Source organism: Rosa chinensis, chromosome 4 (genome assembly GCF_002994745.2).
Source record: "Rosa chinensis cultivar Old Blush chromosome 4, RchiOBHm-V2, whole genome shotgun sequence".
NCBI lineage: Eukaryota > Viridiplantae > Streptophyta > Magnoliopsida > Rosales > Rosaceae > Rosa > Rosa chinensis.
Genome location: NC_037091.1, coordinates 11,497,735 through 11,641,913, shown reverse-complemented (window position 1 = coordinate 11,641,913; position 144,179 = coordinate 11,497,735). Strand labels below are relative to the sequence as shown.

At 43.1% G+C, this 144,179-nt stretch overlaps 5 protein-coding genes across 8 annotated transcripts; 1 reads left to right on the top strand and 4 right to left on the bottom strand.

Annotated features, from left to right (window-relative positions):
• Positions 1 to 69,457: 69,457 nt before the first annotated feature.
• LOC112198805 (mediator of RNA polymerase II transcription subunit 8-like) lies at positions 69,458 to 73,931 on the bottom strand. Of its 3 annotated transcripts, none has more exons than XM_040518431.1 (10): positions 73,399 to 73,931; positions 73,141 to 73,324; positions 72,799 to 72,909; positions 72,641 to 72,705; positions 71,622 to 71,912; positions 71,376 to 71,432; positions 70,920 to 71,126; positions 70,605 to 70,658; positions 69,935 to 70,001; positions 69,458 to 69,805 (listed from the first exon to the last, which is right to left on the bottom strand). In XM_040518431.1, exons 1-10 carry the CDS (start codon positions 73,621 to 73,623, stop codon positions 69,609 to 69,611), a joined length of 1,458 nt encoding a protein of 485 aa, XP_040374365.1. In that variant the 5' UTR covers positions 73,624 to 73,931; the 3' UTR covers positions 69,458 to 69,608. The 3 variants fall into 3 exon arrangements, with proteins under 3 accessions (XP_040374365.1, XP_024195678.2, XP_040374366.1); XM_024339910.2 differs by having other exon boundaries at positions 69,935 to 69,995; XM_040518432.1 differs by lacking the exon at positions 69,935 to 70,001 and having other exon boundaries at positions 69,621 to 69,805; positions 73,399 to 73,929.
• Positions 73,932 to 76,125: 2,194 nt separating this feature from the next.
• On the bottom strand, positions 76,126 to 77,001 carry LOC121052578. Its single transcript, XM_040517913.1, has 2 exons — positions 76,695 to 77,001; positions 76,126 to 76,420 (listed from the first exon to the last, which is right to left on the bottom strand). The coding sequence occupies exons 1-2, from the start codon at positions 76,983 to 76,985 to the stop codon at positions 76,319 to 76,321; spliced, it is 393 nt and encodes a 130-aa protein (XP_040373847.1). The 5' UTR covers positions 76,986 to 77,001; the 3' UTR covers positions 76,126 to 76,318.
• Positions 77,002 to 79,802: 2,801 nt separating this feature from the next.
• On the top strand, positions 79,803 to 82,313 carry LOC112196469 (disease resistance protein RPV1-like). The gene is made up of 3 exons (XM_024336820.2): positions 79,803 to 80,334; positions 80,629 to 81,727; positions 81,867 to 82,313. The coding sequence occupies exons 1-3, from the start codon at positions 79,835 to 79,837 to the stop codon at positions 82,230 to 82,232; spliced, it is 1,965 nt and encodes a 654-aa protein (XP_024192588.2). The 5' UTR covers positions 79,803 to 79,834; the 3' UTR covers positions 82,233 to 82,313.
• A 29,056-nt stretch (positions 82,314 to 111,369) lies between these two features.
• LOC112195758 (mediator of RNA polymerase II transcription subunit 8) lies at positions 111,370 to 115,953 on the bottom strand. 2 transcript variants are annotated; one of them, XM_024335953.2, is made up of 10 exons: positions 115,427 to 115,953; positions 115,168 to 115,351; positions 114,826 to 114,936; positions 114,667 to 114,731; positions 113,623 to 113,919; positions 113,378 to 113,434; positions 112,918 to 113,124; positions 112,603 to 112,656; positions 111,934 to 112,000; positions 111,370 to 111,804 (listed from the first exon to the last, which is right to left on the bottom strand). In XM_024335953.2, exons 1-10 carry the CDS (start codon positions 115,889 to 115,891, stop codon positions 111,617 to 111,619), a joined length of 1,695 nt encoding a protein of 564 aa, XP_024191721.1. In that variant the 5' UTR covers positions 115,892 to 115,953; the 3' UTR covers positions 111,370 to 111,616. The 2 variants fall into 2 exon arrangements, with proteins under 2 accessions (XP_024191721.1, XP_024191722.1); XM_024335954.2 differs by having other exon boundaries at positions 111,934 to 111,994.
• A 15,425-nt stretch (positions 115,954 to 131,378) lies between these two features.
• On the bottom strand, positions 131,379 to 132,446 carry LOC121053000. The gene is made up of 2 exons (XM_040519269.1): positions 131,880 to 132,446; positions 131,379 to 131,609 (listed from the first exon to the last, which is right to left on the bottom strand). Exons 1-2 carry the CDS (start codon positions 132,159 to 132,161, stop codon positions 131,508 to 131,510), a joined length of 384 nt encoding a protein of 127 aa, XP_040375203.1. The 5' UTR covers positions 132,162 to 132,446; the 3' UTR covers positions 131,379 to 131,507.
• Between the last annotated feature and the right edge of the window lie 11,733 nt (positions 132,447 to 144,179).

Below are 144,179 nucleotides of genomic sequence, written 5' to 3'. Positions count from 1 at the left end.
GCGAGTTTTGCTCCAGCGACATCTCTCTACTCACCTGGTCATATTTATTTTTGAGTTACCGAAAGAAGTCAAACGACTACTATTGTTTTGCATTAGCTAGAATTTGGATTAGATTCTCTTAATGGTTAAGAAACAATGATGTACTTCGTTGGCTTATGAATAAAATTTCGAGTTCTTTTCATTATGACTCCATTTTGATTCTAAGCATATTACTTTGTGACTATAATGGCTGGCTGGGCCATCTGTATTAGTTCAAGGACATGGAATAGCCCAAGTTCCCCTTGCCAAATGGCACCTTGATTACTGTCATAGAAACTCTTTACGCTCCTAGGGAAAATCGGACCCTATGAATAGCCAACGGATTCCATGCAGAAATACATGTAGAGAACGGAAAAGAGTTCCTTTGCACTACCTCTAATGATTGCGAATACAGACGCATCTTAGATAAACATATGTGTCTCTCTAGTGGATTTTATGTCACCACTATTCGAACTATTAAATTCAATAAAGTTATTAGAGAAGATCTCTTAGATTTAGACACATATTGGCTTTGTCATGACAGGATAGGTCATCCTAGTCATGATATGATGATCTGTCTACTAAAGACTTCACAAGAACATCCATTCTTTAGAGCGAAACTAAGCATGAATCAAAGCACTATGATGGGTCCGTGTGGATTTTGTGGACTAATTCAACCTACTTGCGGACGTTTAAATATTTCATGATGTTGGTTGACATGCAAACACGCTGGTCATGTGGTGTGCCATTGTCCACCTGTAAGTGCTTCTTATACTACACTCCTAGCACATATCATATGACAATGGGCTCACTCCCCGGATCATCCTATTCAGTCAATTGGACTTAACAATGCTAGAGTTTATATCAAAGACTTTAGATAGTTATTGCAATGAGACTGATGTTGGGCATCATATTCCGATGTACACACCCAAATGATCTCTCGGAAATGACCACGATGGTAGCCCGGACATTGATAATGCACACCAATCTCCCTATATCAGCATGGGGTGATGTAATATCACATGTAACTATGCCAATTTGTCTACTACCCACCGCCACTCAAACAATCTCTACATTACAGCTAGTGACTGGATATAAGTATCTCGTACTTACGGATATTTGAGTGTGTCATTTATGTGCCAATTGTGTCGCCACAAAGCACTATGATGGGTCCTTACGGACGAATGGGAAACTAAGTTGGATTTGAGACTCTAACAAATCGTCTGCCACTTAATGCCCTTGCAAGGCGATTTCTGTACTGCTAGATTTGCGGGATGTCACTTTGATGAGATAGTCTTCCCATCATTAGAGGGAGTTAAGAACATGGATGTTCAGCAGGAACGACATGAATTGTCGTGATGTGTCCCCACTATGTCTCATCTTGATCCCCGCTAAAGTGACGAGATCACACATATCTGCTACAAACATACCTGCAAGGATGGACTTCCCTACGAGAGGACATAGCGCCACCCTACACGGACATAAGCATGGCGCCAATGCAATAAAGAGTGGCACTTTGGCATTACAGGCCATGGCCTCAGCTAGGATGCGTGGAAGGCCCATGGGTTCGAATGATACTTCGGCACAACCCAATCCTTGGATCATCGACACTTAAAATCCGTCTTATGAGAATCTTCCGAATTACGGTTATAGTTGGGGGATGCCTCAACGTCATAACATATTCCTTAGAATATAGAACTCTATGAACATTACACTAATGTACATGAGATGTAGGATAGAAACTCCATCATAATTGATGATGTAGTCGCGCATTTCTTTGCACATGAGTTTGTTGAGTCCGATGATATCGAACCATGCTCCATTGATGAATGAATGCCAACGTAGAGAAATTTGGCCTAAATGGAAAGATGTGATCCAGGTTAATTTGAATTTTCTAATGAAGAGGAAGGTTTATAGAGCCAGTAATGCCAACATCTCCTAACATAAAACATATTAACTAATAGGTCTTCGTTAGAAAGCGTGATAAGAAAAAGAGATGGTAATCTCGCCTTATGGCACAAGTCTTCTCACAAAACTCCCTAGAATCGACTATGATGAGACATATTCTCTCGTAATGGATGTCTTTGTACTCCACTACCCTGTCAGTTTGGTAGTTTCCAAATAACTAAATATGCAGCTTACGAATGTGGTCACTACGTATCTCTATGGGGATCTAGATATAGAATATACATAAAAGGTTCGTGGTGAACTTCATTTACCCAACTCAAGTGGCTCTAGACCATGGAGCGCGTTTGCAATGAAGTTGAAACAGCCACTAAAGTGACTACTTGGTTGGGAAGGATATGTAAATGCCCGCACATTTCTATGACAAGTTCTGGATTCTATTGCGGTTCATATTGGTGACATGATCTTCATTGGAAGCCCTTAAAGAGTTAAGGGAAACCACTGAACACTTAAAATCCGAGTTTGAGATGAAGGATCTTGAGAGAACACGGTTATGTCTCAGTTTGGATCTTGAGCATCGTGTTGATGGATGCTTATGCGTTTTTGACAAGGTCAAGCCTTCAAGCACTCCCATGATCGTCCGTAGTCTTGATCCTAAAAAGGGTTCTCTTCGTCCGAATGATTATGACGAAGATGTGCTAGAGGCAGAAGTGCCCTACTTGAATACAATAGGCGCATTATTGTACTTAGCTCAATGCACAAGACCAAATATCTCATTTGAAGTGAACTTGTCAGTTAGATATAGCTCTGCGCCAACGCAGTGCTATTGGACTGGTGTTTTAGGCTTGTTCTATCCCTACAGAAAGATGATGGATTCGGACCCATCACACACCAAAAACGCCGCCAACACTGGCCTGCTTTCTCTATCCCCATCCCAAAACAACATTGGCATTTTGGAAGGTTTTGCTGATGCTGGGTACCTCTCTGACCCACACAAAGGTCGTTCCCAAACTGGTTAAGTGTTCACCATGGGTAAAACCGCGATATCTTAGAGGTCTACAAAACAGACCCTAGTCACTACATGTTCGAACCATGCAGAGATTATTGCTCTTCATGAAGCAGTTCGTGAATGTATATAGATTGGATCCATAATTACGCATGTTTGAAGTAGTTGTGGTTTGAAGTCTTCCACAGATGAGCTTACGAGCATTTATGAGGATAATACTGCTTGCTTTGAGTAAATTAGGCAAGGCTACATCAAAAGAGACAACACCAAGCATAATCAACAACAACAGACTCTCCTCAAGATCAGAGTGAACTAGGTTCGATTTGAGGACAATGTGGCAGACTTGTTCACTAAGTCATTGCCTAAATCCACTTTCGAGAAACATGTTGGCAACATCGTTTACAGAAGTTATCTAAACTCCTATGACCATAGTCATCAGGGGGGAGAGGTCTACATGTTTGGTTTCGCAATGTGAAGGGTGTGTTGTGCTCTTTTTCTCCTTTGACCGAGGTTATTTTTATCCCACTGGGTTTTTGTTACTCAGCAAGGTTTTTGACCAGGCAATGAGAGGAGCACCACATTTGGGCGACACAAAGGGGAGTGTTCAAGTCCCAGAATATGTGTCTGGCCCAAACTCTAAATTATTTATGCAAGTTGTAATAGGGTTTATGTTAGAGATATTCTCGGAGATATTCGTAGATATCCAATCATTGTACGATTACCTTTCCTTGTACAACTCTACTTCCATGCTTGTAATCATCTATATAAATAGGCCCCTATTATCAATGAAAGCATAACAAATTCTCTCCCAATTTCATTTTCCTTAAACAGTGTACTATTTGTGACTTTTTTCTTAAAAATAATTACTCTTACTGATGCAAAGTACACCAACCAAACTTACACCTAATGAGGGGCTTACTGAGGGAGTGTAATTTAGCAAGCAAGTGCTAATCACTTTGTTCTTGACCGAAACGATAGTAGTTCGAAACGATAGTGCACCAGCCTCTAGCCAGGGCCATAGTGGCTTGGACTGAAACGATAGAGTTTATCTTCCAACTCAACCAGGAAGGGACTGTTCTTAATCATTGATTGGCAAGTGCTAGCATGCTTGTCTTGGATCTACTTTTAACATTTGTGATCTGTCCTTGTCTCAAACCCATAAACACGGGAGAGAACAAAGAACCCATCCATTGCTCTACAATTTTTCTCTCTTGTCAAGGGTGTCTGGTTTGAATTGATTGGTCTAAAGATGGCTAATTTCAAAGGAGTATTTAAAAACAAAACATAAGACAAAAGTCACACAATGTCGTATGTCCTCCTTTATTGATGCATTATTATTAAATTTTTTAATATTCCTGATTAGTACTCTTAATTAAGATTATAGTCAATTAGCAACTTGCAAGATTCAATTAACAACGTTCTTCCTACATGTACGTGGGTACACTTGAGGATTAAGATAGGAATATATTAATCGTTCAACTGATTACCAGCTAGTTGGTGAGTAGTTGCCTACAAGTTTTTTTTTTTTTTTTTTTTGACTTTGTCAAGGGGAACCCAAAGGCTTCTTAGACCCAAGATAAACCCCTTCGGCGCATGTGAAATGCTCCAACTATGCATTGCAGCACAGTGCCTGGCCACTTTGACAGCTTCGGGATTCGAATCTAGGTTGGGGAGCACACCCAACTAGGCAAGAACCACTAGGCTACTTGCAGTGGTTAGTCGCCTACAAGTTAATTTCTTTTGAAACGAGTTTGCCTCTATATACATCTTTTGGATAAATTGCATCTTTTCAAAAATTGCAAAATGGTCAGGTACTTTTGGTTCTTTGGGCCACTAAGTTTGAAGCCAAGAGCACAACGTAATGCATGCTTTGTTGATTGGTTCATGCACGTTTGCGATTCTCTCACTACTAAAAGGGAAGAGCTTTTCGTCATGTTTCTCTAGGCATTGTGGATTGAGAGACATAACGTGCTTCCATCCTCTTAATATTGCATGTTGGGCTTCTAGAATATTGGGGGATTATCAAAAGGTGCATTTTGTGCATGCACACATCAAAAATAAGAGGCCTAAAAGACAGAATGTGTTTTTCTGGAAAATGGGAATTGCAAGGCACGTATCAATCCCTACTGGGCAGAAACCAAAAAATAACCAACACAACACCAGTTTTTGATTACGCAGTGAAAATCTCAACTTTTGAGATTAAAAACACTGCGGGGCTCTTACTCTTGAGAACCCAAAATAAGAATTAACTTATAATGAAGGATATATTCTTTACAAACTTGAATAGCACTAACTCGGGTACAATGATTAGATGAAACGTAACACCAAGTTTGTCTTCCGTCTTGTACATACATGTACATTTGCAAACATAATTAGCTATAATGGGCCATGCTCATTGTACCGCCGAAGGTACTAATTCCAACTAAAGGAATGACACGCAGACACACCGCCAGGCAGGCTACAGCCTCAGCGTCGGACCACCTCCAGATCACCGTCGACGCGCCGCCACGCGCCACGCCAAGATGGCATCAGAAGCTTCTGAAACTGGGAACTGAAGCATATCAGTCCCACATCGAAAACAAAGAGAAGATCAACCTCTTCCTCACCTATAAAAGGTTCTCTCCTCTCTCCTCATTAAGGACGCATTCAATACTTATCTACTGTTACTTTGTCAACACAAATACATTGACTAACTTAGGCATCGGAGAGCAGAAGACCGCCCGGTGCGGTCTCCCTCTGACGTCCGTTGTATTTCACTTGACAGGTAACGGGAGCTTCGAGAACAACACAAGTACCGATCCGCCCACCGGATCAGCGTTAGCTAGGGTCCAGCTACCGCTGGACTTTCAGATATCAACATTGGCGCCGTCTGTGGGAACCCTTGAACAGAAGGTCATCCCGCTACAATCACCATGACTAACGGTAGCGGGGGAAACGCTGAGGAGCAGGCAGAACAGCCCGCCATCCCCCAACCCTCCGACCCCGCGATCGGCGTTAACCGTGCACTATTCACAACCCCGGCCAACCCCGGCGGTGAGGCAAATCCAGGGAGCAGCCGCCCATCATGCCAAGATCTCGTCACCATGTACGAGCTAGCACTGGCGGATCTTCACAAGGCAAACAGAGAACGTGAGGAGGAGCGCAGGGAAAAGGCTGAAGCCCAAAGGCAGGTGGCTACACTAATGACACGTTTTGAGGAACTAAAGAAGACGTTGGCGGCCACCGACCGCCCAGCACAGAGCGAGCAGTCACGTAGCACCAGGAGTAGTCGACCCAGCACCGGAACATTGGTACCAGGGCCGGTCGTATAGATGCAGGTACCGCTGAACCCACCTGAGTTGTTGGGAATGGGACTGCCGCCCATACCTCAGCTAATGTTAGAGCAAGTGGCGGAATCACTCCCGCACACCAACCGCTCAGAAACCAGGGCGAGGACAGAAGGTAGTCCGCCTGTGCCGAGGTGCAGGCCAGCCCAGCGGATCATTCAGACCGATTCCGCCGACGAGGCGACCGCCCAGCTATTGGAAAGGATGCACCAACTGGAGCAGAGATTGATCCGAGCGGAGTCGGGCTTCCCAGCGCCAACTCGGAATCCGTTCTTCACTTCCAGACCCGGGCCCTTTTCCGCTGCAATTCTGCAGGCTGTCAGACCAGCATATGCAAAAACCCCAAAGATGCCGCACTACGGTGGAATGTCCGATCCCTTCATCCACATGGACACCTTCAAGAAGGTCACCAACAACAAGGGTTTCAACGACGCCACCTTATGCCATTTGTTCAGCGAAACGTTGGATGGCGAGGCAATGAACTGGTTCTTTGAATGTCCGCCAGGTTCTGTCGGCTCATTCCATGCACTATCACACGCTTTCCTCTCCCGTTTCATCTTATTGTCCGCCGGGCATCACAACACAAGTCAGCTGTTCAGCGTTAAGCAGGGGGAGGACGAATCACTGAAGGCCTTCGTCACAAGGTGGCGGGCGGCAGCGTCTCAGTGCCGCGACCTAGACAAAACTATGGCATCAGCGGCCTTCAGGAAAGGACTTCTCAAGGGACCGTTCCTCTATCACCTCAACTACAGTCATCCCAATGCGACGTATGACCACGTCATGAGTGAGGCGGTCATTCACGCCCAGGCGGAATTCATCACATATGGAGAAACCCCACCACCACCAGCAACGCCAACAAAGTCAACACAACCATCCTCCAGTTACCAGGAAACCGCTAACAAAACCCCCCCAGCACAGCCAACTGACAAGAAAAGGGAGTGGTAGCAGGGCCACCACCAGAACAAGCGGTAGAAGGACCAACATTACAACAGGGGAAACCGCCCAACCCATGGAGATAACCGCAACAAGCAGGCGGAGTCCTCGCAGCGGTATGCAGTTTTCACGGTCTTAACGGCCTCGTATGAAGATATCTATAATCAGTGCAAGGATCAGATTCCACCGCCACCCCCTCCAAAGTACCCAAAAACGGGTAAACCCAGGAACACCGGCAAGTGGTGCAAATACCACGAGGACAGCGGCCACAATACCAATAGCTGCAATGCTCTCAAAACAGCCGTTGAGACCTTGTACCGTGACGGCAAGATGGAACAGTTCAGGGTGCGCCAACCACCACTAGTAATTGCCAACGTCGAGACCTTGGGCCGCATCAACACCATCGATGGCGGTGCTCCAATCACCAACATGTCCCACAGGGCAAGAAAGCGCTATGCACGCGCTAATCATTTGAAGGAAGTCTGCAACATCCGCTACGAAAGATCTGCCAAACTCCCAAGATCAGGTTGGGAACCTATTACCTTCTCAGAGGAGGAGGAACGCGGAGTGCATTTACCCCATGATGACCCATTCTTGGTCGATGCCATTCTTGGCAAATTCTCAGTGGGGAGAATCTTAGTGGATAGCGGATCCGCTGTCAACGTTATCTTCAGCGGTTGCTACGACCATCTCAAGCGAAACAAAAAACTACTCCAGGATCACGAGCCACTGCTTAGCTTTTCCGGTGACGTCACACAACCGCTAGGGTCGGATTACATGCGCTTGGTTATTGGCACTAGTCCGTGCATGGCGGAGGTGCATACGGAGTTCATTATCGTCGACTGTGTCAGTTCATACAACGCCATCATTGGTCGACCAGCGCTTAACAAGCTCAACTGCATCATTGCCGGGTACATGCTTCTCATGAAGTTCCCCACACCCAACGGCACGGGCTGTGTGAGGGGAAGCCAGCAGCTGGCACGAGAATGCTATTCAACGACTATAGCGCGGTCAACGCGCCGCCATGAAATTCTGACGGTGGGTAATGAGGCACTGCCACCAAACATCTTTGAGGATCCTAGGGATGAGGAGGAGAAATATGTAAGGAAGGAGCCGGTCAACCCGGGCACGTCGTTAAAGATTGTCTGCATCTCAGACGAACACCTTGAGCGGATAGTCCGCATAGGCGCCCAACTAGATCCAGAGGTGGAGGCAGAACTCACTCAATTCCTACGTGACAACGCCGCCGTCTTTGCATGGTCCTACGCGGACATGCCAGGTATCTCCCCTGAAATTATCACTCATAAGCTGACCATCAAACCCTCCTTTTACCCTATCAAGCAGAAGCGGAGGGCCTTTGATGAGGAGAAATACCGGGCAATCGGAGAGGAGGTCGCCAAACTACGGGACATTGGGTTCATCCGCCAAGTCATCTATCCCCAGTGGATCTCAAATTTGGTAATGGTAAAAAAGCCCAGCGGCAAGTGGCGGATGTGCGTCGACTTCAAAAATCTCAACAAGGCATGCCCAAAGGATAGTTTCCCGCTACCTCGTATCGATCAGTTAGTCGATTCAACTGCCGGACACGAGCTCCTCAGCATGATGGACGCTTTCTCCGGATACAATCAGATCAGGATGCACCCCAGCGACCAGGAATGCACCACCTTCACCACCGATAAAGGCCTCTACTGCTACAATGTCATGCCTTTCGGTCTGAAGAACGCCGGTGCAACTTACCAGCGGTTGATGAACGCCATGTTCGCTGAGCATCTGGGCAAAATCATCGAGGTCTACGTGGACGACATGCTAGTTAAGAGCATAAAGGCCAGGGGACATGTGGCAAACCTCAGGATCATAGTAACCATCCTCCTGGCCTATGATATGCGCCTCAACCCAGAAAAATGTTTCTTTGCAGTCACCGCTAGCAAATTTCTCGGTTACATCGTCAGCGAGCGAGGTATCGAGGCTAACCCGGATAAGGTACAGGCCATCCTTAACCTGGCGAACCCCGAGTATAAGGTGGACGTCCAGTGCCTCCAGGGCAAGTTAACCGCCCTTTCTCGATTCATCTCTCGACTCACTGATAAGTGTGCCCCATTCTTCAAACTCCTCAAAACAACTCACAAGAAGGTCATTGACTGGAACCCAGAGTGTCAGGCGGCGTTCCAGGGCCTAAAGGAATACCTGGAGGCAGTCCCTCTCCTTTCTGTCCCTGTGCAAGGAGAAACACTGTTCATCTATCTAGCGGTCTCGGCAACGGCGATAAGTTGCGCCATTGTCCGGCGGGAAGGCCAGGATGAGCTCCCAGTGTTCTACGCTGGCAGAGGCATGAACGGAGCAGAAACAAGATATTCACCGTTGGAGCAACTGGCCCTCGCACTTATCGTTGCCGCCAGACGCCTCCGGCAATACTTCCAGGCTCACACGATCCATGTGTTAACCAATCAACCGCTGAGGCAAGTGATGCAGAACCCTGAACACTCGGGGCGCCTCAGTAAGTGGGCCATTGAGCTCAGCGAATTCGACATAGAGTACAAGCTAAGAATAGCCATGAAGGGCCAGGCAGTGGCGGACTTCATCGCTGAACTTACTGAGCGTCAGCAGGAACCCGGTACTCAAACAGAGCCCGGAACAGAAATAGTAAACGGTGAGGAGGCAACTCCCCTACAGTCAGATTGGAACCTGCATGTGGACGGCTCCGCTTGCGCCAAGGCCAGCGGCGCCGGAGTCATCTTAACAGGACCCGGTGGACTGAACGCGGAGTACGCGTTGAAATTCAACTTCAAAGCTTCAAACAATATGGCGGAATACGAGGCACTTGTCGCCGGTCTACTCCTCGCCATTGACTCAGGAGCTGACAGCGTCAACATATTCAGCGACTCGCAACTAGTCGTTAACCAGGTCAACGACAGCTTCCAGGCCAAGGACCAGCAGTTAGCGACATATTTGGCGTACGTCAAAACGTTGCTAAAAAAGTTCAAATTTCACACCATCACACAAATCCCCAGGGAAAAGAACGCTAAGGCTGATTCACTGGCGAGACTGGCAACCGCCCAACCACATCAGAGTCCAGCGGACACAAGGGTGGAGTACCTTGACAAGCCAAGTATCACAAAGACCCTGGCGGAGATTTTCAACATTCAGGTCAATCCCAGCTGGATGGACGAGATCATTACATATAAGCGCAGCGGCACATTGCCAGAAGATAAAGTCCACGCAAGACAGCTCAAGCGCAGAGCAACCCGCTACAACATCCAGGATGGCAAGCTTTACCGCCAGGGATTCACCCATCTCAACCTCCGCTGTCTAACCCCAGAGGAGGGAAAGGTCGTCCTAGCAGAAATCCATGGCGGAGAATGCGGAAACCACTCGGGCGCCAGGTCCTTGGCCAACCGCACAATGCGACAAGGTTACTTCTGGCCCACGATTGGTGATGACGCCCGACGGATTTCGAGGTCTTGCCGCAAATGCCAACAGTTTACAGATCTCCCACGCGCACCGGCGGAACCACTGTCAGTCATCATCGGCCCATGGATTCATTCCACGTGGGGCCTTGATTTGATGGGAAAGTTCCAAACCGCCAAGGGCCAGTTCAAGTACATCATTGTCGCCATCAACTACAACAGTAAGTGGGTAGAAGCGGAGCCACTGACGGCAATAACTACAGCAAAGGTAATTCGCTTCCTTTGGAAGAATATCTACTGCCGCTATGGTGTCCCACATACAATCATTACAGACAACGGCACACAGTTTAACAATAAGGAACTCATCTCATTTGCCGCCAACCTGGGCACCAAGTTAAGTTTTGCATCTGTCGCCCATCCCCAAACCAACGGCCAGGTCGAAGCAGCAAACAAGATAATCAAGAAGCTGCTAAAAAAGAAGCTCGAAGACGCCAAGGGTTTGTGGGCGGAAAAACTTCCAGAAGTCCTATGGGCCATCCGGACAACTCCAACTACCGCCACCGGCGAAACTCCTTTTTGTATGATGTTCGGCACAGAGGCTGTCCTTCCTATTGAGGTAACTCAGCCTACCGCTAGGGTCAACGGCTACTGCCCAGAGACCAACAGCGACAGCGTCAACTTGGACAGGGACCTCCTAGAAGAAAAAAGACACAAGGCCCATTTACACAATTTACAAAACAAACAACGGGTATCGCGTTTCTACAACGCCAGAGTCAAGGCCCGGAACCTCCAACTGGGGGACTCGGTCATGAAGGAAGTCATCCCGCCACCAACAAAACTCCGCCCAACTTGGGAAGGCCCGTACAAAATTGTGGAAGTCGTTAGCCCAGACACCTTCTACTTAATGGACAAAGACGGCGTCACATCGACCCACCCTTGGAATACTGAACACCTTCGGTATTACTACAAATAGTCAGACCGCTACCCAGGAGCATCTTGACTTAGCTAAATTTTTGTTCAAATATTTAGCTAAGGGAAGCTACCCAACGGGTACTACCCCACTTTTGTACACTGATCCGTCAGCTATCAATGAAACAAGGAATTATTCAAACCATTGTTACCAAGTCTAGCACTGAGGGCAACTGGCAACGCCAGCAATCGTCGGCGGACCTCGTCCGCTACGTGGTGCACTTGGACCAATCTTAATTCCTTTAATGTTTCATTGATCGACAGAAGAAATATATATAACTCAAAACACTAGCACTGCAAACACATCATGGAAAACCAATTCAGAAATTTATTTCACTTCCCAACATTCTTTACAAACTGTCGTGCCTCAGCGGCCACAAAACAAAGAGAAAAGAGTAGGAAAGTCTCCAGCGGTCTCAGCCGGCTTCAGGGGTTGCCTTCGACATTTTCTGCTTCAGCGGGCGGCGGCACGATCGATCGACTCGCTTGGTCGGACCCTCGCGCTGTCGGACTGGGGTTCTCCATGGTACCATCCGCCCGGGTGTGCGCCTCCAGGAATCCAGCACGTGACACCTCCGACGGGGTGGGGTGGGGAGTCTGCTGGGACCCTTCCGCCGGATGTGCGCCACTTTCTCCGCTGCCCGAGCGGGCACCTCCAGCTGGGGCAGGCACGACGTCTGTCTCCAGCGGGATACTCTCAGCCGGCGGCGCGTCAGGCTATGACGCTTTGGCGAAGTCAATGGCGCCCTTCCGCTTCAGCATGTCTATGTTTGCTCGGGCCCCAGCCTTCGCCGACTCGGTCATCGCCTTCTTAAACTCCGCTGACTGCTTGAACGCCTCAACAGCGGCGGCCGCAGCGGTACTCCCTTCAGCCCTCAGCCGGGTAACCTCACCCCCCAGCCGCTTCACTTCAGTCATTCTGTCGGCGGACTCCCGCTGCACAATAATGAGTTTTTTATCCTTGGCGGCTATCCGCTCCTGCAGCAGGACGATGTCTTGCTCCAACTTGGAGACATATTCATTCCTCTCCAAGTCCCGCTCAATGGCTACGTTGAGCTTACCGCGGACGTCGGCATAGTCACATTCCGCCTTGGCAAGCCCCCGCTCTGCCTCCACCAGCTTCTCCTTCGCCTCCGCCAACTCCCTCTGGAGACCTTGGATTTCATCCCTGAGCTCCCCCTCAATCAGGGGCCGCTTCGATGCCGCCACGAACATGTCGTGCAGTCCCGCCGATATTTGACCAAACGCCGAGTTGAAGGGCGATTGGTCAATTTCCGTGGGGCGCGAGATACCCGCTAGGCCGCCGAACCCTAGCCGTTTGCATAGATGGAAGAGGAACTCCCGCTCACCATCTGTCATGAACGCAGCATACTCGGCAAACGAGTCCAAGTCACTAACGGCGGGCGCCTCTCCATCCACCGCAACAGTTTTCGAAGGAACTTGTCGAGCCTTCTTCTGTCGGCGGGCCCCAATCACCTCCACCTCCTCTCCCTCTTCCTCGTCAGGAGAATCAACCTGCCGGCGTTTTCTCTCCAGCGCCTTTTGGTTCCCGGCGGCAGTCCTCGTCACCCTCACTGGCGGCTCCTCCCTTGTCACAATGACACTATCCGCCGGTTGCACCACCTTCCCCTTTTGGGGGCCACGCCTGTGGGCAGGCATCCGCTCCTTCTGTTGCCCAGCTGCAACGCTCCCCCTCCCCCCGCCAGCCGCTTTGGTCCCCGCCTGCACTACCGGCAGACCATCCTCACCAAGATGGGAGTGGTGCGGCATAGGCAGCACCGCAGGAACCTCGGACTGACTCAGCGCCAGTGTCTCGGGGTTCACCAGCGTCTGCTGGGCCGCCAGACCCTCGGCGTACATGGCCTCCAGAAAGTTGTCTATCTCCGCGCGGTCCATGGCCTTTTCAAAAGCGTCGCGACTTGATTTATTACCCGGCGGGGTTTCTAAAAAAAAAAAAAAAAAAAATTACCAGTCAGTCCGGATCACACTTACAAAAAAAAAAAGAGAAAACGGTCTGGCGGAGATTTCTCACCAATGGAACGCGTTAACCGCTGGTCGACCAGCAACTCCCAACAGGTCAGAAGTCGGAAATCTAGCAAGTTGCGGTTCCTCCAGCAACCTCTGATCCTCGCTACGCGACACTCTTCTTCGCGCGTTAGCGTGTACCGCAGTCCCGCTGCACAAAAACGGTAACCGTTAGTGACAATACAAGTGCAAATACGTAAACCCGCCAACTACGTTCAGCGGAAACCGGTTACCAACCTCGAATGAGTTGGAACTCCGACTTAATCCTAAATGTCGGCCCTTCCTCGTTCGACCTGGCATGATACTCCCAACCCTCTGTGGCGACGCAGAAGGTCCCCCGCCAGTAGGACATTGAGTCCCTTAGATTCTCGATCAGCTTGGGCGCTCCCTGCCAGGGACTCAAGTTCACTTGCCCTTTGCAACCTCGGCTCTTCACGTACACCAGCTCGTAGAAGTGAAGCACTTCCGCCACTGTAGGCCCCTCGCACCCGGACAACCGCCAAAGTGAGTTCATGGCCAACATCAACCGCCACATGTTGGGGCAAATCTGACCAAAGGCAAGGCCAAATTCGCACACCAGGATTTGGAGATTTGGCACCAGCGGGAATGTCACTCCTTGGCGGAATATCGCCTCGTGAACGGCAGCAAATCTCGCTGGGAGAATCGAGGCCTTCTCATCCGCTGTCGGCGGGCGCAGCTTCACAGAACCCGGCGCAGCTTCATTCGGTTAACAGCGGCGGCGTCCATCCGCCCTCCTGCCTCGTCGACGGCGGTGCCATCCGAGAGGAACCACGCCGACTCAGCATTCTGCCCCGCTACTTCTCCTTCTCCAGTGGAGCCGCTAGCAGCACTGTTGCTCGCCAAACGCTCATCGCGCCTAGCTTTGGCAGCAGCGGCCTCACCCGCCATTGAGCTCTCTGGACGCGAACCACGACCCATAGCTACTTCCCAGGGGATGGTATGTAGTGGCTCAACTTCTAGCGGTTCTGGCAGTGAGGTTCCTGCATGGGCAGACGGACGCAACGAATCAATAAAAATCCTATCCGCCGCGCTGAACGACACGTCAGACCCGGAATCCTCACTGCTCGAAATCTTTATGACATTAGCCATCCCAAACCCTAAAACCCACATCAGTTAGCACAAACACAGATCTAGCCTATTCTCACATCAGTTATAGCCAAGGGCATCAAGAACAAAACCCAGAAAATGCCAAAATACGAACAAACGCACTCAACCCAGATTCGGCCATCTAAATCCCTAAGCACTAACGCTTTGCCAACCATAATTCAACCCCCCCCCCCCCCCCCCAAAATCTCATTTTACACCTCAGAACACGCCCAACAAAACCAGCAATCATCCCAGAAAGACAAAAACAAGACCCAGAAAATAGCAGACCCACTGAATCAAAAAAAAAAGGGGGGGAAATCCAGGTACCAACCTCGGTGATGAAGTCTACGACACAGTGATGCACGGTAATCTTAGGGCGCTGCGATCGTCGTCTCTCCGGGAACTGTATCCCCAAGCTTCGGCAAACTCCTTCTTCGGTCTCGGACAAACAGAGCTTGAAGACGATGACTAGGTTTTCAAATTTTCACAAAGTGATGAAATCTCCCAAGGTTCCCCCCCCCCCCCCCCTTTTATGTCGGCATCAACGCGTCCTAAGCCGTCCGCTCCATAACGACATCACATACCAGCCGTACACGTGTCGTAAGTCTCTACTCACTCTCCGGAGTACCCGAGGCGTCACCTCGGTTACGAAACCCACATTTACTATCATTAAATGCAAGAAGACGGACAGGCTTAGGAGACAAGCCTACGCACGCTAACCCTCTATGGGTTTGACGCGTGTTAACCACCACGGGGACGACTTCACAATACCGTCCGAAGTCTCCGCTGAGCGAAACCCCGCCAGCGGAACTTCTCAATGGTTATCTTCCAAGTGATGAAGTCTCCGTTGAGCGAAACCCCGCCAGCGGAACTTCTCACCGGTTATCTTCCAAGTGATGAAGTCTCTGCTGAGCGAAACCCCGCCAGCGGAACTTCTCACTGCTCATCTCCCGAGTGATGAAGTCTCCGCTGAGAGAAACCCCGCCAGCGGAACTTCTCACCGGTTATCTTCCAAGTGATGAAGTCTCCGCTGAGCGAAACCCCGCCAGCGGAACTTCTCACTGCTCATCTCCCGAGTGATGAACCCGAGTGATGAAGTCTCCGCTGAGCGAAACCTCGCCAGCGGAACTTCTCACTGGTCATCTTCCAAGTGATGAAGTCTCCGCTGAGCGAAACCCCGCCAGCGGAACTGCTCACTGCTCATCTTCCAAGTGATGAAGTCTCTGCTGAGCGAAACCCCGCCAGCGGAACTTCTCACTGCTCATCTCCCGAGTGATGAAGTCTCCGCTGAGCGAAACCCTGCCAGCGGAACTTCTCACTGCTCATCTCCCGAGTGATAAAGTATCCGCTGAGCGAAACCCCGCCAGCGGAACTTCTCACTGGTTATCTTCCAAGTGATGGAGTATCCGCTGAGCGAAACCCCGCCAGCGGAACTTCTCACTTGTTATCTTCCAAGACACGAGGTCTCCGCTGAGCGAAACTCTGCCGACAGAACTTCTCCCTATACCGTCCTGCAAGCTGGGTATCTTCCGCTGTACACCTCTGGCGGAACCCACTTTCATCTTGCAAACTGCGTGCTTTGTTTAAACGCAATGTCGTTCAAACAAAATACCGCCAGGCACGTCTGCCGGACACTGCTTCCTGCTACATTTAGCGGGGGGATATCCGCCAAAACGCGTATCCCAAGGCCACGCCTCTCTGACAACGACCGCCACGCGGCGTTACCGTCAGACCGTCCCTACGGGACACGGGGACTAGTCAACAGTCTACGACGGCCCTGATCAGGCACGTTGACCCCCATCATCTGGGTGCTAAACGTTGGGCTGGCTACCCAACACCCTCTGCTCCGTGCAGCTCCCCCTCAACAAACAACTTGCCGACCATCCGGAGGTCTATCTTCGCCGGGGAGTGGGGGACTCCCTGGGGGCCCAGCAGGGGCCCACCCGAAAGGGTATAAAGCGTTTGCTCAGTAAAACCAACGGTTGACAACGCACTGACGCTAATTATGCTCTTGCAAGTCTAGCGGAAGAAAACGCTTCAAACCGCCGAACAACTCCCCAACCAAGATTGCCCTCCTTGACTGGGGACTTGGGGGACTTGTACATACATGTACATTTGCAAACATAATTAGCTATAATGGGCCACGCTCATTGTACCGCCGAATGTACTAATTCCAACTAAAGGAATGACACGCAGACACACCGCCAGGCAGGCTACAGCCTCAGCGTCGGACCACCTCCAGATCACCGTCGACGCGCCGCCACGCGCCACGCCAAGATGGCATCAGAAGCTTCTGAAACTGGGAACTGAAGCATATCAGTCCCACATCGAAAACAAAGAGAAGATCAACCTCTTCCTCACCTATAAAAGGTTCTCTCCTCTCTCCTCATTAAGGACGCATTCAATACTTATCTACTGTTACTTTGTCAACACAAATACATTGACTAACTTAGGCATCGGAGAGCAGAAGACCGCCCGGTGCGGTCTCCCTCTGACGTCCGTTGTATTTCACTTGACAGGTAACGGGAGCTTCGAGAACAACACAAGTACCGATCCGCCCACCGGATCAGCGTTAGCTAGGGTCCAGCTACCGCTGGACTTTCAGATATCAACACGTCTTGAACTCCTTCTTCACTTGAACGATCACCAAATATCTCTCTCCTTTCTTCACAGCTCCACTACTGTACATACTGGGTAAGTCTCAACTAAGTTTGGCACTATCGACTGGGCCCCATCGGTACTCTCAGGTACTATGCCATGGGCCGGGTTCACGACCCACCATGGCCGGGCCCATATGGGATGCCAACCCGGGAACCCAGGGCCCGGGACAAGGCCATAGCAGCCCATCTATTTACACAACAAGAGGGCTGATATGGCATCAGAAGAACAACCTGTGTCCCACATCGAAGCAAGGGGAGACTCATTTCCCATGCTCGAAGTATAAAGACATTAGCACAACCACCTTTTACGGGTAATAACTCCTTTTTCCACTATTTACTTGATACACATCTATTAGTTTCTCACTCAGGCATCGGAGAGGTGTAAATCGTCCGGTACGGTTTACCCCTCTAACGTTGTGTTCTTGATACAGGATTTAGGAGTTGGATCGGTACCCCAGATGGTATAGCATTCTGTGTAAGGTACCTGGAGAAAGCCACCAGAAACATTGGCGCGCCAGATAGGGGTTCGTATCATGGATGAGCCAGAAGTGGCAGGAGAGGGTAGAAGTGTCGCCCGGGCACTGATATTCACTCCGGGAACTTCTTCAGCAGAAGCGCCAAGTGTTCAAGGATCAATGCATGGTCTTGGATCCTTGGACCCCATAGTCCCGGAAGAAGTGACTCCGGTATCGAAGATGGATTCTATGCGAGCTGAGATCGCAGCCTTCAGGGAACAATCCCGGATCGATCGGGAACAAAGGAGTACCGATAGGGAAACAAGCCGCCTTGCACAACAGAGAATGCAGGATTTGGAAGATGAAAACACAGCGCTGGCCCGAGCACTGGATAGGAGGCACCAGCACAACGAGGCACTCACCCAGGCCCTGGCTAGAGCATCCTCGCTAGCAACAGGTGTGAACACTGCACCGACAACAGGAGGCCCCAGCACCGCCCCAGCACCTTCTGCGGAGGGCGGTCAACGGATAATCCAGATACCAGTAGACTTATTCCCGGAAAACTTGAGACATCTGCCACCACCACTGTTACCACAGCCAGTTCACAATATCCCACCGATAACCGATGCTAACACGGCATTACTAGTGCAAATGAGCAACTTTTTGCATGCCCTGCAGGCAAGGGTACAGGCCACAGAAAATAGAGACACCTATGACGACTTACGAGGACCGCCCGGGCCCTTTCACCCAACAGGTTAGAGGAGCCATTCGAGCAAATACATCGAAACCACTGAAGATTGACTATACGGGAGTTGGAGACCCCTATCAGCATCTCCAGGCTTTCCGATCACAAACAAGCGCCAAGGGATATACGGATGAAGTGTGTTGTAATATGTTCCAGGAGACCTTGTCATGGGAGGCTTTGAGTTGGTTCTACGAACTGCCGGTCAGTTCTGTAGGGAATTTTAAGGAGCTGGCTGACAAATTTGTCGCTCGATTCATCTTATGCACCGATGGGATACACACACCAAAGGGCCTGTTAAAAGTCCAACAGGGGGAAGATGAAACTTTGAAGTCTTTTGTAAATCGATGGCAGGCGGCTACCGCTAAGTGCCGGGACCTTAATAAGGAACTGGCTGAGCTGGCTTTCAGGAGGGGCTTAAGGCGCGGAGAATTTCTCTACGGGATCAACCATAATCCTCCAGCTAGCTACGACGAGCTGATGGCCACTGCCATCAGACACGCCCAGGCCGAATTCGAGACTTACGGGGACAACCCCAGACCGGAGCTAAGATTCTCCTCACCGACCTCGACAGTCAGGGATGAAACACGAAAGAGGGAGTGGGTCCATAGCCATGATAGGTCACCCCATACCTCGAACAAAAGAAGCAAAGAGTCCTCGTCCAGGTCAAACAGTTACGGGACCACCCACCCTCACCGGGAGCCGAGGGCACAGCAGGCCCCACGGACACCACCACCACCACCCCGGTATGAGGTGTTCACAATACTCAACTGTTCATACGAGACTATTTGGAACGAAAACAAGGATGAGATACCGGGACCACCCCAAGGAAATTCCCGAAGAGTAAACTTACCCAGCAGGATACCGGAAAGTTCTGCACTTATCATGAGGATGCCGGACATAATACCAATCTCTGCGTTGCTTTAAAAAATACAATCGAGTCCCTCATCCAGAGGGCCAAGCTTCAACGATACCTACCTGCTAAGGAGATAGGAGCTGTAGACGTGTATGGCCAGATCTTCACGATCCACGGTGGGGGCCCGAAAGAGTTGCCCCCCCAGGGGAGGAAACGAAATTCTAGTTTCGGCCGTCCGGAAGTTTTCAACTTCCACAAGGCTCCGCAACAAGACGGTGGCACCGGATGGACATCGGTGACATTCCTGCAGGAGGAGGAGGCCGACCTAAGGATGCCCCATGACGATCCCTTCCTAATCACGCTCCAAATGGACCATTATATAATGTCCCGGGTGCTCGTGGACACCGGGGCCTCAGTTAGCGTATTATTTCGCGATGCATACAAAGCTTTGAACAGAGGAAGGTCCAATCTGTCACAGGATAATGAGCCCCTCATTAGTTTTTCAGGAGATATCGTCCAACCACTCGGATCAGATTACCTATCGATCACGATTGGCGAAAGTCCGAATTGTTCAACCATCAAAACAGAGTTCATTGTAGTGGACTGCGTCTCATCCTACAATGCTATCCTAGGCCGTCCGGCACTCTGGCGTCTGAAAACCTTCATAGCAGGTCACATGTTGATGATGAAAGTACCAACCCCAGCCGGCACTACTACGATCCGGGGTGATCAAGCCGCCGCAAGGAAGTGCTATTCTCTAACTGTATCACGCGGTAAGGGAAAGTCTGAAATGTTGCACGTAGCTACTAACCCTCTGTTGGACAGGTACGAGGATCCCAGAGCCGATACTGACTCCGACGAAGAACGGCCCGGTGCCATAGAAGACATTGAAGAGGTGGTCCTATCAGAGCAGTTCCCGGACAGAACTGTTAGGATTGGTACAAGGCTGTCTCCGGTTGTCCGGGAAGGATTGATCTCGTTTCTCCGATCTAACACATCTGCATTCGCCTGGTCCTATGAGGACATGCCCGGTATACCGCCAGAGATAGCCACGCACAATCTTAGTATTGTTCCTTACTCAACACCGGTAAGACAAAAGCGAAGGGCCTTCACACACGATAAGTACCGGGCTATCTAGGTTGAGGTAAAGAAGCTGATCACCATCAACTTTATCAAGGAAGTAACATACCCCCGGTGGTTAGCCAACGCGGTAATGGTACCAAAGAAATCCCCGGGATCATGGCGCATGTGTGTGGACTACACAAACCTCAATCGGGCATGCCCTAAGGATAGCTTCCCGCTCCCGCGAATTGATCAATTAATCGACTCCACTGCTGGGTACCGGTTACTCAGTTTCATGGATGCGTTCAGTGGGTACAACCAAATTCGAATGAACCCGGCAGACGAGGAGCACACTGCCTTTACCACAGACAAAGGTCTCTATTGCTACCAGGTCATGCCTTTCGTGTTAAAGAATGCAGGTGCCACTTATCAGCGACTTGTCAACTCCATGTTTGCGGAGGTTATCGGTACTATCATGGAGGTCTACGTGGACGACATGCTGGTAAAGAGTTTAACTCCGGAGGATCATGTAGCCAACTTGTCAATTGTCTTCACCATCATATTGCGCAATGGGATGCGGCTTAACCCACAGAAGTGCATCTTCGGGGTCGAGGTAGGAAAGTTTCTCGGGTACATCATTAGCCACAGGGGAATTGAGGCCAATCCAGAGAAAGTGCAGGCTATATTAGACATGGTGTCCCCAACCTACAGGAACGAGGTCCAATCTCATGTAGGCAAAGTGGCCGCCCTGTCAAGATTTATCTCCAGGCTGACGGACAAGTGTACTCCTTTCTTCAAATTGCTAAAAACCCAGCACGTCGAGATGATAGCCTGGACAGCGGAGCACGAGGCTGCTTTCCTTGGCTTGAAGTCATACTTGTCAGAGGTACCTTTACTCTACAAACCTGTTCCCGGAGAGATGCTCTACGTATATCTGGCGGCATCGTCAACGGCTGTGAGCTCAGTCCTGATTAGGAAGGACTCCGATTGTGAGTACCTAGTGTACTACGCTGGAAAAGGTTACACTGGTGCAGAATCCAAGTACCCGGACATTGAAAGAGTGGCACTGGCTCTCCTGGTATCAGCCCGGAAGCTCAGACATTACTTCCAAGCACACTCGATCACCGTTTTCACTAATCACCCATTGAGGCAGGTTTTACAAAAACCAGAGGTATCAGGCAGGTTAATTAAATGGGCCATCGAACTGGGGGAGTTCGATATCAAGTACCAGCCCCGGACAGCCATCAAAGGCCAGGCAGCGGCAGATTTTATTTCAGAATCAATCCCCTCCCATAACCCAAACCAGGAATCACCAGAACCACTAGCCGCAGATCCACCTCCGCCAAGCACTTGGCGATTATACGTTGATGGAGCATCCAACAAGAAAACCAGCGGAGCCGGCATCCTGCTAATTAGCCCGAACGAGCAAGTCTACGAGTACGCCCTCAAGTTTGCCTTCAAAGCATCCAACAATGCGGCAGAGTACGAGGCACTTATAGCAGGTCTGCAGATCGCCCGGGAGCTAGGGGTGCAGCACCTTAGTATCTTCAGTGATTCTCAGTTAGTCGTAAACCAGGTCAGCGGTAACTTCGAGGCAAAGGAGCCCCACATGTCCTCCTACCAGGCCTTGGCTCGGGCATTAGTTCAGAGGTTTACCTCCTACATTTTTACCCAAATACCGAGGGCAGAAAACGACAAGGCAGACGCCCTTGCAAAGCTCACATCAACTTCTCCAAACCCTACCTATGGGGCCACCAAGGTCGAAATACTCGCGGGACCTAGCACTTCTAAAACGGTGTCAGAAATATTTGCCGTGGATCACACAGCTTCATAGATGGACCCAATTTTGAGATACATGGTCGACGGCCTAACACCGGATGATAAGGTCGAGGCCAGAAGACTACAGCTAAGGTCAACTCGATACACGATCATGAATGGCAAACTGTACAGAAGGGGGCATTGCTTTCCCAACCTGAAGTGTGTAACACCGGAGGAAGGTCACAAAATAATGAAGGACATTCACGCTGGTGTATGTGGTAACCATGCCGGAGCCCGATCTCTTGCGCACAAGACCCTAAGGGCAGGCTATTTCTGGCCAACCATGTCAGCCCTGGCCCAAACAATATCGAGTTCTTGCCACAAATGCCAAATGTATGCAAATATCCCAAGGGCACTGCCCATCGCCCTTTCCATCCTCCTTGCACCATGGCCGTTTTGTCAGTGGGGTTTGGACCTGATTAGTAAACTTCCTACAGCAGTGGGACAGTTCAAATACGCCATTGTTGCCGTGGACTACCAAACAAAGTGGGTTGAGGCAGAACCTCTCGTCGCCATCACCACGGAAAAGGTCAAAAGCTTCCTATGGAAGAACATTTACTGCAGGTTTGGAGTCCCGGATACCATAGTCACGGACAATGGTACCCAGTTTGACAATGATGAGTTGAGGGCTTACACACATAACCTAGGCACTAGGATCCTCTATGCTTCCCCGGCTCACCCCCAGACCAGCGGTTAGGTCGAAGCTGTCAACAAGATAATCAAGAAAATACTGAAAAAGAAGCTTGACGAAGCCAAGGGTCTTTGGGCTGCTAAACTCCCGGAGGTGTTGTGGGCTATCAGGACCACGGCAACGGAGGCTATCGGAGAGACCCCTTTTTGCATGGCTTTTGGATCAGAAGCAGTACTCCCTATTGAAACACAAATCCAGAGTCCCTGGATCGAATACTTCGATGCGGGTACCAACTCACAGGGCCTACACCTCGATGCTGATTTACTCGAGGAACGAAGAGATGTGGCACACATGCATAACTTGGCAAACAAGCGGAGGATAGCTCGTCACTACGATGCCAAGGTACAGTCCCGGACATTAAAATTGGGGGACCGGGTCATGAAGCAAGTCTACCCAGAGCCCCGGGGACTGGATCCATCCTGGACAGGCCCTTACGAGATCATTGAAGAGGTAGGTCCGGCAACCTTTTTCATCCGGGACATGAACGGGGTCGTTTCCAGGCATCCATGGAATACCCAGCGCCTGCGGTATTACTACAAGTAGCTCCGGGAGCATCTTGTCCTAGCTTTTGCTTTTTGAACATACAGCTATGGCAAGCTACCCATCGGGTACTCATTCTGTATTTAACCACCGTGTGGTATTTGAATGGAAAAATGAATTATTCAGACCATTTCTAGCATTTTTTTTACCTACCCCGGACATTCCCGGACATAGCTATTGTCAGTTACTCTATTCCGGTAATAAGTGATGCAAACAAATGCTTAAGGGTACGAAAATCCTAGAAATTTTAATTCCTTTCCAATTCCCATTCAAATTCAGGATGTTCCCATTCACAAAAAGCCTGGACTATCAGATAGAATTAGACAATTGCTCAAACGGATAATAATAAATAAAAAAAAGAGAATTTTATTTACAACCGCTCGCCACGGGTACTCTGGGACCCTCCGGCACTAGACTTGGCTGCCGCCTCCCGATCTTTCTTCTTTTTCTCCAGGAGACCCCGCCTGAATTTGGCTTCATCTAAATACCCGGCCGCCACCCACTCCTTGAATTTCATGATAACAGCCTTATCTTGGGTAGCAGCCAGCATAGCGATAAGCTCTTCCGAGGACTTGTACTCCTCCACGGCCTCGTGCCTCTCCACGGGAAGGCGATCCTCCAGGTGGTCTGCCTTCTCCTTCCATGACACGGCAGACTCTGCAGCTTTTTTCTCGGAGTCCCAGGCGTTTTTTACCTCTTCCCGCGCCTCAGAGACTTCACCCTCAAGCTCCGCGATCTGCTGCTTAGCGGCGGCCATCTCAACCTTCAATGAGTCCCGCTACTTCTCCAGCTTGGCCTTCTCGCCGTGAATATACTTCACCTGCCCGGAGAGATTGCTAACCTCTTCCTTTGGATGAGTATCTTCCTCGCTGGCGTCAATGGCGTACACATTGAAGAGTGCTTGTAAAAACACCAATTAAAACGTATATAACAATAAAAATCGTTTGCAGCGAATGAAACAAGACGTACCCGCATCATGGATTCCCGGGCAAGACGGCGATTCTCTAGAGGCGTATTATCCTTGGCCCGAACCCAGTCAAGGTCAATATCCTTCAGGTCACCAAGCATGGACCGCACGAACTTTTCATCGGCAACCCCGTACTTGCTCAGCAGCTGCTTGATGGGCTTCTTGGGGATTACCGGAATCGCGGGAGATAGCAAGCCAAGCGAAGGCGATGACTCTGGTCCCGGGTTATCTTTCTTCTGCCTCTTCGCACCAAAGCCTTGGACATCCCGGCCAGTGTACGGCACCTCCTTATCACTTCGATGTCGATGCCTATGGGATCTCTTCTTCTCACCAGGAAGCAATGCCTCATCGCTCCCAGTGGAACGAGAGGAAATAGGCACGGAGACCGGTACCTTTCCCGTCCCGGTGTCATCTATCGTGATAACGTCGGCCATGGAGGGCTGCGCGACGTGGGTCACGGGAGCGTCGGGTTCAGGTTCACCATATCCCTCATCGGTGATCTTCAGAAGGGTTTCTTCGATTGACCGACTTGTAACTTTCGACCCTAGGTCGACATCGATGTGAAGGGCGTCTTCCCCCTGGCCCATCAGCATATCCATCAGTTGGGCATCATCCATCCTGTCCTCCTCCTTGCCTTTCCTGGGTTTCCTCTTCGGCGCTTTCACTGCAATCAGTTCAAATATTAGTCGAACGTACATAGGGAAGTTTGACACAAAAATATTATATATAATCCCTTACCGGGGAGCCACCCTAGCCCTAGCCTATAAAGTATCGAGTGCCGGATGAATCTATAAGAGCTTCTCTCTCTCTCTGACCAAACAGCATATACCCGGGCTATCCTCTTCCTTTCTACTTCGGATAGAGTATAGGACTGGTCCCCGATAGCTTGGAAAGTACCGGTCAGTTGCCACTTCCTATTCTTAATTTGCCACCGCCCCCCAGCTAGGAACACTTTGTTCCTCCACCTTTTGCTCATCGAGGAAGGCATGTCGGTAACTAGTGGTTCGTAATCCCTAGCGGCAAACGTAACCGTACCCGCACAAGACTGCTTCCTTGAGTACAGTACCCGATGTACCGCGCGGAATTCGTTTATGGAGGGCCACCCTTGTTGGCATAAGTCCCACATCGCCATCATACTGTATATTTGGCGAATGGCATTCGGAGTCAGCTGCCCCGGTGACAGGTTCAGCATCCGCAGCAGATACTGTAGGCACCGGGGCAGCGGTAGCGATAACCCTTGGTGGAACTGATTCTCGTGCAGCGCCACCCACCCCGGGGCAGGATTCGCGACCATCTCTCTATCCCTGAGAGGCCTAAGCTCAACCGCGTCCGGTATCCCCCACTTCAGTTGCATGTCGGTGATCTCCTTCATCGTCATACTTCTCCCAGGCTCGTCGCATACGGTCCCATCCGCAAGTGTATACCTCGGCTTCGGTATGACCTCCAGAATGGCCACTGTGACTACCGGGGCCTCCGCAGATCCACCCTCGCTCTCACCCTCGTCGGACTCCTCACAACTCTCCGAGAACACCCAAGCCGAGGATCCCGTGTTCTCTGCTAATTGATCTACTCGGCCTAAGTACCGGTCGATGTCCACTTCAGCTTGCCTGGCAGAAGACTGGTACGACGATCCCGTATCCCTACCCCTGGCTTCTGATTCCATCCTAACTACGGTACAGGGGACCTCAAATCTCGCTATCTGGAACCAGAAGCACAAGGGTTAGCCTAACCGAAACCCAGAAAAAACCCATAAATTCAAGCCAAAACCCAGAAAAACCCAGAAATTCAAGCCAAAACCCAGAAATTCAAGCCAAAATCCAGAAATACCCAGAAATTCATGCAAAACCAAGACCATTTCGAATAACGGATTACTCCCCACTTCAAAGCCAAAACCCAGCGAATGGAACAAACCCAAAAATCTAAAACAAAGAGAAAACCACACTAGCATTGTTCGTTTTCTGTCTTTATGCAAACAAGAGGACCAAACACAAACAGAAAACATCCATGGCGGAGCGAGAGATCTAACCTCTTCTTCGGCAGACGGTTAATCTATCACTCCACAAGCACGCGCACTTCTCCCTTGGCTCTTCCTTTCTCCTCGCTGCAAATCTTCCAAGTCTTCTAAGCTTCTTTTTCACAAAAGTGAGGGAAAACAATCGGTTTCCCTCTTAAATTCAATCTCCAATGCATCAGGGCTGTCGAAACCGAAGAGCCCTCAACCATAGGATCGCTACACGTGTCCCACGCCTCCCCCCATTTCTGGAAGCTTTGGCAGGCGAAAGGATGGGCATTTATTGCTCAGCCCAGTCTGCTCCACGTGGCCGACATGCACCGCCTACCCCATCGGGTATCAGAGCCAAGTCCTCTCTCTACCCCATTGGGTACCGGAGGCTCAAAATTCTACCCCATCGGGTATCAGAGCCAAGTTCTCTCTCTACCCCATCGGGTATCAGAGCCAATTCCTCTCTCTACCCCATTGGGTACCGGAGGCTCAAAATTCTCTACCTCATCGGGTATCAGAGCCAAGTCCTCTCTCTACCCCATTGGGTACCGGAGGCTCAAAATTCTCTATCCCATCGGGTATCAGAGCCAAGTCCTCTCTCTACCCCATTGGGTACCGGAGGCTCAAATTTTCTACCCCATCGGGTATCAGAGCCAAGTCCTCTCTCTACCCCATTGGGTACCGGAGGCTCAAAATTCTCTATCCCATCGGGTATTAGAGCCAAGTCCTCTCTCTACCCCATTGGGTACCGGAGGCTCAAATTTTCTACCCCATCGGGTATCAGAGCCAAGTCCTCTCTCTACCCCATCGGGTATCAGAGCTAAGTCTTCTCTCTACCCCATTGGATACCGGAGGCTCAAAATTCTACCCCATCGGGTATCAGAGCCAAGTTCTCTCTCTACCCCATCAGGTATCAGAGCCAAGTCTTCTCTCTACCCCATTGGGTACTGGAGGCTCAAAATTCTCTATCCCATCGGGTATCAGAGCCAAGTCCTCTCTCTACCCCATTGGGTACCGGAGGCTCAAATTTTCTACCCCATCAGGTATCAGAGCCAAGTCCTCTCTCTACCCCATTGGGTATCGGAGGCTCAAAATTCCCTATCCCATCGGGTATCAGAGCCAAGGCCTCTCTCTACCCCATCGGGTACCGGAGGCTCAAAATTCTACCCCATCGGGTATCATAGCCAAGTTCTCTCTCTCTACCCCATCGGGTATCAGAGCCAAGTCCTCTCTCCACCCCATCTAGTACCAGAAACTCAACCTTCGTCCTATCACAGCGCGTAGATTACCTACCTACAGCTTAACCCGCTCAAGATTTCTCTTATACGGGAACTTGGGGGACTCCCTATAGGCACACTAGTGCCAAACCGTGAGATAAAATAATAATAAGTCCCCACCCAAGAAGCATCTTGAACGGGAACTTGGGGGACTTGTACATACTGGGTAAGTCTCAACTAAGTTTGGCACTATCGACTGGGCCCCATCGGTACTCTCAGGTACTATGCCATGGGCCGGGTTCACGACCCACCATGGCTGGGCCCATATGGGATGCCAACCCGGGCACCCAGGGCCCGGGACAAGGCCATATCAGCCCATCTATTTACACAACAAGAGGCCTGGTATGGCATCAGAAGAACAACCTGTGTCCCACATTGAAGCTAGGAGAGACTCCTTTCCCATGCTCGAAGTATAAAGACATTAGCACAACCACCTTTTACGGGTAATAACTCCTTTGTCCACTATTTACTTGATACACATCTATTAGTTTCTCACTCAGGCATCGGAGAGGTGTAAACCGTTCGGTACGGTTTACCCCTCTAACGTTGTGTTCTTGATACAGGATTTAGGAGTTGGATCGGTACCCCAGACGGTATAGCATTCTGTGTGAGGTACCCGGAGAAAGCCACCAGAAACAACTACTGATCTCAAGAGAATTTATGCATATGAAAACATGATCAAGAACACTTATACATGGACCAAGTGTTTTGACTCTTGTGAAGACTCAACCTTAGATGAACAAGCAAGACTCAGCCCAATATTCTTGCGTCAAAAAGCTCTCTTTATATGCCATTTGTTTTTCCAAACTCTAAGAATAGCTGCCGCACCAATCAAACAATCAAAACAACCTTTTTACCCTAATCACCTTCTACAAGGAAAAACAAATCTTTTTGTGTTAACAAAATATAAAAAATTAAGGACACCAAATCCTAAAATACTTAGGAAATCAATAATACAATTTGGCACACAGAAAAATATCTTTAAATGAATAAAAGATATTAAACCCATTAAATATGGAATGCCAACACACCAAAACTTATACCTACATCCCCTTAGTGGCTAACTCAAGTTCAACACAAATGTGGCTTTTCATTCACATACTGGTCACGGCGGTATAGGGGCTGTCATCAGAGATAAGAATGGTGTGTGTCTAGTACCTATTCCACGGCCCTTTAACCATGTTTGTCCAATGTTGCAAATGGAGCTTGAGGCTATGAGGGCTGGATTACTTTTGCTCATTCACCAAGGCTTGGATAACGTAGATATTGAGACTGATTGTGCTACGGTGGTTACTGCCCTTCTTAGAGAGATTGAAGACTTATCTGAGGTAGGTTGTATCGTGGAGGATTGTAAGGTCTATATGAGCGCAATCTCATCCATTCCGGTACAGTCTATTTATCGTGAAGCAAACGGTGTTTCTCACAGATTGGCACACCTTGCTAGTATTTCCTATCTAGATAATTATTGGTTATATGAGGCTCCTATTATTATTTTTCAGGATGCACTCTATGAGGATTCTTGTACTAGTACTCTAGGTGAAGGACTGAAGGTTATATGTCCCCCTCAACATACAATCTTCCTTCTATTAATAATATTTGGGCATGGGGCTTAGCCTCCCAGTCAGGCTGGGTTCCAAACCCCTTTACTTTAATTCACACAAATGTCATGGCATGATTGGCTTGCTAACAAGTCCCCATGTTTGATGTTTAGCATGCCAGTTATGATCTCAAAACACATTTCTCTATCATAAGAGACTTCATTTAAACCATCAGGGTCAAATCATCCTCTTTATCCAACCAATGGAGGCCATGAGTATTGGGTGGCTAGAAAGAAAGTGTTGAGATACCTGCAAAGAACTAAAAATCACATGCTTGTATACAGACAAGTAAAGAATCTGAAACTTGTTAGATTTTCATATTCTAATTTTGCAGGCAATTATCCAGACTCCAGGAAATCAACTTGTGATTATGTATTCATGCTTGCAAGAGGTACAATTTCTTAGAAAACTATGAAGCAAACTCTAGTTACAACCTCAACTATGCAAGTTGAATTTATAACAGTATATGAAAGTGGGTGTGAAGGGCTTTGGATCTGAAACTTTCTTATGTAGACCAAAATATTAAGCCACATTGTGGCTAACACAATTGAGATTTATTGTGATAATGAGGCTGCTGTTTTCTTCAGTAAGAACAGCAAGAGATCCAACAATTCTAAGCAAATTGATTTAAAGTATTACAGTGTCAGAGAAAGAGTAAAGCATGGTGAAATTGTTGTTTTGAGTATTGACACAAATTCACAGCTTGTAGACCCTTTCACCAAAGCTTTATTAGTAGTTGCATTCCAAAAACACACGGTAACTATTGGAGTTTTGTCTAGTTTAGATGCTTAGGTTCAGTGAATGTTGATATCACTTATACCACATACCGCCAAGCATAAGCAACGACCTCATACATGGTCCTCGTGACATGGTAAGTCCCACCTATGACATGCATTCGGTAGACCGACACCCGAGATACCTCGCCATGGTGGAGGTTGGCTGGTATCTCGCCGGGAGGCCACCCTCCTATGCTCTCCCAAAGGCTTCAAGAGAAGTAAATGTGCATATTATGTCCCACATCGGAAATATAGAATATAATGAGACTTCCTTTAGCTATAAGAGGAAGTCCTCCCCTTCTTGGAAAGAGATGGGATCCATGATCCCCATACTTGTATACTACAAAGGCTACTTGGCCTTACTCAAAGTGAAATCTCTAAGTGGATGTAGCCTTGCCTCAAGGGCAAGGTGAACCACTACACATGCTTGTGTCATTTCTCACTCCCTCTCTACCTTGCCTCATACATAGTTCCCGTTCCGTATTCTCACCATAGAAACATCTCATGCTTGTGTCATTTCTCTCTCCCTCTCTACCTTGCCTCATACTTAGTTCCCGTTTCATATTCTCACCACAGAAACATTGGCGCTAGAAGGAGGGGTCCCTAAGTATGGGAATGAAACTCTGACCTTGAGCAAGAGTCATGTACGAGTACCACGAGTCATGTATGGGTACCACGTGTCACCGAGTATATGGGTACATGTAGGACACCCCTCACCCTCAACCTCACCCAAGCCTCCGAGGAGCCAGCGGGTATGTGAGTCAGCGGGTACTTGCACATCCCCGTACCCTCAACCCCACTCCTAAGCCTCACTCTTTTCCAGGGCTCACAATTCAACGGGTACGCGCAGGACACCCAGCACCTTCAACAAAGAATCATATACGGGTACACTTCAGAAATTTGATCTGGGGATCAGGCCTCCCCGACAGCATCCTCACCTCCCGGTGATCACCACTAGTCACTATCACTTGCTCGCAATTCAGCATCCCGGTGATCTATACTTAATCTGGAGTTTCACCAACAACAAATTGATTTGGGCACCCCGGTGATCTCTCTGGCATCACGAGCAGTTACTACCCGCCAACAACCCGCTACCTCACACCCACCATCCCGGTTCAGTTCGTAATCAGAGACTTGACCAATTGCTTGCCTCCCGGCTGAGACCATTGAGTTCACCCATGCTTCTCAAGAAAAATCATCAAACTCCTGATGACTTCCCCAGGAGCCTCCCTAAAGTCATCAACCTTCTCTCAGTGACTAACAACTTCACTTCTTGGTGAACAAACATGGAACCTAGTAGCAGCATCATCTCAGTGACCTTCAATGTTTTAAAAAGCACGTGTCAGGCGCGCCTTAGAGCGTGAAAAGCGTGAGGCGTGAAGAAAATTGCCTCTGTTTTCCAGATAAGGCGCAGAGGCAGTAAAGGCGGAGATGGAGGTGTTGAAGGCGGCGAAAGCGCGCCTTAAGGCGTCCTGAGCGTACGCCTAGGATATATATATATATATATATATATTTTTTTTTTTAACACACCAAAACGACATCATTTTGGTGTTGAGAGGGTTTTGATTCATTTGGGTCGCGTATTATACCCGAGCCGATCCCCAAATCACTCAAACAGCCTCCTCCCCAACTCTTCACTCTCAAGAGCAGCCAATCCCAATTAGTACTCGAAAAGTTGATAAAATCATGAAGAGCCCATAAGTTTTTTCAAGAATTTGGTTCTAAAGGAGGCTATTTGCAGAATTGGAGCAAGAAATAAGTTTGATTTGAAGAGAGTTGGAGAGTTGTAGACTTGTAGTTTGATTTGAATTTTGAAGAAAAGGAGTTTAAGGTACGATCTTGCTTTTCTCTCAACTTTCCTTGCTTTCTTTGGATGGTTTTTTGTTTCTTTGTTATGTGCAATTGGAATTGGAATTTGGATACCTTGTTTCTTTGGTTTTGTGGTTTTATTGTTTTTGTAGAATTGCGTTTATGGTAATGATCGAGGGAAAGTAGAACGAAGGAGTTTTGGAAAGCAGAACAAAAATTGATTGATTGTAATTTTAGAATAATATCACTGCAAATGTCACAGAACCAGAAAGATAACTCCGATAGGGAATTTTGGTTGCATGTTCGTGATCTTTTTGCAATGCATCATTAACTAAGTATTCCAGACTTGCTTAACTTGCTTGTTGATAAAACTGAAATTTAAGCTTGGAATGTCGAATCATTGACTTGAAGTTACTTGTTGAGTTGGATTTTAAATACTGAATGTGGTAAAATACTGCAGTGATGGCGGATGTTGATGATGCCATAAAGTGTTAAGGTATTGGTGTCAATGGTAGTATCCATTTCAATGGCTGCAAACAATGCTGGTAAAATATTTTATATTTGGCTTGGGGATGGTCGTTGATTCTTTGTGATAATAGAGAGATAATAAGTGTCTCTGTTGCTTTGGTGCTCTGTTGCTTTGGTTTTAGTCTTATCTAGTAGAGATAATAGAGAGAAATAAGTTGATTTATCAATCACCCGTGCTCTGTTTCATTATTTGTCACATCACTTAGTTTTTTTTCTTTATGCACTATAAGATTTGAGACAAGATAGTGTACTAGTGGGTATGAGATACCCTCATTTACAACTATTTGAACAAAAATTTACAAGTATTTGAACCAAAATCACAACATTGAGAACAAAAGTTACCATATTCATTTACACTATATACATATAGTTAAACAAAAATTACAACATTGACAACGAATTTGTTCAAAAGCTTGTAAAAATGTCGTAAGAGGTGTAATTACCATTATTAGAACTAAGATTACAACATTGACAACGAATTTGTTCAAAAACTTGTAAAATGTCGTAAGATGTGTAATTACCATTATTAGAACTAAGATTACACAAAGTATGACTCAAATTACAACTTTGACAACAAAATTTGTTCTCACTTTTGTAAATGTGGGTATGAGATACCCACCACTACACTAGAATTTCCCATAAGATTTGTTTACAACAGTAACTCCATTTAGCGGTGGAACAATATACAAGTCATGGAATGTTGTGAATATGAACGAACATTACCTTTGATTCATATCTAATCTTCTCTCCGTTTCACATATTCATTCTCTTATGACTTCAGAGTGTTGTTAACTTTATAATTGTACATACCTTGAAATTGTATAGACACAATGAGTTCTAGTACTAGTGAGACAACAAGGAAAGATCATGCTTGGCGATGGACTAAACCAATTCCCGAAGAGTTGATGAGGATGATGATTTCCAAGGATGAAGTTGATTTCAATAATTGTTCTTGTTCTTTGGTCTTTCAACTTTATATCTTTGGATTTATTATAGGTTTGGTGATTTTGTTGAATCATATGAGTTTAGTACTTGCTTATTATGAATAGATGATAATTTATAATGTTTTTTTTGTTACAATACATGTTCTATATATAAGACTAGTTCTATACGTAAATACAGCAAATTTATACGTAAGGCTTATGCCTTACGCCTCAAGGCGAGCGCCTTGCTGAGGCTCTCCCGGCTACTCCTTAGCGTTTTAAAACATTGGTGACCTTCACCGGCACCCATCACCGGTATCGTCTTTGCCTTTCGGTGACTCCCCGGATCCAAACTATCCAAGTTCCCGCCACATGCAGCTCTCGGACCCTACCCGTAAGCTCTGGGTCTCGCCTTCCGACGCAGCGGCTATTACCCGGTTCAAACCTGGAAGGATTTTCCGGCACCCCCCTGATCCTATTCGGGTACCCAGTCTCAACAACACGCACCGTGCCTATTCCAGGTCATCACCCCTGAGTTTTCACCACCGAGGCCTCTGCTCAGGTCTCCACAACTCAATTCTTTCAGGTCTACAAGCCGATCCACCGGGGACTTGCGATTCATAGTGTATCTTCTGCTATGATATCAAAGGATTCTACTTTGGGCACCTAGATATTGGGGCACCCACTCTGCAGCTAAGAGTTTTATCAATCTAACCTGACTATCATAGACACAGTCCGGGATCCCAAAAAAAAAAAAAAAAAGCCTCTCGGCACCCGGGAAACTTGTTTGGACACCCACCCTCCCAACACCCATCTTGACAGAGTGTCACAGATACCATCCTCAGCTCTCGGTGCCTCGCTCCACCCCAACTTTACCTCTCGGTGGTGAGGTCGTAAACCCATGCACGTTACAACCACCAATAGTCCCTGAGCAGTTTCGAACACAACCCCGATCAAGAAGCCATCTTTCCTACACTTTGGGTACTTGCATACTTCCGGGACCTTTCTGACTTTCTGACTTCTTCCCCGCCTTGATCATCATAATCATCTTGGTCACAGTTACGGGTTGTGGAGTTCATCATGGCCCCAGCGGATATGGTTGCCTGAGTTGCCTGACTAACTCAGTGAACAACCCCTCCATGCAAAGCTAAGTTGTCGTATATACACTTTTAAATTATTATCTCAAGCAACGATTCTATGCATGATCTGTTCAATTAAGGCCACGTATCAAGCAGTTATTGCTAGAAACCATATACATGCTCACAACATATGCACACAATCATAAAAGGGATTAAGGCTTACCTTCAGCAATCACTGGCATGGATTCCATCTTATGCAGCTGCAAACACGATCACTGAATATGGTCTTCTGTTACTTACCAACTTGCTTCTCAATGGACAGAACAATATGCAAAACGTCGGTAGTAATCAGGGACCAATTCATCTGTATATATAGGTGACTTAAACCTCAAGAAGCTTCCCATTAAAGCTATCCATAACGGTTTAGGTTTCCTAGTTAGATTCTTAATGTAACACTTCATTGTAGTCTTTCTTGCAGACTAAGAATAGGATTACTTACCTTAATGAATAGATACACTGCTTCATTAAGTTACAAGTATTGATTTACAGTTTGTATCCATGTTAAACTAGGATTGATATTAAGCTAATCATCAATTACTTTATGATGATATGTGTTATGTCCATATTTGATCTTACAATCTCCCCCTTGGACTCACACATATCATGCTCGATGATTTGCACCAGAGAACATCAAAACCTACTTAACTTACTGAAGTGCGCGCCAGATAACAAACTCAAATCGAAAATCCATTCCAACATGGTCAGATCACAGTTACTTATGCAGAGCAAGAAACAGTATACATTTTAACAAAAATGCAGAGTTTCAAAACCACAAACATAAGCTCCTGCAATCCACATATGTCAAACCAGAAGTGATACAATATATGTTAATGTGTATCAACAAGTAAACATATATTAGGTCCTACTTTATGTTTCTAAAACCAGAAACTCAAGCAAATTTACTGAACACTGATGGCTTAAAATTATTGCTTGAACCTCAACATCATGCTATACATGATTTAAGCCATCTGATAGCAAGTATGATATTCAAAACAAGATGATAATTTCCAAAACAAAACAATAAAGCTGCAGCAAAATCATAACTGGAAATACCTCAAAATTTTATTGATAATAAAAACTGTCATTACAAATAAGTTGTGATAAACAAAAATAAAAGATCACAACTAAAACACAAGAACTCAAAAAAAAACTTTAGAATTTTAAATGCTCCAATTGGACTAACTCTACTGAACCTAAGCATCTAAATTAGCTAAAATTCAAATGCTTGCTGTATGCTTCTGGAATGCAACCACTGACAATGCCTTGGTGAAAGGATCTGCTAGCTGTGAATTTGTGTCAATACTCAAAACAGCTATTTCACCATGCTTTACTCTTTCTCTAATACTGTAATACTTTAGATCAATATGCTTGGAATTATTTGACCTTTTACTGTTCTTGCTAAAGAAAACTGCAGCCTCATTGTCACAATAAATCACAAGTGTGCCAGCCACAATGTGACTCAATACTTTGGTCTGCATGAGAAAATTCCTAATCCAAAGTCCTTCACACACAGTTTCATATACTGCAATAAATTCGGCTTTCATAGTAGAAGTTGAGACAAGTGTTTGTTTCATTGTTTTCCAAGCAATAGCACCTCCTACAAGCATGAACACATATCCACAAGTGGACTTCTTGGAGTCTGGATAATTCCCTGCAAAATCCGAGTCTGAGAATCCAATGAGTTTCAGATCCTCCACTTGCCTATAAACTAGCATGTGGCTTTTTGTTCTCTGCAGGTATCTCAACACTTTCTTCCCAGCTACCCAATGTTCATGACCTGGATTAGATTGGAATCTTGACAAAATCCCTACTGCAAAAGACAAGTCTGGCCTAGTGCAGACTTGTGCATACATGAGACTTCCTACAAGTCTGGCATAAGGCTTTGATTCCATATTTTCCTTTTCAACATCACTATTGGGACTTTGCTTCTTGGTTAACTTATCTCCTTTGGACATGGGAACTTCTCCAGCTGCACACTTCTCCATGCCAAATCTCTTTAAAATTTTGGTAACATAATTCTGTTGAGACAAACCAAGTAGTCTCTGTGCTCTATCTCTTTTAATTTCAATGCCTAGTACATAGGATGCTTCTCCTAAGTCTTTCATGTCAAAATTCCTTGACAGAAAACTCTTGGTATCTTTAAGCAATTTAATGTTACTGCTAGCCAAAAGTATATCATCCACATAGAGTACCAGAAAAATAAAATTGTTCCCAACTGTCTTCAAATAAACACACTCATCAACAAGATTTTCTGTAAATCCAAAAGTAGAAATCACAGAATCAAATTTCTTGTACCACTGTCTAGAAGCTTGTTTTAGGCCATAAATTGATTTTCTTAATTTGCACACTAAGTTTTCACTTCCAGCTCGCACAAAACCTTCTGGTTGCCTCATATAAATCACTTCATCTAGTTCACCATTCAAGAAAGCTGTTTTAACATCCATCTGGTGCAGCTCCATATCAAAATGAGCCACTAAAGCCATGATTATCCTAAACGAGTCTTTTGTAGAAACTGGAGAAAAAGTCTCAGTAAAATCAATGCCCTCCTTCTGTGTAAAACCCTTGGCAACTAACCTTGCTTTATGTCTCTCTACATTGCCATTTGCATCTCTTTTGGTTTTGAAAACCCATTTACAACCTATAGGCTTCTGGTTGGGGTCAGGTTCAACTAATTCCCAAACTGCATTTTGACTCATGGAATTAATTTCTGCTTCCATTGCTAGCTGCCATTGATGAGATTCACTACTTTCAATGGCCTGATTAAATGTAGTTGGATCATTGTCCTCTGCACAGTCCATTTCAATTTCTGCTTCTTGCAGATAAACAATGTAGTCACTCTCTTCCCCCCATAAGTTGGTTTTCTTGCTCTCTGTGATCTTCTAGGCAGAGCCACTGGAGGATTTTGAGGTTCAGTTACATGGCCAGTTACTTGACCAGGTACAGTTACATGGTCAGTGACATGGGCAGTGACTTGACCAGGCACAGTTACTTGGTTAGTGACATGGGCAGTGACTTGACCAGGCACAGTTACTTGGTCAGTTACATGGTCAGTGACTTGGTCAGTGACATGGTCAGTGACATGGTCAGTTACTCGGCCAGTTACTCGACCAGGTACAGTTACTTGGTCAGTGACATGGTCAGTTACGTGACCAGTGACATGATCAGTTACATCTTGTTCTAAAGGCAATGCTACACTTATATTCTCATCTGACACAATTTCCTCAAAATCTGAGGTTAAATCCTCAAGGTTTGTATTGTGAACTTTTTCACTTAGAAACTTTACTTGATGTGTTTCAAAAATTCTAGGTGAATGATGAGCAGAATATAATTTATAGCCTTTAGATTTATCTGGATAACCTATAAAATAGCAACTAACAGTTTTGGGGTCAAGTTTATTCAAGCTTGGATTATAAATCCTAGCTTCTGCATGACATCCCCAAACATGACAGTGATGAAGACTAGGTTTCCTGCCACACCAAAGCTCAAAAGCAGTATTTTCTATGGCTTTGCTAGGTGTCCTATTGCAAATATAATTTGCAGTTTTTAAAGCCTCACCCCACAAAAATTTAGGCAAACCAATTGTACACATCATACATCTAACCATGTTCAAAAGAGTCCTATTCTTTCTCTCTGCAACACCATTCTGTTGTGGATTATAGGGTGTTGTGTATTGAGCTTTAATTCCATTGTCTTGCAAAAACAAGGCAAATGGACCCTTTTGTTGGCCGGATTCAGTGTACTTTCCATAGAACTCTCCCCCTCTATCTGACCTCACTGTTTTGATTTTCTTTTCCAGTTGATTTTCTACCTCAGACTTAAAGATTTGAAAGGCTTTCAATGCTTGTGCCTTTTCTGAAAGTAGATAAATATAACTGTATCTAGAAAAGTCATCAATGAATGTGATAAAATACACATTCCCACAGATAGTTTGATGCCTAAATGGTCCACATATATCAGTGTGTATGAGTTCTAATAAATTTTGGCTTCTATATGCAGTCTTCTTTCTAGTATTAGTTATTTTTCCCTTAAAGCATTCAACACAGTCTGTTAGATCAGAAAAATCAAGTTCATTTAGGATGTTGTTTTTCACCAAAATTTTCAGTCTCTCTTTTGAAACATGGCCGAGTCTTCTATGCCATAAAAATGCAGACTTTTCATTTAGTTTGGTTCTTTTAACACCTGTTAAAGTGCTAGTACTGTTTGTGTTATTTTCAACAAGTAAAATTTCTTATTGAGCCATTGAACAATTTAACTGTAAATAATCATTCATAATAACACCAGAACCAATTTGAACAGAATTTTAGAAATAAGAATTCCATTACTATCCATAACAAGTCTACAACCAGATTTTACTAAAAGAGAAACCGAAACCAAATTCCTTCTCATGGAAGGTACATAAAAAACATTGTCCAAAACTAACAATTTTCCTAATCCTAAATCGAGCTTTAAGGTTCCAATAGCCTTGACTGCCACTCTCATGCCATTGCCTACACACAGGTTCACTTCATCACTTTTTGGGATTCTCCTCCTTATGAATCCCTGCAAAGAATTAGTAATATGAATAGGTGAGCCTGAATCTATCCACCAAGACTGTGGTTCAACATTTATAAGATTAATTTCTAAAGAAAAAACTGTATTAGAAAAAATCTTACCCTTTTGGCTAACCAATTTTTATAGCCAGTGCAGTCCTTTTTCATGTGTCCTACCCTTTTGCAAAAGTAGCACTTGAACCTAAATGGCCTATTTTCCTTGGCCACTGCAGCTGTTGAACTCTTAGTTATGGCTTTGATAGGCTTGAGCTTATTTTGGGGCTTTTTCCTTTTAGGCTTCTCAATGAGGTTAATGGTTGTAGCAGATTCCTTTTCTTCCTTGATCCTAGATTCTTCATCCACACAGATGGATATAAGTTCATCTAGAGTCCAGTTTCCCTTTTGAGAGTTGTAACTGGTCCTAAGATGACTAAAACTGTTAGGCAAGGAATGTAGTGCATAATGCACTACCTGCTCATCCCTAACCCCCATCAAGAGCTCCCTGAGTCTGCCATTTATATTGATCATCTTCATAATATGCTCTCTAACTCCCCCTGAACCCATGTACTTCAAATCATGAAACTCCTTGGTTAGCCTAGCAGCTTCTGCCTTTTCACTTTCTTTAAACTTAGCACCTATGAGTTCCAAAAAATCTGATGCTAGCTCAGGTTCTTCTATACTTCCTCTGACAGTCTTGGACATAGAGGTACGAATGAGGTTCTTAGCCATTCTATTGGATCTATGCCACTTCTTGTAAAGATCAGTTTCCTTCTTAGTGCTCTTTTCAGTTAACTCTTCAGGTTTGTCCTCAGTGAAGCAATAGTCTATGTTCTCATGCATTCCCATATAGTTCTCTACAGAATCTAGCCAAGCTCTATAGTTGGTTCCAGTTAGCATCAAGACACTGTTCAAGTTCATGTAAGAGTTACCTAAGGAGCAAAACAAAAATTCGTGTGAGTTCTCAATTTGTAAAGAAAATAACTTTAAGTTTTATGTGTTTTATTTAGCTTTAAGCAACCAAAACAAGAACATACAGAAAACCTAAACAATCCATACTTGCATTCATATCAGTCCATAACCAAAAATAATGTTAAGCAACACTTTTGAGCAGAAGCATAACATCCTGGAGTTCTTTATCAATATACCATGTTCAATGAAAACAAGTTATCCAAAGAAATTTATCCACATCTTTAGACAGAAGAAAAATTTCTAAGTATCCGTATTTATTTTCATCAAGCACGCATATTGCTGTTTTGTATTCTAAAACCATACTTGACCACTTCTTTGGAAGATAAAACTGAAGCATAGTTTTAAAACACAAAACACAATTTCAGTTTTGTTACTCGATCAGTGACCTGATTAGTTACGTGGTCAGTGACCTGACCAGTTACGTGGTCAGTGACATGATCAGTTACATGGTCAGTGACCTGACCAGTTACATGGTCAGTGACCTGATCATTGTTTTCTGCCAACATCAATGAAGAATTCTTTGTGCATCATAATCACTTATGCCAACAGAAAACCACAAAACTCATGAGCTTTTAACTTTATATTCTACCCAGATTCATCCTTGTAAGAAAATTAAGCTCTCGTATCTGTCAATTTTAATTGTGTAAACAAATTCTGGGAGATTTTTGTTCTTCATGCAATTTTACACAATCACAGACACAATACCATATCATCAATCAATTCATCATGCATATTCAAGCACAATCAAAATTGTTTCGATTCTAAGAAAGCACAGAACAATCAAGAAATTGTAAATTTCATCCGGTCACCATCTACTCTAACCTAACGCACGCCGGGAATGCAACTAGTGTTCTTGAGCACAATCAAAATTCAATTATCATGCTGTTGATATCTGAAAGTCCAGCGGTAGCTGGACCCTAGCTAACGCTGATCCGGTGGGCGGATCGGTACTTGTGTTGTTCTCGAAGCTCCCGTTACCTGTCAAGTGAAATACAACGGGCGTCAGAGGGAGACCGCGCCGGGCGGTCTTCTGCTCTCCGATGCCTAAGTTAGTCAATGTACTTATGTTGATAGAGTAACAGTAGATTAGTATTGAATGCGTAATCAATGAGGAGAGAGGAGAGAACCTTTTGTAGGTGAGGAAGAGGTTGATCTTCTCTTTGTTTTCGATGTGGGACTGATATGCTTCAGTTCCCAGTTTCAGAAGCCTCTGATGCCATCTTGGCGTGGCGCGTGGCGGCGCGTCGACGGTGATCTGGAGATGGTCCGACGCTGAGGCTGTAGCCTGCCTGGCGGTGTGTCTGCGTGTCATTCCTTTAGTTGGAATTAGTACCTTCGGCGGTACAATGAGCGTGGCCCATTATAGCTAATTATGTTTGCAAATGTACATGTATGTACAAGTCCCCCAAGTCCCTAGTCAAGGAGGGCAATCTTGGTTGGGGAGTTGTTCGGCGGTTTGAAGCGTTTTCTTCCGCTAGACTTGGAAGAGCATAATTAGCGTCAGTGCGTTGTCAACCGTTGGTTTTACTGAGCAAACGCTTTATACCCTTTCGGGTGGGCCCCTGCTGGGCCCCCCAGGGAGTCCCCCACTCCCCGGTGAAGATAGACCTCCTGATGGTCGGCAAGTTGTTTGTTGAGGGGAGCTGCACGGAGCAGAGGGTGTTGGGTAGCGAGCCCAACGTTTAGCACCCAGATGACGGGGGTCAACGTGCCTGATCAGGGCCGTCATAGACTGTTGACTAGTCCCCGTGTCCTGTAGGGACGGTCTGACGGTAACGCCGCGTGGCGGTCGTTGTCAGAGAGGCGTGGCCTTGGGATACGCGTTTTGGCGGATATCCCCCCGCTAAATGTAGCAGGAAGCAGTGTCCGGCAGACGTGCCTGGCGGTATTTTGTTTGAACGACATTGCGTTTAAACAAAGCACGCAGTTTGCAAGATGAAAGTGGGTTCCGCCAGAGGTGTACAGCGGAAGATACCCAGCTTGCAGGACGGTATAGCGAGAAGTTCCGCTGGCGGGGTTTCGCTCAGCGGAGACATCGTGTCTTGGAAGATAACCAGTGAGGAGTTCCGCTGGCGGGGTTTCGCTCAGCGGAGACTTCATCACTCCGAAGGTAACCAGTGAGAAGTTCCGCTGGCGGGGTTTCGCTCAGCGGATATCTCATCACTCGGAAGATGACCAGTGAGAAGTTCCGCTGGCGGGGTTTCACTCAGCGGAGACTTCATCACTCGGAAGATAACCAGTGAGAAATTCCGCTGGCGGGGTTTCGCTCAGCGGATACCTCATCACTCGGAAGATGACCAGTGAGAAGTTCCGCTGGCGGGGTTTCGCTCAGCGGAGACTTCGGGCGGTATTGTGAAGTCGTCCCCGTGGTGGTTAACACGCGTCGAACCCATAGAGGGTTAGCGTGCGTAGGCTTGTCTCCTAAGCCTGTCCGTCTTCTTGCATTTAATGACAGTAAATGTGGGTTTCGTAACTGAGGTGACGCCTCGGGTACTCCGGAGAGTGAGTAGAGGGTTACGACACGTGTACGGCTGGTATGTGATGTCGTTATGGAGCGGACGGCTTAGGACGCGTTGATGTGGACATAAAAGGGGGGGGGAACCTTGGGAGATTTCATCACTCTGTGAAAATTTGAAAACCTAGTCATCGTCTTCAAGCTCTGTTTGTCCGAGACCGAAGAAGGAGTTTTCCGAAGCTTGGGGATACCGTTCCCGGAGAGACGACGATCGCGGCCCCCTAAGACTACCGTGCACCACCGTGTCGTAGACTTCATCACCGAGGTTGGTACCTGGATTCCCCCTCTTTTATTTTTGTTTCAGTGGGTTTGCTATTTTCTGGGTCTTGTTTTTGTCTTTCTGGGATGATTGCCGGTTTTTTTGGGTGTGTTCTGAGGTGTAAAATGAGATTTTTTTTTTTTGGGGGGGGGGGGGGGGGGGGGTGTTGAATTGTGGTTGGCAAAGCGTTAGTGCTTAGGGATTTAGATGGCCGAATCTGGGTTGAGTGCGTTTGTTCGTATTTTGGCATTTTCTGGGTTTTGTTCTTGATGTCCTTGGCTACAACTGATGTGAGAATAGGCTAGATCTGTGTTTGTGCTAACTGATGTGGGTTTTAGGGTTTGGGATGGCTAAAGTCATAGAGATTTCGAGCAGTGAGGATTCCGGGTCTGACGTGTCGTTCAGCGCGGCGGATAGGATTTTTATTGATTCGTTGCGTCCGTCTGCCCATGCAGGAACCTCACTGCCAGAACCGCTAGAAGTTGAGCCACTCCAGACTATCCCCTGGGAAGTAGCTATGGGTCGTGGTTCGCGTCCAGAGAGCTCAATGGCGGGTGAGGCCGCTGCTGCCAAAGCTAGGCGCGATGAGCGTTTGGCAAGCAACAGTGCTGCTAGCGGCTCCGCTGGAGAAGGAGAAGTAGCGGGGCAGAATGCTGAGTAGGCGTGGTTCCTCTCGGATGGCACCGCCGTCGATGAGGCAGGAGGGCGGATGGACGCCGCCGCCGTTAACCGAATGAAGCAGACGTTTCGGTTGCCGGGCTCCGTGAAGCTGCGCCCGCCGACAGCGGATGAGAAGGCCTCGATTCTCCCGGCGGGACTTGCTGCCGTTCACGAGGCGATATTCCGCCAAGGAGTGACATTCCCGCTGGTGCCAAATCTCCAAATCCTGGTGTGCGAATTTGGCCTTGCGTTTGGTCAGATTTGCCCCAACATGTGGCGGTTGATGTTGGCCATGAACTCACTTTGGCGGTTGTCCGGGTGCGAGGGGCCTACTGTGGCGGAAGTGCTTCACTTCTACGAGCTGGTGTACGTGAAGCGCCGAGATTGCAAAGGGCAAGTGAACTTGAGCCGCCGGCAGGGAGCGCCCAAGCTGATCGAGAATCTGAGGGACTAAGTCGGAGTTCCAACTCATTCGAGGTTGGTAACCGGTTTCCGCTGAACGTAGTTGGCGGGTTTACGTATTTGCACTTGTATTGTCACTAACGGTTACCGTTTTTGTGCAGCGGGACTGCGGTACACGCTAACGCGCGAAGAAGAGTGTCGCGTAGCGAGGATCAGAGGTTGCTGGAGGAACCGCAACTTGCTAGATTTCCGACTTCTGACCGGTTGGGAGTTGCTGGTCGACCAGCGGTTAACGCGTTCCATTGGTGAGAAATCTCCGCCAGACCGTTTTCTCTTTTTTTTTTTTTTTTTTTTTTTTAGAAACTCCGCCGGGCAATAAATCAAGTCGCGACGCTTTCGAAAAGGCCATGGACCGCGCGGAGATAGACGACTTTCTGGAGGCCATGTACGCCGAGGGGCTGGCGGCTCAGCAGACGCTGGTGAACCCCGAGACACTGGCACTGAGTCAGTCCGAGGTTCCCGTGGTGCTGCCTATGCCGCACCACTCCCATCTTGGTGAGGATGGTCTGCCGGTAGTGCAGACGGGGACCCAAGCGGCTGGCGGGGAGAGGGGAAGCGTTGCGGCTGGGCAACAGAAGGAGCGGATGCCTGCTCAGAGGCGTGGCCCTCAAAAGGGGAAGGTGGTGCAACCGGCGGAGCCGCCAGTGAGGGTGACGAGGACCGCCGCCGGGAACCAAAGGGCGCTGGAGAGAAAACGCCGGCAGGTTGATTCTCCTGACGAGGAAGAGGAAGAGGAGGTTGAGGTAATCGGGGCCAGCCGACAGAAGAAGGCCCGCCAAGCTCCTTCGAAAACTGTTGCGGTGGAGGGAGAGGCGCCCGCCGTTAGTGATCTGGACTCGTTTGCCGAGTACGCTGCGTTCATGACAGATGGTGAGCGGGAGTTCCTCTTCCATCTATGCGAACGGCTAGGGTTCGGCAGCCTAGCGGGTATCTCGCGCCCCACGGCAATTGACCAATCGCCCTTCAGCTCGGCGTTTGGTCAAATATCGGCGGGACTGCACGACATGTTTGTGGCGGCGTCGAAGCGGCCCCTGATTGAGGGGGAGCTCAGGGATGAAATCCAAGGTCTCCAGAGGGAGTTGGCGGAGGCGAAAGAGAAGCTGGCGGAGGCGGAGCGGGGGCTTGCCAAGGCGGAATGTGACTATGCCGACGTCCGCGGTAAGCTCAACGTAGCCATTGAGCGGGACTTGGAGAGGAATGAATATGTCTCCAAGTTGGAGCAAGACATCGTCCTGCTGCAGGAGCGGATAGCCGCCAAGGATAAAAAGCTCATTATTGTGCAACGGGAGTCCGCCGACAGAATGGCTGAAGTGAAGCGGCTGGGGGGTGAGGTTACCCGGCTGAGGGCTGAAGGGAGTACCGCTGCGGCCGCCGCCGTTGAGGCGTTCAAGCAGTCGGCGGAGTTTAAGAAGGCAATGACCGAGTCGGCGAAGGCTGGGGCCCGAGCAAATATAGATATGCTGAAGCGGAAGGGCGCCATTGACTTCGCCAAAGCGTCACAGCCTGACGCGCCGCCGGCTGAGAGTATCCCGCCGGAGACAGACGTGCCTGCCCCAGCTGGTGCCTGCTCGGGCAGCGGAGAAAGTGGCGCTCATCCGGCGGAAGGGTCCCAGCAGACTCCCCACCCCACCCCGTCGGAGGTGTCACGTGCTGGATTCCTGGAGGCGCACACCCGGGCGGATGGTACCATGGAGACCCCCAATCCGACAGCGCGAGGGTCCGACCAAGCGAGCCGATCGATCGTGCCGCCGCCCGCTGAAGCAGAAAATGTCGAAGGCAACCCCTGAAGCCGGCTGAGGCCGCTGGAGACTCTCCTACTTGTTTTTTTTTTTTTTTTTTTTGTGGCCGCTGAGTCACGACAGCTTGTAAAGAATATTGAAAGTGAAATAAATTTCTGAATTGGTTTGCCATGATGTGTTTGCAAGTGCGAGTGTTTTGAGTTATATATATTTCTTCTGTCGATCAATGAAACATTAAAGGAATTAAGATTGGTCCAAGTGCACCACGTAGCGGACGAAGTCCGCCGTCGATTGCTGGCGTTGCCAGTTGCCCTCAGTGCTAGACTTGGTAACAATGGTTTGAATAATTCCTCGTTTCATTGATAGCTGACGGATCAGTGTACAAAAGTGGGGTAGTACCCGTTGGGTAGCTTCCCTTAGTTAAATATTTGAACAAAAATTTAGCTAAGTCAAGATGCTCTTGGGTAGCGGTTTGACTATTTGTAGTAATACCGAAGGTGTTCAGTATTCCAAGGGTGGGTCGATGTGACGCCGTCTTTGTCCATTAAGTAGAAGGTGCCTGGGCTAACGACTTTCACAATTTTGTACGGGCCTTCCCATGTTGGGCGGAGTTTTGTTGGTGGCGGGATGACTTCCTTCATGACCGAGTCCCCCAATTGGAGGTTCCGGGCCTTGACCCTGGCGTTGTAGAAACGCGATACCCGTTGTTTGTTTTGTAAATTGTGTAAATGGGCCTTGTGTCTTTTTTCCTCTAGGAGGTCTTTGTCCAAGTTGACGCCGTTGCTGTTGGTCTCTGGGCAGTAGCCGTTGACCCTAGCGGTAGGCTGAGTAACTTCAATAGGAAGGACAGCTTCTGTGCCGAACATCATACAAAAAGGAGTTTCGCCGATGGCGGTTGTTGGAGTTGTCCGGATGGCCCATAGGACCTCTGGAAGTTTTTCCGCCCACAAACCCTTGGCGTCGTCGAGCTTCTTTTTTAGTAGCTTCTTGATTATCTTGTTTGCTGCTTCGACCTGGCCGTTGGTTTGGGGATGGGCGACAGATGCAAAACTTAACTTGGTGCCCAGGTTGGCGGCAAATGAGATGAGTTCCTTATTGTTGAACTGTGTGCCGTTGTCTGTAATGATTGTATGTGGGACGCCATAGCGGCAGTAGATATTTTTCCAAAGGAAGCGAATTACCTTTGCGGTAGTTATTGCTGTCAGTGGCTCCGCTTCTACCCACTTACTGTTGTAGTCGATGGCGACAATGATGTACTTGAACTGGCCCTTGGCGGTTTGGAACTTTCCCATCAAATCAAGGCCCCACGTGGAATGAATCCATGGGCCGATGATGACTGATAGTGGTTCTGCCGGTGCGTGTGGGAGATCTGAAAACTGTTGGCATTTGTGGCAAGACCTCGAAATCCGCCGGGCGTCATCACCAAGCGTGGGCCAGAAGTAACCTTGTCGCATTGTGCGGTTGGCCAGGGATCTGGCGCCCGAGTGGTTTCCGCATTCCCCGCCATGGATTTCTGCTAGGACGACCTTTCCCTCCTCTGGGGTTAGACAGCGGAGGTTGGGATGGGTGAATCCCTGGCGGTAAAGCTTGCCGTCCTGGATGTTGTAGCGGGTTGCCCTGCGCTTGAGCTGTCTTGCGTGGACTTTATCTTCTGGCAATGTGCCGCTGCGCTTATATGCAATGATCTCGTCCATCCAGCTGGGATTGACCTGAATGTTGAAAATCTCCGCCAGGGTCTTTGTGATACTTGGCTTGTCAAGGTACTCCACCCTTGTGTCCGCTGGACTCTGATGTGGTTGGGCGGTTGCCAGTCTCGCCAGTGAATCAGCCTTAGCGTTCTTTTCCCTGGGGATTTGTGTGATGGTGTGAAATTTGAACTTTTTTAGCAACGTTTTGACGTACCCCAAATATGCCGCTAACTGCTGGTCCTTAGCCTGGAAGCTGTCGTTGACTTGGTTAACGACTAGTTGCGAGTCGCTGAATATGTTGACGCTGTCAGCCCCTGAGTCAATGGCGAGGAGTAGACCGGCGACAAGTGCCTCGTATTCCGCCATATTGTTTGAAGCTTTGAAGTTGAATTTCAACGCGTACTCCGCGTTCAGTCCCCCGGGTCCTGTTAAGATGACTCCGGCGCCGCTGGCCTTGGCGCAAGCGGAGCCGTCCACGTGCAGGTTCCAATCTGACTGTAGGGGAGTTGCCTCCTCACCGTTTACTATTTCTGTTCCGGGCTCTGTTTGAGTACCGGGTTCCGGCTGACGCTCAGTAAGTTCAGCGATGAAGTCCGCCACTGCCTGGCCCTTCATGGCGGTTCTTGGCTTGTACTCTATGTCGAATTCGCTGAGCTCAATGGCCCACCTACTGAGGCGCCCCGAGTGTTCAGGGTTCTGCATCACTTGCCTCAGCGGTTGATCGGTTAACACATGGATCGTGTGAGCCTGGAAGTACTGCCGGAGGCGTCTGGCGGCAACGATAAGTGCGAGGGCCAGTTGCTCCAACGGTGAATATCTTGTTTCTGCTCCGTTCATGCCTCTGCCGGCGTAGAATACTGGGAGCTCATCCTGGCCTTCCCGCCGGACAATTGCGCAACTTATCGCCGTTGCCGAGACCGCTAGATAGATGAACAGTGTTTCTCCTTGCACAGGGACAGAAAGGAGAGGGACTGCCGCCAGGTATTCCTTTAGGCCCTGGAACGCCGCCTGACACTCTGGGTTCCAGTCAATGACCTTCTTGTGAGTTGTTTTGAGTAGTTTGAAGAATGGGGCACACCTATCAGTGAGTCGAGAGATGAATCGAGAAAGGGCGGTTAACTTGCCCTGGAGGCACTGGACGTCCACCTTATACTCGGGGTTTGCCAGGTTAAGGATGGCCTGTACCTTATCCGGGTTAGCCTCGATACCTCGCTCGCTGACGATGTAACCGAGAAATTTGCTAGCGGTGACTATAAAGAAACATTTTTCTGGGTTGAGGCGCATATCATAGGCCAGGAGGATGGTTACTATGATCCTGAGGTTTGCCACATGCCCACTGGCCTTTATGCTCTTAACTAGCATGTCTTCCACGTAGACCTCGATGATTTTGCCCAGATGCTCAGCGAACATGGCGTTCATCAACCGCTGGTAAGTTGCACCGGCGTTCTTCAGACCGAAAGGCATGACATTGTAGCAGTAGAGGCCTTTATCGGTGGTGAAGGTGGTGCATTCCTGGTCGCTGGGGTGCATCCTGATCTGATTGTATCCGGAGAAAGCGTCCATCATGCTGAGGAGCTCGTGTCCGGCAGTTGAATCGACTAACTGATCGATACGAGGTAGCGGGAAACTATCCTTTGGGCATGCCTTGTTGAGATTTTTGAAGTCGACGCACATCCGCCACTTGCCGCTGGGCTTTTTTACCATTACCAAATTTGAGATCCACTGGGGATAGATGACTTGGCGGATGAACCCAATGTCCCGTAGTTTGGCGACCTCCTCTCCGATTGCCCGGTACTTTTCCTCATCAAAGGCCCTCCGCTTCTGCTTGATAGGGTAAAAGGAGGGTTTGATGGTCAGCTTATGAGTGATAATTTCAGGGGAGATACCTGGCATGTCCGCGTAGGACCATGCAAAGACTGCGGCGTTGTCACGCAGGAATTGAGTGAGTTCTGCCTCCACCTCTGGATCTAATTGGGCGCCTATGCGGACTGTCCGCTCAGGGTGTTCGTCTGAGATGCAGACAACCTTTAACGACTTGCCCGGGTTGACCGACTCCTTCCTTACATATTTCTCCTCCTCATCCCTAGGATACTCAAAGATGTTTGGTGGCGGTGCCTCATTACCCACTGTCAGAATTTCATGGCGGCGCGTTGACCGCGTTATAGTCGTTGAATAACATTCTCGTGCCAGCTGCTGGCTTCCCCTCACACAGCCCGTGCCGTTGGGTGTGGGGAACTTCATGAGAAGCATGTACCCGGCAATGATGCACTTGAGCTTGTTAAGCGCTGGTCGACCAATGATGGCGTTGTATGAACTGACACAGTCGACGATAATGAACTCCGTATGCACCTCCGCCATGCACGGACTAGTGCCAATAACCAAGCGCATGTAATCCGACCCTAGCGGTTGTGTGACGTCACCGGAAAAGCTGAGCAGTGGCTCGTGATCCTGGAGTAGTTTTTTGTTTCGCTTGAGATGGTCGTAGCAACCGCTGAAGATAACGTTGACAGCGGATCCGCTATCCACTAAGATTCTCCCCACTGAGAATTTGCCAAGAATGGCATCGACCAAGAATGGGTCATCATGGGGTAAATGCACTCCGCGTTCCTCCTCCTCTGAGAAGGTAATAGGTTCCCAACCTGATCTTGGGAGTTTGGCGGATCTTTCGTAGCGGATGTTGCAGACTTCCTTCGGATGATTAGCGCGTGCATAGCGCTTTCTTGCCCTGTGGGACATGTTGGTGATTGGAGCACCGCCGTCGATGGTGTTGATGCGGCCCAAGGTCTCGACGTTGGCAATTACTGGTGGTGGTTGGCGCACCCTGAACTGTTCCATCTTGCCGTCACGGTACAAGGTCTCAACGGCTGTTTTGAGAGCATTGCAGCTATTGGTATTGTGGCCGCTATCCTCGTGGTATTTGCACCACTTGCCGGTGTTCCTGGGTTTACCCGTTTTTGGGTACTTTGGAGGGGGTGGCGGTGGAATCTGATCCTTGCACTGATTATAGATATCTTCATATGAGGCCGTTAAGACCGTGAAAACTGCATACCGCTGCGAGGACTCCGCCTGCTTGTTGCGGTTATCTCCATGGGTTGGGCGGTTTCCCCTGTTGTAATGCTGGTCCTTCTGCCGCTTGTTCTGGTGGTGGCCCTGCTGCCACTCCCTTTTCTTGTCAGTTGGCGGTGCTGGGGGGTTTTGTTAGCGGTTTCCTGGTGACTGGAGGATGGTTGTATTGACTTTGTTGGCGTTGCTGGTGGTGGTGGGGTTTCTCCATATGTGATGAATTCCGCCTGGGCGTGAATGACCGCCTCACTCATGACGTGGTCATACGTCGCATTGGGATGATTGTAGTTGAGGTGATAGAGGAACGGTCCTTTGAGAAGTCCCTTCCTGAAGGCCGCTGATGCCATAGTTTTGTCTAGGTCGCGGCACTGAGACGCTGCCGCCCGCCACCTTGTGACGAAGGCCTTCAGTGATTCGTCCTCCCCCTGCTTAACGCTGAACAGCTGACTTGTGTTGTGATGCCCGGCGGACAATAAGATGAAACGGGAGAGGAAAGCGTGTGATAGTGCATGGAATGAGCCGACAGAACCTGGCGGACACTCAAAGAACCAGTTCATTGCCTCGCCATCCAACGTTTCGCTGAACAAATGGCACAAGGTGGCGTCGTCGAAACCCTTGTTGTTGGTGACCTTCTTGAAGGTGTCCATGTGGACGAAGGGATCGGACATTCCGCCGTAGTGCGGCATCTTTGGGGTTTTTGCATATGCTGGTCTGACAGCCTGCAGAATTGCAGCGGAAAAGGGCCCGGGTCTGGAAGTGAAGAGCGGATTCCGAGTTGGCGCTGGGACGCCCGACTCCGCCCGGATCAATCTCTGCTCCAGTTGGTGCATCCTTTCCAATAGCTGGGCGGTTGCCTTGTCGGCGGAATTGGTCTGAATGATCCGCTGGGTTGGCCTGCACCTCGGCACAGGCGGACTACCTTCTGTCCTCGCCCTGGTTTCTGGGCGGCCGGTGTGCGGGAGTGATTCCGCCACCTGCTCTAACATTAGCTGAGGTATGGGCGGAGGTCCCATTTCCAACAACTCAGGTGGGTTCAGCGGTACCTGCATCTGTACGACCGGCCCTGGTACCAATGTTCCGGTGCTGGGTCGACTACGCCTGGTGCTATGTGACTGCTCGCTCTGTGCTGGGCGGTCGGCGGCCGCCAGCGTCTTCTTTAGTTCCTCAAAACGTGTCATTAGTGTAGCCACCTGCCTTTGGGCTTCAGCCTTTTCCCTGCACTCCTCCTCACGTTCTCTGTTTGCCTTGTGAAGATCCGCCAGTGCCAGCTCGTACATGGTGACGAGATCTTGGCCTGATGGGCGGCTGCTGCCTGGATTTGCCTCACCGCCGGGGTTGGCCGGGGTTGTGAATAGTGCGCGGTTAACGCCGATCGCGGGGTCGGAGGGTTGGGGGATGGCGGGCTGTTCTGCCTGCTCCTCAGCGTTTCCCCCGCTATCGTTAGTCATGGTGATTGTAGCGGGATGACCTTCTGTTCAAGGATTCCCACAGACGGCGCCAAATTTTGATATCTGAAAGTCCAGCGGTAGCTGGACTCTAGCTAACGCTGATCCGGTGGGCGGATCGGTACTTGTGTTGTTCTCGAAGCTCCCGTTACCTGTCAAGTGAAATACAACGGGCGTCAGAGGGAGACCGCGCCGGGCGGTCTTCTGCTCTCCGATGCCTAAGTTAGTCAATGTACTTATGTTGACAGAGTAACAGTAGATTAGTATTGAATGCGTAATCAATGAGGAGAGAGGAGAGAACCTTTTGTAGGTGAGGAAGAGGTTGATCTTCTCTTTGTTTTCGATGTAGGACTGATATGCTTCAGTTCCCAGTTTCAGAAGCCTCTGATGCCATCTTGGCGTGGCGCGTGGCGGCGCGTCGACGGTGATCTGGAGATGGTCCGACGCTGAGGCTGTAGCCTGCCTGGCGGTGTGTCTGCGTGTCATTCCTTTAGTTGGAATTAGTACCTTCGGCGGTACAATGAGCGTGGCCCATTATAGCTAATTATGTTTGCAAATGTACATGTATGTACACATGCTATGAATCGAAATCAATTTCCATAGAAAAACCTGTTTTTGCTTTTTCCCCAATTTGCTGCTAAAAATCACAGCGGAAGCATGAATTTGATAATTAACCAGATGCAGCAATCGACTTAAGTAACTTACTTTGATCAGTTACATGACCAGTTACATGGTCAGTGACTTGGTCAGTTACTTGACCCGTAAAGCAAAAACCTTTTTTTTTTTTTTTTTTTTTTTTTGTATTTGTTTTGCAAAACCCTAAAACGATTTTGATATATGTGAGCCTATGCTCTGATACCAATTGTTAGAAACCATATACATGCTCACAACATATGCACACAATCATAAAAGGGATTAAGGCTTACCTTCAGCAATCACTGGCATGGATTCCATCTTATGCAGCTGCAAACACGATCACTGAATATGGTCTTCTGTTACTTACCAACTTGCTTCTCAATGGACAGAACAATATGCAAAACATCGGTAGTAATCAGGGACCAATTCATCTGTATATATAGGTGACTTAAACCTCAAGAAGCTTCCCATTAAAGCTATCCATAACCGTTTAGGTTTCCTAGTTAGATTCTTAATGTAACACTTCATTGTAGTCTTTCTTGCAGACTAAGAATAGGATTACTTACCTTAATGAATAGATACACTGCTTCATTAAGTTACAAGTATTGATTTACAGTTTGTATCCATGTTAAACTAGGATTGATATTAAGCTAATCATCAATTACTTTATGATGATATGTGTTATGTCCATATTTGATCTTACAGTTATGTCCATGCAAACCTGCATGGTTCTCTAGAACATGATATACTTACACATGCCTTGTAACTTTGTTCAAAAACACATGCAAGATATTTTCAGTTGACACCTAGCTTGTTCTATTCTTGTGTTGACACATAAGCCTCCTATACATACATGTGCCTATGTGATAGGACTCAGGCACTCGGCCTTAATTGAATAGCATAATCGGAATGTCACCATGCCTATGCTACATATATATGTATGTCTATGTCCGGGATCTATCAGAAATGGTTAATCACCATGCCTTTGGGCATTCCTACACAAGTACACATGTCTGCACGTGTCATTTACAAAAGCCATAATTGATTAATTGCCATTCATGCACACTCTTAATTTGTTAAGACTTCTTGATCCCATGTGCCTACCGACACAAATACTCTATTAGACACATCAATTACTTTCTCTCCAGTGCCACGAGATTGACATGTGCTTAGTTTGTTTGCTTGTTGAAATTATCAAATTCACATGCCTCGCTTATTAATGTAACCTTGACTCTATAATACACACAGACTATATGTCAAGTTACTACTCTTTAAGCTTGCTACCGTGCATGATAAAAAAAAAAATTTACCACTTCACCCATGCCATACGCTACTAGGCCATAGTGATTTACTCGAGAAGTAATGACAGTCTTCTGTGAAGCATGACCACTTGTGCTCTATCTTCATGTAAAACAAGTTTTTTTACATAGATATTGTATCTCTCATACTATATTAAAGCATACAAGCAAAGTATATGTGATTCATCAATTAAATCATATAAATTGCTAATCACTTCTTCTGTCTTGCCTTTGGAGGAAGCAAATCGCTCTAAATCGGGCATCTTCTTATGCATAGAAGGTCAAGAAACTAGTGACCATTAGTCGATTACATGGAGCGTCATGCTTGGACAACTCCAACATGATTTAGTATTCAGATCAATCCCAATTGTCACCTCCTTCAAATATATGGCACAAGATAAGTTTTATCTTACGCTCCTCCAATTTGATTTATATCATGCTTTATATGCTTCAATAGCGATTTCTATAATCTAAGCATATGCTTACAAATGTGATAGTTTCGATATCATATCCATTATGCCTATGTATTAATGTCATACTTTGACTTGATTGCAAATCAATTAAATTGCTACATATATACATGTGACACTAAACAAATGTGTAACATGCGACACTTAAAATCCTCGTCTGGAGTAAGGTACCCTTTCAGGGTAAGCCAAGGTCAAATCCTTGCATAAAACCCCTCCAATCATGCGAGGTACCCCCAACGAGTTAGAAGGCTCAATCTCTCATTCTACCCGGGGCCACACCACCAGGTAAAGGAGGCTTACAAGCCCTCATCCAACCCCATTGGGTTAAGGAGGCTCAAAGCCCTTATGTGACTCCACCGGGTACACAAGGCTTAATCCCTCATCCTACCCCCACCGGGTACACGAGGCTCAATCCCTCATCCTATCTCACCGGGTACACAAGGCTCAAGCTCTCGTTCTACCCATCGGGTTCAAGAGGCTTAAGCCCCCATTTTGACCCACCAGGTCAATGAGACCCAAAGCCCTCATAAATCCTCTACTCGAGCGAGGTATCCTACCGGGATAACTAAAGGGTAGCTCCCTTACATAAGTCAAGGTCTAGTCCCTTGCATCAAAGTCCTCACCCCGAGCATGGTACCCCCAAGGGGTAAGCCAAGGTCCAGTCCCTTGTTTTTGAGTCATCTCACCTCCCGAGCGTTCTCTACACTTCGGGGATTTATACATACCACTTATCACAAGTAGAGGTAACACCCGACCAGGACTATCATTGAGCTTCGCTCCCATACTTTCCAGGCATCTCCAAACACCACTCTTGTGCCTCAACGGTACGTGTGAGTTTCATGTTCTGGTCTATTAATGGAAATATTGAATTTTTCACATATTGTTGATCGCAACAATTAAATTCCTTTTATATCCCATTAATAAAGACCAAAGGACAAAACTCATACAACCTATCGCCCGCTCGACACGAGTGAACTCAAGTCTAAACTTCGATTTTACTACCTACATAACTTGGGGGACTTGGTGAGTAACCACACTCTGGATCCTAACACGTGCATCATATGCATACAACATATACATATCATTATGTACGAGTCATCGCATTCATCACAAATCTATGCATCATATGCACTTCGTTATACTTTCACACCCACATACATTTCCGACTCATACGTTGTGTTTCAACACTACATCATACGGGCATACACGCAATTTGTCACATGCATCTTATACAAACATTCATGCACCTTGATGCATTTGATTTAAATATCACTTAGATTTCCCTAGCGCAAACAATATGCTCATTGTACACTCTTATCTTATTTGCAGGTACTAGCTCGATGATGGGCCCTCGTACCGCCAACCTGTCATGGAAACTTAACAAGACCTAAAGAGTCCCTTCTTGCTTACAGAGTTGGGGGACTAGTATGGGTATGGCATTCAACAGGGTCGTCACTCATACTTGGCTGCATCATATTTAAACTCCCCAACCAAGAAGTGCCTCTTACTCGGGTACTTGGGGGACTTGTTGATACCACTTATACCACATACCGCCAAGCATAAGCAACGACCTCGTACATGGTCCTTGTGACATGGTAAGTCCCACCTACGACATGCATTCGGTAGACCGACACCCGAGCTACCTCGCCATGATGGAGGTCGGCCGGTATATCTCCTGCAAGCCACCCTCACATGCTCTCCAAAAAGCTTCAAGAGAAGTAAATGTGTGTATTATGTCCCACATCGGAAATATAGAATAGAATAGGACTTCCTTTAGCTATAAGAGGAAGTCCTCCCCTTCTTGGAAAGAGATGGGATCCATGATCCCCATACTTGTATACTACAAAGGCTACTTGGCCTCACTCATAGTGAAATATCTAAGTGGACGTAGTCTTGCCTCAAGGGCAAGGTGAACCACTATACATGCTTGTGTCATTTCTCTCTCCCTCTCTACCTTGCCTCATACTTAGTTCCCATTTCGTATTCTCACCACAGAAACATCTCATGCTTGTTTCATTGCTCTATCCCTCTCTACCTTGCCTCATACTTAGTTCCCGTTCTGTATTCTCACCACATAAATAGTGGGAGTTAGTCCAATTGGAGCAATTTAAAACTCTAAGGTTTCTGAGTTCTTGTATTTTTCAGTTGTGATTTTCAGCTTTATTTATCACAACTTCTTTATAATAACAGTTTATTTGTTATTAATAAAATTTTGAGGTATTTTCAAGTTTTGGTTTTACTGCAGCCTTATTGTTTTATTCTGGAAAAATTATCATTTTGTTTTAAATATCAAACTTGCTATCAGATGATCTTGAATCACGTATAGCATGATGTTACAGTTCAAGCAATTAATTATAGGCCATCAGTGTTCAGTAAATTGCTTTGAGTTTATGGTTTAAGAAAGATTCAGTAGGACCTAATATATGTTTTCTTGTTGATACATATTAACATATATTGTATCACTTCTTATTTTGACATATGTGGATTGCAGGAGCTCATGTTAGTGGTTTTGAAACTCTGCATTTTAGTCAAAATTTACTATGTACTATTTCTGAGTTCACTGTTCATCAACTTAGTAATTGTACCTACATGTACTAGAACAAGCATAATTAGCTATAATGAGCCACGCTCATTGTACCGCCAGAGGTACCGACTCTCACCAAGGGGATGACCTGCGAAGTCACGACCAAGCGGGTTACCGCTCGAGCCCTGGATCTCCCTCAGATCACCGCTGACGCGCCGCCACGCGCCGCGTCAAGATAGCATCAGAAGCTCCAGATGCTGGGAATCGAAGCACATCAGTCCCACATCGGAAACAAGAAGAAGATCAACCTCTTCCTCACCTATAAAAGGTTCTCTCCTCTCTCCTCATTAATTACGCAATTACTACTCATTTATTGTTATGCTGCGCATATACAGTGACTGACTTAAGCATCGGAGAAGTGAAGACCGCCCAACGCGGTCTCCCTCTGACGCCCTGTCTATCGTGTTGCAGTAACAGGAATCACCTAATCCTAGGAGTAGCGGTCCGCCCACCGGACCCGCGTTAAGCAAGGAATCGGCTACCGCCGGACTTGAGCATTAACAGTAATAGTGTCGACTCAAGCCGAGCCGACATTGTGAAAAGACAATGTCTCTTGCCCCGACACCTGCCACTGCTCATTTGCTATTGTGTCTTTACTTCTTCACTCCACAAAGAGAGAGAGAGAGAGAGAGAGAGAGAGAAGAAGGTGGTGTTGTTCATTAACATCTATAACTCTGATTATTCCCTGCTATGTTGTTCCTTTTGTCTTCCATGTTCTCAACTATGTTCCTCTGATTAGCCGCTGGCTGAGAATTGCACAACCGCTGTTTTACCCGCATCTAAGGACTCTTGGCAACATCAACTCCTCCGGTGGAACCGATTTGCGGGAAATTCCTTTTATGCTCGGATTTATTCTTCACCAAATTTTTGTTCTCATCCTCAGTTTTTATTTTATTAGTTCTGATATTGACGATGTATCTCAGTCTAATTGGGCTGTGTTTTATCATTGACAGAGAGTGCAAGAGAGGGAGAGAGTTGCAAATAACAGGTTCTGCATGTCGTGATTGTGGGGTTTTGTAAATAACTGGTTCTGATATTAACTAGTTTGTTTGTTGGGTTTTCCTTCGATTTAAGGTTCGTCAAATTCAATTCAGTTCTTTGTATACGACTGATTTTGTGGTTTTGATGATGTAGGGGTTTACGATTGTCATATTGGGTTTGTCATCAACAAGGAGAAGGAAGGCGATTTTTGGAATTGCATTGAGGAGAGCAGGAGAGCTGCAGGTTAGATACTCGCTTCTGTTTTGGTTTTACTGATATTCGTTCAATTTGCATATGAGTTATAACTTGCTTAGTATTTAAGAAATGCTGCAAACAGAAGCGGCAAATGGTTTAGAATGTCTTGATTTTGCATGGCACACAATAAGCGAGTATATAACTGTTAATCTGCTTAGACTATTCCATCTGATTTTGAATGTTTGAGATGACCTTTGGAAGCATTTTATCTAGATTTTTTTAACTTATCTTTCAGTTTTCTGTTTTCATTGTAGTAACACAACATTATCTGCATTTGCTAGGGATTTCAATAAACAGGAACAGTAGGTGGCAATACTGCTTTGGCCTCTAATTTTTGGGGTGTTGTTTTTTGTTTCCTTGATGCAGTTGCCATTTTCTTGAGGTAGAGTTGGTCATAACTCTTGCCTCTAGCTCTTTTTACTTTGGATGATTTTTATTTTTGGACCTTTTGCTATGTATTCATACCTGTCCTATTTCCTGGAACAACGTTGACAAAAGGGAGGCATTAGATAACCTGGATATCATACTTTTTCCTTTATTTGAAGGGTGAGTGGGTTCTGAATAATGACAAATTGTTATGGGAAGTTCTTTGTTAGGATAATATCATACTTATTGTTATTGATTCTGCATATGGACACACATGTGTTATTTGTCATGTTTTTTGTTATTGTTTTTTGCTTCCTTAGTGAGTATTAGCATTTGCACAGGTTTCTTCTCTCTTTCCTATCTCTATATATATGCACAGTTGTTGTAGAGAATTGGATAATTGTATTGTATTCATCTCACCATGAGGTTTATATAGGGTTACATCATGTATACAAAAGGCAATACATAATAGCTATACTAATCAATCACACATTACAAGTATGTCAATCGCATACATTACGAGTCTATCAATTGCATACATTACGAGTCTGTCAATCGCATACATTACGCAATACCTATTGCATGAATAGTCATTATCATTTACAACACTCCGTCTTGGATATTCCATGTCAATAGTGTTGCCTCTGCTATGTGTTTCTAAGTTGCCTCGTCAAAAACCTTGCCAAGTAATAAAAACCCTGTGGGAAAAAAAACCTTAGCTGAAGGAGAAAAAGAGCACAACGCGCGTGAAGGTGGAGTAGTCAACATCCTTCAACATTCCCCCTTGTGCCGCTCAAACTTGGTGATGAAGTTTTGATCGTTGCCTCACTAAAAACCTTGTCAGGTAACAAAAACCATGTGGGACAAAAATAACCCTGGTCGAATGGCAAAAAGAGCACAACACGTCCTTCACTCTTCGAGATCGAACATGTAGACATCATACCTCCTCCTGATGTCAAGGTCTCCCCCTGATTTCTACAATTATGGGAGTTCGGATAACTTTCTTAATCTGATGCTCTTCACATGTTTCTCAAAGGTGGATTTAGGTAACGACTTGGTAAACAAGTCCACTACATTATCCTCTGAACGGATTTGATTCACTTCCATATTTAGAAGTGTTTGTTGTTGCTGATTGTAAAAGAACTTAGGTGATATATGCTTGGTGTTGTAGCCCTTGATGAAACCTAACTTCATTTGCTCAATACAAGCTGCATTATCTTTATAAATGCATGTAGGTTCATCTGTGGTAGACTTCAAACCACAAGTTCCTCAAATGTGTCTAACTACACACCTTAGCCATATGTATTCTCACACGGCTTCATGTAGAGCGATAATCTCTGCATGATTTGAGGAAGTAGCAACAAGGGTCTGCTTTGTAGACCTCCAAGATATCTCAGTGCTTCCCATGGTAAAGACATAACCCATTTGGGAGCGACCTTTGTGAGGGTCAGAGAGATACCCTGCATCAGCAAAACCCATCAAGACATCGTTGTCATTTTGATGGAAGGGAGGAGGAGCACGGAAGATGGCTTTTTCCCTTGTGGAGTCCGATCCCACAGTTCCGTTATTTCTTTTCTGTCTGTAGGGATAGAACAATCCCATATCAATCGTACCTCTCAAGTATCGAAAGATTGTGTTTATGCCAATCTAATGGCGACGTGTTGGCGTAGAACTGTGTCGAGCTAACAAGTTCACTGCGAATGAGATGTTCGGTCTTGTGCATTGAGCTAAGTACAATAATGTGCCTATTGCACTTAGATAGGGCACTTCAGCCTCTAATAAGTGTTCGTCCTCATCCCTTGGACGAAACGGATCTTTTTCAGACACAAGACTACGACCGATCATGGGAGTACTCACAGGCTTTGCTTTATCATCATTAAAGCGCCTTAATAAGTTTTGAGTATATGCTGACTGATGGATCATAATTCCATCACTACGGTGCTCGAGTTCTAGTCCGAGGCAAAACCGTGTTTTCCCAAGATCTTTCATCTCAAATTCGGATTTCAAGTACTTAGCAGTTTCCTTTAACTCATCTAGAGTTCCAATTAGGTTCATGTCATCGACATAAACTACTACAATTGCAAATCCGGAACTTGTCCTCTTTATAAACACACATGGGCATATTTCATTGTTGACATATCCCTTCCCAATCAAGTAGTCACTTAGACGGTAATACCACACCCGTCCGGATTGTTTCAATCCATATAGTGAGTGTCCCAATCTTATTGAAAATGCGCTCCGTGGTTTAGAGCCACTTGACTTGGGTAATTGAAGTCCATCTGGAACCTTCATATATATATCTCTTAATCTAGATCCCCATAGAGATATGTTGTAACCACATCCATAAGCTGCATGTCAACTTTTTCAGAAACTAGCAAACTGACAATGTAGCGGAACGTTATAACGTCTATTACGGGAGAATATGTCTCCTCGTAGTCAATTCCAGAGCGTTGTGAGAAACTTTGCTCCACAAGGCAGGCTTTGTATCTAACAACCTCATTTTTCTCATTATGCTTTCTAGCAAAGACCCATTTATGGCCAACATGCTTTATACTTGGGGGTGTCAGCATTATAGGCCCAAATAACTATCTCTTTGTTAGTGAATCCAATTCAACCTGGATCGCATCTTTCCATTTAGGCTAGTCTGCTCTTCATTGACATTTCTCAACGGAGCGAGGTTCGATATCATCGTGTTCTATTATTCGTTGAGCAATAGAATATGCAAACACATCATCAAGGATAATAGAATCTCGATTCAACGTCTCATGTACACTAGTGTAATTCATGGAGATCTCCCTATTCCCTGGAATTGGATCTACCATTGAAGCGTCCCCCAATGATGTCTCTTGGACATAACCATAATCCGGAATATCTTCATGAGACGGGTTATTTATGTCGATGATTAATGGATCTTTCTGTGCCAAACTCGCTTTCTTTCTCAGGCAAGAATCCATCGAACCTTTGGGCCTCCCACTTTTCCTTGCTGGGAGCCCGGCCTGAGCCACATTCCCATCACTATTAGTGGTGGAGGCGCCATGCCCAATACCCTTAGGGGTGGCACGATGTCCATGATTTTTAGGGATATCAATCCTTGCAGGCACGTTTGCAGCAGGTATATGTAATCTTGTCACTTTAGCGATATCAGAAAACGCATCAGGCATAGAGTCTGCTACGTTCTGAAGATCGGGAATTCTCCGCACTTCAATTTCCGACTGTGCGATTCGGGGATCAAGATGAGACAAAGTGGGGACAGACCACGACAATTCTTGTCGTTCATGTTGAACATTATTGTTCCTATCTCCCCCTAACGACGGGAAGACTGTCTCATCAAAGTGACAATCCTCAAATCTAGCGGTAAATAGATAGCCTGTCAAGGGTTCTATGTAGCGGATAATGGTTGGAGAGTCATATCCAACATAAATGCCTAATCTTCTTTGAGGACCCATTTTGGTGAGCTGTGGCGGTGCAATTGGCACATAAACTGTACACCCAAATATGCGTAAGTGTGAGACATCAGGCTCATATCCAGTAACCATTTGGGACGCAGAAAAGGGTTGAGTGGCAGTAGGCCTCAGACGAATAAGCACAACTGCATGCAATATTGCATGGCCCCAAGCAGAAACAGGGAGATTTGGTGCGCATAACCAATGCTCTAGCGACCATTTGAAGTCTTTTAATGGCAGCTTCCGCGAGACCATTTTGGGTGTGAACATGAGGAACATCGTGTTCAACCTCAATCCCAATGGACATGCAATAGTCATCAAACGTTTTTTATGTAAACTCTCCAGCATTGTCAAGACGAATTGACTTAATGAGATGATCAGGGTGGTGAGCCCTTAATTTAATGATTTATGCTAGGAGTTTAGCAAATGCAGCATTTCTTGTGGACAACAGCATGACATGTGACCATCGTGTCGATGCATCAATCAACACCATAAAATATCTAAATGGTCCGCAAGTTGGTTGAATATGTCCACAAATATCACCTTGGATTCTTTGTAAGAATGGAATATTTTCTTTAGTGTCCTTTACATAGGATGGTCTCGATCCTAATTTTTCTAAAGAGCAGGCTTTGCAAAGAGAAAGATAGGCTTTAGAAGCAACCAAGGAAGTATCCAGTTGAGCCACGAAGTCACAATTGACTTTAGAAGTAGAAAAAGGAACCCAAGGAGGTATTGGTGGCGTCAATACCACTTTTGGGCCGCAGAGGGGTAGGCGGCGCCAGCCCTATCTTAGATCGAATTTTGGTTTTGACTTCTTTTCGTTTTGAAAAATGGATGTCCGTGTGAAGTCTTTAATATACGGATCATCATATAATGACCTGGGTGTCCCAAACAGTCATGCCAAAGCCTATATGTGTCAGAATCCCATAAGTCATCTCTCATGACATGGTCGGATTCAATAATTCAAATAGTGGTTGCATACAACCCACTAGATCGACACATAAGTTTCTCTAATAATCGTTTATGTCCGTAATCATTAGAGGTGATGCAAAGGAACTCTTGTCCATTCTCAAAATGTGTTTCCACATGAAAACCATTGGCTCTTATATCTTTAAAACTCAATAGGGTCCTTCCATCCCTAGGAGCATATAGAGCTTCGGTGACATTAATACTTGTGTCATTTGGCAACATAAATTGAGCTGGTCCTCGACCATGAATCAATTGTGATGGTCCAGCCATCGTAGTCACAGAAGAACGACTAGGCGTCATCCATAGAAATAGTTGCCTATATCGCAATATAGTATGTGTGGTGCCACTATCAATAAGGCACTCCAACTCTCCAGGAAACATACTGAAAAATAATAAAGTTCGGAACTAAAACATGTCCATGACATCGAATAATAATATGATACTTTATTAATAAAGATAGCCAATGATTACATCAAAGGTCCCAAAAAGTCTAATCCAAAATAAAATCAAACTAAGACACATTGTAGTCACTCTATCCGTTTGGTAACTCCAATCAAATATGACCAGGAAAGTAGAGAGAGATGTTAGTTGAGCGAGGCTCTCTTAAGTACCATTAATCTCAATGACTTTCCTAGACATCATATTTCATTGGGTGCACCACATAAGAAAGAGTTTAATACAATTGTCATTTATTGACTAAGGCATATTGCCATTACAAAAATTCTTGGAAAATAAAAGGACTAATCTAATCAAAGTCTGCAGTATCCTTGTGCACTTCATCGTTAGCTTTGAAGTCCTCTATGGTGAGATGGATGTCTCCACCATTTTCTTCTTCTTCTGCAAGGTACACTTCTTGCTCCCTCAGGTCCCTATATGCCCTGTATCTTGGAGCTAGTTGCTCGCTTGCCTTGCATTGCTTGAACCAATGCTCACTTGATCCACATTGATGACACATGTCATTGTGGTTGCCTCCCTTTAACTGAGGTGCACGTTGTGAGCATTCCCTAGGGGTTTGGTGCCACCACCACGACCCATGGCGCCTCCATCACTACCAGGGATACCACGACCACCTCTCCCACTTGTGGCATTGCCACCACGTGTATTCACACCAAACCTGCGGTTTCCTTCCTTGTTAGGGCGATTATATGGACCCATACGTCCCTCATATCCCTTATTATTAGGGTTCTTCTCATTGCGCCCTCTTTTGAGTGCATTATAATTCGCCTCATGAACGCTTTTAGTTCCAATGGGCCTTGAATTATAATTCCTCACGAGTATGTTATCATGTTTCTCAGCTACAGATATGAGATTGATAAGCTGATGAAACCTCGTGATCCGACCAGCATTGACTTCAGTGCAGTATTGCTTTGATACCACAATGGCTGAAACGGGAAAGGTGGAGAGAGTTTTCTCAATTATCTCTTGCTCTGTGACAGGTTGTCCACAAAACCTCAACATGGACTATAGGCGAAGAGCTTCTGAATTATATTCAGCAACAGACTTGAAATCAGTAAAGCGCAGATTGTTCCATTGAACCTTCAAGTCAGGGAGGAGGGAATCTTGGACATTGCCAAAACGCTCTTCTAGCGCTACCCATAGCTCTTTTGCATCCTTGATCGACATATACTCCAATCTGAGTGCCTTTTCCATATGGCGTCGTATCAAGATAACTGCTTGAGCATGCTTTGTAGGTGTTCGCACGAACACACGATCCGGGTTAGGTGCCTGGATTATGGGTAATATTCCCTTTGAAGTGAGGTGGTTCTCAACATCGATTACCCAACTGTGGTAATCCAAGCCTGTTGAGTCAAGCATGGGAAAGTCGAGTCTAGGTTCATTCGACATCCTGAAAATAAGAAGAGAAGATATATTAGTTTCGGAGCTAAACTTCCACGAAAACTAAAATAATAAGATTTCCGAGCTATGCTACCAAGAAAACAATTTCCAAGAATCTCTTTTGGATTAGACCAAACAATAATATTTTAATATGGTCACAATTTGATGCTTACGGACGCTCTTAGTCCGAGCATTATGAACACTCTTAGTTCATACAAACATTCTTAGTTCATACGAACACTCTTAGTTCATACGAACACTCTTAGTTCGTTAAGCGTGAATCCCCACAATTTCGCTTTATTAAATAATCGAACCCATGTTCGTATATTGAAAATCCTGCAAAAAATAAAGGAATTTAAAAGACAAGAAAGCAGGAACTTTAATCTTTAAAACTTGTTGAAATTCGGAGCAGATTCGCTTCTGAACAGCTCCCACTTCAAATGGTGTATAGATCTCAAAACGACTCCAATAGGGCTGAAATTTGGAGGTCAGATATAAAAGGCAGAGACGAACAACTTTGATGAAGGAAGGATTTTGATCTGAGGTCCTGATAAAGACGTTTCAGGGCGTGAAAATAGGCTGATCTGCACAGGAACGAGCGTGCTGCTGTGCTGCAGGGGCAGCAGGAGTGCGACGATGTTGCAGGGGCAATAAGAGGCACACGGGTGCTCAAGGGCTGCAGGAGCAGCACACGGTATGGCTAGCAAGGGCTAGGAGCTTGCGGCAGTTTTTGGTGAAAGAAATTTCAGGTGTTAGGGTTTTTTTTTTGGCTAGGGCTTGGGTTAGAGTATCGTGATGATAACGTGTTGTAGAGAATTGAATAATTGTATTGTATTCATCTCACTATGAGGTTTATATAGGGTTACATCATGTATACAAAAGGCAATACATAATAGCTATACTAATCAATCGCACATTACAAGTATGTCAATCGCATACATTACGAGTCTGTCAATCGCATACATTACGAGTCTGTCAATTGCATACATTACACAATACCTATTGCATGAATAGTCATTATCATTTACAACAACAGTTAATATGTTCAAATTTACATTTCACCCAAAGGACATTCACAGATGAGTCTTTAGATTGGACTGAAGCTTCTGAATACATTGTAGTCTTGCAGACCTATATGGTTATTTTCTCATTCGTAGTTAACGATTCAAAAGAAAACTAAAATACAGTTCATTGGAAAATATTGTGGTCACAGTTGTAGTAAAAGTTGTTGGCAAGTTCCAACTGATACTAAAAATGTTCAGATAAAGATTGTCAATGGTTGCTAGGAAAAAGTCAAAGGCATTTTTCCCTCATGTTTCGTGGCTTCTTATGGTTTTGCCCCATTTCTTGGTTTAATCAGTGTAGCTGAGCTAAGTGCTTGATGCAGAATGCTTGGTGCCTAGATTTAGGACGGTTGTCAGTGGGATTTGGCGTCAGTATAATTTGCTACGTGGTAATTAGAATTTTGCAATATATTCTGCGTAATTGATGTGTAAAAGTGTAGAACACATGTTATGATCATAATCGATCTTTTTCAAAAATAGTTAACTGTGTACATAGCGCAGAAATAACATCTACTGATCTTAGAGGAAGGTTTTCTTCAGCTACTCAGGTATTATCATTATATAAATAATTGTAAATGTGAGATGAACTGCCAGCTTATTATTCCCTAATTTTTAGCCTAACTTTCAATAACTGCATGCAGTTGATGCTTTGTTGCGGCGTAACACCAATATATTTCCTTGGATATGTCATAACTTGGCGGACCTTGGCTTTAGTCATTAAGTCATCTGTTCCTCCTACCTGAAATAAATTTGATCATTTGCATCAAATTGGAATTTAGCAGTTAAAATAGTTTACTTGGCATTCAGGTGCCTAAACATACAACAACGTGGCTGAAAAATTAAACATCTTCATTAGTTATATCTAAAAGTAAAATACACTTGCTTCATTCTAGCAAGTTTTGCCAATCTCATATTTTGTTTGAACTTATTTTCAATTGAAAAATCATGACATTGATAAAGCTTTATGAGCAAGGGTGACTATTATCTACAAAACTTCTCCTTTTTTTCCAGCTATTTACTTTGATTCTCTTTTCTTCTATTTCAGTCGAGAATTTGGTGTGTTCAATTTCAGTCGAGAATTTCAACTAAGTTTTTTTGATATTGCTGAACAATGTGGGGGTGTCATCCACTAGAAACTCAGTTTCTGGATTTAGAACTTTTTGCACTGGCCAAGGTGAGTGTAGACCTTTAATTAAGTGAAGTCTATATAGAAAAGTTTGTATTCTGTACTCTCACTTTCAATCTAAAAATCTTTCAGTTTTACCAATATCAGTATTAATAGTCTACTTCCACATTGCATCTGATTACTAAATACACTTCATAATTTCTCACTTTCACAATGACAAGGAAGGCAGCATTGAACCAGCAACATCATCCATAGAAACCTTCAACAAGGAGAGAACCGACTGAAGTGTCATGACACTTTTTGTGTAAACAAAACTGGAGGAAGCAACTTTTTGGACAGCCTCCATAACTGCCCATCACTAGGCTAACAACTTTGCAGCATACACATATGCTAATAGACATCATCACCTATTGTTGGCAAGTAGATCAAGCAGTATTATAACTAAGTTAGCATGCAACTAAAACAACCTATTTTTTGCAAGCTATTCCAGCAGCAACTGTAACTATGTTAGCTTTAAACTATGAAAACCTATTTTTTGAACACTACCACAAAATTTATATTAGTGGTAATGTTACTAGGACATGATCTACATCTTCTATTATAAATAATTTGCCATCAGAATTTACTCCTCAACTACTTCTCTATCCTTCAAAACTTTCAAATTGCGTTCCAAAACCAGCAGCAACGCTCGGGCACAAATTCTAGTGCATTATGTTTCTTGCTCTGCATGAGTGATTGTGATTTAACCATGTTGGAATGGATTTTGATTTGAATTTGTTATCTGACGCGCATTTCAGTAAGTTAAACAAGTCTTGACATTTTCTGGTGCCAATTATCAAGTATAATATGTGTCAGTCCAAGTGGGAGATTGTTAGAACCAAATGTGGACTTGTCACACATTATCATAATGTATATGATAATTAGCTTAATGTCAAACCTACTTTAACATGGATACAAATTGTAAATCAATATTAGTAGCTTAATGAAACAGTGTATCAGTTCATTTAGGTTAGTAATCCAATTCTTAGTCTGCAAGAAAGGCTACAATGCGGTGATACATTAAGAGTCTAACTAGGAGACCTATTTCCTTATGAATTGCCTTCATATATGGAAGGCTTCTGATCGAGGTCTAGAAATCCTATATAAATAGATGAGTTTGGTGTTGCCGGTGTTTATATCTATTATTTCGTCTTTGTTTTTAGTGTTCATTTTCTAAACTTCTTTGAGAAGTATTAGACCAAAAACAAAAAATAAAAACGTCTTCAAGAAGTCTAACTTTTTGAGTCGGCGTGAAGCCTTAACTTGTTGTTTTTTACTAATAGTGAAATTCTGCCAGTGGATGGTAGTTCAAAAGACTTGAACATCCATGCTCAGTACTATTTGGTCTAGTGGCATAGTTTATCGTTCATAAGTGGGAGGTTGTGAGTTCGACTCACGAAAAACTAGTTGTAACATTTGAGTTGTTTATCTGATAAAAAATAAAAAATAAAAAATGTACCTACATGTACGTTTGCAAGCATGATTAGCTATAATGAGCCACGCTCATTGTACCGCCAGAGGTACCGACTCTCACCAAGGGGGTGACCTGCGGATGCACAGCTAGGCGGGCTACCGCCCGAGCCCGGGATCGCCCCCAGATCACAGCTGACGCGCCGCCACGCGCCGCGCCAAGACAGCATCAGAAGCTCCAGAAGCTGGGGACTGAAGCATGTCAGTCCCACATCGAAAACATGAAGATCAACTCCTTCCCCACCTATAAAAGGTTCTTTCTTCTCTCCTCATTAATTACGCATTTACTACTCATTTATTGTTATGCTGCCTACATGCATTTACTGACTTAGGCATCGGAGAAGTGAAGACCGCCCAACGCGGTCTCCCTCTGACGCCTTGTCTCTCGTGTGACAGCTAGCGGAGGCCATCAAATCCTCAGAGTAGCGGTCCGCCCGCCGGACCCGCGTTAAACGAAAAATCGGCTACCGCCGGACTTTGAGCATTAACCAAAAACTTGAACTTGTCCAGGTTGTTTATAATCTAGTGACCAAACCATCTTGAAAGTAAATCTATTTTCACTAATAGTTACGTTTAAGTTGAATTATTTTATTTTTCATCATTAAAACTTAGATGTGATTCAACATAATTTTTTCAAACAGTTACCGACCACTGATGCTTTCAGAGTTGCTTAACAAATAGTATGATTGGTCTCGCTTACTATTTAGAATGTAGTTTCGTTCCACGTTAAAAAAACAAAAAAATCTATTTGTTTTGTTTTGGGTGTACTGCTCGTATTACTTTATCACGTTCACGTATAGGGAGTCTATCGTGTCACATGTTATTTTTGAACGCAAGTAGAGGATAAAAGACGATGAGAATTAAGGTTGTCGATCTACTTACATAATTGGACTTGGGCAATTTTTTGCTGCTTAGCTTTGATTGGAAAGAAAGAAACCCAACTGCTGAGGAGAGACAGAGTAAACAGTTCATGCAGAGCGACTAATTTTTCAAGAGATTGGCTTGATGAAATTAAACAGAAGCTTTACCCACTAGCTAATTCAGAAATATGTACGTGTACCTCAAATGTTCATATGCAAGGCTACCAGGGTCTAGCTATTATAACCCAGGACATACATCAAGTGATTGAACTGTTTTCACGACCACATATGGCACAATAATATATTAAGCTTCATATTTTTCGTTGACAAACAAGTAATATTGGTTCTATTGCTGCTGGTTTTGCTGTCTCTGTTGGTTAAAATTGGGATGATTCTGCGGTGTGCCCTGAAGTGCTACCATATTAGACTGTAGATTCTGAGCATTTTGCGCCATGTTACCAAATGCACCTTGTGAACCATGTTGCTGTTGCTGCTGCGGTAAAGGCATCATACCACCAGTATTTGTGGCTCCCATATTAAACACTGCATGCAAACACCCCAACGGTATGTGAGCCACAGTACATTGTTGACAAAATAGGAACAAGAGGCACCTGATTGCATTATTTATATGCAAGTTAATGTCAAAGATAGAGAAAGGGTGTATGTCAATACTTTGGTCGCTCAAAATCTGGGAAGCGTGACTTCTCTGGGGATTGTTGCCAGGCATTTCAAACTGTGGCAAAAGATCAAAATGGCATTTAGTTGTCATAGTATCAGTGGTTGTCTAATACATGATGTCAAAATTCATATCAACAAAATGAAGATGCCAAGCAAAAAGGGGCAGAAACACAAATGTCACAAGATGGTAACTTCTGTATTCTTGTTGTAAATTATATAGATCAATCATCAATATAATTCCATAGACTCCTAAAACTTGCATATGATTCCCACGACCCCGAGGAATAAATTTCAGATAACTCTTTTGAGTGAATCACTTGTGGCTTGGTGTTCTTCAGCAGTGAAGAGGCAAAGTCTATACCGCATTATCAACTGGAATGTAATTAGAAATTTAGAACTTAACACCAGAATTTCAAACAAGATGTTCTTTGGTCCATCACCAAAACATTACTCGAGACTGAAGTGATTAGTATGTTCTCTACTTTTTAGGAAACTTTGGTTCCAAATCCTAGAGGCCCTCGCCAAGTATGACACCTCATTATATAAATCCATAATTCAAGAGTATCTCATTCGATGCTCGAAGGCATTTACCCCTTTCAATTCACCCATCTGTTATAATTAATTCACCAAGAAAAAAACAAAGGATACCATATTAGCAGTGTACCTGCATTCGCGGCAGAAGTGATTGTGAGGACATTGTTGCTGACATGTTTGGTATCTGGAACAGAAAGAATTGAAGATCAAATAAGACAGTGACTCAAAAGAGGATAGAAGATAGCATCTTCCAAAAATCAAATAAAGCTTGAGTTGATGTTAAAATTATACTATATATATGAAATCCAAGCACAGAACTAATGTATTTATGGGGAGAAGCAGGCAATACAATCTAACATCCACCTTGCATCATGATGCAAAGAGAAATGACAGTTGAAGAAATCAATTGTAAAAAGTGAAACAATGAAAAGAAAAATTATCTGACCATTTGATTTGGTGTTGTCTGAGCAGCATTAAACAATGCACTATTAGCAGCACCAGAAAACTGACTAAGATGACGATTCATTTGACTTCCTTGGTTAAGTTGGTTTTGACCAATGCCATGTGGAACATGTCCAGAAGGCAACTGCCTACCCTGAAATTGCTGGTGACCCATTGATGGAGAAAATTGCATTTGATGTTGTCCATGTAACTAGACCAAAAACAAAAATTTATTGGTCTAACCCAGAATATAAAGAATTGCAGTAACTAATAAAAAAGTTCTTTTGATTGTTGATGCAAAAGTATATCTCAGTCAAATGCCTGTAACTATAAGAATAAAGGAAAGTGGTGGAGTGAGAGGGAGGGAGATAGAGTATAACAGGCATGTATAACAGGTTCATGGCCAACATGCTCCTGAAAAAAGAAGTACAAGAAAAAAGAAGCTAGGCTACAAATTTACCGACTGGAACTTTTGCTGAGCCTGTCCCTGCAAATCATGCAGCTGATGCAGTGGGTTCTGCAAAATCAACATGAGCGTCAAAAGTCGCGTTCTCTAAATGACTGCAATGAAATTAATCAAGCAAGTGAAACAAAAACGTAAAAAAAAGAACCGTTATGTCCCTAATTCATAATTTTGCCAAAATGGATCACTTCTAACTTCCTAAAGCTGCAATTCAGTATTTAGGTCATTTGCTATAAACCTTACTTGTCCAAGTCCTTGCATTGCCGATTGCCTAAATTGTTGCTGAGCCAGGAGTTGCTGTTGAGGAGGTAATTGCATCATCTTCTGCTGCTGCTGCTGCTGCTGCTGTTGCTGCTGTTGTTGCTGCTTCTGTTGCTGGTTTTGTTGTTGAGGAGATGGCGTATTCATAATGTTTGTACCAGACCTTGGAGAGTTGGCATATGGTAATGGAGATGTTGTTGTGTTATCGAAGTTTGTAATACTTGTGCCACCAGGAGATGCAGCTGATCTTCCCATAAGTTGTGATCCGGGAACCTGCTTTTGAAATTGTCAGGCGAGACCTATATAATGCAATTCTATTACAGAGATTCTATTGCAGGTGAAATCAGTTCACCAATTAGGTTTGAGGTGGACCCAACTCAACCTGCTTCCATATTAGTATGTATACAGTACAAGGAAAACTGTAGCAAAAGATCAGATAAGAAGCTGAGAAAAGATGATTATGAAAATAACCAGTATGGTTGTCAACCTGCTACTAAAGAATAGTTCAAAAATCAACTAGGATCAATCATCACGCCAACATGAAACTCAATTTGGGTAGATGGAAATCAAAATCCAAATTGAATATAGTAAAATCATTGCAGTCATAGTAATTTCAAAAACACTTACAACCGACTTCACAGGCAGAAACCAAAGTAGAAAGTCTCGAGATAATGCAAAGTGGTTTTATGGAAAGAGTTATTGAACTGGGTAAACTTTGAAGACCATGAGAATATATGCGAAAAAATGGCCAGAATGAATGCCGGGAGAGAATAATAAAGGAAAAGAAACGGAGTTCCAGGTCCTTACAAACCCCTTTTCTGCAACTTATAAATGCAAAATAAGGATGAAAATAATGCTTTTTTACATAAACTGAATGCACAACCTAATGAAGTACTCTTCAGCATACTTTGATAAGCTTGCGTCACAAATTTGCAAGAAGAATTAAGGATTTAAATTCAATATGCAGCCCTTTAAGAAGTCTATGATCTAAAAATTCTAACCTGCATCAACGGGCTCTGGCCAGACAAGTTACTTGATGATACAGGAGTATTCTTTGAGTACATACCTGAAAAATTAGTTAAAATCAGCCAAAAAGGAACGCAATACGACCTAAACCTCCAGGTTAATTTATGCTGAACAAACAGTAACTCAAGATTACCAGACGCTTCAGGAAATGCTTGCGCACCACCATCACCGCCACCGAGCACATCTACCAGATGCAGTGGAAGTGCAGGTGGATTCTGCCTTTGGTCTGGTGGCAACCGTAAAGCTGCACGCATACAAAAATCCATATAAAAATTCAAAACCATACTCTGTATAATTAGAAAAACTAAGCAGCTGATCACAACATCTAATTCATAAATAAAACGAGCAACTACATCAGAACGTGGCGACTAAACCAATTGTATTGCATTTTGAATAACCAAGAAGCCAAACTAAGGGAAATGAATGAAACCAGGCTACCAAAATCAGTTGAAGAAAACAGGTATTATTGCTTTACCTTCCCCAGAATTAACAGCAGCCCGGAGTAGATTCTCCTGCTCTTGAATTTTAGCTGCCTGAGCTTTGTCCAGAGTAGGAACAACCGGAATGCCTTGCCGAGTTCCAATGCAGTAGGCTTTTCGAGTGTCTGCCAATACTTTCTCGGCACTCTCACAAGCAGCTCCAATCATATCAATCCTAGCCTGAACCGAATCGGACCATACTTGATTACGGAATTGAGAATATATATATTGAAAACAAAAAGCCTAGCAATTACCTTTAGCTTGTCAATTTGGGTCGAGATTGGGAGGCTCTGCAACCCTAGAAGCAGCTGCTCTCTCTTGGCGTTGTCCTCGACCTCCATCTCCGGCAAGAGCTTCGACGAGAGCATCACCGGCAACACCACGGCGTTCTCGGCGTTCACATTCTTGGGATAGACCACGAAGGCCTTGGAGACCTTTTTGATTTCGTCGACGATGTTGAAGAGCTCTAGGTTGACCATGGAGTACTGGCTCAGGACTCAGGAGGTCCTGCCATTTGGGAGTGGTGTTGGTGCGAGCGTGGCCGTCGAGGTCTTCGAGAATGCGGGTGATGTTTTTGAACAGGTTGGTGGCCCGGTCCTTGATGGACTTGAGGTTCAGCTGCTGCTGTACGGCGTCGTTTAGTCTCTCCACCGCCGCGGGTTGCGGTTGCTGCTGTTGGAGGGGCTGTGGAGGTTGGTTCTATAGCGCGCCTTCCATGGCTGCCATTCTTGCTCGTCAATCCGAACGAAGGAGCGACAGAGAACCAACTACAAGGATTTACAGAGAAAGCATTAGAACATGAATGGGGGTTGCTTTGTGTATCTAAGAACTATGCAATAACCATAACATAGAAATAGGCATAGTCTAAAAAAGGAAAAAGAACTAAATTTTCTCCTTTCCCTTAATGCTAGGGCTAGGAGGTTTAGTGAGAAACGCAGAGCATGCTTCCTGTGCTTCGGCAACCTTCTTGGATTTTGATGGCTGCTTGTTCTTGGATCCCAAGGGTCCGTCCGCCACTCATCTTCTTTGGCCTAGTCTTTAACTGGCTTTCTTTTGGTACAAGATTGTCTAGAGCCTTAACCATGCACAGTGACTTGTTTGTGAATCTAGAAGTGAATTCCAGCACTTTCATTTGCTTTGTAGGACATTCAGTGCATGCAGAGCGATCAACTAACTCTGGCAGCAAAATTTTTAGCTTTCTCAGAATGGAGAATAGGGAAGTTGGACATTCTCTCTTTAATACTTCATTTTCAGGCACCAGAACTAGAGCAAATGAGTCATCATTGCTATCATTCTGGTGAACAGACTGCTCCCTGATCACAATTGGCTTGCGTGCAGATACATGGTCTTTTTGCCCAAAAAGAGCTATACTCGCCGAAGGTAGCACCGGATTCTGAATGCCTTAAAACTTGAAAGTTTGCTATTAGCAAAACCTAATATCAAACCAACTATCTCCAAATGTTTTTGTGCCACTTATTCCACTCTTGGCGCAACCCTGGCAGCCATTAGGCATGCTCCTCTCTCATGGAAAATCATATGAGAAGCCCTGCACTTGGCCACAAGCTTCTCGAAGAAGAAAGAAATCACCGTCTGCACATTCGAGTCTAACTTTAAAGTTTTCTTAAGGGAAAACAGTTTGGAGATCTCATGTGAAACACGAACCCTAACCTTGCCCTTATTCTCAAACAATTTTTCATCCAACTCGATATACCTTCCAGCCACAGAAGCTATATTAGCAATAATTTCCTTACCTCGAAGTCCACTGGGATGTTAGTAATGCGAACCCAGAAGAACATGACTGTCATGGTGACTGTACATACAACAGATACTTCATTGTCACAAGGTTTTATACTATCACCCGGACCCCGCAGGATTACCTATGTGCCAGACCATGGGTCGAGACTGGCACCCAGTTAGACGGTGCTCACAATGGTCGCCACCTTGGGTGATACCGGTCTCTACTCCGCCTAGTGGGGCTAGTCAAAGTACACACCAGAATTCTATATTAGCCTGCAAACTGTGGACCTGCGTCCCACATAGAAGAAAAGGGAAGCTCCTACCCCTTGCTCGAGATATATATACCAAGCTCAACCACCTGTCTAGGGGTAATAACTTCTTCCCTTTTACTGTTACCCTATCAAATTACTTACATAGCCTTACTTCAACATCGGAGAGACATAAACCATGCGGTACAGTTTATACCTTTAACGTTGTGTATTTCCTTTGACAGAGTCCTGGAGTTATATCTTGGTACCCGCTAGTGGGTAGTCTGACCACCTCGGAGAAGTCATAAAAAACAGTGACCATGTGGATTGGCGAAACCCCATCGTACTTCTGCAACACAACAGGTGCCTAGTTGAAACGCCATGGTCCTCCTCTGATAACCTTGCTCCAGATCGAAGGAGATCACAAAATGGTCTTCCTTCTTTGTTGGATGCGAAACTCTCTCTCCAGAACCCAGACTCGCCAGAAAAAACGACTATCTTCGTTCAGATCAGCAGGTTGTCGCACAAGTAGACGCGCAAGCAGGTAAGATTGTGAGGCCCTATGCAGGGCTCCTCCATCCATTTTCAAGATATCAATGATCTCATTGCTGGCAAGGGCAAGAGAAGCAGCGTATTAAGGAGGCAGTAACAGCATCGATGGAGGCCATAATCTCTTGGGAGAATTGGTCGGAAAAACAGCCATCACGATTCTAGGGTTTGGAGTGCGTTGAGGTATAGCAGCGCTTAGGGTTCTATATTAACTCTTCTTGGTTATTTTACGCTTGGTTATTCAAAATTTGGTATTTTGGATAGATTTATTAATTAATATGCGTTATAGTATGTGGTATGGCATTTCATTATAAGATCGACAAGAAAATTTAAATTCGAAAGATCTCAATATATTAAACATTCACAAAGAGGACCTTCACATTTCAGATCTCTTTCATTACAACACTTCCTAATACATTACATAATAGTTTAAGTAAGCTAGCAACATTACCAAATCAACAGGATCGATCATAATAATTAAACATCAGATCAACAAACACAACAAGAATGAAAGATACCAGGATCCTTATTCTCTCGACCCCCATATATTAATAATCCAAGCATATATCTATAAATATTATTCTCATGCGTGTTTAAATTAAACATGAGAGGAAACTACATGTACATAAGGATCTACCTATCACATAATGCTGCAACAGACATCATTAACATTATCTATAAAATGTGGCAATGTGCAATAACTACAACCCGTATTGACTGCTTCTATTCCCTTCATTGCTGCCTGCAGCGTAAGAATACATTATCCATCAAACAATGAATAAGAGAACTTAATTTTATAATAATTGTATTAGTGATCGATACAATTAGCATGTACTTGTACTATTATGTTCACCAATCACCATAGAACCAACCTTATATATATAGCCATGCCAGTAGAATAATATATAAGACTTAACCGAGCCGAGCTCGGCATAAAATTAATGATGTTGCTACTAGCTCTAAACTCTATAATCCTAAACTAGAGAGCTGAATTAAGCTGCGTAGTTATTTATCACCTCATTACTGAAATTCAGTGTCGCCGGTTGGCTCGCAGCTGTATACGATGTTGGTAGGTAATTTGCAGCTGGAAACGCAGAGACGTGCTTTTCCACAAAAGTGGTGTGGAGGTGGGAGTAGTTTTGAATCTTTTGATTCGGATAGCAGGAGGTGCAGAGAACCAAACTGTTAGGTCCGCCGGGAATGGAGCATTCCAGGCAAGTAAAATAACGTCCCTGAATCAAGGCATTGCATCCAAGGCCATCACATGCCACGCTCAGATACGAAAAAGTCGTAGTAAAACAAGCCATTTTTCACAACCAGATCGATCACTAGCTAGAGATGATAAATAGTACTGACTCGTACAAACGCTACTCTAGAGTCTAGACCATGTGCTAGCTACATATAAAGTCGTTCTAGTGGCTGTGGTTCGCCATTATTCTATCTCCCTATCCTTGCAGTACTCTTCTTTAATTTTGGCTTCTACAGTTACCCGGTAATTCGTACTCGATCCTGTCTGCAATTAATAATGATCTATCCTCCATATGTTCCAACCGCGAAGAAAAGTCTTTAGAGCTTAAAAAGTGAAGCGACAACCATGGCCGGCTCTGAGATTTCAGGACCCCGTGTGAAAATAAAATGAGGTCTTAAAAACACCTTTGTAATTACACTTGCATGAATAGAGCTTACGTACTTTCGCTAAAAAAACAAATAAAACAATTATTCCGTCAGGGCAATCTATATGAGTCAAATAAGACGAGATGTAGATAATGAATTTTCTGATATTACATTCATCTCACGATGGAGGTATATAAAGAGAATTACAGGAATACAATCGACTTATGTCTCTATTCTCTACCACATACAAAACATGTAAGTACTAACTACAATACAATCAATATAATTACAATATCTTCCATTCCTAATATTATGTCATGACTCATGCTAACACTCCCCCTCAAGTTGGTGCATACACATCAACCATACCCAACTTGCTTAATGAGTCATAAAACGTCTTCCTGGAAACTCCTTTGGTAAGTATATCTGCAAGTTGCTCTTCAATTGGGACGAAAGGAAAACTAATAATTTTGGCATATAACTTCTCCTTTATAAAGTGATGATATACCTTCACATGCATAGTACGATCATGCTGTACTGAATTCTGTGATATGTCAATAGCTGCCTTGTTGTCACAATACAACTGCATTGAATCAAATATAATGCATTGAATCATTCTATTAGGATAACAATAACGACAAAAAAAATTGTCGTATGTACACAATATTCACAACAATCTCAAAATAAAAACAGTTGTATGAACTCAAAACAGATAAAGGATGCTATGAAAAAATAGTTGTGTGAATAAAATTCACACAACGGCCATAAAATAAAACGACATCTGAATCGCAATCACACAACAGTTTCTAAAGTCGCCCGTTGTCTGAAGAATAGTCACACAACAGCTAATGTTATCGACAGGCTACTGGCATGCTACCTAGCCCTTCACACGACAGTTCCCTACAATTGACCTTCATCAGACGTCGCCTCGATATACGACGGTTAGCCTCCATATCAGACTGTTTGATTCAATTTTTGTAGTAGTGTGGTGAGAGTAACTTTTGTTGGTGGTGAGAGTAGCTTGTTGGTGTTTATGACAGTAACTTTTGTTGATTGTGACAGTAGCTTTCTGGTGTTGGTGACAGTAGCGTTTATTGCTGGTGAGAGTAGCCTTTGGTTTTGGGAAGCATAGCTTTTGTTGGTGACAGTAACTTTTATTGCTGGTGATAGTAGTTTTTTGTGATTTTGCCGGAGGTCACTGGAAATCTCACAAGAGTAGCTTTTATTGCTAGTGACAGTAACATTTATTATTGGTGAGAGTTGTAGCTTTTGGTGTTGGTTAGAATAGTTTTCTGATGTTGGTGACAATAGCGTTTGTTGGTGGTGAGAATAGGTTTTGGTGTTAGTGACAGTAGTTTTTGTTGGTGAAGATAATAACTTTTGTTGCTGGAGATAGTAGCTTTTTGTTTTGTCGGAGGTCACCTGAAATCTCACTAGAGTAGCTTTTGTTGCTAGTGACAGTAGATTTTGTGGTCATTGAAGACATTGTTGGAGGTCACCGGAAATCTCACCAGAGCAATTTTTGTTGCTAGTGATAGTAACTTTTTTTCTGTTAGTGACAGTAGCTTTTGTGAAAGCTGGAGTTGGGCGCAGACATTTCCGGAGGTCGGCTAGAGACCTCACAGGAGAGAAGAGAGAGAATAGTTGTTGACTTTTTACTCTAATAGCATTTACGTAAATATGTTGGTTTTTATATCTAAAATTTAACACAATTTTTTATTTATTGGCCTTATAAGGGAAAAAAAATAGTTTGTGGCCCTATGACTAAATTTTTTTTTTAAAAATGCCTTTATATGTAATTGGCCCTAAAAATTAGTGGATGAACAATTACCAAAATCGTACTTACTATTGTTTGATCGATTATAACCTAGGCGTTTCTGACTAGGATATTTTTTCCTCTTTTTATTTTTATTTTTTTCTCATCTAGATTATACGCATTCCATACCCACAATTGTTGGATATCTTTCTACTTCTGTTTTCCTCCTTATAGATTTGGGTTTAAGACCCCATAGAACATACGGTAAGTTTAAGACCCCATAGAACATCTCAGTGGGATATTGTCGAATTATTGACTTAAGAAAACCAATCTGAACAATGTAATTAAGCCAACACTACCACAGAATCTAACAAACCAATTAAGCCAGCTAATTACTGAAACTATGCAACTTCACTTGACGGAAAACAAAAAACAGAAGTGTTGAGATAAATCAACGATCAACTATAAAAAAAAAAGTACGGCAGAGGTGGCCTTTGGTAATCGGTAGGCTCTTTAGGTTAAGAAAGGGACCTAACAGTCCATGAGAACGGGCAAAAAAGTTTGTTGCCAACCTAATAGTCCATCTTCTTGACTAACTAATGTGAACGCTCATATGTATTCACACTGAAGTTTCCACTGGTGTCTATCTCCCACTCTTGCTGAAGGTGCTATTTCTAATGACCACTCCGTGACTTACAAGAGATATATATAGTCCTTGACATAACCAATACCATCCTAAATTCTTTCAATTCAGCCTCCTCACTCATCCTCCTGCAATCAAACACCATGGATCTGAGCGTACCTCAATTCGGAGCCTCTTCCTCTTCTTCTTCCACCCATTTGTTCACACACGATGTCTTTCTGAGCTTCAGAGGTGCGGATACCCGCAACAATTTCACAGGCCATTTGTACAGCAATTTGGTTAACAAGGGAATTAAGACCTTCATGGATAATGAGCTTACAAGAGGACAAGATATAAGAAAAGAGCTTCTCGAAGTAATTGAAGGATCAAGGATTTCCATTGTTGTATTTTCTGTGAACTATGCATCTTCAAAGTGGTGCTTGGATGAACTTGTCAAGATCTTTCAATGTAAAGAATCCAAGCAACAAATCATTTTCCCAATTTTCTACAAGGTACATCCGTCGGAGATACGATACCAAACGGGCCAGGTTAGTGAGGCAATTGCTCACCTCAGAAAATACAATAACTCGGAGAAGGTGGAGAGTTGGAAGGCAGCTCTTACACAAGCAGCAACTTTGTTTGGGTGGCACATCTTGGAGGGAGGGTACGTATGTTCAATCTCAAGCATCTCAACTTTATAATGCAGATTTTAACATTCCATCGTTAACAGATAGTTAACAGATTACGTATTGTTTAATCTTACCCATGCATCAATAGTTTCACCAACTAATGGACTACAATAATAGTATAATCTTGAATATGATTTAGTCTGTCATTGATCCGTCTCCTAAAAATCAAGACATGTAGGAAAGTTCAAACCGTCATTGATCCGTCTCCTAAACAACTAGACATGTAGGAAAGTTTAAACTAAATTTTTCATAAGCTTTTATATTTGCAGGCAAGAAGCGAATGTCATTGATGAAATTGTTAAAGAGATATCAACCAAAATAATGAAATGCACCCCTTTAGATGTGGCAACATATCCTGTTGGAATAGAATCTCGTGTAGAAGACATACTCAAGCTCTTAAATGTTGAGGAAGAAGGCCCTCACATGATAGGAATATGGGGAATTGGTGGAATAGGAAAGACAACACTTGCAAAAGCTATTTATAATTCAATTAGCCATAAGTTTGAATATAGCTGTTTCCTGGCAAATGTTAGAGAAGAATCATTTTCACATGGAGGTCTTGTCAAGCTACAAAACAATTTTCTTTCTAAGATAGAGAGGAATCTACCTAATGTGATCAATGTTGATGAAGGGAGCATTGTGCTGAAGCAAAAACTAAGCCAGAAAAAGGTTCTCTTAGTTCTTGATGATGTGGACCACTTGGATCAATTAAAAAAACTTGCTGGAGGGTGTGATTGGTTTGGTCCAAGAAGTAGAATTATTATAACAACAAGAGATATAAAGTTCTTAAGGGCTCATACAGTCAAATCAATATATGAGGTTAAGGAATTAAATGATCAAGAAGCTTTAGAGCTCTTGAATTTCAATGCCTTCAAAGGAAATAAATGTATGGTTGATTTCTTTGAACTTGCAACTAATGTAATACATTACGCTAAAGGGATTCCGTTAGTTTTGGAAATTTTGGGGTCAGATCTATGTAATAAAAATAAGGATGAGTGGAAAGATGTATTAGAGTATTATTGCAAATATCCTAACCAAGAGATTCAACGAACTCTCCAAAGAAGTTACGAGGCATTGGAGCATCCGATGAAAGAAATTTTTCTTCATATTGCATGTTTCTTTAAAGGTTACAAACAAAGTTATGTGATAGAAGTCCTACAAAGCTGTGACCTCAATCCAATGTATGCTCTCAAAGTTCTCATAGAAAGGGCCTTAATAAAAATTGAGAAAGACGATGAGATTTGGATGCATGACCTTATAGAAGACATGGGAAAAGAAATTGTTCGGCAAGAGTCCCCTGATGAGACAGGACAACATAGTAGATTGTGGCTTTATGAGGATGTTCGCGACATTCTTGAAGAAAACACAGTAAGTGATATTTAAATTATTTGGCTTTATGATATTTAATACATCTTTGCTTATAAAATCACGAAGAATTTTAGAATTTAATGCAAATATTTATTATGAGAAGAAATTGATTAATTTGACGCAATTGTTGTTTTAATAGGGGACAGATAAAATTAAAGCCATCGTGTTGAGAAGTTTTGACATGTTGAGAAGTTTTGACGTGTTGAGAAAAAACAACGATACTCGGATACGGTTGAACCGCGGAAGCTTCAGAAACTTGAAAAATCTTCAAATTTTTATAGTTAATCGTGAGATGCTTTGTGGAGAGGGCGTGGATTATCTACCCAACCAGTTAAGGGTTCTCGAGTGGGAGGATTGTTCGTTACTATCGTTGCCAACAAATTTTAATATGAGGAAACTCAGTAAACTGCACATGGGTGGGCCCTGCACGACTCAACTAATGAATGAGGGATTGAAGGTATTTCTGTATTTGAAAGAATTCGATCACAGTTTACACATATTTTAATTTATCATTTCAACCTTTATAATTTGTTTTTTTATTTGTTTTATTCTCTTTCTCCCAAACAGAATATGCGATATTTGAAATCTATCAAATTGTTGTTCTGTCGTGGTTTAACAAGAATTCCCAACTTGTCTGGATTAACAAGCTTAGTGTATTTGGAGCTCTCTCATTGTTATGATTTAGTTGAAGTTCATCCTTCGGTTGGCCGTCTGGATAAGCTCGTCATTTTGAAACTCAAGGGTTGTAAAAAGATGCAGATGTTTCTAAAGGGGATCAACTTGAAATCTTTGGAAACTCTGGATCTTTCTTGTTGCCCGCTTAAGTTCTTCCCTGAAATTGAGGGAGACATGAAGTCTTTGAATCGCCTGGATCTAAAGTACAATCATGCCATCAAAGAGTTACCTTGCTCAGTTGGAAATCTCACTGGCCTTAAGTCCTTGTCTCTTTATTGGTGTAATAATCTTACAAATGTACCATCGAGCATTTTCTGTGCATTCCAACATCTGGAGAAGCTTGATCTACGGTTCTGCTCTAACCTTGTTACATTTCCAACAAAGTCAGAATCACTTCCTCTACCGGTCTTTTCAACTAGCCTCACGAGATTACAAGTTGATATGAGATACTGCGAGCGGCTTGCAGAAATTTCAGAATTTCCACAAGAAATAGATTCCTTGGATGTGACCTACTGTTGTTCATTGGAAAGAATTTCAAAGCTGTCAAAAATTTTGGAGGGTAAAGATTCAAAAATATTCCGTCGATTGCACTTGACTGACTGCAACATACTCTGCGACAATCTGGCTCGTGGAGTAGTATCAGGGGTTGAAGTTGACAAGAAGATGACATCATCACCGTTTGCGAGAACCAAAGAATTGATGGGAGACGCAGAGAAATTGACGGCTCTGTTGACTTTTTTTTTCTCTTGTGCGAAATCTGAAGAATTCCAGGTAGAATTTCCCGCAACTGCACCGATTCCAAACTGGTTAACCTTCCGTCAAGATGTGTATAGTAAAGTAAATGATGCGCATGAATTTTGCATTGAAATTCCTCAAAACTCCAATTGGGACAACGGAGGGTTGGCTCTCTGTGTTCAATCGTGTTTTTCTCGGGTCACTCATTTTGTTTACATCAATGGAATAAAGTTTGATGAGAAATTCATGAATTATGGGGATAAAGTGCTGGTGCATTATATTCCATTCGTTACAGTAATAAGGAGGTTAAATAAGCCTGGGATGCCACCACCTGATATGTTTCATGTTCGTTTTGAAAATACTTTCGATGGAAGCTGGGGAGTCCACCTGATAGGTAAGAATCCTTTTGCAATCTCTGTTCACTCAAAAACACTTGAAGAATTTTTTGGTCCCTTTGCAGCTTGGGTGGCATAGTGAATCCTGGTCCTCTTCTCTAGTCAATTGTCACCATCCCATTAGCGAGCATATGGATTTTGTTTCACAAGTTTACTTCCAATGTGAGTGCACAATTGGTCTTTGTTCTGTTTATCTTTAAAATTAATACTTGGAAAGAAAAATTTGCCAACTAAAGGCAGCCTTTGTTCAACTAGGTTGTCCAGACCTTCTGGGTTCTAATGTCTGTTGTCCAGACCTTCTGGGTTCTAATGTCTACCTAAAATTAGTTCAGCACTCTTTTCGCTTGTTTTCATTTTCTTTTAGTATAGGAAGTAATGTTTGTGAGTTAATGTACCTTTGTTACTGATTTGGTGCTTAAATTGTCACGCCCCGAATTTTGAATAACCAATTTAAATCCGAAACATAAATAATCACAAATACAAATACCAATCTAAAATTTTCTTTCAGAGTAACACACCTCACACCACTCAATATTACATAACTCAACTCCTCAATTTTCTTATAACAGCACACTCTCACAAATTCCAAATTGTGAAGTTTGAAATGAACATAACGAAACTCACAATAATGTTGTGACTCGAATGCCACTGCCCTAAGCAGGCCGATCACCACCCTGGTTCTCCTGACCTGCAGGATTATCCGCTACACCGTTTGAATAGTGTACCAGGATTGCAACAACACAAAACCCCGTAAGCTTTTGACAGCCCGTATGAGTAAAACTTAAGAATTGCACAAATTTTAATTAACAATTTCAACTCAAGCATAGAAATTGTAGTAATATCACATCCCACAACGACCACCACAAAACAACTCCCTTTCTCACTCTCATATATATATATATATATATATATATATATATATATATATATATATATTTATGAGTCTCAAGTAACTCCATGTTACCCTCATAAGATCACTCAACATTTGGCAGACAGACTAGAGCTCTAACTGATCGTTTCCATCTACCCGACGCGAGAGCGTGGTTCATGATTTAATGCTATTGGTAACCACCAACCCGGTACAAGAGCGTGGTTCACTGATAGTATGCCATGGTCACCCTGTGACCTATTGATCTCCACAGATCAATACATCTCCACAGATCAAACAATTTATTGTTTCTCAAACAATAAAACTCAACACCTTACTATATGGTTTCCTCAACAAAATCCATCAATACATATATATTTTTCATGTAAATAATATATGTACATAGACATTCACACAAGAATGCCTATTAATACCAACTATAGTTCTCATGCAATAAAACAATAAATTCATTTTAAAACTTAAATTCATTTTCTTACCTGTGAGTCGTAGCCCTATGAACCGTAGTCGATCGAGTTCATATTTTTCAAAACAATTATTTATTTCTTAAACAATTTCCACAATTAAACATAAATCTTTGGAACTTCGGTTCGTAAATGAACCATGTGCGATTTACTCACCTCTAATCCCGCTGCGTCTTCTTAACAGCTCAAAATACGATTCACAATCGTCCACCTACTCAAACCGTCAATCACCTAGTCAGATACGATCTTAACTTAGCAAATCATTCATAAACCGCACATATACGACAATCCAACGTTCGGATTCTAATTTAATGATGATCCAACGGTCGGATCGTAATTAAATGAAGATCCAACGGTCGGATCATAATTAAATGAAGATCGCCCTTAGGAACATCCTCCAAAATTATCACGAAGATCCAACGGTCGGATCTTCCTGAATCGTCCTTCCAAATTAGGGATGACAATGGGGCGGGTTGGGGATGGGGATCACAATACCATCCCCATCCCCGGGGTCATTCTCTACCCCCATCCCCGCCCCAATCCCCAATAAAAATATATTGGGGATTCCCCGTCCCCATCCCCACTGGGGACTAAGCCTCCAAACCCGCCCCAAATCCCCAATAAGAATTTAATAAATAAAATAATTTTTTCTCATATTGCCTTTTTTAAAATCAAAATCTACAACAAATAAATTTAAAACATGATTAAATTCATAAATTATAATTTAGTGAGTGCAAAAGTCAAAACATCATTAAAGTAAAGTAGTAAATGTATATATTTATGATTTATATTATAAAAATAAATTAAACTATATATAATTTAAATATATATATATATATATATATATATATTATAGGGGTGGGTTTGGGGATGGGGATCACAATACCATCTGTTTGGCTCCAAAACCAGTTGGTGTGCAAACAGTCTCTTTTGAGCGTGTGATTGCGCAGGCGTGCCAGCACCGCGGGGTGCAGTCGTTGGGGTAGTCCCTTGACCTGACTTCTTCTTCAAGCGCTGTGGACGAGGAGAGCACCAACCTCGTCACAAGGTTCTTTCTTGCCTTTCGGGAAAGGACTTTTGCCTTACGGATAAGGACTTTGGTTGTGATCTCTTTGCGTTCACCGTATCGATACTCAACGTTGTAGGTTGAGCAGAGCAATCACTGGGAAGTTCTGAGAAAGCACGGGTTTGCTAAAGCGTATCTTTAGCTTCGCTGGGTTGCGAGGGCGTTACCATTGCTTCGCTGGTTGTATCGGTGGCAGTAGTACTAGCAGTCGGCTCGCGAGGAGACTGGGACTGACGGGCGGTCACCGGGTTTCAACGAGGTTGAAGGTTTACTCCAGGGAGACTTTGTAATCGCTGGGATTGATTGATTTGAGAGCGGTCTTTTTCTGTATCGTCTTTAGCCTCTATATATAGGCTGCTGCAGATTCTTCTTCCTAATAGGAATGAAATACTATATTTTATGCCACAGTTATTGGCCTTGAATCAAATCAAAACTCTTAATAGTTTTGATAACTAATTGTAGGCAATAATTAATAATTATCCTCCTCTGTCGCCGCTAGAATGTAGGCAAAGATTAATTGCCTCTTGAACCAATATCTTGGATGCGATCTTCTTCTTGGTCGCGAGCTGTTTGGATATGTACGTAAAATATATGCCTCTGCGAGCACTCGTCGCTCCATGCAATTAAGGATGATATTTCCTTAATTGATCTTCTGTCATGCACGTGCAATGCAATTATATATATATATATATATATATATATACCTTGTTACTTGTAATCATCCTTCCATATGCTTCGTGTCCATTACCCATTAATTGCATGGCAAAGCAATGATTGCTTGCTTGCATAGTAATTAACTTGTATATATATCTTCTGTTGATTGCCATCAAGCATGGTTATGCCTTTCCTTTCTTGCTCCACCATAAGACAATTATATATATATATATATAATAAGATATATATATATATATATATATATATATATATATACCTTCCTTGATATTCGCGAGCAGGCATGATTGTTCAGTACCATAATTCCTTGCATATATATATATATATATATATATATATATATTTTGGCAGCAAATAGCTGATGGCCCACTATGCTATGCCTTAATATCTTCTGCCTCTTTCATGCAATTAATGAGAATCATGATCCACCTTCCTTAATTGATTAAGGCCATGATATGCACGTAAACAGGACAACCATGAATCCCAGTCAAATACAACCATGAGGCCATCTTTAATGTAAAGATCTTCCCATATGACCCGTCTTCGCAACCAAATAAACCACTATTAATTATCAAATATCTTGATTATTAATAGTAAACCGATAAGATCACGATTTGCCTTAATATTACTTGGTCTCCAAGTAGGCTTTATTTAGCCTCTAAACAATATATTTCGAACCTATCGGAAATAAATAGGTCGGGCCACGGAAATTGGCCCTGTTTTCTTCAAGTCTCCCTTATCGGGAAAAAATGTTATTTTTGGTTCAAACATTGCCCCCCAGACCTCGAAGTCAAAGTTCCCCGTTTTGACTGAAGAGGTCTTGAGTCAGCACTAGGCTTGTAATAGCGTCGCTCTAAAGCCACTTGCATTGGCTTAATTGAAAGTTGCTAATTGGAAATCACTTACTAATTCCACATATAGGCCCCTAAAATCGGCCATGAAGCTTGAATATCACCAAGTTACCTTGGCGTGCAATGAGATAGCTAATAATCAAAGCGGTACACTGATTAACTGATGAACGTGAGTACCTGACACGTTGATCGCAGATGCTATGAACACGTACTTGATCTCCTATGTTAAGATAACAGAGATGCTTCCAAAAACAAAAAGGCCACAGATATTGGCCTTGTTGACATTAAGACACTTTAAACAAGTCTTAATTGTAAAGTTTGTCATTAAACTCATGCCACAAAAATTTTGAAATACCTCCCCCGTACGTGCCCCCCATGCTTAAAAGAGGCAGCATTTGATTGCAAATGAATAGCCTTCGCGACCCTTAGAAGCTTCGCCGAGTGTATCCCACAGCGGACCAATGCCTTTCCTCGCGAAGTGCGTGCTTTTCCAAGTCAAGCGAATATTCCCAAATGCTCTGCCCAATGGTCATGCATGAATCATAACATCCATTGCATGCATGTGTCCATGCGAGCCCACCACCTGGCCACCATAGCACATGCACCGCAACAACTAATATGGCATGGATTCTAATTATTCTTAATTAATTAAAGCCATCAAGCCACTATTACCGGCCCTACGTCTGTAGGGAAGATGATGCCATCCTTCAATTAAAGAACAATTATGCTTTACAGGAGATTCCGTTGAAATTTGAACAACAATTTGATGATAATGGTCCCACCTCCACAAACTGAATGTTGTTCTTTATAATTATGCCAAGAGCAAAAGTTATCAAAACCTCAAAACTTCAACAAAGTCCCCTCCTTCCAAAGTGAACTTATAGCTGGGTAAATGTCCAGCCAAAGGTACTCGGAAAAATGGTAACCACTTCCAGAGCTTAATTCCAATTACTCCCCCTGGCAAATAGTTCATTTCATAGCAGCCTCATCAAATCTAGGGGAAAACCTCTTTCTTCAAACTCTAGCCTCGTCAGCTCTGTTGCCCCTTGTACTTCTCTATGCTCCCCCTACCATATTTTATACAAAGAGCATGATGATCTGGATTGGAGCTTTGCCACTAGCTTGGCCAGCCGACACCTAGCCACTAGGTGAGCCACATACTAAGCACATAAAGCCAAAAACACCTCTTCACCACCTCATGAACCGTGATTTAAGATACATGATTTGAAACACTCCCCCGAGAATGGAACCCCACTTCCTCAATATATCAGTTTATGATCAAATGGTTCAAAGTGGAGCTGCTTTTGGCCGACAATTCCAGAAGGATGACCCTGTGCTGGACATGGTTGACGAAAAGATCCTCAAGCGCGGGCGAAATCGAGCTGCCCAAGGTGCAAAGTGCTCCGGCTGGAAGAGCTGGTGGATGGATCCTTGCTCTCAATGGGGGAATGCCAATATCTTGAAGCTGTGAAGGGAAACTCTGAAAATTTATTGATAGCCTCACTTCGCAAGTTCATATTTCTCTATGGCATTCACATCCTTGTGTTGTATTCCATCCACAAAATGTCCGCAACTGGAATCGACAACCGGAGACGTCCACCGTCTTTCCAAAGTTCCCCCTCCAATGCCACTGTAATTGGCATTTAGATTTCTCCAAAGTTTTAACTCAGTAACAACATCAAGGAACCACAAGCATTGGTCCAAGTGATACCCAAGTCTTTATCTCACGACTTTCATTAATTTTGGCGTTGAGAGTACTGCCACAAACAAAAATTGAAAATCCCTGTCTATATGGTGCCCAGTTTTGATGTTTGACATGATCCTATCGAGTGCAGGCTTTGGTGTTCATCCGGTGTGAGCTAGGCAAAAGTTAAGCCTCTGATAACAATAGAGTCTCAGAAGACTCTTCTTGGAGTCCCGGAAGTCACGTGATCTTAATCCCAAGCTCGGTCCTCCTCACACACATATTGCACATGTCTCTTGGATACCAAGATTTCCACAGCTCCACTAAAGCTACTTGCTGGCTCCGATAAGCTACTCTTTGACAATGCTTCAGTCATGAGCGCGAAACGTAGTACAAGGCAGAAGATTATTGTGAAGAGAAACTAAGAAGTTTTCTTGGGATTTTCAATTCGCGAGCTCTTCCTGTGTGTCCACCTTGGCCTATAATCAATTCGAACTTGCTGCAAAGGCTTATCAGGAAGTATCTTCCACCGTTCCAAAGTTTTCTCGCATCAATCTGATGGGCCTTCGATGCCACTGCGATTGGCATGTATGACTTGTGCCACTTACCAGCACCTAGACTAGCTTTGTACTGTAATCACTTCGCTGAATTTCCAGATACCTACGCTACTTTGTCGGTTTTTTTTGTGCCACTGTTGGTGTCATCTTTACAGCACCGTTCTCTCAGGCATTCCATCGAACGCCTTATCTGCATATCTCTGTTTTCAGATTTTCGACGAAAGTCCAACAGAAACAGCCCACAGAAGACAAATATATCAGCAAGCAGAATACAATCACTGAAATTATAACTATTTCCTGGGGATTGCGCTTGATTCTTCGCAGCGGCAGTGGATATGGAATCTTCTGCAACCTGACTTAGCTACATCGACGTCTGCCACTGGGATCGGCATACATCCATTTAGCCGCCCTTAGATCGCCTTCACTTCCGAGTGAATATTGTTGGAGAATGTCTGGCGAAGCCCAGGCGATGTATATCAGCGAACCCTGCCGTCGCGGCCGCCTCCGTCAAGACTGGCTCTGTGTCAAGACTGGACTTGGGGTCACCAAATCCTTCTTTACAAATTTCAAAGCCACTGACTGGCCTTGAAACATATATGAAGATCTTCAAATTGAATTGATTAATAAAGCCACAGATTGGCTTCTCAAGACCAAAACATAATTGATAATCAAGTGGCCCATGCCTTAATTGGTAATTAAGTGGACCACACTCTTGACCTTCTGCATGATGAAGACGTCCAGCAACCATATAACAACTTAATTCATAATTAAGTTGATTGTGGCTTTGATTACCTTGGTCATGATGATGTCCAGTAGCATAACTATAATTAAATTGATCATACAGCTGCTTCTGGTTATTAGGGGGGTGAACCTGGACAATATCATGCCCCCCATGCATCTGATCAATAGCCACGTATTTGGCTTGATCAGTGGAGAAATCAACTATTTGTTTAGAGACAATTATATCGTCAGAAGAACAATCTCGTGGATCATCTTCTCCATGCACAGCCTCTATGTAAGGCTGTGATTCACCAGTGAGACCCTTAGGTTGATTGCCACCTATAGGCAATTCAGTCTCAAAAACCACCTCTTTGCATGCAGGTTCCAATTCGCTTTGATGCGAACTGACCTGAGTAGCCAAGATGGAATCTTCCTTGCGCGAGGTCGCTATACAATCCAGGATATGCTGATATTGTCTTTCCCACTCTTGATCTTCCTGTTTCCTCCGCTGGGTAAGCTCTCGATTGCGTTGTTCAGCTTCTCGATCGCGCTGCTCCCTTTGCTCTTTAGCTTTCTGAGCATTCTCGTCCAGTTCGCGTGTGAGTCGATTCGCCTTCGCGGTTTCCCTAGCAAAATCAGCGTCCATCTTCTTGCGATGGTTTATGACATTCTCCATGATGATCGCGAGTTTTTCCTCGACGGTCGCTCCCTCTGGAATAGGCTTCTCAACGAAAGCCTCTCTTGTCGTAGTGTCGTCATTGGTGGCAACATTGGCCATCTTTTCACTTTAGGAATCTCATTCGGTAAAGATTTTCCCCTGGCATCCCAATGATGGTGAACACAAAAGACTCTAGCTTGGTCCCACTGGGAGTGCCAAAATGTTTGGCTCCAAAACCAGTTGGTGTGCAAACAGTCTCTTTTGAGCGTGTGATTGCGCAGGCGTGCCAGCACCGCGGGGTGCAGTCGTTGGGGTAGTCCCTTAACCTAAGTTCTTCTTCAAGCGCTGTGGACGAGGAGAGCACCAACCTCGTCACAAGGTTCTTTCTTGCCTTTCGGGAAAGGACTTTTGCCTTACGGATAAGGACTTTGGTTGTGATCTCTTTGCGTTCACCGTATCGATACTCAACGTTGTAGGTTGAGTAGAGCAATCACTGGGAAGTTCTGAGAAAGCACGGGTTTGCTAAAGCGTATCTTTAACTTCGCTGGGTTGCGAGGGCGTTACCCATGCTTCGCTGGTTGTATCGGTGGCAGTAGTACGAGCAGTCGGCTCACGAGGAGACTGGGACTGGAAGCACGGTCGCCGGGTTGATCTGGTGAGGCTGATAGTCGGTTCGCGAGGAGACTGGGACTGACGGGCGGTCACCGGGTTTCAACGAGGTTGAAGGTTTACTCCGGGGAGACTTTGTAATCGCTGGGATTGATTGATTTGAGAGCGGTCTTTTTCTGTATCGTCTTTAGCCTCTATATATAGGCTGCTGCAGATTCTTCTTCCTAATAGGAATGAAATACTATATTTTAGGCCACAGTTATTGGCCTTGAATCAAATCAAAACTCTTAATAGTTTTGATAACTAATTGTAGGCAATAATTAATAATTATCCTCCTCTGTCGTCGCTAGAATGTAGGCAAAGATTAATTGCCTCTTGAACCAATATCTTGGATGCGATCTTCTTCTTGGTCGCGAGCTGTTTGGATATGTACGTAAAATATATGCCTCTGCGAGCACTCGTCGCTCCATGCAATTAAGGATGATATTTCCTTAATTGATCTTCTGTCATGCACGTGCAATGCAATTATATATATATATATATATATATATATGTGTGTGTATATATATACCTTGTTACTTGTAATCATCCTTCCATATGCTTCGTGTCCACTACCCATTAATTGCATGGCAAAGCAATGATTGCTTGCTTGCATAGTAATTAACTTGTATATATATCTTCTGTTGATTGCCATCAAGCATGGTTATGCCTTTCCTTTCTTGCTCCACCATAAGACAATTATATATATATAATAAGATATATATATATATATATATATATATATATATATATATACCTTCCTTGATATTCGCGAGCAAGCATGATTGTTCAGTACCATAATTCCTTGCATATAGATATATATATATTGGCAGCAAATAGCTGATGGCCCACTATGCTATGTCTTAATATGTTCTGCCTCTTTCATGCAATTAATGAGAATCATGATCCACCTTCCTTAATTGATTAAGGCCATGATATGCACGTAAACAGGACAACCATGAATCCCAGTCAAATACAACCATGAGGCCATCTTTAATGTAAAGATCTTCCCATATGACCCGTCTTCGCAACCAAGTAAACCACTATTAATTATCAAATATCTTGATTATTAATAGTAAACCGATAAGATCACGATTTGCCTTAATATTACTTGGTCTCCAAGTAGGCTTTATTTAGCCTCTAAACAATATATTTCGAACCTATCGGAAATAAATAGGTCGGGCCACGGAAATTGGCCCGGTTTTCTTCGAGTCTCCCTTATCAGGAAAAAATGTTATTTTGGGTTCAAACACCATCCCCGCCCCATCCCCAATCTTAGATAGCGGGGATTGGGGATCCCCATCTCCATTCCCCATTTGTCCCCGAATTCTCCCCCCATTAGGGGCGGGTATCCAATGGAGCTCCGCCCCACTGGGGATTTTTTCCATCCCTATTCCAAATCACTATTTCACCTTCAAGAAAAGTCAACGCTACACCCACTCTTAGCTCAAGTTTTGTCAACGGCAATCAAGTTTGGTCAGCGGCAACTCCTCAACCTTCTCAGCGGCAACTTGTGCCCACTCAATTCTTAAGCGGCAACCTCAGCCCAGGCCAGCGGTAAAGCATCAAATTAAAGCTTGATCAACACCCACTGGGCTGGTCAACTCCAGCTTAAAAGGGTCAACGCCAGCTCAAAATGGTCAACGCTGACCTACTCAAAAAAAAAAAAAAATTGGTGATGAGTCACTCTGGACACCCAGAAGACTTCTCTGGGCACCCATGGCCATTCTTCATTGATCATCAGCGGCACACCTCCGCCGGCCAAAGATAAAGCACCGTAGGCCATGCTCAACTAAGCTTCACCGCTGCAAGTTCACCACTGAACTTCACTGCCAAGCTGCACCGCCGGAAGTTCACCGCCGAACTTCACCGTCGAGTTGCACCGCTGACAAAAATTACCGCTGGTCTTCACCTCTGGTCGACATTGCTGGCTAGGGCTTCTTCCGCTAGGAGCACCATTCTCCAACAAACACCTCCACCGTCAACAATCTCGACGTAGTCCGTCAAGCATCGCAGCAGCTCTGCTTAACCGCAGGCAAAAACCACCGCTGGCCAAATACTCCGCTCCGCCAGCCTCACTACCGCTGAGCTATCACTGCTAATCTCTACCGCCAGGTGGCAGCCCCACTGGCCAAGCGAGCCCCGCTGAGCAAACCTCTGCTACCGCTAGCCACTCTCCCTAGGCACAACCGCCGGCAATCTAGTGCAGCGTTGACTTTGCTGACCAGGCTGTAGCACCAACATCAGTGAGAAGCTCCAGCGGCACCGCTAGCTGCCACTAGTGGCAGACACAATCGACGGACACCCAGTCCAAAATTGATTTGGACACCCATGATAACTTCCATCTTCTTCTTCAATCAGCGTCAAGAAGAATGAAGCTCAGTCATTACCCGTGAAACTCTGATCAAGTATTAACTAAACAACCATTCAATCAACTTCAAGCTAGGTACCACCGCTAACGAAATCTTTACGGAGCATCAAGGTCACCGCTGATGTCCCAGAGCTCCGCAGGCCAAGTACCGTTGATCCGCTGATTTGGCCAAGGCTCTGCCCCGCTGACAAAACTCCGCCAAGCTTGGTACCTCCTCTAAACAAAGCTCCACCAGGAGCTCCCACCAATCGACTTCGCCACGAGGCTCATCACTTTCAATTGAAATTGACAGGTTCACCACGGTTAACTGAACTCGACTGGGTCTTCACCTTCATCCCCTCATCAATATCTACTCATCATCTCCGCCCACTTAAACTTGTATAACTCGCCTTCTGGAGCTCACTCTGATACCTGAGAAATTGATTTGGCCATCAAGCTATGTTCTCCTTCAATTAATCAATTGGCAGTCATCTAGGCACCTCCCTTCGATCATGGCTTCGCGCTTCAGCGATCTGTGGTGGTCAGAAGTAAAAAAGCTGAGTCTTCCTTCACTCTATTCGTTATCCTATCTTTATTGATATGCATAGCTGCACACCATGCACCTCTGCTCTCTATCATAGGTTGTGAGCACACACACACTTGCCGTCTGTCCAGACCTACACCACACACACACACACACACAGATATATATATATATATATATATATGTTTATATTTGGCCGCATGCGACGACTCCATCTACTATGGACACATACACCTTTACTGTTGAGCCAATGATCAAATGAATAAACATATGTCAGACACCCATGAATTATGTCAGAACTTCTTTGACTTAATCATGCATGCATGTGGCAGAAGTGCATGAATTATGCACATATATGTATATAATTGTGGTCCAACTTGATTAAACAAAGCAGGGCCACAAACGAACTAGCTGGGGAGGTCAGTTAATCAACCACGCTGGGTCCAAATTTTAAACTCATGTGCACACATAACATGTCTATGTTTAATTAAGGGTTAACTACAAAGCACTACCAGACAATAGATTTTTTGACAACAAAGTCCACAACCTTTTCCCTTATACAATTAAGGACACACACTATTCTCCTTTTACCTCTTTTTGTTCTTTACACAGTATCAGCTTATATTTTACTTTTCCAGACTAAACACAGTATCAGCCTAAGGACTAGCCTTCAACATGCCACAACTTCACCTAACGACTTCCTGTCTAAGCGGCTACTACCAGGGCGGAATCACTGCTGCCTTAGTATGATAAGGGTTAGTCTTTATAGCAAAACAGAAAGACTGCTACTGCTTACTAACTGCTACTGTTACCAAAACATAAATGCAAAAAAAGCAAAATATTTTTGTGACAGGGTACTGGGCACAAACTGAATTTATTTATTCAAACATAAATACAGATACAGAACCCAGAGCCTCACTCTTGGGCAAACAGCTAGAAGCTGCTTAGCTACTCATAACTTGATTACAAATACTTACTTGGAATCAGATGCACACTTGCATCAAGAGACAGACTTATAGAAAACCTGCTATTGCTGCTACTATGGCTTTCTTATTTTTGAGAGAATCTGATTCTGCTCAATTTTCGAATACCAGACTGATGTTTCTTACTTCGAATGCCTTCTAAGGGAAGCTAAAGCTCCTTATATAGGGAGCGGAACTCAAATTACAATTCAAAACAACAAAATGTACAGAACGACTCCGTGATTTCCTGCTTTCCTTAGTGCTCCTGCTGGTGGAGGTCGGCCGGGGAAAAAGCAGATTCCTTTAGGTGAAATGTTTTTCACCTGCTTTTTGAAAAGCAAAAGTCACTTTTGGGAAAAATCCAAAAAGATTTTCGGTGTTTTCTACACCTGCTGCTTCACATGTTCTCGTCGGTTTCTGAATTGTGACCAAGGACAAACGAGTCGTTATCTGCCTAGGCCATCCTTACTGTTGTTGCATTGTCTTCGACATCTGTATCAACATACATCTTGTAGTGGTTGTCAGTTTCAAGCTTTTCCACCCATCGTAAGCATGCCAGTGTCGAATCTATCTCCTTTCTGGTAAGAGATAGGAATAAGTCACTGCTGACTACGCCAGGATGATCGTAAGCAGTGATGATAATTTTCTCTCCTGCTGCTAGGAAGGTATTGTAGGTATCCTCAGAGATGATCTTTTTGATATATTCTAGAGTCATGGCCTTCATCCAAGGGATGCTTGAGTTTGGTTGGCCATTGTACCCTACACAGGCTGGTTGAAGATATTTTCTTTGAATAATTCTTACATAATGATAAGGAGGAATATATTCAACTTCACCGTTTGCCTTCTGGATCCATTCCGGAGGAGTGGATCTGAACTTCAATCGAAGCATACAGTCATTTTTTCTTACATTTTTGACTGTATTGACAATGACAGGCGGCAAACCTTTTAGATCATCATTTGTTTTAGTCCACAGATTATGGACAAAACCATTTTCAACAAGCCAGAGCTTGTGTTCTTGAGGATGTTCACTCTGAACATTAACCAGGTATCTTCCAACATAAGGACCTGAAACAATAAAGAGAGTTGGAGGAACTAGGTCTTCTGGATTATGTCTTCCTATCAGACTATGGAATTCATGCCAGTCTGATTCATTAAGTGCCATGACAGGAACCCTAGCACTTTCTGGACTTTCAAGGAAGAGAATTTTTTCTTTTCTTACAGCACTCTGCTGTATATGACTTTCTTCAAATTGTGGTCTGGCATTCTCATATAGTTCTTCAGCTAGTGCAAAGAGTGCCGGGAACATTAGACCACTGCTTCTTTCTTGAAAAGCAAATAAGAGATTATCCAGGATTGCCTTCTGGTGATAAGCTAGTCTCCTGCCAGTTCTGAACACAGGAGTGTCAAAAGTTCTTAATTCATAATTAAAAACATTTATGACTCTAGTTGGAGTTGGTCTGCTTTTTGGCAAAGCAGCAGCCGTCAACGGTCTTGATGAGCCTTTACCGTCTGCCGTTTGAGACGGGCTAGCCAATCCTTTACCCTGGGATTGATCAGTTGAGGCTAGTCCTTTAGGACTTAGCATAAACCTTTTAAGAACCTTTTCTTTGGTTTCCATAGGATCTTCTTGAAGCTCATGTTCTTTCCCAGTCCTTCTGCTTCTGGGATTACGACCTTCGTCGTCTTCTCTCTGGCTGAACATTGCCATTTCCCTGGTCAATGCGTTTGGAAGATAATTCTTGTTTCCTGCAATTAATTCAACATTATAATCATATTGGTTAAGAAATAATTGCCAATTTGCTAATCTTCCTCTATCAGCAGCTTTATCAAGTTTGAAATTTTTGAAATTCTTTACTCTGGCACAATCGGTGCGGACAGTAAAGGGTTTTCCAAGAAAAGCTGGAGAATTTAAAATCGTTTTCTTGACAGCCAAAAATTCCTTTTCCCCTGTGGGATAATTTAGTTCTGCAGGGCTGAACTTGCCACTACAAAATTTACAGATCTTTTCAATGTTAGTTCCAGGCGTCTTTGCCAGAACCACACCGGACCAATAATTATCGCTCGCATCTGTCTGGAGGATAATTTCATCATTCTCTTCTGGTTGTTGCAGAGGAGGGAGGTTCTTGCAGAGATTTTTTATCTGCTTCACGATTTTTTCATCATCTTCTGTGAAGTTCCATTTTCTTTTGGAACTTGTCTTAGGAGATAACATCGCTGTTAACCCCGAGATTTTAGGGATGAAGTCTCTCCCATAATTTATGACACCAAGGAATCTCTCTAAACTCTTAGCATCAGGAATTCTATCTGGGAACTTCCAGATCTTCTCAAGGATATGAGGTTGGAGTTTTATGACCCCATTCTTGATGTTTATTCCTAGGAAATCAACTTCATTGAGAATAAAGAAGATTTTCTTTTCTCCTAGGATAATTCCATGCTGGACTATCAGCTTTACTACCTCATGGAGGTGTTTCATGTGTTCTTCTTTGTTTTTGGAGAAGACCAGGATGTCATCTATGTAGACGACACAGAACTCCGCTACATGCTTGAAGATGTTGTCCATCTTTCTTTGGAAGATTGAGGGAGCTTGATTTAGACCAAAAGGCATTACTAACCATTCATAATGGCCTTGTGGTGTTCTAAATGCAGTGAGAGGAATACTCTCAGGATGCATCTTGACCTGCCAGAAACCCGATTTTGCATCGAATTTCGAAAAGACTTTAGCTCCTCTGAGCTGGTTGATCAGTACTCTTACTTGAGCAATCTAATAGCCGTCTTTGACAGTCTTCTTATTGACATCTCTGTAGTCAATAACCATTCTAGCTTTTCCTCGTAGATTTTCTGCATGATTTCTCACGTAGAATGCTGGAGCATGATGAGGGCTAGTGGAAGGTTGAATTAATCTCTTCTTCAGGAGATCTTCAATATCACTTCGGAATTCTTTCTGATCTTCCTCTTTGTACTGAGGAATGGCTTTGACATGACAGATGGCATTCATGTCATGTAATCTTAATTCACAGACCACTGGGTCTTTTTCCCAAAACTTCTGAGGATTTGTATCCACATTTTGCTCTAGTAGTTTCTTGATTTTTTCAAGAGTGGGAATTTGCTGAGACTCAAGCTTGTTCTTAAAGTGCTTGAGGTTATGCTCATGGATGAAACTAGCTTCTTCATCTTCACTAGTTTCTTCTTCTTCTTCTGAAGATTCTTCAACAAGTAATTCTTCTTGTTGCTTGATTTGGAGTATGGGTTCGAATTTTGGTTTGTAAGGGGTAAGATCACCACTATTCTGTTGCGATCTCTGATACTGAGTAGTAAAACCGGGACCGACCACAGTTCTGGCTTGTGTGAGGCGGTCTGCCCAGAACACCTGTTCTCCTTTCCTGAAGCCTATCGCTTCTTCATCCTGAATGAATCGTTGTTGGAGAATAAAATCATTTCCCAACAAGAAATCAGATCCTTGGCCTTCAGATTGCCAAACATTCTGGATGATAAATGTTCCTCCACCGATGGTGATATGAACATTTTTTGCTACTTTCTTCATGGTGAGATGGCTCCCATCAAATGTAACACCAGTAGCAGATTTTTTCTTATCTTCTTTCCAGAGTTCTTCTGGAATTGCAAATCTCTTTGCAACAGTAAATCCCGATCCGTTATCTACAAAGGCATGTAGATGATATTTTTTATGATCAGGGAATTTTAGTCCAATCTCTATGTAGTTGCTATATCTACTTGTAGAGACGACTTTCGATTGATGAAGCTCATTTTCCTGAGCTTGTTCCTTTGGAATGAATGGTTTGCATTTTTCTTTTGGAACTTCTTCTGGAGGAGGTGATAATTTATCACAACTAGAAGGTTTTGTATCATCCCAGTTTGTAGGAATTATCTCTTTGATGTCTGGGTCACTGAACCATGACGGAGGGTCATATCTGACTTTATAATCAAACTTGCCTGATGGTTGGCCAAGTAGATCCCATGTTTCAGTAGCCTCTTGTCGTTCTAAGAGATGAACAGTTTCTGGTGGTTTCACCAGTTCTACATTTTCTGGTATTTCAACCAGTTCAATATCTTCATCGATGATTTCTTCCTTTTTCGAGGAAGATGGTTCCATGGTTTCCTGGAACAGAGTTTCAACTTCTTTCGCCTTTTGCTCAGCGAAATACTCTTCATATTCTTGCTCAACCAACTGGCTGACAAGACCATTTTTGGTTTTTTTTCTTGCTTCAGCTATGAAGCATTCTTTATGATAAGTCTTCTTAGACTCTTCACAAAACATAGAGAGACCATTCTTTTCACGACATAAGCAGTAGTCACAAACGAATGTACCAGGGTTCACCTGATAAGAAGACATGAAGGATTCTGTCTTGCTTTCTTCCCAATTTTTGATTCTCAAAACATTCATTTGTCTGGATTCGAAGTACTCTACTTCAGAATCGATCTCAGACTCATCTGATGAAACTTCTTCTTCAGACCAGGCAGAGTAGACTGACCTGTCATCATTTTCATCATCAGAATAGGCTATTTCGTAGCCTTTCATGTTTGCTACCTCTACTATTTGCTCATATTCTTCGAAGAGAGCTTTAGTAGATCTTTTACCCTTTTCAGGGCATTCATTGACATAGTGCCCTTCAGCTTTACATAACCAACATCTGCAAGCTTTCTTGCTTGGTTGTTTATGTTGATGAGTATTCTTCTTTTTCTTGAAGAATTTCTTTTTAGGATCTTCATCCTTTTGTTTCTTGTAATTGGAACTCTTCTTGAATTTCCAATCTCTTTTCTAATTACTCTTTTTGAATTTTTTAGAGTAATATTTTTCTTTTTTCTTCTTTCTGTGGAATTTGGATTCATGACATCCCCAGTTTGTGGGCATATCCAGTATTCCATAACAGAAATTTTCAACTCCTTTGAGTTGTTTCTTGGCCATCTTAGCTCTAAGATTGGCTTTGCATTGCTCCTTCAGTAATTGCCGGATTCTGTCGGCAATTCCTCCAACTGAAAATCTTTCAATTGGTCTTTCAGCTATACTTTCTCTCACAGCTGTTCTCCATGGTTCAGGGAGTTTCCTGTGCAACAGATTAACTAGATCAGTATTCTCTAGTTCACCAATTGTACAGTAATATTCCTGAAACTCATACAGGTATTCTTCGAAATATCTCATGTCACAGATCTTGAGAGCATAGATATTCGATTTTGCCGTTTCTTTGGCTTTTTCACTCAGATTTGAAAGATCTCCACAGAACTGATCGTACAAGGGTACTGCAAAATCATACGGAGATTTTGAATTTTTTATCTCTTCAAGCCAGTCTCTTCCTCTGGCGGTTTCTTTGAAAGATAGGTAGTACATTTTTGCTACTCCAGTAAGAGTAGTTTCATAGTACACCTGCAAATCTGGTGCTTCAAATTTGCCAGGGGTAAGTGTAGAAGCCATCATCAGGCTATCTACCCATTGGTCAATGGTTTTTCTTTTATCTAGACTCTTATCTAGATTTAACCAGATGTCGTAGTTCGTGATAGGAACTCTAGGCAGATTATCCTCTGGGACAAATCTTTGGGAATTTCTTTCTCCTTTTTTACCAGTGGGGGCTTTTTGTAATGGGAGTTTTACTTTCCCTTTTTCTCTGCTAACGAAAGTTCTGGAGCTTTCTCCTTCTTCCATTTCAATATCTTGATAAGGAAAGACTTTTCTCGTCTTTCTGATTTTGAATTCTTTCATTTCTTCGATTAGTTTTTCTAATCGTTCAGGATTTTCACAATTCTCAGCTTCTTTATAGAGTTCATAGAGCCTCTCAGCTCTGAGCATATTGATTGGTCTGTTCAGATCAGCTTCCAATTCTTCTTCAGAAATTGGATCTTCAATGGTGGGTTTTGTTCCACTGACACTAGCTTCTCTAGTGCTGTAGCTCCTTTTCATAAGACTGCTGTTTATCCTGAGGTTCTCAGGACAGACATCACTTTTTCTGTGATTGTCAAAGTTGAGGCTGATTTCTCCAGTTTTTCTACTCTAGTAGATTTTTGCTTTTGCTCTTTTCGGTTGCCTTTTTGGACCTGATAATTTCCATTCAAGAGGAAAAGTCACTTAATTCCAAGTAACTTTATGAATCTGCTGTGAATGGTTCTTCTGATTGGTGAGGAATCCAGTAGTAAGACCTGGGATATTTGTTATCCTTGTCTTGGGGGCTACTGTAGTACTCATCAATTTATAGTATATTCTATATACTATTGCAAGTTCTTGCATATCTTCTTTCATGGATATGCCGTCTGTCTTGACTCTCAATCGTAGACAGTGAGCTGCATCTTTCAAGCTGGTGGTGAAGTTGGGGAAGCAGTTGAAATACGCTACTTGATCGCATAGAGATGCTTCAAGTGTTCCCAACAGACTAGCTTGGAAGTCTGTTAACCTGTTGTCCTGTAGAACACATAGGACTGAACAGTTTATGCCTTCACGAGCAAGCAGATTTATGCCTACTTGGACTGCTCCAATATGCATAAATTGATATTTTTTTGCTTGTGCTCTGGCAACTTCTGAAGGAGTGATTAATAGAAAATCAGTCTCTCCACCTGCTGTAGCGGGGGTTGTGATTTCCAGTAGTTTAAAATAATGGCTATCCATTAGATCAAACTTTCCCCTTTTGTAGATTTGTTTAAAATCTAATTTTGGGATTGAGGAGTTTTTTACCTCCTGTTCGATTTCGTTGAATTCGAACTCTTCAGCATTTAGGAGTTGTACTCCTTTCTTTTTTCCAAAGATGCTTAACATCTTGATATCTCTTTTCTCCGGGTTTTCATACCGGATACTAGTCTGACTAGTAGATAGTTCCAGAAAAATCATGTTTGGAACAAGATTTGTGTCTGGTTTTTCTAATGGTTTGAATCCATTAGTCTTCTTTTTTACTGTAGGCACTTTCTTGTCCTTCAGTATATTTTTCATAGAATCCAGCGATTTTTGCTGTTCATTGATTTTTCTACTGACGACTGTCAGCTTTTCTTCTTCCGTTTTTGGAAGTTCTTTGATATAATCCAGTTTGTTTTCCAATCTTTCCAATTGGTGGATTATAGCAGGTAATTTTTCTAGATGAGTTTGACATCTAGATATTTCTAGTAACAACTTCTGATATTTCTCATCAGAAGATTTCAATAGAGAATTTATTTTCTCTAATAACAATTCTGACATTGTCCCCATTAAGGAGGGGTTCTCCTTGAGGTATTTTACAAGCTCTGATACCAGTGATGTGCGGATCTAACCAATGCTCAAATAATCAAGAGGTTTTTGTTCCTCTTCCAGAACATACAAAAGATTATCTATCTCTTGTTCTACTTTATAGATTCTAGTTTGGAGTCTGTAGATGATATCCCAATAGTTGGGAGATTCTCTATCAAGACTATCTCTATAGGTTTTTAATTTTCTTAATTTTTCTCTTTCTTTTTGCAATTCTTTGCTAGTAATTTTCCAGATAGCAATCAACTCTAATCTGTCAACAATCGAAATTATGAATAGTAAAATAACTGTTTACCTTCGAGTATAGAGGATGAGTTTATTCCTGCAAATGTTTAGACAAACAAATTCAAAAGCATGGGCCCACTACGCTCCGTCAATTTTATTTTTACCAAAGGAAGAGATAACTATTAAGGAAAGTAAAAGACTCACTAAAGACAAAATGTCCTTAAGTGTAAACTTTTGTCCTTAGATGTATAAAATCAAAAGTGGAGGAGTTCTTTGTGTTTTGGACTTCTACTAGGGGGGTCTTTGTAGTTTGCTATATAATTAATGACCTTATCTCAGAAGCCTGAACTTGCTTGCATTACATTGCCATGCGTGCATATCACAAGCACTCTATATACTACAATATACTGTACACTTGCAAAGGAGATAGCAATATAAGCATGGCCTACTACAACTTAGTTTAATGCCATGTAAATACAATGGATGCATCTTATTATTTATGCCTATGGCATAGCCGCTATGCATGACTATATAATATGATTTATGTGATGCCAACAGCATGTTCACTCATGCTTAGTTACACATGGACGTCATGTATATATGCATCTTATTTTCTATGCCCAGGGCATAGTTACCATCATTCGATTGCTATTCTTCCCACTCTTGTCCCTTCTACTAAGAGGCTTCGTTGGAGCAATGGAGCGTCATGCTTGGATAACTCTAACATGATTTAGGTACTTACATGATTCCAATTCCAACTCGCTCAAAATCGGCATAAGATAAGTAACTAGATCTTATCTTTTACACTCTTGCAATTCGAGCTATTGCCATGTCTTTACATGTCTCCATGACCCTTACACATGCCTACAAAATGTTATCAGTGACTTTACTACAAGTACATGCTATACAAATATGCCATGCTTCTATTTAATTGCAACTCAATTAAATAAACATGTGACACTTGCTTAAGCAAATTATGCCATGCTTATTTGTTGTTCATATAATTAGCAAGATTTACATGTGTAAATATTTTGTCTAGCCTCTTGGCCACCATACTTTGTCAAACTTTCCCCCTGGGAAAGAGACCTAAAACGGGTCTAAAGAGTCCACGAGTCTATGGTCCACGACCAACAGCCAAGCGGTAAGGCAACGCCTCATAGGTGACAATGACCGCTACGCGGCATTGCAGTTAAGCTTTCCTCCTCCGGGAAAGAGTAAAGGGATCGGTTAACGTAGCCCACGGCAGCCATTGATCCGGCAATTAACCCCCGACACTTGGGTATCAAAGATTAGGTTCGCTACCTAACACCCACTGCTTAAACACAGCTCCCCTTATCAAACAATTTTCCGACCATACGGAGGTCTATAGCCTGGAGTAGGGGACTCTTTGGAGGGCCTACTAGGGGCCCACCTGAAAGGGCATAAGCGTTCACTCCGACCAATTCTAGATGGACAACGCACTTGCACTAATTATGCTCGCAATACGGCACAAAACCACGCTTTGGTATCAACCCCGTTGAAAACCCTCCTTGATCGGGGAGTTCGGGCACTTGTACATACAACCCAGCATAATTAACAATGGTTACGCTCATGCCTCAGGGCATCACTTGCGAGTTACCCTTTAATGCCTCAGCGGCAACTTCGAGCTTTCACGCTCCGCCTCAGCGGCAACCTCGAGCTTCCCGCTCACGCCTTCGCGGCAACCCCGAGCTTCCCGCTCAGGGGCTCTCCGCTCACGCCTTTGCAGCAACCTCGAGCTTCACACTCATGCCTTCGCGGCACCCCCTAGCTTCCCGCTCATGCCTTCGCGGCACCCACGAGCTTCCACTCATGCCTTCACGGCACCCCTAAGTTTCCCGCTCACGAGCTTCGGCTCATGCCTTACCTGCACCATCGAGCTTCCCGCTCATGCCTTTGCGGCACCCCCGAGCTTCTGCTCATGCCTTCCCGGCAGCCCTTGAGCTTCCGCTCATGCCTTCCCGACACCATCGAGCTTACTGCTCACGAACTTCCCTCTCATAACTTCGCAGCACCCCTGAGCTTCCCGCTCACGAGCTTCAACTCATGCCTTCGCTGCACCCCCGAGCTTCCGCTCATGCCTTCCCGACAACCCTTGAGCTTCCTGCTCATGCCTTCTTGGTAACACTTGAACTTCAGCTCATGCCTCCCTGGCAACCCTTGAGCTTCCGCTCATGCCTTCCCGGCAACCATTGAGCTCCCGCTGATGCCTTCCTGGCAGCCCTTGAGCTTTCGCTCATGCCTTCCCGGCAGCCCTTGAGCTTCCCACTCATGCCTTCCCGACAACCCCGACCTTCCCGCTCACTAGCTTTCCGCTCATGTCTTCCCGGAAATCCTCGAACTTCCCGCTCATGCCTTCCCGGCAACCCCGAGTTTTCTGCTCACGCCTTCCCGGAATTTCCAAGCTTTACACTCATGTCTACTCGACACACCATACGTTAATGGAACATTGAATTTTTCTACCATTTGTCGTTTACCGATTGCGACAAATTGAATTCTTTTCGCGTTCCATTAATACGAGCGACAACCAAACAATCACAAGTGTTCGCGTATTAATCATTCACGAATTACAAACGCTTGCCTTTATAGCACTCATGCAAACTTACACCAAGCGTAACCTCGTGAAACTCGACCTCATTCGTTTCCTTGCCCGCATTACGCATTTATCATATGCAATTCGTTTGCTCACACAACCATATGCGTTCTCGAGTTTCTACGTCATAACCGATCATACTCGACGCCATTTACGTGTATACATCAACATGTATCACACACCTCATACATTTGCATATGCCAACGCATATCAATGCAACTCACACATGTTGCCCAATGCAACAAGCATTCTACATATGCGTGTTTTTGTCTTTGTTGTGTAGGTTAACGACTCCCTTCTTGCTTACGGAGTTCGGGGACTTGTAGGGGCTCCGTGCTGCCCGGTTACTTATGCTTGATGACTTCATGATTATAACTCCCCAACCAAGAAGCTCCTCTTACTTGGGGACTTCGGGGACTTGTAGATACCTCTACTAGCAAACTAGTTTTGCTACTTCACCAAGCATAAGTAACCCTCTCTTAGCGGGCCCATAAGCCATTGTGGGACCCAACCACGACATGCATCCTGTAGCCCTATGTTCAGGCTACGCTACGGTATCCAGAAGTGGCAGATACGTCGCCGGGAAGCCACCTTCCCGGCCTTGCCAATATGCCTCCATAATAGGCTTTTCTACACTAGAATAGTGAGTTCAGCATCCCACATTGGAAAACAAGTGTAAGGGGGGAGGCTTCCTTACTTATAAAAGGGACCTCCACCCACTTAGATCACTATCCCATTATATTTCATGTAATCCTCTTGGGTCGCAAGGCCCAACGTACATAGTTAAGATTTCAAGTGGACGCAGTTTCCCGCTAATACAGGAGACGAACCACTATACTTCTTGTGTCTTCTCTCTCTCTCTCTCTTTTACGTTAATTAGACCCCTCAGTCACAAACATTAACATTGGCGCTGTCTGTGGGAAGCCAACACAAAGGCTTTGTCACTTACCATTGAGATAAACCGCTAGCAAGCATTGCACCTAACCCTATCCTTGGCGGTAACAAAAAAAATTTCAACAAATTTGTTCCCAATGCCTGCAAAGTTGCAAGGTTTCAAGTTAAAGAAAAGTCAACGCTACACCCACTCTGAGCTCAAGTTTTGTCAACGCCAATCAAGTTTGGTCAGCGGCAACTCCTCAACCTTCTCAGCGGCAACTTGTGCCCACTCAATTCTTTAGCGGCAACCTCTGCCCAGGCCAGCGGTAAAACATCAAATTAAAGCTTGATCAACACCCACTGGGCTGGTCAACGCCAGCTCAAAAGGGTCAACGCCAGCTCAAAATGGTCAACGCTGACCTACTCAAAAAAAAATAAAAAAATTGGTGATGAGTCACTCTGGACACCCAGAAGACTTCTCTGGGCACCCATGGCCATTCTTCATTGATCATCAGCGGCACACCTCCGCCGGCCAAAGATAAAGCACCGCAGGCCATGCTCAACTAAGCTTCACTGCTGCAAGTTCACCATTGAACTTCACTGCCAGGCTGCACCGCCGGAAGTTCACCGCTGAACTTCACCGTTGAGTTGCACCACTGACAAAATAGTTTGCTAGTAGAGGTATCTACAGTTGTATTGCTACTTCACCAAGCCGCAAGGCCCAACATACATAGTTAAGCTTTCAAGTGGACGTAGTCTCCCGCTAATGCGGGAGACGAACCACTATACTTCTTGTGTTTTTGGCTATTTCATGTTTTTTTTCAAAATCCACCGACCAGTCGGCGAAGTCTGCCGACCGGTCGTTGTTTGTCTATTTCAGGGTCAGAAGCTCACCGACCAGTAGGCGAAATCCGCCGACCGGTCGTCAGGAAAAAAAAAAGAAAAAAAAAACTGAAAAATCAACCAAGAAAAAATATTTTTAGGTTTTGTTTTTGTTTTTGTTGAGTCTTTAGGAGTCTTCCAACATTATGATGAGCATGAACTATCGATTTGAATTATATGGTTACAAGATGATTGCAAGCATGATTTTGGATTCATAATCTTAAGTAATTGCTAATAGACTTTTATGATTATTATGCTTGATTTATGGTGCAATTGATGGTTAGGACTTATGTGATGACTGAAAATTTGATGGAAGCATGCTAGAACAAGTTAAACTTGATTTAGTCCCTTGTGAGTTATTGAACCTTTATATGTGCTATTTCTTTTCTGAGTGCTTAGTATAGATCATCTTATTTTCTTGACGAGGATTTTGCTTGATCTCATCTTTTATTCACCTTGGTTGAGACTCGGATTCGACATGCATATTTATATAAGGACAAGTGCTAGAACTTGCCCCAAAGCCTCTTGAAGCGTATGGTTGAATTGCATGATGGATGGGAAGGAATGAAGGCACTAGGATTACCACCAAAGCCAAACTAACCGGTGTCCCTTTATGCACACAAGATGTGCAACCCCCTAGTTAACCCCGTTGTGCCTACATTTAGCCTTTTCTTTCATCACCCACATAATCCTTAAACCTTAAGCCTAGTGTAGTTTTTCCTTTACCCTTATTTTTAAGATTTAGTGGAGCTATATTCATGAGATATTTCCGTTCAAGGTGATTGTTGTACAAAACAAGTGTGGGGGAATTAGATTCATGATCCAAAGAAAAAATATTTATTGCCGTGAAAAAAAAAAAAAAGAAGGAATTATTCGGCATTGAAAGAAAAAAAATAATATAAAGTTTGGATCTAATTCTCTATGTGAAAAGGAGATTGATTAGAAGTGAAGGCCCAACATGAAAATTTTGGCCTTTGTCCTACTTCACGAATGTTGTAGACATTATACCTTGAGAACTTTAAAGATTTTTCATCTCTTACTTCATTACTCGCCCCACTAGGTTTTTAGAATCTTTGTTATTTCCTATTCTTTCTTTCATTAAACCTCAACCCTTGGCCCCATTACAACCTTGAATAAAGACCTTATCTTTGAAGTTGTGCATTCGATTTGTGGAGACTTGTGCAGAGGGGTGAGCATATGGTGTCACTGGCCTTCATCCGAGTTTTGGCATTCCAATCATGGGATTATAATGAAAAAAATATCAGAAAAAGCTTTTCTTTCTTGTTATCATATGTGAGCTATTTGTTTGCCTTATTACATCATTCCTCTCACATATAACTTGAGTGAATATTTATGCTTAGGCATCAAGTCAGAAAATCATGAGAGAAAAGAAATTGAGAGCATCCTTGTGAGAAATTAAGTTGAAGCTTGTTTGAAACATGAAGATGTTGAGTTTTCTTTTGTTGCATTGGTTTTGGTTATCTTTGCATCAGATTTTGAGTATGATGGTTATCAAAGTAAATTAGCTCTTAAGTCTGATTATGAGTTTGATTTCATGACTACTTGAATCTTGTTGACCATATGTGCGGGCATTATAAGTTCTCTAAGATGTTTGGAAGATATTAGGTCCGTGTCTTTGTTCTAGTTGTTCTTTGTTTGCTAGGGACTAGCAAAGCTTAAGTGTGGGGGTATTTGATAGGAGCATAATTATGCGATATTAATAACGTTAACCTCTATACTTTCTTTGTTAGTTAGTGTATTTTCTCGTTATTTACGTTGTTTACTTGTTTTATAGGTATTTTGAGCAAAGAAGGAGAAAAGAAGTAAAAGAGGGATTGAAAGGCAAAATCGGCAAATCTTACTGTGCAGATCAGTCAACTTCGACAGATCACTGAGACCACCTCACAATGAACCAGATGTTGATCTTTATATTGATGGAAAGCTCCAGATGTCTAGTTTCCAGATCTTTTTACGGCTTGTCAATACCATTTTTCTAGAAGAAGTTATGGCCAATTTAGTACAACAAGGTCAGGCTGTGCGTGAATCTGAGGTTGGACGGGAATTTATGTTTCGAAGCCCAAAACACACTGAGAAGCCCAAGGACGATTTTGTGCTTCATATTCCGACTTATGATGGACAATTGGCATGATGTGAATGGTTGGAATAAGTCATCAAGTTCAAGAGCCAATAGGAAAACTCCACCTAAGCATGTGAACGTACCCTAATTCTTTTAGGTTTTGGATTTCCTACACAACAAGAAAGACAAAGGCAACCTCTAAGCATATAAAAGGAGATCAATCTGCAGCGGCTCTTGTTTTTCTCGTCTCTCCTCTCTCTTCCCCCCTCCTCGCTCCTGCAACTTCTTAATTTTCTCTTTAGCTTGTTTTTTTTTTCTTTCTATGAGAAACTAACTCTTTTGTTAGGGGTTGTTGAAGCCCCAACTCATGATTGTAAACTTGTTATGACTTTCAATTAGTTTTGTTTATCTATTGGATGAGAACCTAATTTCTATCTTCACATTAATGATTCCTTTGCATGTTTTCTTTGGTGCGCAACTTAGATTGCATGTTTAGGATTCTATTGCTAAGAATGATCATTGCATGTGCCTTGTTTCGAGAGTTCCGTTGAGAGTTCTAGAGTAGTAAATCGTCTATAAGGCGAGTGATTAGGTTCCTAGGTTAATTGAGACGCGTCGTACTCAAGATGCCTTGTGATGTCTCGTTTTTCTATTGCGTAATGATTTCTTTGTGTTAAATCTAGAGTTGCGTCAACCTAGGTTGCATTTTAGAAAATAGGTTAGGTGTAGAGCGTCTCTCACCTAGCATACAAGTAAGGAAGAACAATAGGTTAATTCAGGCGTTGGGTTAACTTGAGCATCTTCATCCATAAATAAATGAAATTAGGTTGAACATGATTCATTTACTTGATTGATTGGTGGTGGATGCAATTCCTCTAACTTGTTTTATCTTTGATTTTCAAAACCTTGAATCAAGTCTTTTTATTTTCGGAGTCGTTCAGTGTTTCGTTTTTATTTAATTAGTTCGTCAACCAAAACACCTTCAAAAATTATCAAACTTTGTCAGTAGTTAGTTTATCATGTCTAGAGTCTGTCTGTAAATTTTCGTGACATTTAGAATAGTTTAGAGTCGTCTGCCAGTCAGATCTTTCTAACTGAACAGTTTAGGTTTATTTTATTTTGAGTCTTTAGATTAGTGATTAGACCACAATCTCTTGCGGGAACGATCCCTACTTACCTATACTATTTTCGACATTCTTGTAGGGTTAAATTATAGACATTTTTGTGCATTTATTTAGGTGTACAGAAATAGCCTATCAATTTTTGAATCCATCAAAAATTTTCTATACACCTAAATAGATGCACCGACCCTCAAGAAGTCTCATGAAATCTAAATAGATGCACCTAAATAGATCATGAAATAGATGAAATAACAAAGTGATTAGACCACTATACATGAAATAACCACTATACTAATTTAGATCATGAAATCTAAATTAGGTTGAACATGAAATAACCACTATACTTGTGTTTTCTCTCTCTCTCTCTCTCTTTTACGTTAATTAGACCCCACGGTCACAAACATTAACATCAACTTTTGTGGATAGCGTTTCAAGAGACTTGAACATGCCCAGGTTGTTTACAATCCCTACGGAGTTGCTTAACCAGTACTCGAATAGTATGCTTGGTCTCACTTACTATTTAGAATGGAGAGTGTTGTTCCACGTAAAAAAATCAATTTGTTTTGTTTTGGGTGTACTGCTCGATTACTCTATCACGCATAACCCTACTATTACGAGAAAGACTTGGGACGAGAGTATATGAGACTATCATGTCGCATGTTATTTGAATGCAAGTAGGGGATAGAAGATTCAGAATTAAGAGGTCGATCTGCTCATGTAAATGGACTTCAGTAATTTTTTGCACCTTTAGTTTGAAAGAAACACAACCGTTAGAGGAGAAACAGAGTAGACAGTTCATGCAGAACTACTAATTTTTCAAGAGATTGGCTTGAAATTAAACAGAAGCTTTACCCACTAGCTAATTCAGAATTATGTACATGTTTACCACAAATATTCATGTTCAGCTCTACCAGGGTCTAGCTATTATAACCCAAGCACATACATCCAGTGATTGAACTGTTTTCAAGACCACATATGGTACAATATTATTACGTTGAGAAACAAGTAATATTGATTCTATTGCTGCTGGTTTTGCTGTCTCTGTTGGTTAAAATTGGGATGATTCTGCGGTGTGCCCTGAAGTGCTACCATATTAGATTGTAGATTCTGAGCATTTTGCGCCATGTTACCAAATGCACCTTGTGAACCATGCTGCTGCTGTAAAGGCATCATACCACCAGTATTTGTGGCTCCCATATTAAACACTGCAGACAAACACCCCAATGATATATAAGCCACAATACATTGTTGACAAAATAGGAACAAGAGGCACCTGATTGCATTATTTATATGTAAGTTAATATCAAAGACAGAGAAAGGGTGTATGTCAATACTTTGGTCGCTCAAAATCTGGGAAGCGTGACTTCTCTGGGGATTGTTGCCAGGCATTTCAAACTGTGGCAAAAGATCAAAATGGCATTTAGTTGTCATAGTATCAGTGGTTGTCTAATACATGATGTCAAAATTCATATCAATAAAATGAAGATGCCAAGCAAAAAGGGGCACAAACACAAATGTCACAAGATGGTAACTTCTGTATTCTTGTTGTAAATTATATAGATCAATCATCAATATAATTCCATAGACTCCTAAAACTTGCATATGATTCCCACGACCCCGAGGAATAAATTTCAGATAACTCTTTTGAGTGAATCACTTGTGGCTTGGTGTTCTTCAGTAGTGAAGAGGCAAAGTCTATACTGCATTATCAGCTGGAATGTAATTAGAAATTTAGAACTTAACACCAGAATTTCAAACAAGATGTTCTCTGGTCCATCACCAAAACATTACTCGAGACTGAAGTGATTAGTATGTTCTCTACTTTTTAGGAAACTTTGGTTCCAAATCCTAGAGGCCCTCGCCAAGTATGACACCTCATTATATAAATCCATAATTCAAGAGTATCTCATTCAATGCTCGAAGGCATTTACCCCTTTCAATTTACCCATCTGTTATAATTAATTCACCAAGAAAAAACAAAGGATACCATATTAGCAGTGTACCTGCATTCGCGGCAGAAGTGATTGTGAGGACATTGTTGCAGACATGTTTGGTATCTGGAACAGAAAGAATTGAAGATCAAATAAGACAGTGACTCAAAAGAGGATAGAAGATAGCATCTTCCAAAAATCAAATAAAGCTTGAGTTGATGTTAAAATTATACTATATATATGAAATCCAAGCACAGAACTAATGTACTTATGGGGAGAAGCAGGCAATACAATCTAACATCCACTTTGCATCATGATGCAATGAGAAATGACAGTTGAAGAAATCAATTGTAAAAAGTGAAACAATGAAAAGAAAAATTAGCTGACCATTTGATTTGGTGTTGTCTGAGCAGCATTAAACAATGCACTATTAGCAGCACCAGAAAACTGACTAAGATGACGATTCATTTGACTTCCTGGGTTAAGTTGGTTTTGACCAATGCCATGTGGAACATGTCCAGAAGGCAACTGCCTACCCTGAAATTGCTGGTGACCCATTGATGGAGAAAATTGCATTTGATGTTGTCCATGTAACTAGACCAAAAACAAAAATTTATTGGTCTAACCCAGAATATAAAGAATTGCAGTAACTAATAAAAAAGTTCTTTTGATTGTTGATGCAAAAGTATATCTCAGTCAAACGCCTGTAACTATAAGAATAAAGGAAAGTGGTGGAGTGAGAGGGAGGTAGGTAGATAGAGTATAACAGGCATGTATAACAGGTTCATGGCCAACAGGCTCCTGAAAAAAGAAGTACAAGAAAAAAGAAGCTAGGCAACAAATTTACCGACTGGAACTTTTGCTGAGCCTGTCCCTGCAAATCATGCAGCTGATGCAGTGGGTTCTGCAAAATCAACATGAGCGTCAAAAGTCGCGTTCTCTAAAGGACTGCAATGAAATTAATCAAGCAAGTGAAACAAAAACATAAAAAAAGAACCGTTTCGTCCCTAATTCATAATTTTGCCAAAAATGATCACTTCTAACTTCCTAAAGCTGCAATACAGTGTTTAGGTCATTTGCTATAAACCTTACTTGTCCAAGTCCTTGCATTGCCGATTGCCTAAATTGTTGCTGAGCCAGGAGTTGCTGTTGAGGAGGTAATTGCATCAACTTCTGCTGCTGCTGCTGCTGCTGCTGCTGCTGCTGCTGCTGTTGTTGCTGCTTCTGTTGCTGGTTTTGTTGTTGAGGAGATGGCGTATTCATAATGTTTGTACCAGACCTTGGAGAGTTGGCATATGGTAATGGAGATGTTGTTGTGTTATCGAAGTTTGTAATACTTGTGCCACCAGGAGATGCAGCTGATCTTCCCAAAAGTTGTGATCCGGGAACCTGCTTTTGAAATTGTCAGGCAAGACCTATATAATGCAATTCCATTACAGAGACCTATATAATGCAATTCTATTGCAGGTGAAATCAGTTCACCAATTAGGTTTGAGGTGGACCCAACTCAACCTGCTTCCATATTAGTATGTATATAGTACAAGGAAACTGTAGCAAAAGATCAGATAAGAAGCTGAGAAAAGATGATTATGAAAATAACAAGTATGGTTGTCAACCTGCTACTAAAGAATAGTTCAAAATCAACTAGGATCAATCATCACGCCAACATCAAACTCAATTTGGGTAGACGGAAATCAAAATCCAAATTGAATATAGTACAATCATTGCAGTCATAGTAATTTCAAAAACCCTTACAACCGACTTCACAGGCAGAAACCAAAGTAGAAAGTCTCGAGATAATGCAGAGTGCTTTTATGGAAAGAGTTATTGAACTGGGTACACTTTGAAGACCATGAAGATATATGCGAAAAGATGGCCAGAATGAATGCCGGAAGAGAATAATAAAGGAAAAGAAACGGAGTTCCAGGTCCTTACAAACCCCTTTTCTGCAACTTATAAATGCAAACAGAGCTATAAGGATGAAAATAATGCTTTTTTACATAAAATGAATGCACAACCTAATGAAGTACTCTTCAGCATACTTTGATAAGCTTGCGTCACAAATTTGCAAGAAGAATTAAGGATTTAAATTCAATATGCAGCCCTTAAAGAAGTCTATGATCTAACAATTCTAACCTGCATCAACGGGCTCTGGCCAGACAAGTTACTTGATGATACAGGAGTATTCTTTGAGTACATACCTGAAAAATTAGTTAAAATCAGCCAAAAAGGAACGCAATACGACCTAAACCTCCTGGTTAATTTATGCTTGAACAAACAGTAACTCAATATTACCAGACGCTTCAGGAAATGCTTGCGCACCACCATCACCGCCACCGAGCACATCTACCAGATGCATTGGAAGTGCAGGTGGATTCTGCCTTTGGTCTGGAGGCAACCGTAAAGCTGCACGCATACAAAAATCCATATAAAAATTCATAACCATACTCTGTATAATTAGAAAAACTAAGCAGCTGATCACAACATCTAATTCATAAATAAAACGAGCAACTACATCAGAACGTGGCGACTAAACCAATTGTATTGCATTTTGAAGAACCAAGAAGCCAAACTAAGGGAAATGAATGAAACCAGGCTACCAAAATCAGTTGAAGAAAACAGGTATTATTGCTTTACCTTCCCCATAATTAACAGCAGCCCGGAGTAGATTCTCCTGCTCTTGAATTTTAGCTGCCTGAGCTTTGTCCAGAGTAGGAACAACCGGAATGCCTTGCCGAGTTCCAATGCAGTAGGCTTTTCGAGTGTCTGCCAATACTTTCTCGGCACTCTCACAAGCAGCTCCAATCATATCAATCCTAGCCTGAACCGAATCGGACCATACTTAGATTACGGAATTGAGAATATATATATTGAAAACAAAAAGCCTAGCAATTACCTTTAGCTTGTCAATTTGGGTCGAGATTGGGAGGCTCTGCAACCCTAGAAGCAGCTGCTCTCTCTTGGCGTTGTCCTCGACCTCCATCTCCGGCAAGAGCTTCGACGAGAGCATCACCGGCAACACCACGGCGTTCTCGGCGTTCACATTCTTGGGATAGACCACGAAGGCCTTGGAGACCTTTTTGATTTCGTCGACGATGTTGAAGAGCTCTAGGTTGACCATGGAGTACTGGCTCAGGAGGTCCTGCCATTTGGGAGTGGTGTTGGTGCGAGCGTGGCCGTCAAGGTCTTCGAGAATGCGGGTGATGTTTTTGAACAGATTGGTGGCTCGGTCCTTGACGGACTTGAGGTTCAGCTGCTGCTGTACGGCGTCGTTTAGTCTCTCCACCGCCGCGGGTTGCGGTTGCTGCTGTTGGAGGGGCTGTGGAGGTTGGTTCTGCAGCGCGCCTTCCATGGCTGCCATTCTTGCTTGTCAATCCCAACGAAGGAGCGACAGAGAACTAACTACAAGGATTTACAGAGAAAGCATTAGAACATGAATGGGGGCTTCTGTTGCCTTGGAACTAGTTTGGTACTGGGCTTCTCTTATTGGGCTTTTGGGCTTTTGAATTGGGTTGATGCTTCTAGCAGTGTTCGAGATTTTTTTGGGAAATGAAATTTATTCTCCTTATTTTATAATCCACACATCATATTTTTTTCACAATATATTAAATAAAAATAAAACATGGAGTGTGGATTATAAAATGAAAAATGTGAATTTCATTTCTCATAAGAAAATGTGGTATATACTATATTACCAGCCATTAATAAATCTTTGATGCATTACTTATTCAAAAGCAAACCTAAGACCTATGCAATAACCATAACATAGAAATAGGCATAGTCTAAAAAAGAAAAAAGAATTAAATTTTCTCCTTGCCCTTAATGCTAGGGCTAGGAGGTTTAGTGAGAAATGCAGAGCATGCTTCCTATGCTTCAGCAACCTTCTTGGATTTTGATGGCTGCTTGTTCTTGGATCCCAAAGGGTCTGTCTGCCACTCATCTTCTTTGGCCTAGTCTTTAACAAGCTTTCTTTTGGTACAAGTATACTGTCTGGGGCCTTCACCATGCACAATGACTTGTTTGTGAATCTAGAAGTGAATTCCAGCACTTTCATTTGCTTTGTAGGAGATTCAGTGCATGCAGGGCGATCAACTAACTCTGGCAGCAAAATTTTCAGCTTTCTCGGAACTGAGAATGGGGAAGTTGGACGTCCTCTCTTTAATACTACATTCTCAAGCACTGGAACTAGAGCAAATGAGTCATCATTGTTATCATTCTGGTGAACAGACTACTCCCTGATCACAATTGGTTTGCATGCAGATACATGGTCTTTTTGCCCAAAAAGAGCTATACTCACCAGAGGTAGCACCAGATTCTTAATGCCTTGAAACCTGAAAGCTCCATTCACAAACTCACTGTTAGCAAAACCTAATACCAGACCAACTATCTCCAAATGTTTTTGTGCCACTTGTTCCACTCTTGGCGCAACCTTAGCAACCATGGGGCATGCTCCTCCCTCATGGAAAATCATATGACAAGCCCTGCACTTAGCCACATGTGCAGGGAGAAGAAGAAAGAAATCATCGCCTGCATATTCGAGTCTAACTTTAAAGTTTTCTTAGGGGAAAACAGTTTGGAGATTTTATGTGAAACACGAACCCTAACCTTGCCCTTATTCTCAAACAATTTTTCATCCAACTCGATATACCTTCCAACCACAGAAGCTATATTAGCAATAATTTTCCGTACCTCGAAGTGGTGTGTTAGTAATGCGAACCCAGAAGAGCAATACCGTCATGGTGACTGTACATATAGCAGATACTTCACGGTCACAAGGTTTTATACTATCACCAGGACCCTGCAGGATCACCTCAGTGTCAGACCATGGGTAGGGATTGGCACCCAGTGTTACGTCCCGTATCTCAATTTACCGGTTTACTAGTCATTTGGACGGTAAACGGCAATTACTTTCACTTTTACTTTGTTTTAATACTTTTAGTGGCCCAATAAGTTGACTTTTTATTCGGGTCAAAATATGAGAAAATTTTCTTCTGGAAAGTCGTAGAGGACGTTAAACTGAGTCCGTGCATATGTGGTACGTAAAAATCGGAATTCGTATGCGAAATTTATGGGTGAAATACGGAAGTTACTGTTCATGGTAAATTGGATATATATCTATGGAAAGTTACCATAACTCTCTCTCTCTCTCTCTCTCCCCTCCTGTCGGCTTCTCCCTTCTTCCCTTCAATTCACCGCCGTCCGGCCACCTAATGGCTTGCCGCCGGTCAGTATAGGACCGTCTCCTTCCGTTGCACATGCCGGTGGTAGTGGGTCACGGCGATTTGGCTGGAGAAGTGAGGATCGACGACTTGAAGTTTACTGTAGCAATTGGAGGTTTTCCGGCAATTCTTCCAATTCCGGCCATCTCCGGTCACCAAACCATTCCCAATAGGAGCGCCTCGAGCCATTTGACATTTCCCCTCAAGCTTCAAGCATCGATTTGCATTGTAGAGAAAGAATCAAGCAAAAACCCGATTCTAGGGTTTTGAAATTTCTGGAAAATTTTCACTGGCCAAATTAGAGCTCTTCAAGGTAAAATTGGAACTTGTTGTAGTTGAGAAAAATGTTGGGTTTGTTGAGTAGGTGGTGCTGCCAAATTTTGGTGGCCATCGGAGGTGGTTGCCGGTGGCGCCTGAACCCCACGCGCCGCCACTGTAGGTCACGCGTGGAGGCGTGTAGGGCAGCTTTTTAAATTCAATTTTTAGCCTATTAAATCCTATAAATGTTGTAGAGCTTATATATGAAGTTTAATGAAGATGGGGAAGTTTTGAATCGATTATAAATTCTTGGAAATTTAGAATTTCGGTTATCAATTTATGAGAATTCGACTGTCGGATTTCTCTCGAATCTGCCCTAGAACTTGTAAATTAATGGAATGGTGTTAGTGGTAAATTTTGGGTTGAATCGGAGAAGGAAATAGAGATGTTGGGTTAGGAGAATTGATTTTGGGAATCGTATTTAATTACTGAATTTTTATTCACGGAATATAATTGTGTACAGGGCGCTATACCAAGTTACTACTCGACGGAGGAAACTCGTATGCGTGGTCACCTATATAGTACTGTGAGTGGACTTTTGTTTTAAATGTTGATGCATGCGTTGTTTCTTGAATTAATGTTTTATTTAATTATCATAATATTTTGTCGAGCATATTATTTTTAGTTTCGGATATTATTTGGTTTTGAAATATATATTTGGAATATTGATCGGATTTTCCATCATGATTTTAGAACAAGAGTTTTCTACGCTCGAATTTGAATTTACAACTTATAATAATTTTTTTGACGAATTATTTATTTCCGAGGTGATTTCCGGAATTATACTATTTAACTATATTTATATTCGTCGATTTGAGATTTTAAAAAGATTTTCGAAATGAGATTTCGATGGAGATATTTTTCTTATTTACTCATCGACTTTCGGTTTTGGCATTGGGAATGCCTTATTGATGATTGTGAATTTAGTTTTGTTTCTGAGTTACGATTTATAATTTGATCTCGCTTATTTGTTATGATTTTGAGAATATTTTGGCGTGCGGGGCCACGTCATTGGAATATACTTATTTTTCTTGTGAGATATTGGGTGTGAGCCCCCGAAAATTTTGTTTAATTTTCGAAGGTAATTTTCTCCAATAAGATTTTTCCGCAAGGTGATTTAAGTGGAGGAAATGGCCTTGTAGGTCATTTTGGTCTCAAGATCACGATTTGGGCTATTCGAACTAAGTTTTGGCCGAGATTCCTTCATTTGGCCCCAGAAGGTCACAGAAGTTTATTGAGACATTGGCTTGTTGAAGTTTCAAAAATGATAAATTGAGTTGTGACAAAGTTTTGCATTTTTAGTTTTAATGAAATCGAGTTTGGACTCTAGGTGTAGTCGAGAAATTACTAAGGATGAGAGAAAGGAAAGTTACGAGCCCAAAGCCCGAAGGAAATCAGCTAGGAGAGTTCCATAATTCATCGCAAGGGCAAAATTGGTATTTCACGTACACAAATATAAATAGAAAATTGGAAACCCTAAAACCAAAACTCTCCCTTTTTCTCCCTTGCAGCCGCGTCCTTCTCTCTCTCTCTCCCTCGACCTCTGGTTCCTTTTCTCTTCTCCCCTCTGCAACTACCGGAAAACACTGGTTCCGGCCACCACCTCTTGATACCACCTCCACCCTTCGAACCAGAACACAATTCCGACCCAAACCTCACTAAAATCCAGACCATGCACCACCGTCCTCCTTCCCACGCGACAACCCAAGACTGCGCGTCACTGTTGCTCCACCCTCATCAATTTTCCGGCAATTTCCACGCCCTTTCGCCACCATCGTTCTACTAAACAAGCAAAGCGTAGCAAAACCTAGAAACCCCTCTGCCCGCCGAAGCTTGATGACGCTGTACAAGCATCTCCGGAGGTCCCAGTTCTGCATGCCTTCATTCTCCGATCTCCAGCTCGAATCGAGCTTCAACGCTCCCATAAACAAAGTCGGAGCTCCACTATCCTTCGAAACCCAAACTCTGACCAAAGCCACCGCACACACTTCACGCGCCGCCACTGGTACGTGGGAGAAGCTAGCTCCGCCGCTCACGGTCACTGGATCGTCTCTGTTAGGTAATTTACGCCATCCTCGTCTGGGTTGAAGCCTCCATTCGATTTAGATTGAAAGCTCTAATTTGTGTTGTTCGATTTGCAATGTGAGGTTCTGTGGAGTCAGCAAATTTGGGATTTTTGGAGAAGAGAAGTGTTGGGTCGGTGTCCATTGAAAATGGATTGAGGTAAGGGTCATGAACTCTGTGCTGGATATGAATTTGGTTAAGAATTGGATTAAGGATCATAATTCTGTCGTTTATTTGGATTATGTGAGGATTTGGTGGATTTTTGCATTCTGGGAAGTTTTGGAGAGGAGAGAAGTTGTTGGGTCAATTCAATTGATATCGAGAAAAGGGTAAGGACCTCGAACTCAGTTTTGGTTGAAAATTGGTTAAGTGTTGAATATTGAACGTATCGTTTTTCTGCTGAAAGTTCGAGTGGTTGATGGTGGTGAAGTGCAGCTTCCACGATTTGGCTTCTAATTTGGGAAAGAAGAATGGTAAGGGAACTGTGCATTCTGGAATCTATATGGTCGTGTGCAGTTTGTATTAATAGAAGTTATGGTATTACTGCATGAGTAAACAGAATGAGATATGGTTATGCTGCTTGTGTATTGAGAAGCTTGGCTTTATTAATTAAAGTGGTGAATCTATTATCTGGAAATATCATATTGCAAGGTGGACAAAGGATGATTAATTTGGTTTAGTATTGTGGAGAAGTTGATAATTGAAATAAGTCAAAATCTTGATTAACGTACTGTTGGGTTAAAATTGCACAAAGTGTAAAATGTCACCCAACGTAATTTCACTCGTATTCATTAACAGAACAGAGTTTTAATTATTTCGGGTTCGACCCATTCAAGACAGAATGTGTCTCTTAATTACAATCTCTTGATACAAGAGAAACACCATTTGATTCCATTTATAAAGAAACCAATGTGTGTTTGTTTGTTTTTGCGGCTGCACCCGAATTTTTGAATGGGTTGCCTACGTACCCGGGAAGGGATCAAGTCCCTCGTAGTTCAAGAGTTCCAATAGGTGAACGACCCATTGGAAGGCTTGGATTTTTGGGATAGGAATAGTATTTAGGATGTGGTTGCATCTAGATTATTTAATTCCAGATTGCCTACATACCCTTGCGGGATCAAACCACATGTAGTTCCGGCATTTGGGATTTAAATGGGTAGATGACCCATTTATTTTTTGGATTTGTGTTTGGGTTATTTGTCAGGGTTTAGAGCCCTTGAATTTGTTTTTGGGTAATTTGGGAATAATGTGATTTTTTCTGGTGTTTGGGTGAATTTGACTAATGGAGTCAGGGATTCGGATTGGCTGAATTTGACTGGTGGAGTCAGGGATTCGATTTGAATTTGTGGTTGCATCTAGTGGGTCGCTAGATTGCCTACATGCCCTGTGAAGGGATCAAACCATTGTAGTTCATAATTGTGGCTTTGAGCTTTCTTGGTTTTGTACCAAAAGGATTTTCATTTTGGGTTTCGAAGCATTTTTTCACGAAACCAATGTTCAGGTGATTTTTATTTGGACACCCACGATGCCGATTGAACATCAAGTCGCGTTTCGCAGTCTTCGTCTTGAACTCGGTGACACCCATGAAGCCTCTTACTCTTCAGGCACCAAATTTATTATGGACACCCTTGAGAAGTTTATTGGAGACCAAAATTTGATAAGGGCACCCAGCTAGTATTTTTATTTTCTTCTCCCCTGCTTTTATTTTCATCCCTTTCTGATTTTCCTTTTGTCCCCAGCTATTTCGCTTTTTTTCTTTTATTCCCAGACAAACACGAGCCTGTCTTGAGGTGAATTGGAGATGAACAAAGCATAGTTGGAAGGCAAAGTCGCGACTTGGCTTCTTCATAGGAGAAATTTCAATGACCTACGCCGGATTTAGGAGAATCTGGGGTGAAACCCCCTTCAGTTGATATTCAGAGACTCCATCGATTTGTGGGTGAGACCAAATTTGCTTTAATCACCCAATTTTGAGCCTTGAATCATCGAAACTGCTATCTCGAATTCTATCCCCTTGATTGCAGTTGTCATTAAAGAAGAACATGTTGGCACTTGCATTTGTTTTCACATTGAAATGCGTGTGTTTAAAACTACAGAGCAGACCTTGTTCCATTTTGTCTCATGCAAAGAGAAAAGCCACCTTTATTGAACTTTTATGATTAATCTGCAGCACACACCGCCAAGCTTAATTATTGTCTTCTTTAACATGCTTTTTCTTTTTATTTGAGTTTTGTCCTTGGTGTGTTGGAGAAAACTCGATCACGTGATCATGCCCCACTAAGTGACATTCCAAAAGGTGATTTTGTCATCCACTGAAGAATAACTGAAACCCTCGAGTTTCTTTATATCCTTGTTTGTTTTAATGAAGTGAACCATCTTCCAGTGGGTAAGTCGAAGTGTCGAACTGCATGGTTAATTTTTGCTGTTTTCCCTTCGTTCTTCATTCTAGTTGAAGAGAAAACCATCCGAGCTTGCTTTGAGTTTTGAGAGCAGCAGACTCAAAGTTTCAAGGACTCTCTTTGCTCGGATGTTTTTGTTAGAATAGTTTGACAGGGAAGCTTTTTGCTTTCTTTTTTTTTCTTTGCTGTCAGTGAGGATGAGAGAGATGAGTTCAACTTGCTTGTTTGACATTCCTTGCGAACTTGAGCAGAGCACTCTTGGGCGCTGCTGGAACTTGAGAGCAAGGCTTGCTGCTGAGACTTTAAAAGAACAAGTCGTCGCCAGAATTTGAGGATGATACAACGCAGTGCAGCTCTGAAACAGTATTGGTACTCTAAAGTACCGCCACTGGAGCTTTGAAGACAATTTCGGCACCCTAAGGCACGCCGCGCCGGAGCTCGACGACAATCGGCACCCTAAGGCACGCCGTGTCGGAGCTCGATATCACTGGAAGCCTGCATCATTTGAGAACAGCAAAGGAAAAGGTGCAGATCGGTGAAAGTCTCACCCTCTTCTTTCTTGCTTTCTTCCTCTCCTAGCCTGCTGTCCTCTGCTTCTTCACGGTTCTCCTCAAGCTGCTGTGTTCCTCCCCTCCGTCCCCCTCTTTTTGGCTGTAGAGTCACTCTTTATATATAGGCAACTTGGGTTTGCCAAGATGACGTGATAGTGATGGAGTTGGACTCAAACATATCAAGGCTGAGAGTTTGTGATTAATTTGGGATCAATAACTCAACCTTTATCTGCTGAACGTGTACCCTTCAGCTTCATTAATTGTTGTATTGCTCTACTTTCTCTCCTTTGTAGAATTTGAATAAAGCTAGAGTAACCCAATAGTAGATAAAGTTAAAATAAACTTCTAGAAGCAACGTGCTTCTTTTACACTTTTTCCTTTACGGAAATTTTTTTATGAGCTCTTGAATTTTTTTCGGTTTCAACACGTACTCTAAAGCTATCATATCCCGAAATGAAATTAAGAAACGAAATTGTTCGGGAATGATAACAACTATTTGTTTGCTTTAGTTTTAAAGACTAAGTAAGAATGTCAACTTGGTTGACCCGAATTACATTAAGGAAAGAAGTACGATCACCATATCCCGAATGAGCTTACTACGTTAGGTGAATTGTTCGGGAATGGAAATTTTGATTTGTTTTTCTAAAGTAAAAAGGGTAAAGAAATGAAGTCAAAGTGCTAAGTATAATCACCATACCCCAAATGGTTCAAATGCAATACCATTCGGATTATTTGGGAATGGATAGTAGATTTTTGTGTTAAAGGATAATTCAATGGACTTTAAGGAAATTAAGTGAATGCCTTAGGTGCTCGATTGATTAAGTTAATGATGTCAAGTTACTTATTGGTTTAATTTTATTACAAAGGACTCGAGCGTGTGCACATGGGTTTGGACAAATGATCGAAAGTCGAGAACGAACCCGAATGTGGACGAGCACTCTATATCCAGGTAGGGGAGCTGTCCCTTCCTTGTTACAGGCTTTTCTATATGTGGAATGCTCTAGTATATTAATATGTTGCCTGCAAGTATGTTTTTTGTTGTTCATTGGTCGATGCCTTGTGATATCCGTGTTTCCATAACTGATAATTGTTTATTGTGAAAATCGAGGCTAGACTTGCATGTTGAGATACTGTACCCTTTGTATGTTTGTACTTGTGACCTGAAAGTGAATGGGACCTAGACACGTAGATTCCTAGGGATCCCACGGTGTCGTTAACCGTGAACCTCCGGAGGGGGCCGTGCTCCTATGTTTGTCGAGGAAGAGTGAGTACAGACAGTGAACCAGTCATAGGAGACTCAGGGCCAGGAAATGGACACTTTCGCTACTTGTAGTCACAAGAACTACGGAGTAGTTGGCCGGTTCTCGAAGGATGACGAACAGGGTTGGTCACCTATTTGTTTTATTTTAGCCGACAGGTAAGTATCTCGGAGCTCCAAGTTGTGTGAAGCATGCTGCATATGTTTTATAAAAGAGAACAAATGTTTGCAGTTGCCTCTTTTTAAAGTATTTTCGATAAACGTGCACAATATTATGTAGTAAATATTTTCAAGTATATTATTTTTCAAACCTAGCATGGTTAGGTCGGCCCCTACTGGGCATGCGAAGACGAAAGCTCACCCCTACAATAGTGTGCAGGTTTCGAGCATGTGGTTGGGAACCGTACAGGGGAGGCACATGGTCCGGCTTGGCGCACTTCTCTTTGACTCTGTTAAAAGAAGGCTTTGGCCCCTTGTTGGGTTTTGAAATCACTTGTTTGGTTACTTTTTTATTTATTTATTTCCTACTCATTTACCAAAAATTCTGGGAGACCCGTAACCCTGGGGCGCATCTCCCATGCTTGTAATTACTTAGTGATTTGTTTTATTTTCCAAATTGGATTCCGATTGCAAGCCCAAAACTCTTAGCCCATTTCAAATTCCGCTTTTGAAAATGTGTTGTTTGGTTGCTAGAACGACTTGTCCAAGAAAGTGTTTTGTAAACCAACCGTTTGAACCCAAAAGGCCTTGCGATTTCGCATTGATGAGTTATCGGGATGTAATTCGTGACATGTCGGTTTCTCATTGGCTCGGGGTCGCGGCGCTGTGGGATCCCTCTCTTGGGTCACCACATTGGGGAAGCTTTATGGATTTATGGATTTACTGGTTTTCGATTGTTTTCCCTCACCATACTCGGGTCGTTCGGTTAGTGTCTTCTCCTCACTTACTTTGTGTTTGTGAGTGGCAGTCGAGGATTCTCCTCCTCACGTGAGTGGTAGTCGAGGTTATTAGTTCTCCTCCTCACACAATCTATGTGTGAGTGGCAATCGAGGGTAGGTAGAGCCTAAGGGGCTCCTTTACCCGTATAGTGATATTTCTTTCCCATATCCTATTATTACTTGACTAGCGAGGCTAGTCCGATTTCTCTTAATCAACGGGGCTGGTAAGTTTTCACGAGATTTTGAGTTTAAAGAAATACATTTTATAAACGTTGCATGCATCGAGACTTTATAAGTTTATATACGTGGGAAAGTATTCAAGTTTGCTTCTTTTGAATTATCTTGATTAATTATTTTTGTCCACTCACACTAACGTGTTTTTCAATACTTTCCCGTGGGCCCTTCGGTTTTAAATGCCCAGTTTGCAGGCGAAATTAGTTGAGGTCGGGCATACACGGGTTGAGGCATAGTTGTCACTGCTTCCGCATTGTAGGATCTATCGATCCTTCACCGTCTTTACTTTTATTTCTATATATTATTCCTTTTGTTTTAGAATTGCTCTGATAACCTATGGGATTAATGTTATTAAGTTGAGATTTGTGTAATGTAAATTGGAAGATGTTGTGATTTGGGGAGCAGGGTTGCTCCGGGAGAATAAGGATGGTTTGCTTAGAAGTGTAAATATCTTTCTACAGGTTTTGGGTAGTCCATTTTTAGGGGAAGTTCAGCCAAATTTTTAATATAATTTCTTCTAAGGTGGGCCCCGCAGGGCCACTTCGGATTTTAGGGTGAAATCCGGGGAGGGCCCTGTCACCCAGCTGGACGGTGCTCACAATGGTCGGCACATTGGGTGACCCGGGTCTCTACTCCGCTCAGTAGGGCTAGTCAAAGTACACACCAAAATCCTATATTAGCCTACAAACTATGGACCTACGTCCCACATCAAAGAAAAGGGAAGCTCCTACCCCTTGCTTGAGATATATATACCAAGCTCAACCACCTTTCTATCGGTAATAACTTCTTCCCTTTTACTGTTACTCTATCAAATTACATATATACCCTTACTTCAGCATAGAGAGGCATAAACCGTTCGATACGGTTTATACCTCTGACGTTATGTATTTCCTTTGACAGGGTCCCCAAGTTATCTTGGCACCCGCTAGCGGGTATAGCATTCTGCCTGATCACCTCGAAGAAGTCATCAGAAATAGTGACCTTGTGGATTGGCAAAACCCCATCGTACTCTTGAAGCACAACAAATGCCTGGTTGAAATGCCATGGTCCTCCTCTGATAACCTTGCTCCGATCATCTTTCAGATCGAAGGATATCACAAAATGATCTTTCGCCCCCTGTTGGGTTCAAAACTCTCTCTACAAAACCCAAATTCGCCTGAAAAGCGATGATTTTCATTCAGATCAGCAGGTTGTCGCACAAGTGGACGCGCAAGCAGGTAAGATTGCGAAGCCCTATGCAGGGCTCCTCCATCCATTTTCTAGATATCAATGATCTCATTGCCAGCAAGGCAAGAGAAGCAGCGAATGAGACTGTAACAGCATCGATGGACGCCATAATCTCATGGGAGAATTGGTCGGAAAAACAGCCATCACGGTTCAAGGGTTTGGAGTGCGTCAAGGTAGCAACGCTTAGAGCAACTCCACCCGTAGTCAAGAAATATCAAGGTTGAAAAGTCAAGAGGTCGACCAGTCAAGTAACTATTCACTGCCACTGGACATAGGTTTCCACCCATTCTGTTTCTTGACTATTCAGATTTACTGTTTATTGAATTTTTTTTAAATTTTTTTATTGTAAAATTGAAATATATTTGATATAAATAGATCATTTGCATACTCTTTGTGAGTCTCGGAATTCATCGAGCTTAATTGAAATCGTTCGTTAAATTATTTATTTACAATCTTTGTAATTATAAAATATGCTTAAGAATATTTTTAGAAATTTTCACAAGTGAAATCAGTGATTTAAGAGTTGGATAATAAAGTAAATGATACAACGAGTTTGTCGGAATTTTCAAGGAATTTTTTTCATGTCCGAGCTATTTATAATAATTTCTCAAAATTACAGGATTTTAGAAATTATTAAAAGAAAAAGGAGAAATTTGTGCTATGCGATTTGGGCCATTGAAATACCCACAGACTTCATCATAGCTGTCCAAATTCAGTTATTGGAGGCTATATATTGGATCAAATCAGGTCAAACATGCAGACTACATAAGCTTCTTCTGGGCTTCTGACCCGCGAGCGTAACTCAGAAACCCGAAAAGAGAATTCGACCAGTACTCCACCGTCTGGCCATCTCCCGGTGGCGGACCACCTGCGTTTGATCCCTCTCCTCAGCTCCGACGTCCTCCTGGCGGTAGATTATCCAATCGGTGACCACAGCGGCTATACAAGGCTCGAGAAGCATGAAGTTTTTCTTGCGGTTTGTGGCAATTTTCCGGCAGCAATGGCAGCCGATTTAACTGCATGAGGTAGGAAATTTAATCCACTCAACACCCTCTACATACTAATAAAATCAGTTTTTGAATTCGATCAAGTTTTGATGATTTGGTTTCTAGGTACTCCTCGGCTCCATCGTGGCTCTTCGGCACCGGTGACATCTCCGGCGCTCCTGGCTTAGTTTCCATCGCGGCCTTGCTGACGTCAACCACGATATGGAGCGGGCTGAGTTGGCAGCCGGTCTCCATGGGTCAAGAATTATGTCAAGGCTTTGCCTTTTTTCTTGGCCTCGGTCATGAAAATCCAAATTTTGGCTAGTTAAAACTTTGCTGGTGGAAGCTTGTTTTTCCCAATTCATGGTCACCGGCTCACCGCCTAGGATTGATGATGTGGAGACCGGTTAAGGAGAAACCGGTGGACATGCTCTAAGAGTTTTATATTAACTCTTCTTGGTCATTTTACTCTTGGTTATTCAAAATTTGGTTCTAGGATATATTTGTTAATTAATATGCTTTATAGTATGTGATACGGCATTTCATTATAAGATTAACAAGAAAATTTAAATTTGAAAGATCTCAATATATTAAACATGGGTTAATTACATATAAGTGCATCTTCGAATGTTTTTTTAGCCATAAGGCCACCAACTAGTTTTTTCCCTCATTTTTTTTTTGAATAAAGGGTGGTGCGGCTGCCCTCAAGCCTTGATTAATGAAACTGTCGAATACAGGGGGGGGACATTGAGCCTAAACCCCTGATTACAATACGCACTTAGAGAACATCCTAAAATACTATCATGAGTCTCTACTAAACAACTGTATTCAACTAAGCACCAACTAGCAAAGAGCGCTCTACTGGCGACTCTATTTGCTTTGACACAGGTCACACAGCGGTGACACAACGGAAAGGTAACTCGATCTACAACTCGATTACAGCATAGCATAATTTCTATACGCACAGCTTTCCCATCATGTTGCTACTGGAAAATACATCCAGTGACACTAAGTTTCACCCTACCACTAGGAGGCAGCGACCATTTGACCAAGCAAGGAACTCGCCACCTACCTAGAGCAGACATGTTACTGCCGCTAAGAGGTTGCGACCATTTGCAAATGCAAGGAACTCGCAGCCTACCTAGAGCAGACAAGGCACATAGAGTGCATAAACCAGCACGAAGCCCATTCCTTCCTACCGAACTACGGCAGAAACTTATTAGAAACAACAAACATATTATCAAAATACAACTATTAATTAAACAACTAACAGCAGCAGCCCACCAGCAAGGGCCGAAATCCCTGGGCTTGGCCCAACCTCCAATCTCCCCAAAGGATGCCAGGGCAGCAGTCACCCAATCCAGCCACCTACTCCGCCTCCAACGAGCTCCAGGCGTCCAACCCCGCCACCAATTCCTCCGCCAACGAACCGGCACCATCAACCCTGCATAATCACGCCGCTACCCATTGATCTCGGCCAACATCTGAGGCCGAACCTCAAGGCATGACAGATCCCTTTCGGGATCGCCTCTGCCCGGAGATTGAAGCCCCGATCTGCCCAACCCAACAACCACAGGCATCAACCTGATCACCGCAGGAGATAGTGACCCCTGATCTCGCCATCGACCAACAACACCCCCATGCCGCTCAACCCCTGTGATCGCCCATGACCGGAGAAAGTCAGACTGGAACAGATTTAAAAAGTGTTATATTTTAGATATTAAACACCAATATATTTACATAAATGCCACTAGAGTACAAAATCAACGGTCATTCTCTCTCTCCTCTCCGGCGAGGTCTCCGGCCAACTTCTGGTCAACTACGGCGACCACAAAAGCTACTGTATTCTGATGAGATTTCCAGCAACCTCCTGCGAGATCACAAAAGCTACTGTCACTAATAACAAAAGCTACTCTAGTGAGATTTCCAGCAACCTAAGGCGAGATAAGAAAAGTTACTATCACCAACAATAAAAGCTACTGCTTATCAAAAATCTATGCTCCCCAAAATAAAAAGCTACTATCACCGATACCAAAAGATACTCCCACCAGCAACAAATGCTACTCTCACAAATACTAGAAAACTACTCTCACCAACAGCAAAAACTGTTTTCACCAACACTAAAAGCTACTCTCACCAGCAACAAAAATTACTGTCACCAACACTAACGAGCTACTCTCACGAACATTAGAGAGTTACTCTTGTATCAAAAGCTACTCTCATCATCAACAAAAGCTACTCTCACCAATGTAAAAAACTACTATCACCACTGACAAAAGCTACCCTCACCAACGTCAAAAACTATTATCTCCACCACAAAAAGCTACAATCATCATCACCAAAAGTTACTTTCACCAACAACAAAATATACTCTCATCAACATCAAAAACTCTTCTCACCAACAATAGAAAGCTACTGTCACCAAAGCCGATAGGTACTCTCACCAACTCCGAAAGCTACTCTCACCAACATTGAAAACATAGATACCATAACATAGAAACATAGATACCATAACATCAAAATTGAACAATGAGGCATAAAGATCCAATTTCATTACCATAACAAAAATACCATCAATCGAGTGTAGAATTAGTTCAAATAATAATCTCTAACTGTAATTCAATTTCAACAAAAATACCAGAAGGATTGAGGTTGAGACCAAATAACTAAACCAAATACAATGACTATAACGAATGGAATTGAAAGGCTTATCACATTTCTTGGCCGGCGGTGTCCTAAATCTGGGCCCTGATGATCTAATCATCGACATGGATGCTCCAGGTGGCAAACTCGACACCAATGGTGGAGTTAGACACGAGGTTGAACTCGTTGCGCATGAACCTGGACAACAAATCAGATTTGTCGATGTCGGAATCGCTGATCAATACGACCTTGAAGTGGTAGTCGTCATGCGACCTGTAGACCATGTCGAAGAGCCGGAGAGACTTTCCGATTGGAGATGAAGAGGTCGAGGGCCTTGTCGTCATCGTCTAAGAATCAGTGCTCATTTAGGTTTCGATGCAGGTGAGGTGGAGGAAGAGGCGATGGTGGCGGTGGAGGAAGGGTGCTGCCGGAGTCGAGCTAGATGGTGAGGAAGGGAGCTGCCGGAGTCGAGGCGCGTGAGGTGTCTCGAGTCAAAATTGGAGATCTGAGTGAATCGGAGATGAGTAGAGAATCGTCTCCAGTGAGATAATCGGAGAGATCTGAGTTGGAGCTTCTTCATTGTCGTTGTCGTCTTCAGGCATGGCGGCACCGTTTCGAGGTTTTGCAAGCTTGGATCCATTGGAATCTCACCAGATCGGAGGCAGTGGTCTTCGGAATCGGGGAGGGGGGTGGCTGGACTTTGGTCGGGTTTGTGTTGTGGTTCAATTGATAGTGACGGTGATGAGAGATGGTGGCCAGAATTGATTCTTTCCAGTTATTGCAGAGGGAAGAGAAGAAAAATAGAGATCGGGAAGAATTGATTCTTTCAAACTGACACTTGTGTGTAGTTTTCTAATTAAACATTCACAAAGAGGACCATCACATTTCAGATCTGTTTCATTACAACACTCCCTAATACATTACATAATAGTTTAAGTAAGCTAGCAACATTACCAAATCAACAGGATCGATCATAATAATTAAACATCAGATCAACAAACACAACAAGAATGAAAGATACCAGGATCCTTATTCTCTCGACCCCCATATATTAATCCAAGCAGATATCTATAAATATTATTCTCATGCGTGTTTAAATTAAACATGAGAGGAAACTACATGTACATAAGGATCTACCTATCACATAATGCTGCAATAGACATCATTAACTTTATCTATAAAATGTGGCAATTTGCAATAACTACAACCCGCATTGACTGCTTCTATTCCCTTCATTGCTGCCTGCAGCATAAGAATACATTATCCATCAAACAATGAATAAGAGAACTTAATTTTATAATAATTGTATTAGTGATCGATTCAATTAGCATGTACTTGTACTATTATGTTCACCAATCACCATAGAACCAACCTTATACATATAGCCATGCCAGTAGAATAATAAGACTTAACCGAGCCGAGCTCGGCACAAAATTAATGATGTTGCTACTAGCTCTAAACTCTATAATCCTAAACTAGAGAGCTGAATTAAGGTGCGTAGTTATTTATCACCTCATTACTGAAATTCAGTGTCGCCGGTTGGCTCGCAGCTGTATACGATGTGGGTAGGTAATTTGCAGCTGGAAACGCAGAGATGTGCTTTTCCACAAAAGTGGCGTGGAGGTGGGAGTAGTTTTGATTCGGATAGCAGGAGGTGCAGAGATCGAAACTGTTAGGTCCGCCGGGAATGGAGCATTCCAAGCAAGTAAAATAACGTCCCTGAATCAAGGCATTGCATCCAAGGCCATCGCATGCCACGCTCAGATACGAAAAGGTAGTAGTAAAACAAGCCATTTTTCACAACCAGATCGACAACTAGCTAGAGATGATAAATAGTCCAAACGCTACTCTACACCATGTGCTAGCTACATATAAAGTCGTTCTAGTGGCTGTGGTTCGCCATTAATCTATCTCCCTATCCTTGCAGTATTCTTCTTTAATTTTGGCTTCTATACTTACCCCGGTAATTCGTACTCCTGTCTGCAATTAATAATGATCTATCCTCCATGTGCACACACGTACATAATGATTCCAACTGCGAAGAAAAGTCTTTAGAGCTTAAAAAGTGAAGCGACAACCATGGCCGGCTCTGAGATTTCAGGACCCTGTGTGAAAATAAAATGAGGTCTTAAAATCACCTTTGTAATTACACTTTCATGAATAGAGCTTACGTACTTTCGCTAAAAAAACAAATAAAACAATTATTCCGTCGGGGCAATCTATATGCTATTTCCCTAAAGCTCAAGTTGGTTGTCATCAGATTGATCATATTTTGTTTTTTGGTTAAAATATGATTGGAGAGAGCAGAGCCTCCCAATCTAATTTATTAAAAGAACTGAATTTTACAAAGGAGGACAACGCTCATGCCCCTAGTAAAAAAAACAGAAGAACTACAGAGACACTAACTTTCAGCCTAACAAATTAGAAGTGACAAAAAAACAACAACTCAAATAAACCGAAAATGCAGAAAACCAAGTGAGTCTGGTTGATAAAGATCTAGAAGAGAAGGGGAGCCTCATTCCAATAAACCAAGCCTTATGATGACAAACTAACATTGAAGCATCTCCAACGTTGGTGTCAAAATCCACCGTGGAGCTCGGACAGATACAAAAGGTAGATCTCTTCCTCTTCAACTCATCCTTCAAATCCACTGTGGATGACAATATATTCTTGGTTTCATCTATCAAATTTGACAAACTCAGGTCATCTGTCATTTTATTTTTTATTGTTTCTTCCCTTCTCCTCTATCGTTCTCCTCTATTTCATGCTACCCAGATCAAAGTCATTCATGATCTTTCTCATCTTTTTATTTCTTCCTACAATACCCAAATCTTCATACCTAAACCCTCAAAAATCATTGATATCAAACCAAAAATTAAATTTTCATTCAAATTTGGGGAAAAAGAGAGGAAGAGAGTTAGAGTTTGGAGTTAGAAAGAAAAACTGAAGAATTGGGTTCAAGCAGCTCCGATCACATCTGAGTGTCACCATGATGGATCACAGTGTTGAGGTCGCGATTGTGTTTGCGATGTTGGAATCTGGGCTGCTTGAATCTGTTCAAATTTGCTAATATGGTGGCTTTTCTAATTGCCCATAAAATCTAGAAGAAGGCGAAGAGAAACATAAGAGAAAGAAGATGGAGAGAAAGAAACCAATAGTGCAATTGTGTTTTAATTAAATACATTATAATATAAAAAAATATTTATTTATTTTAACCTATGGGTTGGAGTGAAAAATTGTCAAAATTGACAATTCTTTATAGTGGTCAAATTTGAAACTTACCTCAAAATTTTTAACCTCCCCATTGGAGATGGTCTAGCAAGCAATTTCCAACCAAATTAATGGACAGTTCCAAACAATATTCACCAGGGTGTCAAGTTGGAAACAACCAAATTAATAAGAAGACATCTACTGATCAATTACCAACCGCTTTGATGACAATCACCCGATCAAGTACGTTCCGCAGTTGCAATGAATTGACGAGACATTCATGATTGATGCAAACTTACAAGAGTGACTGCAAAGTGAACTCTAGCCAGTAACTAGTAATCTTCGTCTTCTTCTTCAATAGCAAGACCAACCATAACTACGCTGACCCACCTATTGTTCGCTTTTTATTTGTGTGTGTATTTTTTTTTTTTAAAAGGGTTTAGAACCCAGCCTAACTGAGAGGCTCAGCCCCACCTTTGAATATTATTAATAATAGGAGAACCAGTGTACAACGAGGGGACATATAACCTTCGCCTCGAGTAGTAGTACAAGAATCCTCATAGAGTACGTCCTGAATAATAACAGGAGTCTCCTCTAACTAATACTCATCTAAATACGATAGACTAGCAAGGTGTGTCAATCTATGTGCAACACCATTCGCTTCACGATATATAGACTGTACTCTAGTTGAAAGAATAGAGCTCAGATAAGCCTTACAATCCTCCACAATACAACCAACTTCTGACAAGTCCTCCATATCTCCATTAACCGCAGTAACAACCATAGCACAGTCAGTTTCAATGTCAATATTGATCATGCCTTGATGAATAGCCAGGAGAAGACCAGCTCTCATCGCTTCAATTTCCATGTGTAAAGCAGATCGAGCAAAAGAAAAAGGGCGTGCAATAGCAGCAAAAAACGTACCATTTCCATCTCGAATAACTGCCCCAATTCCTCCCCGTCCACTATCTGCATGAAATGCCCCGTCAACATTCAATTTCAGTTTACCACTAGGTGGGTGCTACCATTGAGTCATAGGACGCTTCTGCTTCAAAACTGTAACCAAAACTATAAAACTAGGTTACAGTTTTGAAACAGTGTGTGTGTGTGTATATATATATATATTTTTTTTTTTTTGCTTTAATTAATTGGTTAACTCTCGTTTATTCTGAATTAAGTGGTTTTCCACTGATATTCAAGGGATTCTAGGTCGACTTCCTTTCTTATAATATACATATATAATTGGCTCTAGATTACTCAAAATTATGAATAGATGTACATCTATATAGGTTAACTAATAAAAGACAAACTCGATCGCGATGTACATGGATAGATTTTTGATCTACTTCTGCTTCTTCTTCGATGCCTCTAACATGGTAACAAAAATTACTTAAATTTTCTTTGTGAAAAAGATGCTACCAGTCTTGATCACAACTTGATTCCTCTAGTCCAACTTAAAGGGCATTTCCTTTGAGCCTAGCTTGTTGCTTATTTTCTTCTGTATTTCCCACATTTTGTTTTTGCTTAAACGGTAATTTAGTTCTTTTCTCTCTTTCCCTTTATTCTTCTTTTTCTTGAAACGTTTAAATTAAAAAAATAAATAATAAAAGCTTGATGAAACTTGATATTAATACAGAAGAAATGTCACCTAAAGAAATGCACTTCATCTCCAATTCGATCATGCATGAGGACGTCAACTTAGGAGATGTTTGTTTTCCAGGACTGTGATGCTCCTCCTTAATTTCTATAACTGTCCTGGACTCTTATAACCTAGGATATGTTACTCTAAAATCTGACCCATGTTTGGTGTTGCTTGGACTAAAGTTTGCAATCGAAATCCATCATCCTTGCACCTCCTTCTTGTGGTGCCTTTGCCAGACGCCGCTGGACTTCTCACCGGTTCCCAGACCTGCCGGTCCTTCTTCTCTGACCTTCTGTGCAAAGCACAACCGCAGTTGCTTCTGACCTTCGACTGCTAGAGACAGACCGCCTTCTCCACGGGAAAATTGAAACCCAGCACGTCGGATTGGGAAGACACGGAGCTATGAGGAAGTATCCTTCTGATTGCCACTCTTGGAAACCTTGCATACTTTCTGGGTTTAATTTCTTGATTCTTCTGTTCAAAACTCTCTTGAAAATAGACATCCACATGACGATGACTTTACCGGCGTCGGTGGCGAGCTACTGTTTCATCTGCTCCAGCACTTCCGACTTCAACTCATCGTTGCCTCCCATTCTTCTTTGAGCTCTGTTCTTCCATAGAGGGGGTGGAGTTGAGTTGCAGGTTTAGGTGAGAATGACAAACTGAAGGGAAGAGTTGAACAAGTGAGAGAGGCTTCCACAATCCCATGATTTTTGGTGGGATTGTGGTAGAAGGTGTTTTAGAAATTTTGGGACTCCATAATCTCATTTAAAAGAGTCCATGTTGTTGCCAAACATGGGTCAAGTCTTGTTTTATTATATAAGACAATCCAATCCTATCCAATCCCACAAAACAAACATCACCCTAGGGGATTCAGTCTTCAGGAATACGTACGTCCATCTCATGACTATATACAACAAAATTAATCAATAAAATCATCTACGTACTCCATCATATACGTGTTTATCATTAAATGATATATGTTTGCAGTTGTACATTTCAAATATATATTAGAGGTTTTATATAGAGGTTATATTAAGCAAATTCCTCTTAACATAATTATTATTATTTTTTTTGAAAAGTACATAATTAAATTTTTCAAAGCCCAGAATTGCCATTTCTCTAATACGAAAACAATTTTATGTTTCAAAGACATAATAGTACATTACATCAATAAAATCAGTTTTCTTTTTGTTGATAATAACCGCATATTTTTAGTTTTTTTTTTTGTATTAAATTTTTTAGTGTGAAAAAAAAAATTCTAAAAATCTAATTTTAAAGAACAACTGAAATTACTCAAATAAATTTTAAAAAGCAAATTAGCATGTAGCACGTGCTAAAAGCTAGTGTACAGAGAGCCAAATGAATTGACAGGACTTGATTGCCATGTCTGATGCAAAGTAACAATATCAGAGCATCAATTACCCGTAGGAAAAAAGAGATGCCAATGAGATTTGACGAGGGGCCTCATTTAACGACTTCAAACACTCAAAAAAGAAAATGAAACAATCAATTGTTAGTACACTTTGTGGGACGGTTAGCCGCACGATTATTATTAATTAACTTTACCGACACATCTTGGAACTTCTATATAACACATGTGCACATAACACTGTATATGATGATACAAAGGACTATACTACTATTCAAACGAAATGATCAATATATTATAGGGTAAAGGGGAAGAGCCAAACATGAAAAGCTTGAACAAGTGAAGCGCGGTGTTAAAGACAACTCCCCCACATGCGTCAAGAGTTCCTTCTCTGCCAAGGTGGTTGAGAACGTCGTTGTCATGCTGCTGGGTGCCACGAACAAAACCCGACAATGATGACTTGTTGCCAAAAGTGGAGAGAGAAAATTCTCATAAGTTCCAGCCCAATAATTTATCTACAGGGAGGTCAATAGATATGAGAGCAACAAAAGATTAAACACCTATAACAATTAAACGATAGTTTAATTGAGAACCTATGATAGCAATTAAAATTAACAGGAATTAGCTATATAAGATAAAAGTACAAATTCTAATATGGCTGGGTTCGGTTCTGTATCAGAGCCGCATGCCTAAAACCACATACCGTACCGGATTAGTTTGATACATAAAATGGACAATCATTACCGACCATTGAAGTTGGTATACCAACTTATCGGTATACTGAGAGACTTAGTTGATATTTGTTGGTATGTATATACCTCATAGGCACAAATATCAGAAGTACAAGACTCGTATCGCCAATACAGAAGTAAGGAAAGCCCCAGCTGAGGGTCCCGATACCCCTCGGAGAGATATCGGGAACTCCGATCATCCTACACCGAAAGAAACGGAACCAACCTCCCACAAATCTGCTACATTAAGGTAATCTCCATCAACCCAAAGAGGTAACGGTTTACTATCGCTTTCCATTATCATTATCTTATACCGATACTAACTTAGGCATCAGAGAGTTGAAAGTCGGCACACCCGGTCTTCCCTTTGACCTTTGTTCGTTTTACAGATAAGCGAGACCGATAGCGATAGTAGCAGACCAGAGCATCTTGTGATTTAGCTGGAAAAAACCTCTTCCGAGATAGTTGAAACATTTGGCGCTAAAAGGACTCCCCTAGCTCCTTGCTGGCAGGACAACAAACAGTCCATGGCTACCAGCACTCCCGATACCAATGCCGATAACCCGCCCCACTAGGCAGAGACTCGCGAGGTCCAACGCACGCTCAAGTTCTTGAGCCCGAACACTGAGGCATGCTCGGTTATGACCATAGACACCACCACCGCACTTGAGATAGTGATGTGTGATTTAATGGAGACACGTGCACAGGCTAAGGCAGAGCACGCCGCAGCTGCGGCAGCTCGCCAAGAGGTCGAGAATATGACGAACCAGAATCGCATCCTCCGAGAGGCACTCTAGCGGCGGGTCGCGAACAACGAGGCGTTAGACTGAGCCCATCAGCAGGAGACCCCGATGCCAACCATTGGTGGGGTCCTAACACCAGGAGCAGTCCTCACTGGCACTTTCGTGCCACCAAGCGTAACCTCTGGAAGCCCTACGGGCCCCACTCCAGGCAGCACCAGCACAAGACCATAAGTGATTTACCTGAACTCCCCTCTTCTCCCCAATCAGCTCGACACAGCGCCACCACCTCAGCCTATCCCAGATATGGCAGGAGCCTCGGGCGCAAACACAGCTGCAACTGCCACCATACCCCTACCGAACCCCAATACTCGGTTGTTACTCCAAATGAGCGAAACTATTACCTCTTTGCAAGCGCGGATCGAGAGCGTTGAAAGCAGGACCGGTTGACAACCGATCACGGCTGGCTTCCAGGGAAAGATGGGACCATTCACTCCCAGGATACAAGCCGAGAAGCGCCCACAGGAGCCAAGCCCTTCAATAATGAGAAATACAATGGCCCTAGAGACCTGTACCATTACTTGGAAGTTTTTCAATCCCTCCTACATGGAACCCGATACACGAATGCAATGGCATGCCACACGTTCGAGGAAACCCTAACAGACGAGGCCTTGCGATGGTTTCTTAACCTCCCCCCTAATTCCATTGATAACTTCCAGGAGCTCAGGGACAAATTTCTCTGCAGGTTCAATTTGTGCGGCAGTGGCTAACGCACAACTCCTGACTTATTTAGGATCAAGCAACGCCTGACCACGAAGGCCTTGGAGACCTTTTTGATTTCGTCGACGATGTTGAAGAGCTCCAGGTTGACCATGGAGTATTGGCTCAAGAGGTCCTGCCATTTGGGAGTGGTGTTGGTGCAAGCGTGGCCGTCGAGGTCTTCGAGACTGCGGGTAATGCCTTTGAACAGGTTGGTGGCTCAGTCCTTCACGGACTTGAGGTTTAGCTGCTACTGTACGACGTCGTTTAGTCTCTCCATCGCCGCGGGTTACGGTTGTTGCTGTTGGAGAGGCTGTGGAGGTTGGTTCTGTAGCACGCCTTCTATGGCTGCCATTCTTGCTGGTCAATCCAAACGAAGGAGCGACATAGAACTTACTACAAGGATTTACAGAGAAAGCATTAGAACATGAATGGGGTTGCTTGTGTATCTGGGCCACCTTCTGTTGCCTTGGAACTAGTTTGGTACTGGGCTTCTATTATTGGGCTTTTGGGCATTTGAATTGGGTTGATGGTTCTAGCAGTGTTCAAGATTTTTTTGGAAAATGAAATTCACACTCCTTATTTTACAATCCACACATCATATTTCTTCTATAGTATATTAAATAAAAATAAAGCATAGATTGTGGATTGTAAAATAAAGAGTGTGAATTTCACTCCTCATAAGAAAATGTAGTATATATTATATTACCACCCATTAATAAATCTTTGATGCTCACTTATTCAAAAGCAAACCTAAGAACTGTGCAATAACCATAACATAGAAATAGGCATAGTCTAAAAAAGAAAAAAGAATTAAATTTTCTCCTTGCCCTTAATGCTAGGGCTAGGAGGTTTAGTCCTGTGCTTCAGCAACCTTTTTGGATTTTGATGGCTGCTTGTTCTTGGATCCCAAGGGTCCGTCTGCTACTCATCTTCTTTGGCACAGTCTTTAACAGGCTTTCTTTTGGTACAAGTATACTGTTTGGGCCTCAACTATGCACAATGACTTGTTTGTGAATCTAGAAGTGAATTCCAGCACTTTCATTTGCTTTGTAGGAGATTCAGTGCATGCAGGGCGATCAACTAACTTTGGCAGCAAAATTTTCAGCTTTCTGAGAACGGAGAATGGGAAAGTAGCATTACACCAAAAACGTTAACACACAACACTTTTTGCACAACGGAAAAAAAAAAGTGTTGTGTGATGAAGAAAAGTGAATCACACAACATGTTTAGTAAACTTACGTTGTATAAGGTGGTTAAAATTCTGAAGTTTTTGTTTAGAAGGTCATTGCACAACGGTTACAAGAATAATCTGTTGTGTGAATAAAAAAAAAATTGCAGGAGATTTCCCTCCTAGATGGACTCAAATTTTGCTCCAAATTATACCCTAGATACCACTAAATTGTACAATAGTTTAGTTAATTGTGTTGTAGGAGTATGCTTGCAAATCATCATACAATGGTTTTTAACGTTTCGTTGTGCAAGTGACTGGCAAATTTGGAGAAGTCTCCAAAATGACATTCATTCTCCCGCCAAAACGAGCAAATTTGGCTTCAATGGTTTATCATGCTTGCAAGTTCCTACAACGTAATAAACTATTTCTGTTGTGTGATTGAAAAATGCCTAACCTCAGCGCCAAAATTGAAATTTTGATTGTACAGGCGGGAAATGTCTATCTTTGTTCCCTCAGCTTTGCTACACTTCAGACAACATATAGAGTTCTATATGTTGTCTGAGTAATTAAAAAAAAAAAATTAATGCGTGGTGCCTTATACGACTCGAGGGCACCATTACACACACTTAACCATATTAGCCATTTTTCAAGTCTAAGCGCAAAACCCTGGAGCCTCTCTTCACTTCGAGCAAAATCCCAAGCCTTCCATCTCTCACTCCCTCTTTGGCCTTGGAGAGTTTTCAGCTAAAGAACTTCCACACTTTCCCTCTCTCATTTCACTTCCCTCTCTGCGATTGTCTGAGTTGCAAACCCTAACCCTCTCTTTTCTTCCATTTCCAATTTTCAAACTTCAAGAGGCGTGTAATTCTCCTTTCTCCACTATCTCGACTTGAGATTACGGTTCCTCATACTGGAAGAAAAAAAAGAGGTTCTTTGATGTGCTAGTTCTGAGTATTGGGAAGAAGAAGTTCATCAAGGAATGTGAAGACTGGGTCTTTGAAACCTCCAATAGATCTCACGAGTTAGTGGCGGGGGCACTGAAGAGTATCAAACACCATCGCTAAAAAAAAAAAAAGTCATTCGCTTCGGGAAAAGAAGCAGAACAGATCTCTCTCCCTCTCGCTTTACCATCTACCGTTCTTTTCATCTCATCGACGACTAACCAAGTATGTGAAGAATCTCTCGTCATCGATTGTTGCTTCTGTCCGGCAAACACCTCTCCATCTTCATCTCTTTTCTATTTATGTGACTCGAGTGATTCTAGGACTAAGGTCGTGAAGTTACAGTTACAATAGGGAGCTTTGGATAATTGATTTTTATTGCTTTGATTCAATTATAGGGTTGAGGCTTCTGGGTAAGTGGGTATTAAGGCTTTGGAGTCGATTAATTTATGTTTGCTTGATAGATTTATATGGTTAATTAGGTTATTTGGCTATTACCTAGTCGTGACCGTGTCTCCAAGTAGCGAAGAGAAGCGGCTTTTTGGGCTATGGAGCCTTGGGTAGGGGGACGATTCCTAGTCAGCCGGAAGAACAATAGTAGACCTTTGGAGAGATCTACTTAGGTGCGTTGCTCACTTCTTCTTTTTGCTTTGCTTGCTTTTCATTATTGCTAACTCATGTTTTGTTTTGGTATCTTGATCGATCTGTTTTATTTCAACACCTACACTAGTGAAATTTTATTTCAATAGATGATAAACACAAGCAAGCTTGCAGCCCCAAAATTTCTCACTCTCCAAATCACCATCACTATGCTAACACGCGCAATTTCCTTTACCCAATAAATTTCCAATCTTTTTCACTTTGTTACTGTATTTAGACACTTCTTGTTTTAATTCTTCCATCTGGGTTTTTGACAGGAGTGCCTAACACATTGAATGTGATCACCAATTTCCCATTCTTGGTTGTTGGGGTTCTGGGTTTTGTTCTCTGTGTCCAAGGAGGCTTTTTCAATATCAGGTTCAGTAACTGTGCACTATCTATCTCTTTATTCATGTCTTATAGTGATGTAATTGGTTGGTTGCAGATTGGTAATGGGTTTGGTTTAGTTTGCCAGGTGAAGTTTGGGGTTGAGCTGGTTCAAATTTGATTCATTTTAACCAGTCGCTTTATGGTTCCTGATTCATTTTAAGATCGTTACCTACTTAAACCCAGTTTATTGGTTTACTTTGTGAAGCAGAGAGCCTAAGTATGTAAATTCGATTGAGCTAGTTGAAATTCGATTCATTCTAGTTTGTGCTTTTTCAGTTCTCGGTTCAGATTTTGCTTACCAATTGGAAATAAGATGATATCTTTTACTATAGGTTTGATTGGGTTTGAAGCAAAATTGAAAGAAATTCCAGATTTATGTTCTCAGCTTCTAATTTTTTTTCTTTCTCTGACTTACTGATCAGATAGTTCTATGGTCATCGTGTTGTTGCTGTCCATGGTCATTGTGTTGTTGCTGTCCGTTTTGTGTTGATGGACTGCTTATCAATTTTACCATATTAGTTCATTTGTGAATGCATCTTAATGAGTTTCTGATGGTTTCATTTAATTTGTTTCTTCATATGAGTTTGAGCAAATTTTTGCAGGACATTTTCATATTTCACCTTTGAAGGCATTTGCACAGGTAATGCCCTAGTACATGCCTATATGAACTTGTAAAATGCTACTATATGTGCCAATATCCTCATTACTGACTTGTGTGTATATGTGCTTGTGTCATCTTGTACACTTGGTGTGTAGCCAAACCATCATTAGGTTATGATACTCTGGTAAACATGGAAAGTTATGCATGCAATTACGTTGTTGATGGATTTCAATGCAACAAGAATACCTCGTTACAATTCTAAAAATGGTGGAAGTGGTCAATTAGGACAAACTGGTGAGTCAGGCACTCTTTCTTCTTTTCTTTGTGTTCTGATTATTCATTGATCTTATTGATTTTCATACCTTTTCTCTCTTTTATGGTGGGTTGAAAATGGTGATATGTTCTTGAAAGTAGTTTAGTAGTAGAAGTTATACGTTTGCAAGCTTAATATTAGGCATAAGAATTATCTACAGCAATGCTGCAAATTCAAGCTTTGCAATATAATTAATTCATAGCTAAAACCAGCCAGGATTGGGAATGTAGGATTGATTAAGATGTTGAGAAATTGTTGAGAATCCCTTGCAAGGGTTCATGGATTGAATTGAACCACGTTTGATACATATGTTAGTTATATGATTTAACTCAGAACCATAATTATAATACCACATATGTTCAGCCCAGTAACATTGTTTACCCAAACTTAAATGAAGCAAGGGTTTATTGTTGAGCTTTGCCATATTGCTCGTTTGAACAAGTTATTATGGGTTTTGTTATCCCGAGTTTGGTTATCTTATATGATTCTGTATTTGGAATAGCGTGGTTGACTGAATAGTTGGTTTCAGTGAAGAGTGAAGACTGAAGACACAGTTTAGCCTCTGTATTTTCCACTCCTGTGAGTCTAGCTTCTTTTACTAAACTAGGAAGAGAATGTAGTAGTTTCAAAGATTACAAATCAGACAGTTTGATTGTTTTCGACAATTCAACTGGTCTGATGGCCCTATGTGTACAAACTATTCCTCTTGTCTATTTTCATTCCTTTCACACATATGATCATCTTCATCTCATAAATTCAATGGCCTGTGGTTTTTCCAGGGAATACCAGCAGCAAGTAAAACATTGGATAGTTCTGATGCATGAGTGACTATTCTTTGTATTAAACTTGCTACGTGGTGGCCATGGGTGAGTCCTTTTTGCTTGATATTCCTTTTACTGCCTTTTGTATGGAAAATGCAAGACTTACTGAATTTGTCAAATTTGCTCAGTTGTCCATAACATATGCAGTTTCAAATATGTGAGGTTTATTGTAGCCAAATTGTTTTCCTTTTTTTTTCCCTGATAATTAGCCGCTTGGGTGAAATCCATCATTAACTATTCTTTGCTATAATGACAGGATGAACTCTCATCAAGCAAATTTGTTGGAGAACGTGATGCACTTTCTCGATTGCTTGAAAGGAAGCACATTTTGTGTGTCTGAAGCCAAGTCATCAGAAAATGAAATTTGAAGAATACAACTTGATTGATGTGAGATTATCAAGTCGCCCTAATCAATCAAGTTTGCAGAGTCGCAGAAAAAGAGCTGTATCAAAGCCATATGAAGTAGCACACTTGTTGTT

Bases quoted from the DNA above. Each gene is read 5' to 3' on its own strand.
- LOC112195758 (XM_024335953.2), bottom strand. From the start codon at position 115,891: ATGGCAGCCATGGAAGGCGCGCTGCAGAACCAACCTCCACAGCCCCTC. The intron at 115,352-115,426 runs GTAATTGCTAGG...GATTCGGTTCAG, and splicing joins CCCAAATTGACAAGCTAAAG to GCTAGGATTGATATGATTGG. The intron at 114,732-114,825 runs GTAATATTGAGT...CTAATTTTTCAG, and splicing joins AGCATTTCCTGAAGCGTCTG to GTATGTACTCAAAGAATACT.
- LOC121052578 (XM_040517913.1), bottom strand. From the start codon at position 76,985: ATGGCTTGTTTTACTACGACTTTTTCGTATCTGAGCGTGGCATGTGAT. The intron at 76,421-76,694 runs GTGATAAATAAC...CTTACGCTGCAG, and splicing joins CACTGAATTTCAGTAATGAG to GCAGCAATGAAGGGAATAGA.
- LOC112198805 (XM_040518431.1), bottom strand. From the start codon at position 73,623: ATGGTCAACCTAGAGCTCTTCAACATCGTCGACGAAATCAAAAAGGTC. The intron at 72,910-73,140 runs GTAAAGCAATAA...GTATGCGTGCAG, and splicing joins TGCTGTTAATTCTGGGGAAG to CTTTACGGTTGCCACCAGAC. The intron at 69,806-69,934 runs GTATTGACATAC...GTTTGCATGCAG, and splicing joins CCAGATTTTGAGCGACCAAA to TGTTTAATATGGGAGCCACA.
- LOC121053000 (XM_040519269.1), bottom strand. From the start codon at position 132,161: ATGGCTTGTTTTACTACTACCTTTTCGTATCTGAGCGTGGCATGCGAT. The intron at 131,610-131,879 runs GTGATAAATAAC...CTTATGCTGCAG, and splicing joins CACTGAATTTCAGTAATGAG to GCAGCAATGAAGGGAATAGA.
- LOC112196469 (XM_024336820.2), top strand. From the start codon at position 79,835: ATGGATCTGAGCGTACCTCAATTCGGAGCCTCTTCCTCTTCTTCTTCC. The intron at 80,335-80,628 runs GTACGTATGTTC...TTATATTTGCAG, and splicing joins TGGCACATCTTGGAGGGAGG to GCAAGAAGCGAATGTCATTG. The intron at 81,728-81,866 runs GTAAGTGATATT...TTGTTTTAATAG, and splicing joins ACATTCTTGAAGAAAACACA to GGGACAGATAAAATTAAAGC.